The 135,859-nt window shown below is 62.5% G+C and overlaps 4 protein-coding genes across 5 annotated transcripts in view; 2 read left to right on the top strand and 2 right to left on the bottom strand.

Annotated features, from left to right (window-relative positions):
• Window positions 1-39,556, bottom strand: part of EVA1C (eva-1 homolog C) — a 50,053-nt gene extending 10,497 nt beyond the window's left edge. Inside the window, exons 1-5 of one of the 2 annotated variants that reach the window (XM_054577855.1) lie at window positions 39,397-39,556; window positions 14,858-15,054; window positions 12,285-12,408; window positions 7,991-8,143; window positions 434-577 (exon numbers count right to left, since the gene is read on the bottom strand). In XM_054577855.1, the coding sequence (XP_054433830.1) occupies window positions 434-577; window positions 7,991-8,143; window positions 12,285-12,408; window positions 14,858-15,054; window positions 39,397-39,556 (778 nt within the window). The remainder of the gene's footprint in view (window positions 1-433; window positions 578-7,990; window positions 8,144-12,284; window positions 12,409-14,857; window positions 15,055-39,396) is intronic. The other variant, XM_054577864.1, reaches the window with a different exon arrangement.
• Window positions 39,557-50,175: 10,619 nt separating this feature from the next.
• Window positions 50,176-103,317, top strand: URB1 (URB1 ribosome biogenesis homolog). Its single transcript, XM_054577843.1, has 39 exons — window positions 50,176-50,377; window positions 52,576-52,715; window positions 53,597-53,748; window positions 54,572-54,704; window positions 58,824-58,920; window positions 60,447-60,532; window positions 62,131-62,256; window positions 63,150-63,274; window positions 66,106-66,301; window positions 67,593-67,730; window positions 69,729-69,902; window positions 70,504-70,651; window positions 71,133-71,263; window positions 72,174-72,272; window positions 74,104-74,223; window positions 75,568-75,684; window positions 76,055-76,193; window positions 76,879-77,049; window positions 77,810-78,003; window positions 78,567-78,785; window positions 79,204-79,383; window positions 80,557-81,412; window positions 82,341-82,542; window positions 83,116-83,305; window positions 85,989-86,047; window positions 87,578-87,771; window positions 88,947-89,057; window positions 89,158-89,221; window positions 91,108-91,279; window positions 91,563-91,665; window positions 96,378-96,538; window positions 96,992-97,103; window positions 98,175-98,281; window positions 98,791-98,934; window positions 99,258-99,367; window positions 99,844-100,041; window positions 100,903-101,144; window positions 101,490-102,083; window positions 102,654-103,317. Exons 1-39 carry the CDS (start codon window positions 50,236-50,238, stop codon window positions 102,866-102,868), a joined length of 6,861 nt encoding a protein of 2,286 aa, XP_054433818.1. The 5' UTR covers window positions 50,176-50,235; the 3' UTR covers window positions 102,869-103,317.
• Window positions 103,318-104,319: 1,002 nt separating this feature from the next.
• MRAP (melanocortin 2 receptor accessory protein) lies at window positions 104,320-113,397 on the bottom strand. The gene is made up of 3 exons (XM_054577437.1): window positions 113,292-113,397; window positions 106,269-106,368; window positions 104,320-104,629 (listed from the first exon to the last, which is right to left on the bottom strand). The coding sequence occupies exons 1-3, from the start codon at window positions 113,395-113,397 to the stop codon at window positions 104,320-104,322; spliced, it is 516 nt and encodes a 171-aa protein (XP_054433412.1).
• An 11,302-nt stretch (window positions 113,398-124,699) lies between these two features.
• Window positions 124,700-134,781, top strand: MIS18A (MIS18 kinetochore protein A). Its single transcript, XM_054575936.1, has 5 exons — window positions 124,700-125,036; window positions 127,635-127,701; window positions 131,283-131,405; window positions 133,411-133,507; window positions 134,033-134,781. The coding sequence occupies exons 1-5, from the start codon at window positions 124,700-124,702 to the stop codon at window positions 134,111-134,113; spliced, it is 705 nt and encodes a 234-aa protein (XP_054431911.1). The 3' UTR covers window positions 134,114-134,781.
• Window positions 134,782-135,859: the final 1,078 nt, after the last annotated feature.

Here is a 135,859-nt window from a genome sequence, read left to right as displayed (position 1 = left end):
TTTCATGGTTTCCGGTCTGCGCCGGCCCTGCCGGCCCAGCATCACGGTCACGCGGTGCAGGGGCCGCACGGAGAGTTCGTCACTCAGAGCCTTAGCGGGGCGGGAGGGACAACTGCGCTTCTGTGAACGCTCACGTCGCCCCCGCGGACGCCGGAGCCTCCCAAGGACCCAGGCGAGGGTCGCTGCGCTCAGGGACACCCGCGGACACCACTGCTTGCTGCTTCCCTACCCGCCCATCCACGGCCCATCTGTCGGCTACAAGAGCCTTGAAACCCACGTGGCCTGAAGGAGGTTCTGCTGCTGATCTGAGGTGAGCGCCATTAACGCAGCGGAGGGCAGAGAAGGGCCCTGGGGCATCGGGCGTGCCCACCGCTGGAGCGGAGGCGCTGGGCGGCGGCCACGTGGCCGCGGCGCGGCTGCGGCGCGTCCTTACCGCAGGCGTAGGTGACGGCGAGGCGCTGCCGCGCTCCCGGCGGGCAGGGGCTCCCGAAGTGGCGGCTGTTGACCAGGACCTCGCACCTCTGCCTCCCGTAGCACCTCTGGGACAGCACGTGCGCCGCCGCGTAGGACACGCAGTCTGAAAGGCAGGACAGGGTCGCGAGAATGGCGGGCGCTCCCTGCACCGCCCGTGCACCCCCCCGGCCCCCGCCGAGCTGCCTTCCGGAGGCCGGGCAGACGCACCGCCGGTCCCCGCACCTCCCGCGCCGCGCCCGAGGCCGCGCCCCGTCTCTGTAGCCAGTGAGAGCAGGACAGAGAGCAGCGGGCGCCGCCGGGTCCTGGCAGGGCCCTTGGGCTCTGCTGGCCGGTGGCAAGAGGGTCCACACAGACTGTTTACAAAGGTGCAGCCATGACGTGCGACACCTCAGAGGAGGAGCAGGGCCCCGGGGCTGGCGGAGGGGTGTGCCACCCCCGGGGCCCAAAGGAGCGCGGGCGTGGCTTCCAGGCCCCGGGGGTTGCCCCGGAGCTGGGGGCTGCAGCAGGCAGCGTGCCACGCTGAGCTGTGTTAGTAGCATCTCCCATCGGACCACAGGCGCTGGGCGGGCAAGGGCCGTGCGCCCTTCCGACCGCTGGCCCGGGCCGGTGCCCGGAGCCCTGGCGCCCGCGTAGCTCACAAGGCGGCCCCCCCGTGTCTCGCAGGGATGCCTTTCCCTGTGTTTCTGGGAGGCTCCTGGCAGGCACAGCCAGAGCTGGCCGTTCGCTCCAAGCCTGAATGAGAGTCCTGAATTAAGCTCCCGGAAGACCCTCTGCCTGTGGCCCGGGGCGTGACCTCGGGCCCTCGTGACCCGGGCTGACGCGTGGGCTGGGGTGACGGTTACACGAAGCGCTGCGTTTAGCGTGTCCCGCGCCGGCCCCCGATGGATCCTCGTCGGCACCAGGCCACCTCGCAGGAGAGGGCGGGTGGTTGTTAGGCCTCGGGCAACGTGCGAGTTCAGTGCCCTCCTTGGACATGGCTTCGCATGATCAGAATTAAGTATTAAAACCCCACACCTGGATCGGTCGCGGGGGGGGGGGGGGGGTTTGACGGGAGAATTGCCCAGGTGGGTAGCGAAGGCTCATTTGGGCCGATGGAAGAAAGCGCTTTTTTCCCTGTCAATTTTAAGAGACTTCCCAGGTTTTGTTAGTTTGCATCGCTCTGACATAAAGGAGCACAAAATAGATGTTCTTAAACCGTGAAATAAAATTCCTATCTGGATAGAAGGCAGTTTTTAATATGGGGGTCTCCGAGGCAATATTTTTAGGAATGTAAAATTTTGTAAATGTACTCATGTTCTATTTGTTCGTATAACTCAATTTGCCCCAAGAGCCACAAAAAGTTTACCTAGGAATAAAGATACATTCTTTGAACGTTCTTCCAGTTTATTTTTGTATTGCTCTGTGGGTGGGGGTACCTTGGCCGTCTTTGGCAGCCTCATTATTACCCAGGGCCTAAGCTTATCCGTTGAACAATCCCTTAAATCTCAAGGCAACTCAAAATGGGAGGAATGGTTTCTGTATAAACTACCTGCATTGGGAAGAAGTAACCATCTGAATTATAAAATTATTTGTAAAAGTCTGATGTTTTAAACCATAACTATGATTGTTCTTTTTGTTACAAAATAAGTACGTGTTTGTGGTTGAAAACATGAAAATCACAGGTAGGCCAAAACTAGGAAAAGAAAAATTCCCAGGAAATCCCACCGAGAAAAAAGTTACCCTTCAAAGAGCATCCTTCCGGTCGTGCCTCCAGGCGTGGCCTTCCCCCTCCAGGGGGCCCACACGTATGGCTTTGTATGCATGCTACTTTTCTCTGTTTATTAATACATCGGTGGGAACTCTAACATAAGCCCCATTTCAAAGCGCTGCCATCGCTTTCCCGTTTACGGCGGGACCAGCCCAGCTCTAGTTACAATACCCTGCTGACTCCCATGTTTCGGTTGTTATAAACAACGGCATGTAGGACGTCCTCAGAGAAGCACGGGCACGCAGCATGATGTCTTCCACAACAATTTTTGGCCATGGATCGCTTTGCCAAAGCCAAAACACGGAGGCTTTGGATCCACAATGCCACCCTGTCCCGCAGAAAAGTCCTACCAACTCCCCGCTTCCTGCTCCCACCCCGTCAGATGCCCCAGGAAGAGCCTCTTTCCCCACGCGGCCGCTTGCACCTGGCCACGCTCTCGCTCTCGAAGGCTAACAGAGGAAGAGGGACGAACGCGCCCCACTGAACAGACCCGGGCCCCGCGGCCCGGCAGGTCCGTGGCCAGCGCCATCTTCAGGGGCACGCGGGCCGTCTCGTGACCCTGGGAGCAGATGCCTTTGTCCAGGTGACAGCGTGTTGTCAGGAAGGGGCCACGGTCGCTGAGGACTGGCCGGGTCTGGCCCGGGTCTGACCGTCCCCGCTGACACTGACCTCTGACCGTGTGTAGGATTTACATAGGGCGCCTGGCACAAACAACGCCCCCTTTTTAATTACAAAATCATAAGCATGTCCTTCTGTGACATAACACTGTCACACTCAAGCACACCCTAGGACATTTGAGGGGAAATATTCAAATTACAACTATAAACCATCTCACCCACCTTATTGCCCCACCAACCACACGCAGCGGGCCTTCCTTCCGCCGGACCCTGTGCACGTTCAAGCACTTGTTTCCCTCCCGGCTGGATTTTCTCACCCTCTCTTCCCGGCCTACTGCCTTCCACCCCAATGCATGTGATAACAAGATGTTCAACCATTTGATTCTCATTTTTTTGGCTACTGTTTCACATTGAAACTGAAGTTAATGGCTCTTCAGAACCTGTGTTTATTTAGGTAATTAGGCCGGCTGCTCCTCGGCGGCCGTTTTGGCAGCGGGCGGCCCCGGCACCTTGATCTTCGCGGGAAAGCCCGGGCCTGCCCACGCTTGGCCCCCGGGCGGCCTTCGCCCCACCTCGGGCCCACAGGGCAACGTCCTCATTCCCTTGTTAAGGAAACACAGGATCCCAGGAGCCCGGCCAGAAGCGGGACGGCAGCAGGAAGGGGCGCGGCACCGTGGCGCCCAGTCAGGGGCCCCTTCTGACGCCTGCTCGCCAAAGGCCGCGCCAGGTCTGCGGGGAGGTTCGCACCCTCCCTTCAGGAGCCACTTTGCGGGCCCTCGTTTGGGGCCAATGATGGCCAGTCGCTCTTATGCCTTCCTCTGAGTTTCTCTTCTACCGGGGGCGCCTCAGTTCTCAGGGGCCTGGCTTGCTAGCTCTTCCAGAAATATCTCCGGGCCTGCGCCCTCACGGCGAGACACAAGGTCTGCCTTTGCCTGGACACGCAGTATCCCGGGTTGCTTCTTGGAGAAGGTGTCCCACTGGCTCAGCCTGGGTCTCATGCCTCCCCCTTTCCTGCCACGGCCGTGGGACCCCACCTTGGTGTGTGCCCGCTGGCGGCTGTGCAAGCGCTGCAGACATTTCTGTCCTCTGTCCTGCGGCAAGTCCACGGCGCCCGCAGCTGGCCCCTCAGAGTCCCCGCGCCCGGCCAGCGGGTGGCCCCGCCCCCCAGGTCCTCACCTGGCCTGCCTCGGGGTGTGCCTGTGTCTTCATCTCCCCATCTAATGAGGACACCAGTCGCAGTGGATTAGCGCCCCTGGGACATCATTCCAACTAAGCCGCCTCTTTAACGTCTCTCTCTTCCAATACAGTCACCTTCCGAGGCCTGGGGGCCAGGACTTCACGGTGTGCATTCCAGAGGGAAACGGTTCAGCCCACGACCGCCTTCAAGTTGGCCAAGGGCGGGGGGGGGGGTCCTCAGGAACCTCCCAAATTCTCACGGAGTCGCCTCCTCGCAGTGAATCAGCTGTCCTGCGACCCGCACACTCTGGCGGAAGGGACGGTGCGTGGCCTCCACGTGTTCTTCGGCATCACTTGCTTTGGGAGGAGCCAGCGGCCAGGTCCTGAGGACCCTCAAGAGACCCCCGTGGGGAGAACCGAGGCCCAGCCAGCAGCACCTCGCCACACACAAGGGGGCCACGCGCCTTCCGCGGACCCTGCACCGGCCAACATGGCAATAGTCACGGCAGCCGCGGCTCCAGCCGCCCCAGGGCCCAGCCGTCCCCCCAGGCGTGCCTCCGGGGGCCGCCACCCGGACTCTGAAGCCCGGGGGCCACGCCAGCCTGCAGCATCCACGCCAAAGGGAAAGCACCTGTGACCTTTCCGCGGCCCGGGTGACACCGACCCCTCAGCCCTGGGGCAACCGTCCCGCAAGGTCCTGCTTCCGGGCCAGGCCCCCCTTCCTCAGGGCCGGGGCCGAGATGTAGCGATGGCGGGAACCCAGAGCGGAGATCGCAGATGGGCAGCCCGGGGCCGGATGTGGCCTGGAGGCGTGTTTGGGTTGGCTCCCCCCATGTTTACAGAGTTGGAACATTTCATGTTGAGAGAAAACAGAAGTGGATTTCCAGCGTCTCCTGCGAGGCTGGGCGCTGTGACAACTCCAGGCCCGCATTCCGGGCGGCAGCCACCCGCCGCCGGAGCCCAGGGTGGCGCCTCGCTCCGGAGGGGCTGACCCCCTCGCGGGCCCCCATGCCTACCCGGCACCCGCAGGTGCTGGGACTCTGGGAGGTCACAGGGCAGAGACAGGCACCCTCTCTGCAGGGCTCGCCTCCTCCTGGAAGCTGAGCCACATGCATGAAGGTGACAATGTCCATGTTACGAAGACAGTCACGCAGGGGACAGCCTGCGAGGCTGCGGGCTGGAGCTGCCATGGTGGCAGGGAGCCCTGGGGAACCTCCCTGGGACCACATCTGAGTCGCTGCCCAAGTGACAAGACAGGCCAATAGAAGAGCGTGCACAAAGGCCCTGGGGTGTGGGAGAGGGTGGTCTACCGCAGACGGAGCGAGGAAAGGGGAGGGAGGCCAGGCCAGGCCACAGCTGCGGGACTGGGTTTATTTCCATCACAGAAGGCACAGCGGAGAAGTTTAAGCAAGGGGCGATGCGATCAGGTTTAACTTAAGATCTCACTGGCTGATAAGTGACGCGGTCACTGAGGGAGGGGAGGAAACTGGGGAGAGGGGAGGTCTGAGACAGGCCCGGGGCAGCCCGGGCGGCCCCGGGGAGAGATGCCCGGAGCGCGCTAGGAGCAAAGGGGCAGAGCCCGTGGGGCTTGCAGAGGGCGAGGACGGGCAGCCGGTGGGAGGCAGGGTCCAAAGAGTATGCTTTGTGAGGTGGGAGATATTTAAATGTGTTTACACACTAGAAAGGAGCAGATGGTTTTGTGGGGGCAAACCTGCCAGGTGCACTTTAAAACCTCCACGTGCAGTTACCCGGGCCAGGCAGTGAATGGTTTCCCCGCCTTCGGTTGGAGTGAGAAAGCGTACCAGCCCGCGGTTTGCATTCTCACACAGCGCGCCGTTTGGCCCTTTAGCTGACCTGAAGGCGGGACCAGAGCGCAGGCTTCAGTGCGGTAAAGCGGGGGCGAGGTGCACGGCACCCTCAAGGCCCTTCCCCGCTCCCTCTGAGCCTTTCCCGCCGCCCGCAGCCGGCCTGGGTGAACGGTGAGGAAGGGCTCGATGCCCAGCCAGGTGGCCTGGACTGTGAAGGGCGGGGCGGGTGTGGGGCCTGCAGGGGAGACGGCCGAGCAGGTGTTTCTTCCTGAGGCTCCGCCAGGGCCCCGGCTGTAAACACGGAGCAGTGAAGTCCGTCAGCCCCGGCGTGTGCGGGCGTTTTCTCTGGCTGCTGCTTTTCCCTTAAACCACACCCCCCAGCCCAGCGGGGATGTGAGGCAGCCAGCCCCCAAAGGCAAACGGTTCCGCCTGCCGGCGCCCGCAGGCCGACCGAATTCGGCGGCTCAGACGAAGAGCTGAATCCGTGTTCCTGTCGCCACCCGCCACGATGGCTTCAGCGAGCCTGAGAACGGAGTGCCTCGCCGCAACGTTAACAAACGGAGTTCCTTTTGGCAGGAAGAGATCGGATCGCGAAGGGCGCTTCATCCAGCCGGGGAGACAGAGAGCGTGGGGAGGCCCTGCAGGGCGTGCGGGGGGCCGTGGGCAGATGCACCTCCAGCCACCCTGGGGACAAAGGCCCGCCTGGCCGCCGAGCCTGCCGAGATGGAGCCCTGTCCCCCGATCGACGCAGAGCGGCTGCGTGCCCACTCGGGCGTGCTTGGCGTGTGCTCTGCCTTCAAAGGACCCTCCGTGGCCGTGACAAAAGGCTGAGGGGCCTGGCGGCACGCGTGCCTCCTGTCCTGCTCTTCTGTCCTCCCCGGGTCTCCCATGGGAGCCTGCCTGTGTGAGGAGGGCGTTTCATGTTCCTTGTTTCAGATCCAAGGTATTACTGATGCATGACTTTCTTTTTTAAATGAATGTTTCATGTCACTCGTGGTCCATGAATAAATTGTAGCAATTTGCTACATAAAGAAACTCGTTTTAGACTTTGGTGAACAAAGTGCCATGCCTTGGGCCGTTTCTGGTAAGGCCTCGCCTCTCGATACGATGCAGGTGGAGATCTGCCGCTTCAGCCCCAGGGAGTGCATGTCACGTGACGGTTCATTTTACGTGTCGATTTAGTGAGGGTTCATTTTACGAGTCGATTTAGTGAGGCGCTCGTGCCCAGCTCTCTGCTCAAGCGCCAGCCCAGATGTTGCGGCGAGGGCAGTTTAAGATGGAGCAGCGGACTCTGAGTAAAGCAGATCACCCTGTGCCGCGAGGGAGGGCCTCAGCCAATCAGCTGAAGGCCTTAAGCACAAAGACTGAGGTTTCCCAGAAAAGGACTTTTCTCGAGGCTGTGCACAGAAGCTCCGCCTGGGGTCTCCAGCCTGCCGCCCGCCGAGTTCAGACTCGCACTGAACACCTTACCTGCGTCTCTGGCCTGGCAGCCCACCCCGCAGACCTCAGACGGGCAGCCTGTCACCTGAACCAGGTCCTTGCGGTCAGTCTCTGTCCATGTCTCCTGTTGGTGGTTTCTCTGGGGACCTGGACTACTCAGGCCGCGTTCGGGGGCTGTGGGGGGCAGAGCTTTTGTCTCCTAGCCCCAGGTCGCGGGCAGCTAAGGAGGAGGGTTTGTGGAGCTGCCTCGGGGCCCTGGCTGGCCCTGCGCTCTATCGGACACCTGCGCCAGGTGTCTGCAGGTTCTCCCCCGCATGTCCGTCATCACTCTGTAACCCCGCGCCTCTCTGCCGCCGCCAACCCCCGTCTCCCTTCCCCCATGGGGTGTTCCCCTGAGCACTCGTGTGCCTCTGAGATACAACATATTAGCCCATTTAGTGTCTGTTTTTTCACTGTCTCCTCCTCCGCTGCTGGGAGGTCAGGTCCTTGTGGACTCCGCTGGTCACTGAGTATGCCTCACGCCCAGGACAGGGCCTTGCGTTCAGCAGGCATCCGACAACTGCCCGGTGTGGAACGGCTGGGCGATGGACAGAGGCGGGGTGTGGGGCGGCAGGAGGCCCTCCGGCGGGGCCAGTTCCTCCTTACTGTCCCTCCAACCCAGCGCAGGCAACGGTGAGAGTCCCTTCCAGGGAGCCAGCCCCCGGAGACAGCCCCATGGAGACACCTACCAAAGGGGGGCAGCCGCTGTGCCTCCGAGGTGCACTCGTCGCCGTCCTGGGCCCCGCGGCCGTAGGTGGCGGAGTAGATGTTGAGAAACTTGGATTCGTGGCAGTGTAGTTTCAGCTCTTGGTCCTCACACACGGTTTTGTTTTTCAGCTCATCTGAAGCAGAAACAAAATCGGCGGCACCGTCAGCTTTTCTGGGAAGGAACGGGCGAGCCCCGCCCAGGCGGGCGCGGGCGATGCCGGGTCCCCGCACACCTCAGAGCGGAGCCGCGCCAGTCTCGGCTGAGGCCCGCGAACGGGCCGTGAGATCAATTCAGTGCGTTGTGACCAGCAATTTTAACACATGAGGCATAGCTCAGGGAACATCGATGTGCACTGCGCAAGGTTAAGGGTAAGCACTGTTTTATAATTTAAGTTTCTTTTTCATTTGTGTATTTTATTGGGCCAAAATGTAGAATGTTTTCCTTACTCTGGGGTGCAATCAAACCAGTTTGAAAGCCGCTCCCGTCCCTGGAAGCGTGAGTGGCAAACATTGGGGCCGCGGTGACCAGTGGGCCCTTCGTGTCCTGGAGCTGATGGAGCTTAAGCCCCAAATTGAAAACATGAAAGTAAAAAGTTTCCATACATCAATTCCACCTTTCTGACCTTGTACATTTCCGTGCCTTTCTCCCCCGAACAGAGAGGGAGCAGGGAGGGCGAGCCCTGGGCAGCTGTTGTGTCTCGGGTTGCCACCGCCCCTGGGCTGGTCAGCCTGGCCTTGCTCTCTAACCCTGACGATGGGCACCTCGAGACTGGTGGGCGCGCCAGGTGTTGGCAAACCCCGTCTCTTGCTGGCATTTGCCGGGACCCCAGGAGCCGGCGGAGGTGACTGAGCAAACGTGGAGAATGCCCTCTACCCAGTGACTGGGACCTTCGCGGAACAGGTTAAACTTAGAGCCAAGAAAAGTTCTGTTTTCTTTTTCCAAATAAGAATGCCAAGCCTACCCTGACCACGTCCGCACTGGTAGGAGCGCCCAGCGCTTTCGATGAGAAACACGAAATTCCAGGATCGCCGAAACACGGCCCGGCTTCAAAGGCCCGGTGGACCTGTGGCTCCGAGGCGCAGCGCTGGCTGGGCGGCAGGGCGACAGTGCCCGCCCCGCTCGGAGGACGCCCAGAAATTCTAAGAATGCCCGGGCAGAGCGCGCCAAGAAGTGGGGCAGGAGACGGCGGCAGGCACCAGGCCTTATCTCGGCGCGCGGGGGCCTCTTAGCAGGGCTGGTGTCCTCCTTTTCTTCCTCTCTCCGTCCGTCCCCTTTCGCAAGTTTTTAAATTACAACAGTTTCCTTTTCCTAAGGCCTGTCGTGAAAGGCGCTGACCGGCCACCAGCTCCGTGCACCTTTAAAGCCGGTTCCCAGAAGGTGGCCCGACGCCAGCCACGCCCACCCAGGGCGACGCACGCACGAGCAGCCGCCCGTGATTGGCCGCCAGATTAAGGCAAGTCCGCTGCGCCAGCGCCAGCGGAGGGGCTGCAGGTGTCGCGTTACTGGCTGGGGGGTTTCTGTCGTGTCATGTGTCCTGGAGTCCCTTGGTTCCTTGGGAATGTGCAGTTCACCGTCGCCTGGGAGTGACATTTCTGGGGCCTGAAACAATGGGACCCCGACATGCCTGCTGCTTTTCTTAGAGAACCGGAACTTGTTTCAGAGCAGCCAGGTTAGCTCGCTCGATGGTCCCAGATTAGAAAAGGGGTGGGCAGCCGTCCAGGCGCGGGGCGCCACCTGCCACGTGGGTTTAGCTGGGGACAGCGACTGGGCCCGCCGGAGGCGGAGCCACGACTCTGGTTAAAAGACAACAGCACCCAAGTCCCCCACCTGATTCCACCAATCAGAGGACAGGGTCCTGATCCGTCCTGCAATCGTGCGCCGCGGCACGACCCGCCAGGAGGGGATACATTATTCAGGCCTCATTCGCAGCCGCCCGCGTGTGGGGATGGTAAGGCGCGGACAGATGATCGGTCCCTTTTTAGTGTTTTTAAGTTCTCTCCAGACAGCGCACCCTGCCGCTGCCTGCACCCAGAGCGACCACACACCGCCCTCCCACCCATCAGTGCATCGCTGCCTTTCAGTCACTCACACTTCAGCAAGAGTTCCTTTAATCCGCCTGTTGGAATAACAGCTACCAATGACTAAGCTCAGCCTCACGGCAGGCCCTGGGCTGCGCAGGTTCCACCCAGCACTGTTTTCAGCCCCGGCAACAGCCCCAGTGCAGAAGGCGCCTGACCCTCAGCTTGTACTTGAGTTACGGAGCCCCGGAGCCTGAGAAGGCTCCCCTCCGCTGTCCCAGGCCACCCAGCAGCTGCACAGCAGGCAGGGCTGTGAATACAGAGCTGCTCCAAGCCAACGCCTCGCTGAACCCAAAATTCCCTGAAGGGGTAAGATCCAGGGAGGGTCGCACGGGGCACACTCAGGGGAAAGGAGGTTCTCGTGGGGACCGCTGGTACGACAGCTCTCCGCAAGCCGAACGGGCGCACAAGCCCTCGTGGCAGCGTTTGCCGGGTGCCCGGTGTGACCCTCCCAGCACATGTGGAGGAGCTCAGGGCCGGCTCACGGGACCGAGCTGCCTCCGTGCGCCCGAGGAGGCACCGGGGAGCCTCTGGGCAGACGGAGGGTCCCGCGGGCTGGATCTGGGACAGTGGGGCAGAAAGAGGGGCCGAAGGCATGGGGACCGAGGCGGTAGGAGCGGTCCCCACACTGCAGCCCCGGGCCTCGGCGTCCGGGGTACACAGGGGCGCTGCAGTTCACACGTCGAGCTCCAAAGCCCAGCGTGGCGGGGCCAGGTGGCAGGTCGCTGGGCAGGGACGGTGGGGCCTCGGGACAGGCTCGCACTCCTTTGGCCCTGGGTTTTGCCCTGGGTCCTTCTGCCCTGTGACGTCAGAGCAAAACGACAGCCGCCGCTGAGGCATTGAGTCCCCTGGAGGCACTGGACCTGCGGTGCCTTGACCTTGAACTTCTCAGCCTCCGGAGCTGAGAGCAGCGACTGCTGCTGGTAGGCCAGCCGGGGGATGGAGTTTTGTTACGGCAGTTGGAACGGACTGGACCGCAGGCCCTTCCCTCCAATCCGTTACTCGCAGGGCGGCCTCCGGGGACCGAGGGCTCCGGGAGTTAGAAGGGATTTTCCAGAGCGGATGAGGCTCCCTGGGAGGGGCAGGCTGCCGTGCAAAGTCGGGCCTGCTGGGGGGACGTTGGCGACCGTGGGTGCAAGCAAGTGTGCATGTGTGGGCGTGCCTGTGACCGTGCGTGCTTGCAGTGGGGTGTGTGGGCGTGGGTGTCTGTGAGTGCGCCACGCGTGCGTGCAAACGCGTGAGTGTGGGGGTGCTGGAACACACACTGCGGAGACAGCCCCGGGCCCTCGGGGCCCTCCTGCGGCACCCGGCCCGCAGGAAAGCGTCTCGCCTGCGTGCGCAGCCTGGACACGGGCCGGAGGCCCGCGGGCCCTCTCCACGGACGTGCCCTTGAGACGGCGTCGCACCCCCGCGGCCCGGCCCCGCCACTCCCCCGCTCCCAGGCCACCGTGTCCTGGGAGACGCTGGGCCTCACAGGCAGAAACCCACAGAGATCGAATGGCAAGAAGCGAAATGACCACGTGGGGTGGCGGCGCAGGTCACGCCGTACGTTTCAGTTCCACGCCGTGGCCGCCCGTGCCGTGGCTGCCCGTGGCCTCTCTCTGGCCCGCGCTCCCCCGGAAGTGGGACCGGCTCGCTGAAGAGCCGTTCAACGAGCCGCCCCCAGCCCCGTGTGCGTGAAGAACCGTGAAGGCCAACAGAGGAAAGAGCAGGAGTCAGAGAGCAGCGGCCCGGTCCCCGTGGGCAGACCCTGCGCGGGGCCTGCGGCGGGCGCGGGGGACGCGCCGCGTTGCCGAGACCTGGAACCCAGGAGGCCCAGGCGGCAGCCGAGTGCCTGGGCTCGGGAAGAACGGCCACCCTCTGGCTCGCTCGGTGCCAGGTGTCCCCGCCGGGGTGCTGACCCCGAGTCCTGCCCCCCCGCCCGGACCGTAGCCCGAGGGCGACTGCGTTTTACACGGTTGGAGGATTTGTACAATTCAGGCACACGTACAAATGCACGTGGACGCACATGTGTGTAAACACACACGCCCGCACACGCCCACCCACACAAACCGAGAAGCAGGAAGGGCGGGGCCCCGCATTCCTAGCCACGAGGGATTCAAAGCTGGACCCACACCGGCCGGCAGAACGTCCTGGGGGGGTACGCGGCACGGGAGCCCACACCCCAAACACACTGTCCCCTCGGCAGTTACTTACTAGGTTGGCATTTAAAGGAGACCAGGAGGTATTTACTGCTTCCTGGGCAAAGGTCAGGTCCAAAAACTCGGCTATTGACCAGGAGGTGGCAGGCCCGCTGGTTCTGGCACTCGTCCAGCACCTTCTAGAATGAGGGCAGAAAAGGGACAGGCTGGAGAACCACGCCCGGCGGCGCGGGACCCACCCTGGGCTGCCCGGGGCGGGGACGGGGGCGGGGGGGGGGGGGGGTTTACTCCCAGAGGAAGAGCCTGACGCAGCCTCGCCCGCCCCGTCCTCCTCAGACGGGACCACGGCTCTCCGTTCCCGCCAACGTGCCGAGCCTTGGAGGCTCCGGGGGACGGACTGAGACCAGAGCGTGCCCTGGAGGGACTGGCAGGTCCCCCTCCAGGAGCGGCCCCTTCTGAGGGCCCTGCGGGGACCAGGAATCCCAGTCACAGCTCCTCAGGACAGAAAGCTCGGATCTGGGGAGACCTGAGACCCACTCCCAAACTCAGCACAACAGGGAAGAAAGCGGCTCCACCCTGGCCAGCCTCGAGTCCCGGCGCCTGGGGACGCGGGCGCTCTCCCAAGCGTGTGGCTGAGCCACTTCCTCCAACTCTCTCCTGGCTTCTCCGGGCTACTCCCTCCTGGGAGGCACCCGCTCCATGGACCCTGTGCTGGGCCCCAGAAAGGCCCCGCGTGTCGCCCCCTTCTCGGCCCCCTGGCCCCGCCCGCGGCCGAAGGACACCCGCAGCAGTCCCCGGGAACCCTGCCCCGGGCACCAGGCTGCGGGAGGCAGCGGGTCACGGACACTGTTTCTCGCGGCAGCTCCGCGAAGGAGGTGGCCCAGCAGGCGCGTCTGACACCAGGACCAACGCCCAAGAGACCCTGAGAGCCCACGGGTGACGGGGCACTTGGTCATGGCCAAGGGCTGCTCTGAAACAACAGCACTCGGAGCAGGACCAAAGGCAGGCCCTTCCCACGTGTGTCCCCACTGAGAAAAGCAGAGGGGCTTCCCGTGGGCGGAGTCCCGGCTGGGTCAGCTGCGGCGTGGACGGCAGCCGGTGCCCTCCCCGTGTGCGGCCACCACCCTCGGAGGAAGCAGAGTGCCTCGGCTCCCACGTGCAGCTTGAGGCAGGAAGCCGGGGACCTCTGGGCGGAGGAGCAGTGCACGGGGACGTGTCCGGTGGGCGCGCCCCTAACACAACACCACAGCCGTGTTTGCACGTGCTCGCCTGGCCTGGCAGCAGAGCATCGCCCCCTCAGGCTGGAGGGAGGCGGTGGCCATGCTTCGGAGCTCAGGGGGCTGGGAGTCCCTACTTGGACAAACCAGGCTTGCTCCCTGCCCTTTTGGCACGGGCCACGGTTCCCTGTATGCGCCTGGGAGGGCCGCAGGCAGCCAGGGTGGCAGGGCCGCTGGGCAAGGAGCAGGGCAAGGGGCAGGGCCCGCTGAGAGGAATGCAGCTCCTGGAGAGGCCGGGAGGGGGGGGCGGTCCCGGGGCAGGCGGGGCGCCTGGGGGAGGGGCCGCTCTCCTCGGGAGGTGGCGTGGAAACCTCCTCGGGGGATTCCCGCAAATGCAGCGTTTGGCTACCCAGCGGGCGTCTTTAGCCATCACGTGACTACACAGACACCACGGCGCTGGGAATGGAAGCGACGGGGGGTGTGAGAAACGGGAAACCCTCACGCTGTTGAGTTGTTTGGGCCTCTGCTCTGGGGCCGGGGGCAGAGCTAACAGATGAAAGCTTCTTGTCCTTCCACGTCTTCGTCCTGCCCGAAAAGGCGTTTTCTCCCGTTTCCTGCCCCTCACAACATCAAACGGACATCAGATCGCCAGCGGCTCGGACCGCCCTGACCTCAACGGCCGCACGCGGGACCCCGGAGGCGCGGCAGCCTCCGCGGCCAAGGCGCTCCGCAGCGCCAGCCAGCGACCCACGCGCGCGGAGGGGCCCGCGCAGCGGACCTTGCTCGGAGAGTTGTGAGGCGTGAGAATCCTGACATCGTCTCTGAAGTTCTCGTTTGGACCGCCTCCTGCACTCACTCTTTCCCTAACGCCAGCGGCAATGAGAATGGCTCAGCCCGGCCCGCCCCGCTGCCCCCAAATTCCCGGTACCGTCCGGTGAAGGACGGATCCGCAGAGGCTGCCCAAGTCCTCGCTCCGGACGAGAATGACATGATTATCTCCAACCGAGAAAACCGAGAGACGCTCACGGCACCTCCCTTCCCCCAGAGCCTCCCGGGGGTCCCGAGGTCTCCCCTGGAGCAACGCCGACCTCCCTGCCCCTGGGGCGCTGCGGGGCGTGCGGCGGGGCGGGGGAGCCTGTCGGGGCCACGCACGCCGTCGCAGCGCAAGTGTGTTAAGGGCGCTCTCCAGGGCCTGGGGATCCTCCTCGGGCTGGTTTTGGTAAAGAACCCTTTTGAGACGCAAGCGACAGCTCACCTGCGGCCTTGGCGATTTGCACTAACTGGGGTGTTCACGGCGCAGGGCGGCTGTGCGTGAACTTTCTAATCACAAGCGTGTCTACAGAGGGAGGCGGAGGCGGAGACGGGGAGGGAGAGCCACGCCGCCATCTTCAGGCGCCTGCGAACGCGGTACCTGCAAGGCGGTGGGAGCCACGCAGGCCGAGCGGTCTTCCCCCCGGGGGGCGGGCTGCTGGGCGCTGCACGCGCGGTGGCCGGGCCCGTAAAACGCCGACTGGACGCTGATGGTGGAGTGCCGCGGGCACTGCAGGTCCAGGCGGTCCCCGTCGCAGGCGTAGGCGGTGTGGTTCTGCAGGAGCTTGGTCAGGTAGCCTGGAAAACAGTCAGCCGGGTCACGGGGGGCCCGGGGGCCCGCGCTCCTGCCCCGGTTGGGAGCGGGGGCCTCGGCCCCCAGGAGGGGGCTGGCCACCAGACCAGGCCTGGAGCGGGGCTGAGGAGCGAGCGTCGCTTTCCCCGTCTGGGCCGGAGCCCTGGTGTGGGGCGGCCCGTCGGCGTGCTCGGGGGGGTCAGAGCCAAGGCGTCTGGGGGTGCCTCTGTGGAGCGGGGAAGCCCGGAGCGGGTGCCCCGGGGCAGGAGGCTGTCTGTCCCAAGGAGACAAGGGTGCCCCCCTGTCCCACCGGCCGGCCGGGCCCCTGCAGCAAGGGTGCCGGTTTATCTCAGGAAACCGGTCCTGGGCCTGCCTGAGCCCTGGAGAGGGAAGCAGGCAGGGCCCCCCGCTCGGGGCGAGGGCCGGCTCTGGACAGAGGGCACAGGAAAGGTGGGGGGCTCTGTTGTGTATCAAAGAGGGTCCCCCCAAATTCATGATCACCAGTGACCTCAGACTGTGCCCTTCTTTGGAAATGGGATCATTGCAGATGTAACCAGGGAAGAGGAGGCCATCCTGGGGTGGGGGCCTTCGATGCAGGGGGACCGATAAGCTTCTGAGAGGGGACGCAGCCTGCCTTGCCTGGACGCCCCCGGGAAGACGGGGCGATGTGGCCGTGAGCCAGGGACGCCAGGCTGGCGGGCGGCCCCGCAGGCTGGACAGAGCCGGATGGACACGTCCCTCGGACCCCCAGAGACGGCCCGGCCCTTGATTTCAGGCTCCGGGCCCAGCCCCCCGCTGCCTTTCCGCGAATGGGGGGCCTGGCAGGCGGGGCGGCCGTGCTGCTTCTCCGAAAGGAAGAAGGAAGGTCCAGCCGGAACGCGGATTCCTTTCCTCCTCCTCACACCTCAGGGGGTCAGCGGCGAGGCGGCCTGGAGGGCGGCCAGGGACTTTCTGCCGAGGTGTGTGGGAGATGGCAGGCAGCCCTCGGCCCCCGAGGGGCGGGGCGGGGGAGGGCAGCCTCGGAGCTGCCCGACTCCCACACGGACGGCTGGGCTGCAGCGGCCTGGCCAGGTTTCGGAGCCCTCTGGGAACCGCGGCTCTCAGCAAAGGCGCCCAGTCTGGCCACCCGGCTTCCCCTGGAGGTCGTGGTCAAAGGGCCCAAGCCGGCCTGGTGTGGCATACATAGTCCCACGTTCCGCCCAGAGCACCCTGGAGGCACAGCTGGGGCCTGCTCACTGGGCACCCACACGAGGCCCACGGTCAAACGGCCAAGAATCCAGCCACGTGCGTTAGGTCGGTGCAGAGAAGCAAAGTCCAGTGTAAATGACTACAGGCGCCAGGCATGTGAGTCGGGGTCCTGCGCGGTGGGACCACCTCCTCGCTCTCCGGGTCCCCAGCTGGGCGCCAGGAGGAGCCAGGCAGAGGCGCCTGGTGGCCCAAGGGCGGGCAGACGGTCGGTGCCGCCCAGCAGGGAGCACAGGCAGGTCCTGAGGAAGCCGTGAGCCGTGCAAGCCCTGGCCTCCTTTGGGGGCCCCCAGCCTGCATTCCGGCCCCGCCAGGGTATGGGGTCGCCCCCAGACCAGCGCCCGGGGCTGGCACCCCCGCCCACTCGGGGCTCCTCAAACTCGCCACTGGGACTGCCTTGCCTGTGGGCCCATCACGCGGCGGGGGAGGGGCACCGACGGGCCCACACGTTGCGCTAACCCTGGGCACGTGCCTCCGGCTTCCTGTTCTTGTGTGGCCACGCACTACACTCGCTAGACAGACGCAAGGACAAGGACAAGGCCGCAGGGGGCGGGGCCACAGGCGCGAGGCGCACAGCGCGGCCGGGAGCGCAGGGCGCTCCGGGCCCGGGTGGGGTCGTCAGCTTCCTTCTCTCTGTCTCGTGCCGTCGGTCTCCGGGAACCAGGATATGGCCTCCATTTACACCAAAACGACACGTGCGCGGTGCGGGGGCCTGCCCCGCGCCTGCCGCAGCCGTGTTCTGAGAGGGACACTCTGGAGCGGACGCTCAGGGAGAACTGCAGTGACCCGGGCCTCCCAGGCCCCTCTGCGCTCTGAGGGGCGGGGGCCATCTCAGGGTGTCGGCCCCCCACCCCGGGGCGGGCCCCGTAAGACTCTCCAGCTGGGCAGCTCGTGCACGGCTCAGCCCCGCCCTCTCTTCTGACACCGAGGCCTCTGTCCAGGCAGCAGAACAAATCCAGCGCTCAAATGAAACGAGCTACGAAGTCCCAAAAAGACAGGAAGGAAGCGGAGGCGCCCATCGCTAAGGGAGAGAAGCCCGTTTGAGAAGGCTCCCTGCCGTGGGACTCCAGCGATCGGGCCTCCTGGGAAGGACCGAGGACCTGTGGCGCGGGTGGGAAGAGCCCGGCCGCCGGGTCTGGCGGGAGGGAGGGCGGACAGCGGGAGCGCGGGGCCTTTCAGGCCGCGAAGGTGCTCGGTGGGCGCTGTGATGGCGGACCCCCGCCGTGAGACACGTGTCCAAACCCACAGAACGTGCAGCCCCGAGAGTGTGCGCTCGCATCGACTGGGCGCTCTGGGCGACGAGGACGAGGTGTCAGCGCAGGTTCGTCGAATGGGGCGGACGGACGGACGGACGGCGCCGGTGAGGACAGGGGAAGCTGTGCGCTGGGCGGGGGCGGGGGGGGGACCACGGGGGGGCCTGAGAGAGCTCTGAATTTTCTCCTCACCTTAGCGGTGAACCTAAAACTGCCCTAAAAAAGCAAGTCTATTTAAAAGGACAAAAGTTGAAAAGCCACCTCGGCCTCCCCAGGCCAGCCTGACCTTCGGGAGGAGAGGGAGCCACGGAGGCGGGAGGCAGCGCCCGGTGGCCTCGCCGTGAGGACGCGGCGGGTGATGGGCACGTGCAGGAGGCGGCCACGGCTGGGGGGTCAGAGGCGGGTGCGGGGGCTGCTGGGCACGAGCATGCCAGGCGCCGAGAAGGAAGACAACCCCTGCATCACGCGTCTCCCGGGAGGAAGGTCGAAGCCTGCGGCCCAGCTTGACCTTGAACAAGGGGCCGGCGGCCGGCTCCCCGCTGGGGGCTGTCCCGCTTCCCCATGAGCACATGCGCGCCTTCCCACGCGCGGGCACCGTCACCACATTGCCTTGCGTCCGCCTCTGTGCAGGCTGCCACCACAGGAGCCCGCGGACCCGGCGGCTGACGAAAAACTGAGGCCCCTTCTCACAGCTCCGGGGGCTGGAAGCCCAGGGCAGGGCACCTGCAAGGTCGAGGCCAGGCTGCGGACCCTGGTTCGGAGGCGGCAGCTTCCTGCTGTGCCCTCACACGGCAGAGGGAGCTAGGGCACTCGGGAGGGGGCGCTTCTGCAGGACACTGGCGTGACGGCTCCTCCCCAAGGGCCTCATCACCTCCCAAAGGCCCCACTTCCGAACCACCGCCTTCGGGGGCTACGATTTCTCATGAGTTTCATCAGGGGCACTAACCTTCAGACCCCCGTACGGAGCTTCCGGGTGCCTTGGTTTCTCGGCTAGTTCAAAGGAGACCCTTTTTCAAGAATGACTGCAAATACAACTTTTTGTTAGCAGCGTTCTCTGGACCAAACGTCCCATCAGGTTAGGTGAACGGGAAATGCTGTATTTCTTAATGCCCTTGGCCTGAGGTCTCCCACTCGCTCTTTGCGTGGGCAAATATTTGCTGCCCTGGGACAAGGCAGCGGGGCGCTCGGCTAAGAAGCCAGACCTGGCAAGTGGCGGAGTGGCCCGAAGACGTGCCGCGGGCTCGTCACGCTGGGGTGGCAGGGCGGGGAGGCGCAGGCTCATCCTCAGCTCCACGGCTCGGGACCTTGGTACAGGGCGCGTCCAGCTCCAGGACACTGTCTTTCCTGGCGGACCTCCCGCCCTGCGTCCGCCGGGGCTTGCACGGCTCGAACTTTCCTCAAAGGGCCACCCCGCAAGGTGGGGGCTGGGAAACCTGGGAGCAGCCTAAAGACCGGTTTTCAGGGTTTCCCTGCGTGTAAAGGCGGTGACGGCTTCTGGGGAGAAGACCCCCAGAGAGTGGCCGGAACTGCCCTCTGTGCTCCGAAAGACGTGGGGAGCTGCTCTGGGGTCATCAGCCCCGTCACATTTACAGGAAAATCCATTTACACAGAAAGAACCCAGGGCGTGACCAGGTGGGGAACGGCTGACCGTCAGAGCGTCGCGGGTATGTCCCCCAAGTGCTCCATGGGAGGAAGGGGCGTCGTGCAGGGGAGGCAGGAGGTTCGATGACAGACGAAGCCCGGGACGGACGGTGAACGCCAGGCAAACATTGCCGTTGACCTGTCAGAGCCACCGGTGCGCCCGTGTGCCCTGGGCGCCCAGGAGGGGCCACGGCGGCGGGGCCTCTGGCAGCCCCCTGCCCCCCAGCTGCAGTGCGGGGCAGCGTGGACCAGCCATGGCGGCCCCGAGGGGACCCCCGCCCCAAGTTCCGTCAGACGCGCTCTGGCGAGGAGCGGCACAGACTGACCAGAGCAGCCAGCACTCAGGGCGCTGCGCGGTGGCCACAGGACCCGCCTGCGGGGCAGCGGGGACGGAGCCGCAGCGGAGACCAGGGTGCAGACGGGCAATTGCTTGCCCGTGCGCCCGGGACCCTCGCCTCCCAGAGTCCGTGTCCCCGTGTTTCACTGTGAGGGTGAAGTGACACCACGGGCCGGCATGTGCCACCCGCCACCGCACGGCCCTGCGGGCTGGTGATCTCGAAGACACGCACTCACCCCGGACCGTCCCTGGAGCCGAGAGCGGGCGCCAGCCCCAGCCGGCCCGGCCCGGCCCGAGCGCCGCGGGCTCGAGAGGCGGTCAACGCAGGGACGACCACCTGCCCCGCGGCCGCCCCGCGGCCAGAGCCGCCCCGCTGCGCCTGGAGAGGAAGGGAATTCCTCCCTCCCTCTCCCCCTCCTCTCCTCCTCCCCGTCTCTCACTCTTTTCTCCTATTCAATTAAGGTTTAAAAAGTGACTAGTATTTAGAAGAGGTCAAACGGGCTGACATTTTCCCTCTCTTCCTCTTCCGAGAACCCCCACCCGCGGACGCCCCGTCTCCCGGGCGGACGCCTCCTGAGTCGCTCAGCTCACGGGACACGGCGCAGCAGTCGCCAATGTCCCCTCGTCACCAGGGGCCCCGTTGCACAACCCTGCTTCTTGGAAGAGGATGGACTCCAGTTCTATTGTCCCTGCCTCCCCCGCTTTAAAAAAAATAAAGCGCCCCCCTCCGTGAACGCTGCAGATAAGAGGCTACACCCTTGTATTCACAAATACTCAAAGGTGTTGCTACATGTTTAAAGTTCTTTTCCAGAAAAGGGTGTTTTTCTTTTGTGTTTGCTGAGTGTGTCTGGGGAACTGGCAAGGGCCCGGGGCGGCCCACGGGCAGAGCAGTGAGTCAGCGTGGCGGGGGCGGGGCGGGTCCGGGGCGGACGGGGCGCGCGGGGGGCCGAGAGCAGCGAGGGCCGGGCCGGCGGAGAGCCTAGGCCTCAGGCTCAGCCCTCTCCGGGGCCGCTTCGGCAGGGAAACGCGGCCCGGAGGCTGGCGAGGGAGCGAGCAACAGCCGCCAGCCTGTTTCTACAGCAGCCCCCGGGGAAGGGACGGCCCAGGGGAGCCATCGCCCCCCTGCGAGACGAGCTCAGATCCTGGCCCCCAAACCAGCCCGCGGCGGGCAGAGGTGACCCGAGAGCCCGCGTGGGGCAGGGACAGCACGCTGTCTCCCCGCGCCCGTGGGAGGCGCGTGCTCCTCAGTCCCCAGCAGCAGCGTCGCGGCCCGTGGAAAGCCCGGCCCCTGGGAACAGGGCATGGGCGCCCCACCCCCGCGCCCCACGCCCCCGCCGCTGCAGGGCTCCCCCTCGCAAGCCCGTGTGACACTCCACTCCCTCGCTGTCCCGGTCTGCTGCTACGCGTGGAAGAGACAAAGGACACAGACCGACGTGAGGACGCAGAGGGTAACAGAGGCACCCAGGGGAAGGGACCGGGTCCCCGAAGGGCAGCACGGAGCACAGCCTCCCCGTCTTCCGACAACGCCGGCCGCGGCCGGCGCAAGACGCCGCCCTCGGCCCTGCCCCGCCACCGAGGCTCGGGTGCTGCGGGTGCCCGTGGCGCGGTGACCCGGCCACCGCGGCCCCTGTCAACAGCGGTCTGCGTTACGCGGAACGCGGGCAGGACTTGGAGACCAGCGGAAACTTCCACCGAACACGGCCTGCTGGTCGCGATGGCGGTGTTGGCGTCACGCGTGTGACCGCCGGCCTCCTGGGGGGACCGTTTCTTTAAGACATTGCTGCCGAAACGTGATCACAGAGTGAGTTAAATTACTAAGGCGATAAAAGGGATCCAGGCCTCGTTTGTGAGCGTACCAGTCCCCACTGCTCGCCGCGGACGTGGCAGGCAGAGGTGCGCGGGCCCTGGGGGCGCTCGCGGGCAGCCAGCACCCCATGCACAGAGAGTCGGGTAGGGGAGGGGCGGGACCGTGGGCGGACCGCGGGGGCCCGCCAGAGCGGGCTGGCCCGGACACAGGGCCCCGGCCGGGGGCCGGAAACGCAGGCTGTGCCCCTTCCTCAGGCCCCTCTGACCTGCGGGCCCGCAGCTGGGCCGTGGGGGTCTCGGGCCCGCACAACTGGGCTGACAGCAGGCGGCCTGAGGAGGTGCCCGGTACGGTGACGGGCACATCAACTCCGTTCCCGGAGGAGAGCAGGGCGTACAAGAAGGAACGTGACTGGGAGCCCCAACCATGGAGAAAGGGGGCCCCAAGGCAGGCAGGGAAAGGAGCCCCCGAACGCCGCTGCCCGCCCACACCAGGTTTGGCCTCAGGACAGAGCCCCGGGGAGGACGGCAGGGGGCGCTGGCTTGCGCGTCCAGGGCATCACCCCAAGAGGGCTCATCTTCCTGGCGGCCAGGGTGCCCGCGTCGCCTGCTTGGTCTGAGGGAGCCGGGGCGGCAGCGCGCCCGCCCCGGGAAGGCCCCGCCAGGGCCGCCCCGGTGGCCGTGTGGGGCAGGGCTCACAGAGCCCGTGGGGAGGACTTACTCCTTCATTTACGGCATATGTGAACACACACATTCCCAGAGAGAGGAGGATATCGATCCATGGATTAAAAATACTCTAGCCCTGACCGGCGGGGCCGAGGGCGCCGGGCCTCCTCCTGCAAACCGGAAGGTCCCCAGCTCGATTCCCGGTCGGGGTGCAGGCCTGGGGCGCAGGCCGGGTCCCCAGTCGGGGTGCGTGGGAGAGGCAACGGACTGGTGTTCCTCTCTCACATGGATGTTTTTCTGCCTCTCTTTCTCCCTCCCTTCCCTGCTCTCTAAAAATAAATAAAGAAAAATTTAAAACATTTGTCTAAACACGCTGTGTTGGACCCGAATTACCATCCTAGGATTACGCTCGTTGTTTTATGCTGAACCCATCTGTCTGACAGGAGCGCCTTCGTGCCTTCTCAACCAAAGGTTTCAAATGCCATCCACACGAATAACACTTTGGTCAGTAACCAGGTACCAGCCCAGAAAGCTACCCAGTGAGCCCCGTCTGGATTAGGTTTGTTTGAAAGTAACTGGATCAACCCCCGTTTGCCCCAAGCACCGGCACGGATCACTTTTTCTTTTATTTGGGATGCCGAGTAACCCCTAAACCTCAGAGCCCCCTGGTGATGAAGGTATGAGCACGGTCGGTGCATTTGATAACTTAATGCAACTTTCTACCGGCATTTAGAATGCAGATAGGAAATCTACACTCGATCTCGCTGGCTTGGAATTGGCCGAGCTGGTGGCTCCATCCCCGTTACAACAAAAGGCTCTCAGAAACGCCCGGGAGGCTGACCAACCGGAAGGCCCAGCCCGCGGGCGCGGGGGCGGGCAGGTGCCTCTCCGCGCCAGGCTGCCCGGTCCCGTCGGCCCACTCCTGAGACGTGTAGGACGATCAAGGCACAAGTGATGCATTCGCGGCCAGAAGGGAGGCTTCAGGGCGCACGTTGGGGCTTTATGCAGTTAATTGGAAAATTACATACGGCTTCCAGCGCGCGCAGTAATTAAGCTATTTTTTTGACGTCGGGGATGGTGCTTGGAGAACAGCACTAGGAACCTCCCAGAGCTGTTTGGGCGGGCGCAGCGACCAGGTGTAGGGGCCGGCGCGTTGCTCCCCCAGACGCCGTGCAGAGCCAGAGCCGGGAGACGCCGGAACCCGGTGCCCTCCTGGCGGCGTCCAGGGAGGGTTCCCGACGGGCCGCGGCGCCAGCCCCTTCTCTGGCTGCGCCTAAAGTTTAGGGAACGGCCAGCGTCTTCCTTCCCTGTGCTTCGCAGGAACGGGGAGGTGGGCGAGTGTGAAGACACACGGCACCCACACGGCACCCACACGGCACCCACACGCAGCCAGGCGGACCGGCCCCTCTTTACACGCGTCCTTACCTGAGGCCTGGTGCACGGGGCCTGGGGCCTGGCTCCGCCCGCCGGCTGGCTCAGCCCGCAAGCGGCCCCAGGGGCCGGCACCCCCTTATTCTGGGGGGCCTCATTTAGTCTTCCGTCTCCCACCCCCCCGCCCTGCCCTCGTCTTACCCCATGACCCCCAGCCCGCCGCCCTGTGTCAGACGCACGCTGCGGTGACCTCTGAGCTGTCACAGCTGCCGCTGCGAGCCCCGTGAGGCCTGCTTTGCTCACTGCCTTCCGGGGCCTTTTTCCAGCTCCCGGCCCCTGGGCCTGGCTGGGCGGTGAAGGCGAGGAAGGCCTGGCGCCGGCGCGTTGGAGCGTAGAGGCGAACCTTGTGACCCGCAGATTCCGACTTGCAAATTCACTAACCCTTTTCCATACGCCCCGAAACCAGCGCGTGCAGGGCTGTGCTGGCCGTCCCGGGACAGGCATGGGGCGCGGACATCTGAGTCGCCCGTGGGGCCCAGAGCCCCTGCGGGGAACAAGGCGGCGGGCGCTCTGCCCTCCCATCTCAGCTCATGCTGCCAAGTGCCCTTCCCGTGGTCGATTTCCCGTTTTAGTGAAAAATAAAATAAGAAAAAATAAACTACAATAGGAACACACACATTCACCTCTAAAATGAAAGTAACGACACGGATGCAGCCTGGGCGGGGCGGGGGGTGCAGGAAATGAGCTGGTGTATGCGCCACAGTCGGAACGCGGCGGTGTTCGCGCCCGCAGCTGCCACAACGGGTGCCACGACCCGGGCTGTGTGCGATGGCAGACATGCAGGTCTCACGGTCTGAGCCCGGAACCCAAAATCAGGGGGCCCAGGGGGCCGCGCCCCCTCTGCCGGCCCCGGGAAGACCTGTCCCAGGCCCCCCGGAGGCTGTGGCGGTTCCTTAGTACGTGGTACCAGAGCTCTGATCTCACGGGCAGGTCTCCCGTGCGCACCTGCGTCCGAATTTCCCCTCTTCATAGGGACGCCGGTCGTGGGATCGGAGCCCCCACCACTGCCGCCTCCGTTGGCTGGCGTGGCGTTCACAGGTATGAGGAACAGGCCGACGAGGGACGGCGTGGGGGTGGGGAGGTGAGCTTGTGGCGGCCACCGTCTCCCCAGCAGCACGACACCTCTCTGCGGGCGCCCAGGGGAAGGCAAATGCGTGCGGTCAGGGAGGACACCAAGGACAGAAAGTGACAGGGTCTGAGAATGAGCCGAAGGCAACCTTGGGCAGAAGCTGGCGGGCGGCGAGGGCAGAAAGGGCTCCCACCCGGCCGGGTTCAGGGGCGCCGCCCGCGGGCACAGCAGGAGGGCCGCGGGACGCACCGGCCCCTCGGCCTCGCCCGGTACCCCGCCCCCTCCAGGGAGGGGAGGAAAACTGCGTTTTAGTAACTGAAGAAAACCTGTGATAGGTTTATCCTGTGGAGTCAAGCGGTGCTCCAAGCCAGTGGCCACCGGAGGGTCTAGTGGTTTTGAAATGGTAAGAATCGCACCTGATCTGGAGATAAACGACAGATAACAAATGTGCTGAGGGGCAGGAGACAGGAGGGGGCAAGCTGGGCTTCACTTTGACTGGCAGTGTTCCCGGGGCTCGTCTGGGAGTCAGCAACACCCTGCCACCGCCACGGAGGAAGGCCGGCGGGCTGCCCGGCGGGGGGGCCCCGAAGGAGAGGGCCGGCCCGTTCTAGAAGGAGCGCGGGGAGCAGACGTGGTGAGCGCACTGCCCGGCAGGCAGCGGGCGGCCCTCAGCAAGGCCACAGGCCAGCGCGCGCCACTGCCGCCCCTCCCCGCCCCATCGCAGCCCCTTGCAGCCCAGGGCCCCCCGGGGCTTCATCCCAGTTCCAGGGCAGCGCCGGCGGTGCCTTCGGCGGACTAGGACCCCGGCCAAAGCTCTAGGTCCCGGAACCTGCGCTCCCTTCCCCTTCCCTGCTCCGCGACCCTTACAGCTCCGCTAGGTCAGCTGCTGAGGGAAACGGCCGACTGCTCTGCGGGAGCGTGGCCGACAGGCCTGTGGAGTCTAAGACAGGCCTGCACCCCACCTTCACCCAACGTCCAAGTTCACTGCCTTGTAACGGGGCGAAGCGAAGCCACATTCCTCCTGGGGCCTCGGGGCGATGCGCCCGGAAGAGCACAGCCTCGCTACCGTGAGGGTCCTGCACGAACACGTGGGGACATCGCCACGAGGAAGCAGCAGGCAGACCCGAACTGAGGGCCACACCGCAGAACGGCCATCACGTCATCTTCCGGAAGGCCCACGTGTGACAGTGAAGGCTGGGGACAGGCCTCAGTTTGGAGGAGACAGAGGAGACGTAGCAACTGAAATCCGCACATGGCTCGGGGATGCCTCTCGCTCTACGTACGTCACTGGGGCAGCAGGTGACATCGAATGAGGGCAGTGGGTCACAAAACAGCTCGCAGCAGCAAGCCCTCTCCTGACTTTGACTGCTGTTCCTGGTCACGTCCAAGTGACCTTGTGCTTGCGTTTAGGAGTGAAGGACACTTTGGCTGAAACCCAGAGAAATAGAAAGTGGCGGCAAGAAAACGGAAACGTTGGAGGAACCCAAGGGAGGGTGCGAAAGAAGTCTTTGTACCATCCTTGCAAATTGCCTGCTCGGGGAAAGCCATTCACTGAGAGTCAACACCTCGCAAACACAGAGATAGATTTCTAAGTGGGCGGTGCTCCCGGCAGGTCTCAGCCCCGCCCCGCCCCAGTCGAATGGCCTCAGGGGGTCGCCAAGTGCCCCGGGCCCCCCCCCCAGACACAGGTCCAGTTGGCCCGGGCGGGGCTGCTGCCAGCTGTCCGTCTCAGCAGCGTCCCCGAGGACAGTCCAGGGTGAACCCAGGGGAGCCCTGAGCAGCCGGCTCAGCCCTGGCTTGTCAGGCGAAGGAAGGTTCCAGGCTGCGGTCTTCCTGGGCCCTCCTCTCCTCCTCTCCAGAGCTGATCCCGGGGCAGCACAGTGACGCAGGCCTGGAGCTTGGTTCTGGGCCCAACCTTGGTCCTGTCACGAGTAAACTGGGGGACTCCCCGGCCAGCCCTCCCTGTGCCCAGCCTGGGCTCTCTCGGCCGAAGAGCAGGGCTGACCGAGAGCCGCCTCCAAGGCCGCCTGAGCCACAGGAGGCAGACGCACAGCTTAGCGACTGCGCCCCAGGGCCCTGCGGTGGATTTGCGCAGGGGGGCCCGCGGTCCTCACGGCGCCCCAGTGGCAGGATCTGTCACAGCTGGGGCGGCTGCCTGCAAGCGTCTCCCTTCACAAGGACTGAAGCTGGGGAGGGTCCTCGGCACAGGAGCCGGGGGAGGGACAGGAGGACCCCAATCCCAGCGGCAGGGGAACAAGCTCGGGGCGATGCTCCCACGGGGCAGCGGAGGTGCCTGCCGCTGGTCCTTTCCTGGGACAGGCCTGGCCGTCACCAACGTGGGGTCTGCGGCTCCGCCGGCCCTGGCCCCAGACCTCCCCTCGCCGGGCCCCAGGCTCCTAGACCTGCTGGGTCCCAACACTGCCGCTCAGCCTGGTGGCCGGCTGTGCCAGGCCGCGGGGCACTGGGCCACGCTGTGCGGGTCGCCTCCCCACTGGGCCTCCAAGGCGTCGTGAGGCAAGAAGGGCGCACGCTAGCTCATTATTGCTACAGATGTCGGTTGATGATGACGGCAGCGCCATGGGTGCACTGGGCTAAATACAACTTGCTATGGAAATTCATTTCGCCCTTTTTCTAGCGTGGCCGCTGGAACCTTCAGCATCCTGGAGGCGGGCCACGGCCTATTTCTATGGACGGTTCCGTTCTCCAGCCTGCACGCTGTCCTCTCATGCCTCATTTCCCCAGAGACACTGTACCACGGTCCAGTCGAGGGAGGGTTTCGGGTGTGGTCACGTCAGCCCTGGGCCTGGCTGCCGGCAACGAGAGCCGCTTGACCGGCTCCCTGGTGGCCTGGGCTTCGGCGACGCCGGCACGCGGCCCCTCCCCGCAGCCCGCGCCGCACAACACTGCGGGGAGAGGCCCGTGCCCCGCAGCCTGCCTGAGAAATGGCTGTCACATCAAGCCCCACGCTCACTCTCGGTGCTGCAATTGTGACCCGATCGGGGAGGCAGAATCACACGCCTTTGACGTTCTGAGGGTAAAACTCTCAACTAACACACCAGTCACTGCTTACGCGCCTAATAATTTACCTTCCCGGGAAGAGAACGCAGGGCCACGAAGACAAACGGCGCACAGCAGACGCTCGGCGAAGGCCCCGAGGCAGCGAATGACAAGTCACGTGCCAGGAGGTTCCCCCGGTTCCCGGGGAGCCTGCAGTTCGGCTTTGGTCTGCATGTCCCCATCCAACTGCCTTCCAAGGACGAGAGGCCCCTTGGTATGCGGGCACATATGTGTGTCCGCCACGTGTGGCAGAGCGATTAACTAGCTACGACGCCCCCTTCGGTCAGGCCTCCCTCACAGTAGGAGCCTGGGGCCCCGCAGCGCGAGGCGGGTTCACCTCGCTCTGTTTCCAGGGACCGATCTTCTTGCTCATGGTCCGATTTCATCTTGGGCCCAGGCTGGTGCACAATCCATGTTGCACAGGGGGTCTCCATGTTAAATTCCCCATAATTAAGAAAATGCTTAACTTCAGGGACTGTCCGGGCCTTTAAGGGAATTTTCTGGAAAGCGGGCAGAAGGAAGTAAAGGTTGTTCTCCGGAGGACCGAGGGCACTGGATCGGCGCCGGCAGTGCAGTGAGACGCTTTCCCGGCCCAGGGCTCGCACCCTGCTCACACTTCAGCTGCATCCGGGGTTGCCTACGATGCTTTGGTTCCTTTTATTAGGGTGTAGTACGATCGTTATTAATGAGAGAAGACGAGCACACCAAGGGAGATGTAGTAAAATAAACATGTGATGAGAGAAACACTGTTCGCTGTCCTGGGAGGAACCCACAGGGGAGGCGGTCTTCCGCGAAGGGCGTTTCCTGCTTGTTTTCACCGCGTCCGCGCCCAGAAGGAGATGTCAACGCGTGAGGCATTTGGGACCATCGACAATGCCCCACAGTCTCCACGCTGCTCCGACAAAGGAGAAGACACTGCCAGAGGCTGCTCCAGTTATAATTGTGTGTTACATATGTGCACAGAGACAGACGGATAGTCGCATGTATTATATATGTATATATGTATACTATGTGTTTATATGTAAAGAAAATACATACACACGTACATACAGTCAAGTACGTTTTTACTTTAATGCAGGAAGCCACGTTTACACGAACGATGTACTGATCGTTGCTTAGGAACACAGCGCCTTATGAGAAGGACGTGAAGGGAAGATGCTGTGATTTCTTAACACGAGCAGACCCTGCCGACTCGCATCCTGTCCGACCAGAATGGGCGGGCGTGGGAAGAGGAGCAGAGCGCCCCACGGGACGGTGTTCTACGGCGCCCACTTTAGCGTTGAATCTGAAACGGAGTTCTGACAGGCTTGTGATTTCCTTCAGTGCCAAGAGCCACACAATAGACCTTTTTTTTTCTTTTGGGCAAAGCTCTAAAAATGCCCAGACTCTGAGGGACTGGGCCACCGACCCGTGCAAATGCCGCGCACCCGTTCCTGCCGGCGCCGCTCACTCGGTGGAAACAATGCTTCACCTTCTCTGTGTTTGGCAGAGTAAAAAAATATTTCAACTAGAGTTGCAACCTGTTTGAACAAGGGGAGGCCGGGGACAGCAGGCTCTGGCAGTGGGTGGCTGTCCCTGGGCCTGGTGGCCTCTGAGCAGGGGTGGGCGTCACTTCCCCAGACCTCCCAGCGGTGCTCAGCCCCTGACCCCAGAGGCTGCAAGCGCGCCGATCCGTGGTGCTGCCCGGTGCAGCGTGGCACGCAGCCACACGGAAATGTCACAGAGCAGACTCATCATCCACACGGCAAACACTCTATGAGGCCTCTTTGAACATTTCTCTGTAGAGAGTGTCACATGCGGCACTGAGAGGCAAGCACAACCGTTCACAGAAATGCCAGCGCGTGCAGGTGTGTGCAGGTGTGTATGCATGTAAGTGTGCGCATGTGTGTGCACCACGCACACCAGGCGCTGTCTGCACGTGGGTGTGCAGAGCTGGGTGCGGGGGGGCGGGGGGAGCAGGAGGGATGAGGGCGGGAACAGAGGGAGAGGAAGGTGGGGCGAGGCCGCGGGAGCCACTGACTTTCCCTCTCTCCCTTTCAAAATCCACATCGGCGCCCCCCCACCTGCGACAGAGGGGCAGGCGGATGCCCCCCACCGCGCACCGCCACCCCCCCCCCAGCCCTGCCAGCGAGCAACAGGCTTCCCGTCCTAGCGCCTCTTGGGAGGGACGTTCCGGTTTGACGTCACCAATGGCGAATGTTTGAGCTTGAGGTGAGACGGGAGAAGGGCCCGAGGCACAGGTGCGTTGCGTGGGGCAGGGGCGGCGTGGTGAGCCCGCGGGGGTGCGGCAGCGGACTCCCAATCCACGTGTGGGTGCGCACGTGTGGGTGTGGCTGCCCAGGCAAGCTGGCCCGAAGGGGTCCGCGGGCTGACGTCTCAGGTTTGCCCGACTCAGCTCCGGCATTTAAAACAGGCCCCTCCTTCTCCGGGTTCCAAACGTGCCGAGAAGAACCCGAGGCGAGCCAGCGGGCCGGGCCGCCCTCGCAACCGCAGCGCGCGGGCCGAGCTTCCTTCCGGGCGGGCCCGTCCTGGGGGAGGGCGAGTGTCCCTGGGCTGCGCCCACCGGGGGCAACGGCGCCTCCAGTTGTGACAAATAAAATCACCTCCAGGGACTGCCAACATTCTTGGGGGACAAAATTCCCCCTGACGGAAAGCGATTCAGACCAAACACTTGGACCAGCCAGCTTTTCACGGGGCCCGGAGAGCCACGCGCTGCCGGACCACCGCATCTCGGGTGAAGGCTGGCCACCGTCGCTGCCTAAGGCAGCCAGAGACAAACGCGGACGTCTGAGGCGAAGGCAGGCCTCTGGCTTCAAAACGTGGGTTTATGGCTTTAGGGAGCCATAAAACTATATATTTTTAAATTATCCTGGCATAAAATCCCAGGGTACCTAGCTCAAAGGAAAGAGAAGGTGAATCAGAAGAGAGAGGCCTTCACAGTTGAACCCGGGGTTTAACGAGGCAAAAGACCACAGGATGTGCTCTGTGACGCTGTGCGCTGTGTGCTGTGCCCTGTCCCGTGTGGCGCATCCTGCAGCCTGCGGCCTCGGACCCCTCCTCACGCCCGGCCGGGTGGCCCGTCGGACCTGCCCACGCAGCATCTGGCCTTGTTAGCGCTGGAGGGCGCGTTCAGTCCTCCAGGCCTCCAGAGCACCAGAGGAAGGCATTTAAAAATGACTGTCCCTTAACGTCACAGGCAAACAAGCCAAAGGAGGTGTGTCAGCCTGAACTTGGTCCAGTGCACGTATTTTTAATAGAAAAGGGACTAGGGGACCGTGCCCCCTCCTTCAGCGCAGCCCCCAAGGCTGTAAAACGCCTCCAGGCACAGCGCCGGCCGTCGCCTCCGCCTGTCTCCCGGGGCGCGGGCTGGGGCGGGAGGGAGGGCTGGTGGCCGCGTCTCCCTCGTGCCGACCGCACAGTGCACTGATTTATGGCTCCGGAGCCTGAGAGCTTCGGGAGCTCCTGAGCATGAGAAGAGTGAAGAATCTCCTCAGTCGAGAGAAAGCAAGACGGGCTGGGGACAGCGTGCTCTTCTCAGACTCCGAACGCGGCCCCGCAGGCTCGCAGGGGCCGGCGTCGCGCAGGCCCTCGCAGACAAAGGGGGCTATTTTATCCCGACTCTGCCCCCACATGGCAGGGGAAAGAGACTCATTTGTAATCATCAGAGGAATGCTGACAGACTTGAAGCGGGATTACATTCTATTATGCTCATCCGAATTAAAGATTTGTTTTGGAGATTTTCTTGGGTTCCCTCCTCCCTGCCGCTGCAGCCCCAAATGAGGCGATTCGTATGCGCGGGGCCTCTGAGGCAGACGTGAAGTCAGACAGTTTGCAAACACGCGTTTCGGATCCCGCGGCCTGAGTTTGGGATTTGGATGTTGCCTGGTTCTCGGCGTGTGGAAAACTTCGCTCTCGGGCTGAACCCCACCCGGGCCCCCGTTCCCTTCCCCAGCTTGTTGTGCGGGATGCGCTCGGCGTCGGCGTCCTGAGCGGGTGGGGGTACAGGTGTTCAGAAGCTCAGGTACGGGGAGGCACAAAGCTGCACCTGGGCAGAGCTGCCCGCTAGGCCTGTGGACACACTCCCACGCCCTCCATTCCAGGCTCTGCGGTTTGGAACCATTTGGAGAATGTGACCTGCCAAGCTGATTAGTCATCCTTCAAACCCTTGTTATCCGTGCGGCCAGGAACCCACGGAAGAGGAAGTTTTCCCAGGACAGGACTGACTCTCAGTAACCTTGGGTCACACATAGCTCAGCCTCTGGTACGAAAAGACTTAACACACCCTGCTCTTTCACCCAGAACCCCCGGGGTAGTCACCCGGGGACCGGTGCCCCCCACCCCCGGGAGGAGTCTTGGGCTCCTCTAGCTGGAAGCCACCCCTCAGAGGAAGAGCTCAACTGAGTCAACTCAAGGGCGAGACACCCAAGACAAGGGATGGCCGGCTCTCTGTAGGAAGACAGCAAGGACACGGGTAAAGTGCATTAGGCGTGGTTTCACATCTTTGCTCACCATTTCTTTTCTTTCCTTCTAGACTCAGTGTCCTTCCCCACGAGGCCCATCCTTTAGTAGTTCTTTCAGCAAGGATTTCTTGGCGGGAAACACGTCTGCACTCTCTCAAAGATAGTTTAGCTGGGTATGTGGTTCTGCATTGATAGCTGCTTTCTTTTTATTTTTTCCCTTTCAGAGCCTGGAAAATACTTCCTTGGCTTCTGGCTCTCGCTGTTGTTGCAAAGACTTTATAATCAACATTTTCTCACTTTGATTATTCTAAGACTATCACGTTGTTTTTAGCATTTTTTTAGTTTCAATATAATAGGTCTATATTTATTTTTATTTCACTTGCTTGAGATGCTTGAATCTAAATCTTTCGTTAATTCTTGAAAATGGACTCCGAGATATGGTCACTTGGAGCGTTGCCACGCCCTCCTTTTTCCGAATCTTACTTTCTAGAACCCTGACATAGGCTGAACCCCCATTGCACCCCTTCATGCCTTACAGACCTTTTGTTCTGTCATTTTTTTTTTTCATGTGTTTACCTCCTTGGCTGCGTTCTGGATCATTTCTCCAGCTTTATTTGTCAGTCCCCTGTTTCTCTCTTCAGATAAGTCTACTCTATCCATGAAGCTTTTGATTTCAATGAATATGGTTTTCATTAATAACAGTAGTGTTAGTAAGTAGATATATGTGTTTCTTTTTCAGACACGCCCTCTCTTTCTTTACAGCCCTTTGTTCTTTCTTCATGCTTTCCGGTCCCTCTTTTATTTGTTTTGTTTGTTTGTTTGTTTGTTTTAAATTCCCTCCATTACCTAAGAACGCGGCCGTCTGTACCGCCGACTGTTGTTCATGTGCTGTGGGTTTGGATCGTGAGTTCCTACCAGCAGGATTTCATCGCTAAGAGCCTTGTGGGGTTTGTGTGGGTGATGTTTCTATGCAGAGAGTATTTGTGTGTCTGGTTTTGCCAAGTACCCTGGGGCACAACCAACCCGGGACACCGTGGTGAGTTTCTCAGCTTGGGTTTCCTGGTAGAGGTAAGGTGAATTCAAAGCCCAGGCCATTGAAAAGGCAGGCCCACGGTTACGTGTTCTCTAGCGAGATCGCTTCTTTCCGCAGCCCTGGGCCCAGGCTGAGACAGGCTTCTTCGCCGTCTTTCTCTGCAGGAAGGCGGGTCTCTTTCTCCTCCACCTTGTTGTGAATGTTCGGTCCTGCCCAGGCCCGGCTTTATGCGGGAACCCTTGTCCCCACGTCTCCCTGCGCACGGGTCTAACGCTTTGTCTGTTGCCCCCGTGTGCCTGTTAAGTCCTGGCTGTAGAGAGCACCAGAGGGCCCCGGGCAGCCAGAGGGCCAGGGCCAGGGCCGGCTAACGTCCCCAGTTCTCGGGTTCCTCTTCCTGTGTATTCCTGGGACGATCCTTATATTTAGCTGCTCATTCATGCGTTTAAAGAATGTTTGTGGTGTTTTACTTAGCAGCCGTAGGTGTTTTGTTGTAGGAATACTTTCAGAACACCAGTTTCACCATATTTCCAGAATAGATTGCAGATTCTATTCTGTAATCGGTTCTTTGGGGCCAGCCGGTACTATTTTTAGACAGGGTGAGGAATGGACAAGACCTGTAAGTCCTAGCGGGGATGGATCTAGCCGATGAAGAGATACACTTCACAGGACTGGCGTTGCTTTAAATGACGTGTAATTGATTCGCTTCGGTAGGAGAGAATCTGCTTGGGGCCAAAGCCCCAAAAGTTACTCAACTGCTCTTTGCCTCAGTTTCTTCAACTCATTATAAGAGTATTCCCTTCGTAGGATGATGAGGATTAAATGAGTTAATGAACATGAAGTTCTCAGACCAGTGTCTGGTGCAGAAAGTTTTATGTGTTTGATACACTGCTAGTGTTTCTAACTCACCGGCTACTCTTAATGTGCGCCGAGAGAAGCCAAGTACAGAAGTTACTCTCTGCCGGGCCAGACATAGGAGCCGGCTAAGGGGTGGCAGAATTCGGGGACCCTCCCCACAGGGGGAAGGAGAAGCTCAGAGAGAACAGACTAGTCACATGGTCAGCCACCCTTCCCATCCGAGGTTCTCTTTCAAGGACTAAAACCTTGGTGCATCTAGGATTTATGTTATCAAGGGTAGCTATTTCCTCCCAGAAAGCTACAAACGCGCCACAGCGACCTGGTATTGTACAGCCTCCGAGGACCCTCGGCTCTACCTTCCAGGCTCGTTACCTAGCCTGATGGGTAAGAGGATATATTTTTGAAACCCGACAGGGGCTGGGCTTGCGTCCTGCCTCCGAAGGTCTCACAGGCAGCAGTGGGCGGGGTTGGGGTGTGTCAGGGGCCGGCTGTCAGCAGGGGACAGAAGCTCCCCCGCAGCGCACCACCCCGCACGGCTGCCCTTCCGAGAGCCTTAAAGGTGCCCAGGGGCCTCCAAATCCTTAAAATCCTGAACCCATCAGTAAAAGCATTTCGCAAGCACATCTCTAATACTCGTACATTTGCCTATAAATCGTGTATTGAGCTGCTGTCAGTTGATATGTTTATCATCAGAAAAGCAGCTCCTTTTTTCAGAAAGAAAAGAGCAGAGGTCCTAGCCCATCCCCACTGTGCGCACAGGGTGGCCAGGGGCAGGCCTCCACTTCGCAGAGAGTGTGACAAAGGTGCTGAAGGAAGGAGCCGGAAAAGGTCAAGGCCCGCCCGCTCCACGCGCAGCTGAAACGGTGCTGGCCGCCCCGTGGGCTTTACAATCAGAGCCTACGCTCCGCACCCGCCGCTGAGCCCCGGCCGCCCACCTCGGGAGCACCGAGCACCGGCCGCTGCCGCGGGGCGGGGCTCGGCCTAATACGGCCCCTCCTCCCCTCCCAGGGGCCTGTGAGGGGAACAGAGGGCCACAGGGCGCTCGGCCGACTGTTACCACCTTCCTCCCTGAACCTCTTGCCAGCCTGCCCTTCCCAGGAGCCGTCGCCGCGGGCCCGCCCGCCCGCCCGCCCAACCCCTCTGTGCCCCGGACTCGGCCCGGCGTGGCTCCTCGCCCAGCCTGGCATGGCTCCGGCGCGCGGTCTCCCGCCTCTTCTGCCGTGGCAGCTGGACAACCCCTCCCAACACTCGGCCTGTCCGTCTTTGGTTCAAGCTGGCTTTTCACGCCCTACAATCTTTGAAAGTGAAGACAGGCCCTGAGGGGAAGGACAAGGTGACATGCGTGCACGCGTGTGCGTGGGGACGGAGCATGCGCCTGTGCGCTGGGGCGCAGCCACCAGCGGGCGGCTGGGAGGGCGCCGGCCTGGTCTCCCGGCAGTGAGTGCGGCGCAGGGGGGACCCAGGCCTCACCGCGTGCCTCTGGGCGAGATGCGGCGCTGAGAGCGGAGGTGCTCGGCGCTGGCTCCGGCGCTGGCTCCGGCGCTGCCCCCGGAGACTTAAAAAGAGACCGGCGCCCGCCTCCCCCCAGACCAGTGGAATCAGAAGCCCAGGGGCGGTCTGAGCAGCCACACGCTGGTTTGGACTCAGGTGACTGTAACAGGCGGCCAGGGCCAGGACCTGCTGCTTGTCTGAGCAGAACAGGAAGGTTCGCCGTCTCTTCAGTGGACAATTCTGTCCTCTCTACCGGGACCTAGTCCCTGCCCCTCAACCCCTGAGATCAACTGAACTGCCATTTTTCTACCTCCTGGAGTTCTTGGCCAAGGCCATAAGGGCCAGGGCTGGGTTCACGTGCTGGGCTGCGTCGATGTGCCAACAAGCGCCTCTCCCGGTTGGGGTGATGGGGGCCGGGACGAGGGCACCGTCCGAGAGACCCCGCCGCCATGCAATCGCCTTTGCCTGAGGCCGGGGGACATTCTGTAAGGCGGCGGTTTCAGAGGCCAGCCCGCTCTCCTTGGTTCTGGTTCCCATCTCCCTCCCTCTCCTTCCCATGTCCGCAGCCAGCACCCCGGGGTGAAGCCACTTGTGTAAACACGCGCTCCGGGCTCCCCCCGCCCCGGCTCCGAAAGCCCATCCGTCACTTCGATTCTCTGAGGAGAGAGAGCAACAAGCAGGGAGAGGGGGACCCTGGCCCCCCTCAGTGCAGAGACAGCAGACATTAAAACCACAAAAAGCAGAACGAGCGGGACGGAGGGCCGGCAAGCCCTGCGGGGAGACGCCCTGAGCCGGGCTCCGCTCCTCGGTCCTCGAGGCCACGCGGGAGCTGGAGGGCAGGCCTTGCTTCTTACGCCGGAGCCGATTGGAACCTCCCTCCTCCGAGCCCTCACCCTGCCTCGCTCTCTGAGCAAACAGGATGCTGGTACTACAGTTCTTTCTTCTTCTCCTTCTTTAAAGTCAGCGATCAATTCGGGCCTCTCAAGCCAAACCCCCACTCGGGAATGCAGCCCAAAGCACAGGGCCTGCGCCAAGGAGACCAGCGGGCGGGCACCCAGCGCCCTTGCGCACGGGGATGAGGGTCAGAGGCCCTGAGTTTGCACGGACTGACAGCCTCCTTGGGACATGCTCTTAATGCCGCGATGACAGGTGGCTTTCCAGTGGCCCTGGCAGCACCTCAGCGTCTTTGGGGATGTGGGGGGAGGGGTGTGGGGCACTGGCTCCCAGGAAGCTTGAAGGGGACTAGCACAGTCACGAGCACATGGGGACAGGGGCCGCCCTGCAGCCTCCGGCTTAGTAAGAGAGAGAGCCGATGCCGGAGTCCCCAGGGAAAGAAAGACAGAGGAAGGGAGGGAGGGAAGGAGGGAGGGAGGGAGAGGGAGGGAGGGAGGGAGAGGGAAAGAGAAAGAAAGAGAGAAAGAAAGAGAAAGAAAGAAAGAAAGAAAGGAAGGAAGGAAGGAAGGAAGGAAGGAAGGAAGGAAGGAAGGAAGGAAGAAAGAGAGAGAGAGAGAAAGAGAGAGAGAGAGAGAGAGAAAGAAACCAGTGGCCCAGGCAGGGCGCTGGCAGGGCCCTGAAGACAGGAAGGCTTTCGTAGCTTCCGCAGACCCCGTGCTCTCAAGTGCCTGACAAGCACTGTGCTGCGCAGACACCCCCAGGACCCCCAGCGCCCTCTTTCCAGTGGCTACGCCTCCCCCCACCCCCGTTGCAGGGTGCCCGAGGCCCCCGGCTCCCACCAGCCTCCCTCGGGTCCAGGGTCTGATGTTTCTCCTGTCGGGGAAAACAACCCCCTGTGTGGTCGCCCAACGCTCCCCTGCGTGGGTTTATAGCTGTGGGTCTCCTTGGGGGATGGGGCTAGAGCCACACTCACCTGTCCAAGTGCGCAGGAAGGAGTGGGACAGCCTGTCCCCAGGAGAGTGGGCACCAGGCTTTGGGGGCCCTGGAGAGGGGAGCAGGGTGGGCATAGGGCTGGAGTCCCGTGCTCCAGACACGCTGCTTTGACTAAACCATTGAACTGAACACCCAGGCTGCCATCCTTGGAGCTCGGGGCTTTGCTCAAGGCTGTACTTCACGTGGTCAGGAGGCCCCTGAAGTTTCGTTAAGCTCCAGGTCACGTTAATCAGCTTTGGGAGACTGCATTTTCTCCCTAAGCCTTTCCTAATGTCTTGTGATGCCACCCATCATAGGGTTTAGACTCCAACTTCAGAGTGTCTGTGGTTTGGGGGGATGTTTCCTCCCCCACAGCAGGCCCCAGGGATACTTTATCCAGTCTCTGGGTCTCTGGAGAGCAAAGCCAGTGGCCGAATCTGGCGACACCCCCACCTACCGCTGGCCCAGGGAGCTTTAAACCCTGGACTTGAGGTTCCCACCGAAGCAGAAGGAAATCCTTTCCTCACCTATGTATCAGAGCACGCATTTCCCTCGGGGCGGCCTCCCTGTCTGAGAGTTCAGGTTCACCCGCAGTAACAGTTGTTACATGTGGACAATTCCAAGCTTGGGTGGTAACCCCCAGACGCCACAAGTGTCTATAATCTGCGCAAACAGCTGCATGGTTACACTGCAGTTCACCTAAAGCAATATTTGCTCAGTTGCAACAGTGTCGCCAAAAGGGCTTGACAGCTTTCAATTCTTTCCTGACAATGCTCAGAGCCTGGAGGCGGCTGGATTCGGAACTGCTCTCCATGGCTTAAATCAGCAAATAGAGCTTTCCTAGCAGCCAAGAAAGTTCTATTACAAAAAAAAAAAAAAAAAAAAAAAGTCAATAGCACTGGAAAAGCACTTCCCCAGCACATTTAACCCAGCGCTCTGACCCTGCGGTGTTCAATTTTAAAGGCGACGGTTTGCTTGCCAAATAGGCATATCTTGGCTTCTTTTGCTCGGTAGAAACTCTGCCTTGATATTAAATATTCAAAGAAAAGAACCTCGGACCTAAGAGCTCCCGGCTAACAATGACACTCTCTGTGAGTAAACTAGAAACCCAACTCAGCCTCTGGGCTCAGAGCGCTCTGCCCCGCACTGGCCAGTCCCCTGTACAGAGGGACGGGGGCGGCTCCCGCCCCACGATTTCATTGCAGGAGACCCTGCCGGCAGGGCCCCCCAGGAACGCGCAAAGCCGGGCTTGCAGCAGATGCTGGAAACGGGGAGAGGGGGCTCAGAGGTGCTTCCTGAGCCGGGAAAGGGTGAAGAAGGCTCGCCCGAGGGCGATCACCTCGGCTACAACTGCGAGGACGCTGGGGGCTCTGGGGAAAGACAGCGGGGGCAGGCGCTCCGGTAGCCGTCAGACACCCAGAAAGAGCTCTCCGTCCGCAGCGTCACACCTACAACCCCAGCACCTCCCCAGAGAGGCGTGGGTGTGCGGTCCCAGTCCCCCCAAGGAAAAGCCTCAAGGGTCCCTGGGCGGAGGAGTCATTTCTTAAGCGGGCTGCAACGGGGAGGGAGACGCGGATGCCTTTTGAGGTGGCCCTGCCCCCTGAGCCTCCTCTCTGTTCTATAGGCATCTGCTCACCTCTCCTCCGACCTTCCGGCCCGCGGCTTCCCTGGGGCCGGGCGGCTCAGGCTTCAGGTCATGCATCCCCTGGGCTAGTCTAGCACGGGCCCGGGGACTGGCTGCGGCGTGGGACTGCGCGGTGGCAAACCAGGTGCACCCTGCCGACCACAGCACGTGTCTCTCACAGTGCTGGGCTGCCAGGGGCTCCGCTGCGGGAGCCTCCAGCCGAAGCGCACCCATCGGAGTGAGTCGCTGATGCTGGGAGACTGAAGTCAACAGCACCGCGACCAATTCCAAATACGGTACCCACCGTTCCTCTGGGGGAGGGGGAGCCCCCCTTCTACTACCCCACACGCAGCCACCCATATGCTAGGGGCTCGCAACAGGCAGGAAAACTGGCTAGGAGCGCACCCCAGCTTTAATCCAACCATGGCGAGCTTCTTCGGGCGGCCGCCCCTAGCCGGGAGCTCACCTGGGCGCGCCACGGCGCCGGGGACGCACGGTGAGGGGGACGCCTCTTACCGGAGAAGTCCGAGAGCGCCGCGATCTCCCGAGAGCAGACCAGGACAGCGCAGTAGAAGACGCGCAGCAGCTGCCCCGGTGGCTCTACCTGCCTGCGGAGGCCGGGATGCTGCGCCGGCTGGGGCGCGCGCGGTGGGCGCGCGGGTCCCGGCAGGAGCATGGTGCGTGGCGCGGCGGGACGTGGGCGCGGGCCCAGGACGCGCCGAGGGTTGCTGGGCGGAGGGCTGCGTCACATGGCAGGGCGAGTCGGTGGCCAGCGGCTCCGCGGCCCCCCGCCACCTCCCCGGCTCTGCCCGCACCGGCTCCCCAGCGAAGGAGAGGGGGCGGAGAACTGGGGCGGGGCGAGGAGCCCCGGGAAGGATCCGCGTAGTTTCCCCGAGAGGAAATCTCCGCCACCGCCGCCGCGCGGGAGGAAACGAGGGGGGCCGAAGGGAAAGTGTAATCCCGCGCGCCCCGCCGCTGCGGGGGCTGGTTTCTGGCACCCCGCCCGCCGCGGAGGGTGCCCCCAACAGCGCACCGCGGACTGCGCAACTTGAGCGCCTTTCACGCCGGGTCCCCGCCCCTGAGCCGGCCCGGCACCCCTGGCCCGGCCCGCGCTGGCCTGGTGCCAGCCTCGCCCTGGCCGCCGGAGCAGCGCGGCCGGTGCCCGTGACGCACTTTGGAGCCAGCGCCGCGCGGTGAGCCGGGGCGCCCCGGGGCGGGGCCGAGGCCGGGGCTGGGGCCGCCGGAAGGCGGGGTCCCAGAGGTGCAACACAGGCATCCCCGCGACCCTTGCAGAATCACCAAGCACGTAGTTACCCCCATTTCACGGAGGAGGAGATTGAGACCCCATCGGGGTCCAAGTTTACGCAGTGGGAGGGGATGAGCGGGGACGGGGGTTGAGGATGGGCGTGTCAAAGCGGGTCAGAGGGCCCTGAGCCGGTCTCTCTGGGCTCCGACTGACTCTACACTTCCTTCGGGCACTGGTTGCACGCAGCGCTCACAGGCTCTGACACCAGACTGACACACACAGCCGCCGAGCGCTAATAATTGGGCTTTGTTTTAAAATGGGCCACAGCATCTTTCTGGACTTCTTGATTGCGCGCGATGTGTCCCCCCAGCGGACACCCAGTCCGCGGGCGGGGAGCGCGCTGAGTGGCCCGGGCCGGGCGGGGGAGGGCCGAGGACGAGCGCGCAGAGGCTCTGTGGCCGCGCCAGCTGCGGGTGCTTCGGCCCCAGCGACCCAAACCCCGCGGACCGCGCGGGACGGCCGGGCGGGACGGGGCGGCGCCGGCACCCGGGGGGAGGGCCCGGCGGCGGGCGCTGGGCACAAAGCGTTCCCGAGCGCGCGGGGAGGCCTGCCAAGTCCTCGGCGGGCCTGGCGCGGAAACGTGGATAACGAGGCCCGAGGGTGGGACCAGGCGCACCGCCGCGGCCGCCGGCTCCCAGCGGCGCTGCAGGGCGGCGGCGAGGCCTCGCGAGAGAAGGCGGGGCCGTGCCCGCCCACCTGCGGGACCCGCACAGAGGCGGCGGCAGGGACCCCAGCGAGCCGGGTGACACAGGGTCCCACGCCCGCTCCAGCGGAGGCGGGCCGGCGGGGCTGGGATCCGGCTCCGGTAGGATTTGTTGAGTAGTACCGAGCCGGTGAGGCCCAGCGATTTTTAAAATCTACATCAAAATATTCGACCTCAGTAACGCAGAAACACTACTAGTGTGCACTTTCTAGACTGTGGAAACTGAGGCAGGGGGTGGGTGAGGATGCCTAGCGCTCAGGAACTGCTCAGCGAGTAGTGCTGGCCCCAAACTCAGGCCCCTGGTGGGCTTGCGGCGCATCCGCCCCTCCATCCATCCAGCCGAGATGCAGATCCGGTGCTCGCAGGGCAGATCTGGCGCGGGGCCGTGAGGCCGCGGCACAAGGAGGGCCATGCTCGCTCAGGCCTGGGCTCTACCACCCCCGCGCTGCGGGCACACGCTGTGTTCCAGACGGCCCGTGGGCGCTGCGACGAGGTGGCCGGCCCCACTTCCCGATCCGCAGCCCCGAGGCTGCTGTGAGGCGTGGATGGGCTGGTGCGGGCGGTGCGGGTTGGGCCTCTGGAAGCAGCAGGGGCTCAGTGCGTGCCAGTCACCGCTGCGGTGAGCCAGCGCCATGGGGCAAAAGAGCGTGGGCGCAAGGCGGCCCGGACCCCTTAGGGCAAGATGGGTGAGAAAGGCGGGAAGGGGGCCCACCCAAAAGCAGGGTGTTGGGAAGGGTGGCCACTTGAGGAACACGGGTGACGTGTGTGAAATCCAAAAGAGGCCGCTCCCCGGGAGCAAGGGGACAAGTCTGGAGTGGGTGGAGTGGGGAGCAGAGGGCAGGCCTAGGGGATGAGCCGCGGCCACCAGCCCGCGCCCAGGGACCTGCACAGCCCGCGGTCACTCCCATCGCTGCGTCGCCTTAAGCAGCAAAGGGCCGTGCGCAGACAAGCAGCGTGGCAGGTGTGTGTCGGTGGGAGGTGCCCGCGGCTGTGGGTGCCACGGGGCCGCAGGGCCAGCGGGGGGTCCGAGAGTCCACGCCCAAAGCACCGACGGTGGGGGCTCCAACGACACTGCGCCTGTGCGCCAGCGTTCACGGCCGCTGGGCCCACACCAGCGAGAGGCGCGAGCACGCCAGGGGCCACCGACGGACTGCAGACAAGCAAAGCATGGACGAGCACGCAGCCCTGAAGGGGGATGGACATCCGGCACGGGCTGCCACACGGGGGGCCTGGGACGCCTTTGCAGGGCGCAATACGCCAGACACGGGAGGACCCATGTCGTATGATTCCACTTACATGAAATGTCTACTGTCGGCGAGTGCAGAGAAGGTAGATCAGAGGTCACCAGGAGCTGGCAGGAGGGGGACAGAGTTCCTGTTCGGGGTGAGGGAAACGGTCTGGGACAGATAGCGGTGGCGGGTGCAAAATCCTGTGACTGTTACTAGCGCGCGGAATTGTACACCGAAAATGGCAGCTGTGTGTGGTAGGCATTTACCGCAACTTCAAAACATGCATAACGTAATAGGCCAAAAGCCACTGGACTGCGGGCTTGAAACGGGTGAGTTGTGTGGCGTGTGAATTGTATCTCCATAAAGCTGATGTAAAAATAAAACTCAAACAGTAACAACGACCCGGGATCCCGGGAGGTGAGCGCGGCCGCAGTGTGGCCAGCAGGCTGCAGCTGCGCGGTGCCCTGGGGCTGCGTGGGGGGGCGGGGCGGCGGTGAGCGGGAGGGGGGTTTGGGAGGGGTGGGCAGCAAGGCCGCGGCCTGATTTAGTCCTCATCTGATCTCTTCAAGAATTTTGAAATTATGCATGAAAATGAAATACTTCCATTTACCTTCCTCTCTGGGGCCCTTTGTGCCTCCGACCAAATGGACACCCACCCCTTTCTCTGCCTCCAATTATTATACAATCAGCTACCCACCCTCTGGGGCACTATAAAAACCTGTAGGACAGGAACGCGAGCGAGGCGAGCAACACTTCAAAGGAGGAGAAACCCTCGTAAAATCAACCCGGGGCGGGAAGAGCCGCCATCTTCCCACCAGGGCGCTTTCCCTCCCCCGAAGGAGCTGAAAAGTCAGACGCAGGCGCAGCCCCACGGCTGTTCAGCAGTTACAGGAGCTGGGATCTGCGGCTGGGGAAGGGTGAGCCGCAGAACAGGGCGCTCCCGAAGCGCTCGTGCCCACCGCGGCCCTTCGGCGAGGGCTGACCGCCCCGGCCCGCGACTTCCCGCCGAGCGAAAGCGAGCTGCAGGGCGGCCACCGAGAGCCAGGGGCCCTGCAGAGGACCCTCGAGGGCAGGCCCAGCGCGGCCGCGCAGGCCACGCGCCCAGGAAGCTGGTGCCACCGTGAAACCCCCGGAACAGCAAGAAGGCCGACGGCGGGGGGCAGGGCGCGGGGGGGCACGCCCAGGTGGAGTCACGCAAATGCGTCCCCCGCTGTCGATGCCGCCGTGGGGCCCGCTCGCACCTTCCTGTAGACGGGCCCTGCACCCACAAAGGTCATCCTGCGTGGGAGCGGCGTCCTCGCGGGGCATCTCAATTACTGTCGCCCACCCGCCCTTGTGCGAGGTCTCGCTTTCCACAGCCGCAGTCACCGGCGATCAGCCGCCGTCTGCAAACATGACGTGGAAAATCCCAGAAACAAACGCCCCTAAGTTCTACCTTGCGGGCCGTTCTGAGTAGTGTTGTGATGAGACCTCGGGCCACCTACCCCGTCCCCGTCCCTGGCCCAGCATCCCCACACCGTGTGGAGACAGCGGGCGAGAGAGAGACCGCATTCACGTGCCTTTTAGTACAGTATATTGTTACAATTGCTCTAAGTTATGATCAGTGTGTGTTGTGCATCTCTTGCTGTGCATGATTTATACATTAAATTTTATTGTAGGCATGCGTTAGTTAATAGGCGAGAACGCGGTATATAAGCTTTCTGTACACTGAGAGTTGGGTGCTATCGGCAGTTTCACTGGGGGTCTGGGAATGAATCCCTCATGGCGAAGAGGGCAACTGTATGTTTCTTAATTTCATGTCGTCATTCTTGCCTTTTTCTTTGGAAGCAAGCCCAGCGCGCCCTCCCGGCTCTAAGTCACATCCCTGTCCCTCCTTCCCGGCCTGGCTGGGGAGACGTTCACGCGCTGTGGCCCAGACTCCGGCCCTACGCCTCCGCGCTCACCTGCGCCAGCCAGGTGAGGAGACTTCAGGCCGTCCACAAAGAGGGGAAGCAACCCTTCTGGGAAGATAGAAACCACTGTTTGTCAGCCGCAAAGAAACCAACCTTTCAGCTCGGGAGGGCCAGGCCAACTGTGGCCCGGAGCTAAAAAGGCTTATTTTTAGAGCGCAACAAACAGTGGTTTGTTTGTGGGGCTGGCCCCAAGGAGCCGCGGCGGCAGCGGGGTACCTGCTCACCAGAGTGCACAGCTAGGGCAACTAGAAAGGCTGATTTCAAAAGCCCACGCGAGGCAGCCTTTAAGAATATGCGAGCAGAACTGGTGTCGGTCTGCACGGCAGTTTGTCCAAGGTCAAAGGCAGCAGACGCGGGAGTCTCCCTTTGCCGTGAAAGCCAGCTGCCCAGAGGCATTGGCCTCCCTGCCTCCCACGATTCACTCCTGCGGAATGAAAAGATCGGCTCAGAAGTCCATTTGGGCTCCAAAAGCCCGCGGCCTCTTTAAACGAGATGTAGGTTTCAGAAGATTGGTTAAATCTATGCTAATTCCTTGACATTCCTTGAGGTCTCCTTAAATGCATCTTTTCGCCTATTTTTTGCACGTGCTAACAGTTTGTTTCTATGGTATCCGTATCCTTCTCTTTGCAAAGAAGAATGCAGCCCACACAAACTTTTGGGGGCTCGTGGAACCATGTGGGTGGTTTCACTCTAGTCCCCAGGCACGTTCTGGGTGAAATGCCGCCCTCACGCGCTCTCTGTCAGCCCGACTGCCTCGGTGCCCCCTCGGCGGGGCAGCCCACGGGGTTTGTCCCCTCTGACAGCTCTGCTCGCTGAGCACAGCGCCCTCTGGGTTCGCCCACGCGCCCGAACTCTCTTCCTTCTTAGCGGCGAGTGACATTCCTTTGTAACTATGGGCCCCACGGTCCCTCCAGGGATTGTCTCTCCCAGACCGAGGGAAAGGGAGGGGTGGTCATGCGCATGTCCAGTTGGTTTCTTCGTGGTCAACGCAGGCAAACGCGCTTCAGCAGGAGTCTCCAAAGGGCGCGGGGCGGCGGGAGGCTGGGGCCGCTGCCCAGCTGGGTGGGGAGGGGGCGTCCTGGAGCCACGGGAGGAGGTCACAGGTCGCACCGGGGCAGGGAGCGCCCCCAGCAGCCGTCCGTGGCGCCCTCTGTTGGCGAGAGTCCTAATTCGTGTCTTAATGAGGGTGGCCGTGATACAGGAAGTGTCCCCACCCCCATTGTTTAATGTGGCAAAATATCCCTAACATCACATTTACCACTTTAACCGTTTTAAGCGTGCAGCTTTGGCGTTCGGTGTAGGCCCAGTGCGGTGTGCCCGTGGCCGCCCTCCACCCGCAGGACCCTTCCATCCTGTGGAACTTCAGCTCGGACCCGCTGAACTCGCGCCTCCGATCCTCCTCACTCGGGCCCTGGCAACCGCTGTTCTGTCTGCGTGGCTTGGCCACTCTCTGCGCCTCCCGTGAGTGGCACCACACAGCGTTTGTCCTTTTGTGACTGGCCTTTCTCAGTACCATGTCTTCCGGGTCCATCCACATTGCAGCAGGTGTCCAAACGTCCTTGCTCTTTACGGCTGAACAGTATTTCATTGCACGTGGAGACCGCATTTTGTTTATCTGTCCACCTGCCGGTGGACACTTGGGTTACTTCCATCTCTTGGCTGCTGCGAATAGTGCTGGTATAGACGTGGGTGTACAAAAATATTTCAAATTTTTTTAATGATAACGTCCAAGGGAAAGCATAAAGCTACCAAAAAGAAAACAAAGCCCATGGAAAGCAATTCGGAATCAACAAAAGTGAGTTCTGATTAAGGGTATGGAGCACAGATTCCCGAAAGTTCTCAGTTCCCGGCGTCCTTAGTGTCTCAGACCTCTCACAGCGCTCCCAGGCAACACGGCAGTGGCGTGCGCCCTCACTTGCGTGGGGAATCTGATACACAAAACACACTGATGAGCAAACCTGAAACAGAGGTGTGGGCACATGCAGCAGACCGACAGCCGTTGGGGGAGCGGAGGCTGGATGAAGGGGGTGAGGAGTCAGCCAGAGAACACACATGCCTGACCCTGGACGCAGGCCGCAGCGGGGCGACGGCGGCGCGGGGGTGGCAGGGAGCTGGGCAAACGGCGGGCGGAAGGGGACATCTGTAGTAGTGGCAACAACACGAATAAAGTAAAAAAAAAGAAACAATAGAACAAAAAACCACAAAAGCCTGAACTGTTACATTCATTACATAGTTAGATCCAAACAATAAGTATTTATGTTCTAACGATGAAGTAGCTGTTTGAAATAAAACACACGTCAATACAGAGAACAAGTGTTTTTATTTTATTCTTAAGGAACCACAATTATTCACTAATGGGGTGTGTGCGTCCGGACGGCGTGTTGCGCGTTCTCCAACCCTGAATCAGGCCGGACGCCACCGCCTTCATTTCCACAGTGACCTGAGCCCACGCCCTTCGTTTCCATGGATTTTTGGTGCCGCTTTATTTTTTCCTCATGAAACTTTGTTTTAATGGTTCTCAAAATTCTACAACAGGTTTTCGGTCAAGATGTTTCCATTAAAAACTTCTCATTTTAAAAACTAATAACTTAAAACACACACGTGCATGCGCAAACACACCCACACACACACAAATGGTCCACAAAACATCTTTGCTTCCTGCTGCACGTTTTACGATACACTATTGTCACTAACTAGTTTTTACTATTAAACCTAAACGCCCATTTGAGACCAACAGTTCTGAGACTGTTCTCCCACTATTAACATTTCATTTTGTGTTTCAGTCCAAGTCTTTTGTAATTTCCCTCGTACTTTTCCAGGATTACTTAGAAGACCCCCCCCCCCCCCCCCCCGCCAGGTTTATGGGATTTTTAAAAACCTATCCTCTCTTATCAAGGCCTAATTGTATTGCTTGCTGATCAGAGAACATGGTCTGACTGTTGTTGATTTTTTTAGAATTTATTGGGGTCTCTTTTGTGGCCTAGAGTATAGTCCATTTTTATCATTGTTCCCTGTTATTTAAAAAGAATATGTATCCTGTTTGTGGGTATAAAGTCCTCTCACTATCTATTAATTTGAATACAAATTTTCTATATTTTCTTATATTCCTATCTAATGATTAAGATGTTAGCCCAGTCTTTGCAATAGCTTTAAACTTTATCATTGGTGTTTTAATGTCTAAGTTGGGTGCACTTTTGCCCTATTTTGCTGTTCAAAGAATAAGGCCACCAGCTGAATACCCCAGCCTTCTGCGCGGTCCGGTCTGGGACTGCTTTTCTGAATCTGCTTTGCCTGGTTGGGCAATGCCATGCACGGAGCAAATACCGGCGCTCTGTGGACTTGAATCGAGAAGCCGCGGCGTTACTTATCTTTTCTCGCCTATGGACACTGTGTCCTTCAGTGGAGTCCGTGTGATGGTCCTTGAAAGAATGCTTTGTTCTTCTGACTGCTAAACAAACAGAACATGGAACTGTCTTGATCTCAGTAAACGCTCCACTAAAACATTCACCGCCAAGGAGATCAAAGGTGGTACCGAACAGGGGAGGGAACGCCATCTCTCTCCCCCATGGGGTGTGATCGTACTGGCGCGTGCGGTGACGCACGCAGTGCAAACTGTGAAAACAATGTCATCCTGTGCACGGCAACGTGTGCTTCTCACGCTCTCGGGGTCCTCGATGAACGCTCTTCAGTAGGCACTCGCTAGGGGCTCTGATTGACCTTCTCCTTTTATCTTTCCAGAACTTGCATTTGAACTTAGAAGACTGGAGAGGGAATGAACAAACACCCATGTTTAACCCGTGTGGTGAGAGGGGTGGCCCCAGAGATGAACAGTTTGGCTACCGGAGGGTGCGCACCTCCCTCGGGTCATCGGCCACAGTCCGGGGGCCCGTTCACAGCTCGGAGACTCCAAAACCTGCGCCCCAAGGCTTTGTGGGAGCTGCGCAAGCTCAGCCTGCCTTTTCGGATAGACTGGCATTCTCCGAGCTCAGGTCCCAGATCTACGTGGTCATTCCTGTTCGTATCGATGCAGACATTTATCCAACCAACATTTACGGAGCCACTGACGTGCCCAGCCCTGTCCCAGGCGGTGGGGATGGAGCACTGAGCTTTGTTTTGTGCCCTTGCAGAGCGCATGTTTTAGTAAAAGAGTTGGACAAACAACTGACTGATCCCACCAGGGAGTGACGGCAGCAACGAAGGGAGCAGAAGCGGGGAGGACGCGGGCTGCAAGAGCGGCGAGGGGAGCCCCCGTGAAGTGGCCGTCGGAGCCCCCTGAGGTCTGGGCGGAGTTTCACAGGGGACAGCAAGTGAACCAGCCCCAAAGCGGGTGCCTACTTAGAATGTTCTAGCAACGATGATGTTTATCTTCACTAGACCAGGGCGTTCTGGGTCCCTTCTCCCCAGGCAGGCCTTCCCTATAAAAAGCCATGTGTGTCTCTGTGCACACGCTGCCCGGTGAGCCTGGGATCTGCACAAGGGGCCGAGTGAGCTGCCTCGAGACAGCTCAGTCCGAGCAGCTGTGTGTACCTCCGAGCCACACCCTGGCAGGTGTGCCACTCGCTAAAGCCGGGAGGGCACTGACAACTTGTCTTTAAATTGGGGTTAGGCTCCCCTGAGTGGCTCCAGCACTTACCAGCTGCGTAACCCTGGCGGGTTCCCTCACCCTCGGTTAGTCTTTGCAAGGAGAGATGGTAATGTGCCCAAAGTCCCACAGGTGGGACTGGACACAAGGCTTTGGAGTGTCTCCTTCCTCCCCTGCGGCCCCTTGGGTCAGGTCTGCCCAGGTGAAAACTTGCTGGTCGGCAGTTAATGACGGAAGGGAACTGGAGTGGACAGTCAGAATGAAGCTGCCGTCTTTACCAAGAGCGCTGTACTTTGCAGCCCGAATTTGGAGCCTGTCCCTGTCTCTTCACTCTGCTGCGTCCCATCAGCTCAGACCTGCAGGCAGCTCCCTCTGACTCGCCTATACCTAAGGCGATTCCACCGGCACTACGGCCACAGGGTCAGGGTGAGCACCATGGGCTTTTTCTCTGAGACTCTGAAATCCCCAGAGGCCCCGCAAGGCCGTGGCCTCAGATGCCCACTACACACCTGCTTACAGAACACAAGACAGCGTGCGCTGAAAGCAGAGGAGGACCTGAGAGAGAACTCCAGGAATCACTCATCCAATGAGCTGGCTCATGGTTTACTGGACACATAACCAAATACTGATGAAGGCGTTCAAAAAATACACCCGCCCGTTTTTGCTTATTCATGTATACCTCCATGTTATTTCAGAGCATTTAATGCGGCTTTCAAGTCAACAACATCTTGCAAAAATGCCCAGTACTCCCCCCCCCCCCCCGGCCGTCAAAGCCGTTTTCCATACATCGCATCACTTTCTCAGCGCAGGGTACCCCTGCAATGAGGTAGGGCTGGCTTTGCGGTCCCCGCTGACGGAAGGGAACTTAGATGTGGAGGCTGCCGGCCTGTCCACGAGGAGTCGCGCCGGACATTGGGTCGTTTGTTTCTCCGCTCCCACCCTGCACGCCGAAAGGGCTCACGTCCTCCCAGCAGCTTGGGGGTGTCTGGGGCACAGGTCAGTCTGGGTCGGGTGAGAGACAAGCTGCGGTTCAGGGTCAGGTTCAGGGGCGCCTGCACGACCCTCGGCCCAGGAGCCCGTGCGAGGACCTCCGGCATCAGCCCGCCTGGCGCTTAGCGGGGCTCTGGCACCCTCCCAGCCAGCCCACAGGGCTCCCGGGGGAAAGGCATCCTGCTGCGGGCCAAGCGAGTTCTCCCGGCGGCAGCGCTAACTGAGTGGGCACTGCTGCTCCCACGCGCCCGGCCTCGTGCCCTGCGGGAGCGGAGGATCGTTGAGATGGAGCCGCCGGAGTAGCAGGCGGCGAGCGGGCGAGCGGGACCCACCCGCCGTCCGACCTTAGGCGCGCCCCCGGCGGGGGAACTTCCCAAGGCCCCGCGCGTAAGGCCCCGCCCTGCACTGCCGCCCCTTCCGCCTGTTCCGTCCTAGGCCCGCCCCTTCCGCCGGCCGTTCTTCCGGGACCCCGCCTCTTCCTCCAGGCCCCGCCCCTTCCTGCGCACGTGGGGCAGCAGTCGCGCTTCGGCAGCCTGAGAGGGCTTGCGCCAGGTCCGCAGGTGCCTATCCCGGCGCCGTCCCGCCCTCTCGGCATGGGGGTCCCCAAGAGGAAGGCCGGGGACGGCCAGGACGGCGCGGCGTCCCCCTCGGGCGCAGCCAAGCGGGTCCGCACCGAGGAGCTCACGGGCGTGCGCTTCAAGGCTCAGCTGAAGGACCCTCAAGGCGCGGTGCCGGGTGAGTGCCGGGCCGGCCGCGGCGGGGGGAGCACGTGCGTGCGAGGCGGCCCCCCTGCCGCGGGGCCCGGTCAGTGGCACAGATCGCCGTGTCCCAGGCGCAGCCCCTCCTTTCAGCCTCTCTGCGGTTCGCCGCGACAGAGCCGCACATCCCGATTTGCGGACGGCAGCTGAGACCGCCGTGGTCGGGCCCCGGGGCCCCGGGACCGCTCCGGGAGGGCGCGCTGAGCTTCCTTGCCCTGTGCCTCCCGCGACCCCGGAGGACCGACTGGTGCGCTGGCGACAGCTCCAGGCGGCTACGCGGCTGGCTCCCTTGCCCGGGCAGCGCCCCTCGGCGACCTCGAAAACCGTCCTACAGCAGTTGTGGGGAAATTTGCGTAGCGCTTCCCAGCAACTTTGTATCGCGCCCCGACGGTGCATCTCTTGGCAATGTTTGCAGGAGCGTTGACCCCTAACCTCATCTAAGTGGGGCCACCGCAGGGACTTGTCCGGCGACGGACGGGGAGCCCCGCTATGACCACACTTTTGGGGAAGTGCGATGCCGTTCCCAGCGCCATGTAGTCCGTAGAAAGTATATAGGCTGCAGGGGGTGGGGTGGGGGGGGGTGGCAACACAGTTGCACGTCGCACTGTATGGAAACAGTGGTGCTGTGTCCAACGAAACTCTGACAGTGTTCCTCCCGGGGTGAAGACATTAGGTTAAGGTCCAGGATAGCCCCCATACCCAGTCTGGGTCCCACAGACGTTGTTTGTGAATGCTTGCTGCCTGCCGCTGCTAAGCAGGGGGGCCATGAGGCCTGCTTCAGCCGAGTCCTACCCATTGCAGCCATTCACTCATTCACTTGCTCGTTAGTTAGTCGGGGGAGAGAAAACCGTGCGTGAACATCAGACAGGGCCCTGCCAGTGGGAGCTTACGCGTAGTCCGGGGGGAAGGCAGCCGCACCCACAGGGTAGCCCGTGAGCAGTCCTGGTGCCCAGGGGCCTGTGTCTCCTCTGGGAGATGTGCGAAGGCTCCCCGAGGACGGGGCTTTTCAGCAGGGATGCGGGGCGAGGCGGGGAGCCTCTCCAGACGGTGACGCCCCCAGGCGTGCGGTAGTGCTCGGAGGCCTCCCGGCGCTCCCGGCGTTCAGGCGCTGCGTCCGCACAGGTTTCCGAGGGCAGCCGGGCTGACAGGAGGTGCGGGCGAGAGGCCGGCCGCGCGGTGGGCGGGAAGGGCCCGTGTCTGAATCTGGTCTCCAGGGTGCAGCCTCCCTCCCGGCTGATGGGTTCCTGTCACTTCCTGTGGCAGCATCGCCTCACCGGGAAGGGCGCTTGGTAGATGTCAAGGGACTTTGTCTTCGCCCGGGTGTTCGGGACGGTGTCGTTTCCGGCTTTCGTGAGGTGGTGATGTATATGTGAGTTTAAGGCGCACAGTGCGATGCTTCGATACACGCGTCTGCTGTGAAATGGCCACAGGAAGGTCGGTTCGCACGGCCATCCCCTCACGTGGTTACCTTTTTGTGTGTGGGATGACACTTCAGATCTGTTCTCTGAACACTTTCAAGTACACAGTGTGGTCCTGTCAACGGTAGTCTCTGCGCTGAATGTTAGATCCCCAGGACTTACTCCCCCTATAGCTGGAGGTTTGTACCCTGTGGTCAGCTTCTCCCCGCCCTCCCTCCACCCCCCAGGCCCTGGCAACCTCCGTTCTACTCGGTGAGTTCGGCTTTTCCAATTCATTGTCTGACTTACTTCACTAATGCTCTCACGGTCTATACATGTTGCAAAAGGGGGCATTTCCCGTGTTAAAGCTGACTCTGTGCGTGTGTGTGTGCGTGTGTGCGTGTGTGTGTGCACGTGCGTGTGTGTGTGTGTAGATACCACCCTTCCTGTATTCGCTCTCGGGTCGCACCCCCTCAGTGTGGCGATGGGGGATGGGGAGCAGAGGGGGGCTGGGTGACGGGCGCAGACCCCGCGGTGCCAGGAGCGGATTGGGGCCGGGCCAGGGGGCTGCCGGGACGGAGACGCGTCCTGCTCTGTGTGGACCAGCGTTAGAGCCCTGCCCCCACCTGTGTGTGGTGGGCGGCCGTGTCCCCCGCCTCAGTCAGTGGCCGTTCCCACTGCCTGGTGCTCCGGCTGGACCCCTCCCTCTGTCCCAGGGGCGGCTGTGAGTGTTTGCGGGGAGACTGTCTGTGTTAACGTGTGCACATCCCTGTTTCAGCTTTGGAAGCCTTCGTCGCTGCGGCCAAGACGCTCCCACGAGAGGACGTCTATGACGTCGTAGAAGGCTACATCAAGATCTCCGTCGAGTGCGCAGAGGTGTTCCAGCTGCTGAGCGGGGAGAAGCGGCCAGAAAGCGAGGTGCGCTGCTCCCGAACTGCTTGACGAAGGGGAGAACAGCTGGCGCTGCTGCCCTGTCTGCCCCGACAGGAGGGCTGCGGTGCACCATATCCTGCCGTGTGCGATGCGCTCCCCCCTCTGTGCGCGTCATACACGGGATTATGATGCCCGTGGCGTGCCATCATCACACCCGTGTGTAGCGCTCGTCCTTGTTTTCCCCTCAGAAACTTGGGCAAAAGGTGCACATTATACACAGCAAAATAGGGTAACTTTTCAAAACATGGCCAGCTTTCTACGGAAAACGGTGCTCGGGCCGCGTGCTGCTGTAGGGTTACGTTATTTTTGCATCGTGACCTTTGAAAGCATCTTAGTGGAAAGTACTTCTTAATGGTGGAAAAATCCCAGGAGAAAGGGTCATTGATTCTTCATCCAAACGTGTGCTGGCTTTCGATGTGGTTTGTTTCAACGACAGAATAGGTAGAGTTTGTGTGTCGCAGATGCAGACGCACACGAGATAGACTTGTTTTCTGGTCGCAGAGAAGTTCAAAACAAGGGCTGTTTAGGGACCCGTCGAAACCTCAGGTCACTGCGGGAAGGCTGCAGGCCTGGATGTCCCCGGAGCCATGAGGCCCAGGTGTGAATAGAAGTTCCTTGTGTCACTTGGCGTAGCTGTGAGCAAGCCCTTCTCTGCTTAGCTCGGCCGTGAGGACAAGACTGATTCCAGAGCCCGGGGCTGGCCGGACGGCCCGCAAGCCGCCGCCGCCGCCCTGCCTTCGGCTCAGGATCTGGGGGCCCATCCTGTAAGTCGGTGGTTTTCCACCCATGTGTGACTGGCGGACACAGGAGCAGGTGTGTGGAGGGGAGAGAAATTAGCTTCATCACCATTTCAACTGTCTCCACAGATGCTGTTAATATTTCAAGCTTTTGAGGCCGTGTTATTGCGGACGGCCAGCGATCTGTCCCACTTCCACGCTGTGGGGACCAACATCGTGAAGAAGCTACTGAACAACCACATGAAGCTCATCTGCGAGTCCCTGTATGCCTCGGGGTACAGGTAGGTGGCGCTGCTGCCTGGCGGGGCGGCCTCGGGCTGCTCTGGGCCGCGCCCCATGTGTGCGTGGGCGCCGTCCACTCCCGAGCGTGAAGCGAAGCCATGTCCCTGACCGGGCCCTGCCCCCTCGCGCTGACTGCACCACGGTCGCTGTCCCTCCTGCCCGGCTGCTCTCCTCGCTGTGCTGGGGCGCTCCAGGCCTCCCTGGCATCGCCTGGCCTTCTGCCCAGCAGCCCAGACAGGCTGCCCCTGGGACCGCCATGGCTCCGGCCTCGCTGCCTCCAGGGAGGCCTGGGACGCTCTCCGTCCGCGGGCGCCCAGCCCTGTTACCCCGCAGAGGACAGGGCGCGTCTGTACGTGCGCTCGCCCAGTTCCACGTCAACGTCACATCCGTGCCAGCCTGCTAACCCTCCCCCTCTGCCACTAGGACGCAGGGTGCCCGTGGCTGGGGCCTCTGCTGGCCCCGGCCCCCGGCCCAGCGCCCAGTGTGTGGTGGGCCAGGCTGACCGTGGCTTCGGGGGTTGGGAAGGCAGCCACCGCGGGCGTCCTCAGGGCCCCGCAGCGCAGGGTGGGACGCGGCCCCCTGCTGCGGGGTGACTGGCGGGACGGAGGAGCTGCCACCTTTGTAGCTCATGTGCTGTGTCCTTGGCCCTCTTCAGACGTGGATTTTCTTTTTCATTTGTAGTTTTTGTTAGGATTTTTTAAAAGCATGCTCGCATGCCTCCTTCCTCCCCTCTTCTGACTGGGGGCAGCAGCCCGCAGCTGGCGAAGGTGGCTTCGTGCCCCCGCGTGCCCTGATGGCCCCTTCCCCGTTGCCCCTGCACAGGATGGCTCGGGCCTGCCTGAGCCTCATGGCCGCCATGGTGACCCAGGGCCCCGAGGCCGCCAGGGACGTCTGCAGCCACTTTGATTTGAATAACAAGACCTTGCACACCCTGGTGACCAAGAGAGATTCGAAGGTGAGTCCCCAGCACCTTGTACTTCCGGTGTGTTTCCTTCCCTTCTGGGGGGCGCAGTTCTCTCGCTGGCCTTGGTCCCCATGTGCCAGAGACAGAGGCCTCTGTGGAGGACCGTGTGCCGTGGCCTGCGGGGCGGGGAGGCCTCACTCCCTGCTCACCTGGCAGAGCCTGAATGGCGGGCACCTGAGGCCAGCTGCTCGGGGCTTAGCGTCACGGTGCCTTCCCGGCCCGTGGGGATGGCGTGGCCTGTCCGTGAATTAAGTCAGCTTGGTGGCCTCATGGCGTGGAGCCAGGGTGGCCTGGGCTCCTGTTCACACTCTAGCCACTTTGCAGAAACCCCTTTGAAGTCGAAGCCAGTGACGTCACCGGGGAGGTCGCGTAGGACTCTGCAGAGTCTCGTGCCTCCCGAGTGTGTCGTAGTGAGAAGCCGGGGTGCCTAGAAAGAACGGGCGTGTGAGTGTGGGTGTCGGGGGGGCTGCTGAACGCCGTCCCCTGGCGGCCCTGGAAGCTTCCCTTGGGCTCGGTAGGTTCTCGAGAAAGCACGGGTTTGGGGACTCGGGCTTGGGAGGACGTGCCCCCGAGGCACGGGCCAGGGCAGTTGTGGAAGCTTGTCCTGTTTTCCGAGTGACGGGCCAGCTCTCCCTGCCGACGTTCCTGAGCCGCTGGGGCCCGGGGCGGGGGGCGGGGTGTGTGTGCCAGGCGTCCTGCACGGCAGAGGGTGGCCCCCGGTGGGGGGCCGCGTTCAAAGCGACCCTGTTCTCTCCCTTCCTGGGACCTGGGCTTCTGCGGCCCTGGGTGGCACAGACCACAGGGCCATCGCGGTGGCAGCAGCTGGCGATGCCCACGGCTCTGGGAGGCCGACCCAGTGTGGGAGGCTTTCCTGGAAGTGTGGGTGGGTGCCCTCCATGGGGCAGCAGCTCGCGGGTGCCCTGCTCTGTTTGTGTGTCAGCAGGTCCTGGTCAGCGAGTGAGGCCTCGACATGCAATGGTGTTTCTAGAAAAAAGGGCCTGCGCTCTTGGCACACCAGGCCAGACCTCCCACCTGGCCATCAGCGGGCAGGTGTCCTCACCAGGGTCCCGCCCCCCCGCGCCCCCGCCCGCTGAGTGTGGTCCCGGTCCGTCCCCTGGCCCCGCCGAGACGCAGGGACAGCGGCCCCGGCGCTCTGCCCGCTGCTGTGTGTCCTGCGTGGGGCTCCTTCGGTGCTTGGTGTGTGGGGGAGTGGTCTCTAGGCATCAGTAAAACTCGTGTCGTGCAGCGTGTGCTGGGGCTGCTCAGGAGCAGGGGACAGCACAGTGAAGCCCCATGCCTGTCACCAGCTTCAGGCACTGCCCCACCCACCTTTCAGTTTGTTTTGGGGCGCCAGGTGCAGCCAGCCCCACGCGTGTGTCCTGTTTCACCCCTGGTGCCTCAGCGTGCGTTTCTCACAGAAAACCACCGTGAAATGAGCGAAACCGCAGCGCCACCCCGCACTGCCGGTGGTTCCTCGGGGTCACCTGCGGCCCGGCTCCGTCTCGGTGTCCTGGTGAGGCCTGGTGCTGCCTCACTGGTCTCGGCCGCGGAACACCCTTCGTGGCTCGACCCAGCATCCAGGCCGGGCCCTGCGTTCTATTTGGTGGATGAGTGTCTTAAATCTCCCCGCATCTGTTGAGTCTCCTGCCGCCCTTTTGGGGAGGGAATTATTGAGGCCTCATAAAGAGGGAGTTATGGGTATTTTCATACCACCAAAGAAGGCTTTGCTGAAAGCTCCCTTCTGAAGAGCAGCTTGGCCAAACGAGCCTCAGTCTGTTTTAGACAGTGTCTTGGAACAAGCTGTTGAGTCCGGGACGCCTCCTTCCTGGGCTGATGGCCAGTGAGGTCGCAGGGCAAGAGCGGGGAGCGGGCATGGGGGGCCCCCTTGCCTTTGAAGGGATTTCCCTGGAGGAAGGCGGAGGCCGGTGGGAGGGGCCGTGAGTGGGAGGCGGGGCTGCGGCAGGGGCCGGGCAGGTGCTGTCCCTGGAGGGCCTGCTTCTCAGGGGTCAGGACCCCGAGGCCCGGGGCTGTCTGGGTGTGCAGGACGGGTGCCAGGGGGCGAGACGGGTCTACTTTGGCTCAGAATCCATTGCCGGAGTGACCCCGGGGGTCTGTTCCAACTCTGCTGTGTCCGAGCAGGACAGAAGCCTCTAGAATGGCAGGTGACTGGGACCAGCATTCCCGGGCCCTGACTCCCAGTACATCAGTGGACAAAGAATAAAAATGCAACCCCCGAACTAGTGGCGCCTTCAGTCTGCTGGGGGAGGACAGGCGTGCCCCACCCACCCGGGGGGGCTGCACACGAGGGATTGGCTTTTGCCCCCAGATGTGACCCTGTTCTCCCCCTTCTTGGGACCTGCGCTTCTGCCGCGCCGGGTGACGCAGACCGCAGGCCAGCGTAGAGGCAGCAGCTGGCGACGCCCGCGGCTCTGGGAGGCCAGCCCAGCGTCGACCTGACCGAGGCTGCCTGGGCGGTGAGCACGTCGCTGCCTGCCTCTGTGACGCGGGCCCGCGCGCCCAGGGCGCACCACCTGCTCCTCTGAGTCGCGCGTTTAGAGACAAGGAGGCACCTGGAGGGCGGGGGCAGGGCGGTGCTGTGGCCCTGTCGCATCTTCTCTCCGCCGGAGACCACGGCCTCCGGAACGTCGCTGGTGTTTGGTAAACGGTGACCGTGCTGGGGCGTTGCTGGCACGCGACGCAGGGGCGCTCATGTCCACACCTCCAGTCGCCACTGTCCCCACTGCGGTTGTGAGGAGGCCCCGCAGGCGGGCCCCCGGGAGGGCGCGGCGAGCGCAGGGCTTTGTGTGCTTGCAGGGGACCAGCTCTGGCCTGGTCGGCACGAGACCCCGTGACCTCGGGGCCGAGCGCCGCCGCCGTCCGGACGCCCCAGAGCCACAGGTCCCATCTCCTGCGGAAGAGGCACGTGCCCCACAAACGAGGGGGGTTGGCCCAACGCGCACAGAGGCCTCGGGGTCTCAGAGGCGAGGGGGGACAGTGACGGGAAGTGCCGCGGGGGCCCCGAGAGGACAGACTCTGCGGGTGAACGCGGGGTCGTGTGTGACGCTCATCCTCACCAGCCCCAGTGCTGGCCTCGCACAGCGGCTCTGCGACTGGCGTGACGTTCCCGCAGCAGGCGGCTGTGGCGGGCCCTCTGCCCCCGGGGGTGCGAGTGGCGGTGCCGCGGTGCCAGGTGGCAGCGCTGGGCTCGCTGTACGCCCGTGGCGAGTGCTCAGGGGGCAGTGCTGGCCACCACCATCGCTGCCGCCCCTCGGCTGCCGCCCCCAGGTGCTCGTCAGGCATCCAGGGCAGCGTTCTCCGTGGCCCCCCCCCCCCGACTCCCTGCCGCTCGCGCGTCTGCACACCTGCGGGGAGGGCGCTCGGGCCGGGCGGCGGAGGAGCTGAGCGCTTTGCTGGTTCGGGGGCGGCTGCCGGCGCCCGCGTGGCCGCCCGCTGGGTTCTCTGGGTGTAAACGGGGACAATGAGACACGGGTCTGTCTGGACGTTCCTGGGAGGGAACACTGGTCAGCCGGGCCTGAGGACTCCCCTGACGTGTGGGCTGCGGGTCCCACCTTGGGCGCCGAGGACCCGCTGTCCCCGATCGGGGCTGTGCCTGAGGGCAGGTCCCACGGAGGTCCGGGGAGGCCACGCTGGGGTGTGGTGGGGCGGCACCAGCGCTTCATTCGGTGTCGGGTGTCAGTGTGTGAGACCTGCCGGAGACCCGGTGCCGCCTCCTTGGCGCCTTAGCCGCGGCAGCACCAGCCTCTCCATTCTCTCCAGGTTTTCAGAAACCGGGGTGTGCTGTTTATTGGCCACCAAGAGTCGATGGTGTCCGGGCGGCGGAGAGTCTTCTGCTCGGCGCTTAGTGGTCCGAGGACTCGGCGCTGGCGCGGTGCCGTTGGGCAGGGCACCTGCCGCTGAGCCCTCCCTGTTGTGTTCCGACGGAGCCTGTGAGAGAAGGGGGGTGGGGAGGGGAGGCCAGAGGGAGCGCTTTTTGTGTTTTGCAGGAGCAGCCGCCGCCCAGGGGTTGTCACTGAGCCAGGAGGCCCTGGGACTTGGGGACGGGAGGGGCGTGTGGGGCTGCGCGTGTGACCCTGGTCTCCTGTCCCGCAGGGCGTGCACGACGTCCGGCAGGCCTACATCCAGTTCGCCCTGTCCTTCCTGGTCGCCGGAGACGACAGCGCCGTGCTGCACGTGCTGGAGCTGAAAGGTGGGTGAGCCTGCGGCGGCAGCGCCGTCATTCGGGGGCTCAGCTTGGTGCCCGCCCAGTGTCTCCCCTGCCGGCAGCCGGAAGCAGGCCTCAGGCCGGGGGCGGCGGCAGAGCTCCGGTCAGGGCCGGCCACCTGCCGGGGTCAGCGCGGAGCCGGCTGCGGGTGGGCAGCCTGGAGCGCCGGCGCCGTCCGCACCACGGGCGGGGCAGGCGCAGAGGCTACGGCTGCCCTGGCCCCGGCTCTTTGCGGTGCCCGTGTGTAAAGGGCGGAGTGTAGTCGCTGTGGTGGTGGCTTTACCTCGTGCCATGTGGGTTAGGGAGCTCAGCCGGCTCCCCGGCTTGCCCCTCCCCCAGGGCAGTTCCCCTGCTGGCACTGCTCGCCTTTTATCGGGACACTCGGTACGATGGCGGGGGCAGCACCCTGGCCCCGCGCAGCGCAGCCCGTCGTTCAGCATGTCCCCCGGAGTTGGGCCCCCGTGTGCAGGGGAGCGGGGGCACCCCTTTCCTTAAGGACTGGGTCGGCCCTGTCCACACAGTGCGGGCACGGCTGGTGTCGGGTCCTGCGGCTTGGCCTCGCGCTCCAGCCAGTCCGTGTCGGCCCCTCCGCCCGAGGGGGAAAGCGAGGCTGTGGTGGAGGCTTTGCCGGGGAGCCTTTTTCCCTTTCGGCCGGCAGCGCGCGAACGCGCCCCCTGCAGGGCACCGAGTGAGCAAGGGCGCTGAGGATAGGCCCGCGGCTGGGCAGCTGTCAGAAATGAGGCGCGGCGTGCTTCCGTCCGCCTTCGGACGCGGCTGTACAACTGCCACACGTGGTCCCCTTTTACTAGACGTTTAAACATAACACCGTGTGGCCACATTGAAGGCTGGCAGTTAACTGGTGACCCAGGGTCAGCCGTGTGGACTTCCACCTCTGCGTTGTGGCGTTCCAGTTGGTTTGGTTTGCCCAGGGTTCTCTGATGGTTCTTTCTGTGAGAATCACGAGTCCACCCCTGCAGGAACTGTGGGCCCGCAAGGGCGGGTGGTGGGAGCGAAGCTGGAGGTGCTCTCATGGCTCCGCCCGGCGCCCCTCAGTCTGCGAGCGACGGCGCGGGGCCCGGCTGTGCTGGCCGTTCCCTGGCACCCGTGGGGCCCCCAGGCCCAACCGGCAGTCGGTGAAATGACCGCCGTTGCTCCAGACCCATCTCAGAGCAAGCCTGTGCGAAGAGAGGCTTTGGAAACCCGTAGTCACAGTGAACATCCTCTTGGAGACCGTCGGCATTACGTTAATTTTACTAAAGTTAACGTGAGAAGGGGAAAGTGAAAGGGAACTAGGGAACAGTGAACCTGAAGGTTCTGCCATTGTTTCGCCTGGAGATAATGGCTTTCCTGTGTCACAGAAGTGGTTATTCCTACTGTGAACCTGTGCAGTTAAAAAGGCAAACTTGAAACACCAAGTGAAAGGTCTTGTGTGCAGTAGTAAGAAGTAATGTTCTCTCATGACTTCACATTCAAAATATCCTGAGTCTAACGCTTTGAACTTTTGCTTTCAGAATTCATTCCCTGCATTTTTAGCTCGGGCATAAAGGAAGACAGGCTCTCTACCGTCAATATTTTGCTGTCCACGCTGAAAACAAAGGTACGCGTTTGCCCACCAGCGTGCCCCCCGCGCGTTCTCCAGTGTTTCACAGGGCCCGACGGCCGCGCACGTTGGCTCACGGAGGGTGTCGCGTGGGTTCGAAGGAAAGCTGTTTCTTAAGCAGAAAGGCAGTGCTGGGGACGGGCCACCGTGGGGGTCCCCGGGGAAGCAGGTGCTCAGGCCGAGCGGGGAGAGAGGCGCGGTCGCCACTTCCCGGGAGCCACCGCGGTCGCCGCGGGCTGGGAATGGCCGGCAGCCCTCACTCACGGGCCAGCAGGCGCGTCACCTTGTGTCGACTTGCCTTTCTGTCTTTCCCACGCGTCCGACAGGACCCGTCCCCGCCCCCCGAGCCCAGCACTGCAAACCCCCTGCCTTTACTGCGGATCCGCGAGAGAAGCTCCCTGGCCCTCCTGGTGTGCACGGTTGTCGGGAGGCCGCAGACTGGGGTCCACAGAGAAACGGTCCCCGGCACCGCGCCTAATGCAGCGGTGCTCTGCTGGGGCAACTGTTCCCCCGCCCCCCGGGACATTTGGCAGTGTCCGGAGGCCTTTCTGGCTGTCGGGACGGGCGGTGCACCTGGCGTCTGGTGAGGAGAGACCAGTGAGGCTGCCCTGCGCCCCACAGGCGCGCGCATGGGACGGCCCCGCGACAGCCACCGGGCCCCAGTGTCCACCATGGGGAGGCTGCGGAGCCCTGGCCTCGAGCAGGCGGCGCTGGTTCTGACGGGTGTGGCTCGGAGGGTTGGGCGGCGTCCTGCAGGCCAAAGAGGCCGTGGGTTCCATCCCCGGTCAGCGCACGCGCCCGGGTTGTGGCTGTGGTCCCCAGGCAGCTGTGTACAGGTGGCACTGGTAGATGCTTCTTGCTCACATCGATGTTTCTCTTCCCCTTTTTCTCCCTCCCTTCTCTCTTTGAAATCAATAAAAGAGAACAATGTTTTTAAATTTTTAAAAAATGCCAGTGAGGAGATGCAGGTTCTTTCACCTTCCCAGCCAGCACCGGCTTGTTCTAGCAAAGGTGCTCAGTCCAGGTGCCTCCCTGGAGGAAGCGTCCAGCCCTGGGGAGGCGGTGGCCCTGGCAGCTTGTGTCACGGGTCTCAGAGACGTGCCCAGGCCAGGGCTGCGGGTGGCGGAGGCCCCTTCAGGTGGACAAGAGCACGGCTGCGGCCAGGGCCCAGGGCCAGTCGGCACGGCCAGGGCCGGGAGGGGCCTGCCTGCCCGCCGGGATGGTTCCATGAGCCGGGGTCGCGCGGGGGACAGGTGATGCTCAGCCCTCTGAAGGATGTTCTGAAGGAGTTTTCGTGCTGTGGGAAAGCTCTGCTGCACCCGGGAAAACAGGCACACAACTGTCTGTGACCAGAGTCTCGGGGCGAACGCCCCAGCCAGTGCGTGCCCATGTGGGGGCGGGGCAGGGCGCGGAGGGACACGTCGCAGAATCCTAGGATGTTGGGACTATTGGTGACTTCTGTTTTTTCTTCATGTGGTTCCTTTTCTTTGTCAAGTATTTTGTCATAAGCCTATGTTATTTTTATAATGAAAAAAATCGGTAAACACTGCCTTCAAAATGGAGTTCCTTGAAATTGATGTGTTCACTGTTTCCAGGTGGTTCACAACAAAAATATCACGAAAACCCAGAAGGTGCGTTTCTTCACCGGGCAGCTGCTGACCCACATTGCGTCTCTCTACGGCTGGAAGGGAGCCGTCGACGTGGACCTGGAAGACACCGAGGTACAGCCGCCCGCCGGCCTCGCGCCGGCGTGTGAGCCTCACGGCCGGACCACGGGCTGGGTGTGCGCCTGCCGTTAGCCATCTGCGCCTTCCCAGCTTCTCTTGCCTTGTGGCGTGTTCGCTCTCCACCTAGACTCGGCGTGGTTGTAGATACGTTTACAGCGGCGTTTTCCTCTCTGTGATACCACGATATAAATATTCATACGTGAGGAAAGCGCGCAGTCCTGCAGCTGGGAAGCGTCGGAACGCGCCCGGGACAGGGCTGCCCCTCCCGTTTGCCCCTTCCTTCCCTTTGCTCCATCTCTTCCCCCAGGCCTGGCTTTTGGGGTGTCAAGGCTTGTTGCCTTGAATTCAGGATCCTGAGCGCCCGGGCAGCCTCAGGCCCCCCCCCGGATGTGCTGTTCGTCAGGGGGTCGCCGCTCGCATGCTGGCTTACCTCTTTCTCTCCTGCCCCCGGTGAAACCCCTCAGGGTGGTGCCTGGCTCGGACATGGCCGTGGCCTGCGTGGCGGCCGCTCGGGCTTCCTCTGCTTCGCTGCTTTTCCCGTCCCAAGTTGCCTGTGTCCGCCTGTTTCGAGCACGTTTCACGCTCTGTCACCAGGAGGCCTCAGGGCTTAATAAAAACACTCCCCAATGTGGGACTTTATGGAAAAGAGCAAGAGAAGTCAAGTTATTATGAGGCTTATTTAAAAATACGGGTTTAAACTTGCCCCCTTAGGAATAGTTTTTAACAGTGTTTCTGGGTTTTTTAATTTTTTTGAAATGGTACCAAGAGTTGAATTTAAGGTGTTTTCTAAGGTGCCGTAGGGCGTGTGATGTTGCTGGTTTCCCCTGTAGCTGTTGCTAAGGGTTATTGCCTCAGGATTTTCACTGAGTCCCTTAAAACCTCTGCAGGCGCCTGCTGAGGAGGCGGGGAAAGCCGCGGCGCGGGAGCTGGTGCACGGCTTCCTGTTGGACCTGTGCTGCTCGCTCAAACACGGCATCAACTTCTACGACGCGTCTTTGGGTACCTCCGGCAGGTAAAATGTGACGCCCATGAGTGAGGGGCGTGTCCTCAGGAGTCGCCACTTGCGGGCTGTGCGGGGAGACCCCGTTTAAGGCTGGGGCTGCGGTGGGTGAGGGCTAGTGCTGGAGACGCAAGCTGATCTCAGGCAGGAGAGCTGGGGACCTGAGAGCCTCTGGTTGTTGTCTGCCCGTGGGGAGGAGGTCTCAGGGTGGCAGCCGGCCTTGGCACAGAGTCAGGACGTCATCCCCCCGGGGGGAGGCGCTCGTGCGTCCACGCGGAGGCTGCGGCTGCGGTTACCCTTCGTACGCCTCCCGCAGAGGGGCCTCAGCGCCATCCCTGGGGGGCGGGGCGGGGGGCCCGTGGCTGCAGGTCTGCGAGGGGCGGGGGCCGGGGCACTCTGCCGCCGGCCAGGGCTTCGGGCTCTGTTTACCCACGTTGTCTCGTGCTCCGTAACTACGACGATGCCTCCTGCACCGTGCGAAGCTAAGGGCTGGGTGTGTTCTGCGGACTCCCTTTGTGGTTCTGTGACTGGAATACATGCCCCGCGACACGATGTTTTAATAACCGAAACGGCCTACTGTTAGATACATTGGTCTCCAACTCGCTTTTTCAACCTGATAGTGAAAATGTCGGACTTCTGGTCATGCGGGAATGACTTCTTTTTCACCCCCTTGGCACTTTATTACAAGGATATAGATTGTTTGGTATAGTTTTCACCGGTCAAGAGGGGATAGCGCGGCGGGAATTCTCCCGGCTTGGGACTTAGGCCTTGTGTCGAGTCTGACGCTGCTGTGATTTCACTTGCCACGTCCTTTCCCTTTCTCGTCGGTCGGAACGCGCTCCCTCCCCTGCTGCAGTGCGTGGCAGGTAACACGGTGCCCGGCTTACACCCCCTCCCCTCACGTGGGTCCATAAACCGGACGGCCATTAAAGGAGCGCACAGGGCCTGCCCGTGGGCGCGTCTGCTCAGATGGGCTGTGGTTCACACGCTGTGTGGAAGCCACGGGCAGGATATGAGGGTCTGCCTCCGGGAGAGGAAGGGGACGTCCGTGGAAAGCCTAGAGAAGGCTAAAGCGCGGGCCCCCAGCAGCCCTGCGCCTCCTCCCTCCCTGCGGGGGCCCCATGCTGGTGTCCCGCCTCCGGGAGGCCTTCGCTGGAGGCCCCTTCGGACTGGCCCACTGTCGCTGTCCTCTTGCGTGTCCGTTACCCGGGGGGCGAGGGTGGGAGCAGGCCGGTCTTCAAGGGCTGGCATGCCGGCGGCGCTCGGGGAGAGCGAGGCACCGTGGGGTGGGCCAGTCTTGGCAGGCAGGGCCTCTGAAGGGCGCAGTGGTCAGTGTCTTAGGCGTGGCGGGCCTCACAGCCTGTCTGGTGGCCTACAGCTGTGCCACTGTAGGACACCCACAGTGTGGACATAAACATGGCGTGACTATGTGCCGTGAAGCCTGGTGCACAGAGGCAGACAGCGGGCTGGGCTGCGTTGAGCTGCTGTGGCTGGGAGTGCGGGCAGGGACCCTGTCCTCCGCCTCCCCTGTGAAGTGGAAATACAGCCTCCCACCTGGGCCTGGAGGAGCCCAGGGCCTGTGCCCTCAGAGGAGAAAGTGCCTCACCTTGTTACCTTGTTGCAGAGCACAGTGCCCTGCCTTGTTACATTGGTGCCCAGTTAGGCTCTCTACACTGTTGCATTGTTGCCAAGTGCAGTGCCCTGCCTTGTTATGTTGTTGCTGAGTTAGGACTCTGCGACATTGTAGCCAAGTGACTTGCTCTTCCTTATTACATTGTTGCCAATTAAAGTAGCCATAGTATTTCTGCAACCCCTAAATTTAGATTTGGTGTTCCATTCCCTTGACAGCACATTGCAAAGTATGTGTTGCTTATGAACTTTCATGTTAAGAATTTTAAGCTTTTAAGAAGATGGCATTCTGATCAAAATTATACTTCCTAATTTAATTTTTGAAAAGTTTTTACTATATGTGAAGCTGTCATGTAGCATCTTAGATATAGCCAGTACATAAGGGGCTACCAAATGGGGCGGGTCCGGAAGCCAGCAGCGTGGCATGCGTGCAGGGCACGGTCTCGGGGTGCCCTGGCGTTCAGGGCTTCGCAGTGTCGAGCAGGCATGGAAAGACCTCTTTCCTTTAGCGGTGTCTGCAGGGGGAAGCCCAGAGCCCACGGTTTGGCCGTGTACGTCCTGACCAGCTGCTCCCTTCCTGCAGGTGGTAATGTCTGTAGGGTTTCTGGCTGCTGCTGCTTTTCTTTCTTTTTTAGTCTTCTTATACTTTTGAAAACTGCCCCAGGTTGGGACAAGTTTTGAAGGTTTTCTCTCCTGTAGTAGCTGCTTTCAGCTGCTAAGCATATGCACGGGAGTGTGAAATGCGCTAGAAGCAGAGGAAGCAGCATACCTTTGAGAGGTCATTTCATGGCTGGGGGGCCGGGGCCGTTACTGAGCATCTTATGTAGAAAAGCACAATAGTTTTAAAAGAAAGATGCATTTCCTCTCCTTTGTACACTTGTGCACCTCGCACACTCGTTTACAGTCCCACGTTTTCACGGGTGGGTAGGGAGCAGGTCAGTGCCGTGGGGGGCGGGCCCTGCCCGCTGACCTTGGGCCCGCCCCTCGCGCTGGCCTGACTCCCGGGCAGACGGGGGATCCCAGTGGGTGGGGACCGGCTCTCTCCCTCTTCCCTGCAAGTCAGAGGGGAGGGGCGACGGGGACTGGACCAAGAGGGGCAATGAAATTCGAGCCCTGCAGCGGCCCCCCACGGGCCAAACACCCTACTCGATGCCACGCGGGGAACCGCCCAGCCCGCGTGGCGGCAGCTCCCGGCTGAGCCGCTCCTCCCGCAGAGGCGGCAACCTGACGCTGCTGCACTTCCTGCTGGGCCTGAGGACAGCGCCCGAGGACGAGCTGGTGGCCGAGCTGGTGGTGAGCATCCTCAGAGTGTGCCCGGACCTGCTGAGCAGGTACTTCAAGGAGACCACGTTTTCCTTCCTCCCGAGGGCGAAGCCCACTTGGTTCAACAACATGAAGCTCCTGAACAAGGTGAGACCCGGGCGTCGCGGCCTCTGTCAGGTGGGCGGTCGGCGGGCGGGAGGGCGGGCGACCTGGCGACGCTCAGAGTGGGGAGAACTTCCGGCCGGGCTCCTCTGGGGGTGTTGCAGGTCACGTGACTCTGTGTCCTCTGCTGCCCTGTGCTGTTCCCAGGGCTCGGCCGGGCAGGCTGAGCCTTTGGAGTCGGTGGAGGCAGTTTCCTCTTCCCGGCCCAGGCTTTGTGGGCTGAGGTCTCCACGCATTTCCACGGAGCTGGGCGGGGCTGCGGGATGTCTTTATTGTAGGGTTGTTTCTAAATTCGCTGTTTTGAGTAGTTAGAACGACTGGAAGAGCTGTGGCTCAGTGGCCCACGGCTTTGAGCAGGTGTGAACTGATCCCCTGACCAAAGATGCTGATGTCCCTCGTCTCCTGGGGAGGGCTCGCTCCCCCAGCCTCGCTCTCCATCTCTCTCCGTCTCCGTCTCCGTCCGTCTCCGTCCCCGTCTCCGTTTCCGTCTCCGTCCCCGTCTCCGTCCCCGTCTCCGTCTCCATCCCCGTCCCCGTCTCCGTCTCCGTCCCCGTCCCCGTCTCCGTCCCCGTCTCCGTCTCCGTCTCTCTCCGTCTCCGTCTCCGTCTCCGTCTCCGTCTCCGTCCCCGTCCCCGTCTCTGTCCCCGTCTCCGTCTCCGTCTCTCTCCGTCTCCGTCTCCGTCTCCGTCTCCGTCTCCGTCTCTCTCCGTCTCCCTCGCTCGCTCACTCCTGGCCCGCCTGCCGCTGACATGCCCGGGGCCGCTCTGCTGCTGCGCCCGGCAGGGCCTCCGCAGTGGCGGCCCCGGGCAGGGGCAGCGGGTGCGCAGCCTCTGCAGGCCTGGGCCTGCGCAGCGGTCCTCGCTTCTCTGCTCAGCAGCCGTGTGTCCCTAGGGAGCCGGCCTGCCCCCGTGGCGGCCTGACTTGGCCGTCCGGGAGCACTTCCTGCCGCCCCGCGTGTCTGCCAGGTGCTGTCAAGCGCCGCACCTGACGGAGGCGCAGCTGGTGGTTCTCGCAGTGACTCCGCTGCCACCAGAGGTTCTCAGAGGCTCCCAGGCTGCCGGCCGAGCTCTGCTTTTTCTGAAGGCCGCTGCCCAGGAACGGCTGGCCTCGTGGCCTGGCCCCTCTCGCCAGCGGCCCCGGGGGCAGGTCTCCCGAGCCTGGGACCCCGCCGTGGTCGCCGTGTCAGTGGACCAGCCCCCCTGTCAGAGCTGACGCCCAGCCCTGGGCGCGGAACCTCGCCTCCGGACCCAGCTCGTTCTCTTCCTCCCGTTCGCAGATCTACGAGGCCCAGCCGGACATTTCCCGGGCGTTTCAGACCAGAGAGTTCATCCCTCTGCCCCGCCTCCTGGCCATGGTGATGGTGACCACCGTGCCCCTGGTGTGCAACAAGGTCATGTTCACCCAGGCACTAAACGTAAGTGCCCAGCGCCTCTGGAACTTCCTCCGGCTGCCCCACTGGCCAGGCGGGGGGCGTTTCTGAGCGTACCAGCCTGACGCACCGGGTGGTGATTTCTCCGTGAGCCTCGAAGGCTTCGCCTGTGTCCACCCGCTTGGGGAAGGGACAGTCCCGCTCAGGGCAAGGTAGTGGCGTCCCCCCCGCGGCTGGGCCTGAGGCCTGGTGCCACGGAGCAGAGGCTTGCGGGCCTGGGACCCGGGCGGCGGAGGGAGCGCGGCCTGGCACACCCCCTTCCGCAGTTTACGTGGGCGGCGCGGAGAGTTCCGGGAAACCTTTGCTTTGAGAACTAGCTGTTTCAGGCATTTCTGGAGGGTACGCTTGCAGGAGAAATTAGTGATGATATTTGACATCATTGTCTATTATAAAAGGCCCCAGGTCCCATCAGAAGCCACGTCCTGGGGGACTCACGCACCCGGCCCCACAGCATCGCGGCCTTAGGCGAACGTCTTGGAGTTGTGGCACCCGTGGGGCCCAGGCCTTGCCCCTCCTCCCAGACCCAGGTGGCCCGGGGCAGGTGGGCTTCCTTCCTGCAGGGCAGGCTGGGGGCAGTGTGCGCACAGCGGGACCAGGGACCGCCGCGGGAGTCACGCGGCCTGAGTGCGGTGGCCCGGGGGGGTGGGGCAGAGACCCCTCGGGCCGCGAGGGGGTTGGGTGTGTGCCAGCACCCACCCCGGCGTCTGCCGAGGGGGGCGGTGCGGCCAGGAGCAGAGCAGAGCATGTGTGGGACGAGGGTCGGGGGGGCCTCAGTTCTGGCTGCCAAATCGTCACGGAATGGGGGCCCAGCGAGGGTGCCTGCCTGTTCCGTGGGAGACACAGCGCTCTACCCCGGCGGGCTGCGGGGAGTGCGGCCGGCGGTGTGTCTGCCCTCCGCCTACCGGTGTCCTGGGCCAGCGGCTGTGGGGGAGGCGGGGCCGCAGGGCCAGGGGAGCCGCAGTTTCCCGAGCTGCGAGTGTGTGAATCCACGTGAGACCGGCACAGCGTGGGGGGTTTCGAAACATTTTTCTTCCATTCTTTACAGTGTTATTTGGACATTTTTGGTAGCATACATTTTAGCATGAGGAAGAGAAGAGTTAGCTCATTTTAGAAACAGGAAGCGAGGTGTCGGAGGGGTCTCGGGCGTCGGGCGGCCTGTGGGCTCTCGCCTGGGCCCTGCCCCCGCCGTGTGTGGGCGGGCGGGGTCGCTGTTGCTCCGGGCACGTCTCCTGTGGAGTGGCTGTAGGGCGCCACGTGTGAGCAGAAGGAAGCCCTGGGCACTGGGATGCTGGGGGTGGGTGTGCTGGTTGTTCAGCCAGAAGCTCCTCAGAAAACCTTTCTGCATCCGCCTGGCTGAGTCTCAGGACTCTGCCGGTGCTCACGCACTTGACTGTTCTTGGGCGTCCGCCGGGCGATGGGCACGGGGCGGGTCTCCCGAGCACCCGGGAGGTGCCGTGCTGCTGCCAGCCTGGGAGCCGCCTGCCCTCTTGTTTGGCAATAAGTAGCACAGGTTCTGGAATGTCCTTCCGTCCCTGCAGTGAGCGAGGACCATGACGGCCCTCCTGCTGTTCCAGTGCAGCCGAGGGTCCGCGTGTCGGCGGCCTGGGGCCAGGGCCGCACCCGCCCAGCAGAGCGCTGGCTCTCCCTGCCCGCCGCTCCCTGTCATCTCTGCAGCCGACGCGAAGGCTGGCGTCGGGGCTGGCTGCTGTGTGGTGCCCCCTGGGCTGGTGCTGACGCTGGCCATCCGTGTGAGCGGGCTGGTTATCAGGAAAGACTTGCCTCTGACAATGAGACAGAAGTAAAAATTAATGCTCAGGCTCCTCCTCTGGTGACCATCTCGCTGGCACGTGCAGGGGGGCAGGCTCCTCCGGCTGCCTCCGCTCACGACGTCTCATGTGGGTTCCCTGTGGGGGCCCCACGATCTGGAGGTGTGTCCTCGTGCGGCCTGAGGGCCTGCGTGTGGACCTCACTTTGTCTTCCCAGCTGGACAGCAAGTCAGTGAAGCGCACGGCCTTGTCCCTTCTCTCCGTCATCCTGGAGAGAGCACTGAAGACCATTGACCACTGCCTGAGCGGGGACGCGTGGCAGGCGCTGGGCGTGTACACGGCCCCGCTGATGGGGGACTTCGTGCGGCTCTTCAGAGAAGCCCTGAGCAAGGTGGGCGCGGCAGGCGGGCTGGGCCTCCCCGCAGAGCTTCCAGGGCTTCCCAGCACAGCAGCTGGGAAGGCACAGGGGGCGGGCAGGAGGCGAAGCCAAGGGGTGCCCGCCCCCTGAAGCTGCACCCACGCTGGTGGGAGGGGGGTGCTGGGAAGCCCCCCTCGCTCCTCCTCCCCACGGGTGGTTCTGGTAAGTCAGGAAGGCCGGTCGTCTGCACACTGGCTGGCTGCCCTGGCAGAGCCAACGTGACGCTGGCAGGTCCCCCAGAGAGTCATAAGGATGTGTCCCTTTGTTCCAAAGGCTCTGCTCAGGTAAATGGGCTTTAAGGGACGTGTTTTAATTACCAGACTTGTTTTTACCAAATCCTCACTGTGCACAGTTCCAGGAACCGGGCCTAAAACGGGAGTTGCCGGAGGCTGTGGCCAGGCCCCGCCCACCACCCCGTCCCCGGGCCCCGCCCATCACCCCGTCCCCTGAGCCCCGTCTAGTCTGGCCCACACAGGCCAGGTGGCGGGCCCTGCCCCTTTGCGGCTTCTCCTCGTCGGGGTTTCTGGTCCCAGGTTCTCGTCCTCGTTTGTGTCATACGTTCTTTCCCTCTCAGGTGTTACCAGACCTGAACACCATCGTGTGGGTCTGGCAGTCGCTCAGGAAACAGGACACCAGCCAGGATGACGGCAGAGGGAAGAGGCGTGACAGAGGGAAGAGGCGTGACGGTGGGGCTCCGGTGGCCGGCGAGGCGCCCCCGTGCGGTGAGGCTCTGTGGCGGCAGCCGCGGGCAGGGCCCACCCCGCGAGCCGGCCCAGGGGTGGCGCGCGCGGGGACCCCTGCGGTGAGCGTGAGCCTGCTGCAGATGTACTGGGCCTTTCCGGGCAAGGTTGGCGGCGCCTCTCTCGTGCTGTGCCGGTGGAGGTGGCCGCAGGGTCCCCGGGAATCCAATTTGGTGACACAGACCTTGTCAGCAGGGTGGCAGGCTTTGTGTCTCATGCCTGTGCCCTGTGCACCCTCCCAGTGGTCCCATGAGGTTGGCATTGCTGTGTGTCCCACTGTTCAGAGGATACTGAAGCACAGAGATACAGTGGTCTTGACGTGCCTGAGGCCACAGCACTGAAATGGGGATGGGGTCGGGGACGGGGGTGCTGCCCACAGCCTCCGCTCAGCGAGCCTTTGGCTGCGATGGCTCATGGGCGCCCGGCTGAGCCTCCTGACTGAGGCCGTTTCCTTCCGGCGCAGACGACGCGGAAACCATTCTCCTGAAAGCCGCCCTGCTCCAGACCATCTGCCTGTACCAGAAGGTGGTCCCGCACGTGGTCACGCAGTACAACTTCGACTTCAGCAAACTCCTGAGAGGTGCGATTCCACAGGTGGCCGCCGGCCTGCCAGCCACTGGTTTGTGTTCAGGCCGATGTCTGTAACCAGCCAGCCTGCCTCACCTGAACAGGAGAGGAACGAGGCGAGAAGGTGTCCTGAGCGGCCGCCGCAGGCGGCCAGCAAATCAGGCTGCGTGACGTTCTCCTAGAGCCCCTGTCCCGGCGGGCGCAGAGGCCGAGGAGGAAGCCCACTTGTTTTGCCTGGCGAGCCCACTGCAGGCTGCAACCTGCAGACGCAGCACCGCCTGTCCCACCGTGTTTCCTTCATGAAGGCATTTGTGCAATAAAGCTGCCTTGCACTGGGGCCGTGGGAGGCCTGCAGAGCGCCGTTCCCGGGGCTCAGTGAGCTGTGGAGGCAGCCCTGCCTGCAGCCACAGGGAGCTTCCCTGGCGATCGGGGGGCAGGGGCGCTCTTTGCTGGGGACACAGAACGTTCACGAGAATGGCCTGTTGGTATTTAGTGGCTGTGTCCTTCCTAAGCAAAGAGGAACCTGGAAATCAGGCCAGAGGTCAGGGACCCGGTCTTGGACGGCGCCTGTCTGTGCGCAGACTGCCTGCAGTCCGGGGAGCAAGGCCGGTGGCTCCGCCGGGGCAACGTGAACAGGAGACGGCCCGGAGAGCGGCAGTGGGGGCGGCAGTGGGCTGTAGGGGGCGGCCAGGGGGCCGTGTGGCGGGCCGGGGTTGGGCCCCTCCTTCAGTGGTGAGACAGGCCTCGGGAGGGGTGGGCGTGCTGGGCAGACGAGCGGGCACAGCCAGTGGGACGGTGGCCCCAGGACCAGGGGACGGGCCTGCGTCTGCCCTGCTGCTGGGGCGTGGAGTCCCTCGTGCGTCCTGGCGGCCAGGCCGGCAGCCCTGCCTCGCCATGCCCTGACCGCGCCCTTCCCCGCACAGGCGTCCTCTGTGAGCAGGGCCTGCGCGGGCAGGTGCCGCCCACCCTGCAGCACCACGTCCTGAAGGTGGCCCTGGAGCTGCCCGCCAGCAAGTTTGCGTGGCTGAAGGCGCAGGTAGGACGCGGGTGGGGGGCACGAGGGACGACAGTAAGGGTCCTTGTTTTAGGGAGACACGCCTGGAGCAGAGGCCAGGTCCTGGCTCGTGGGCCGGGAGGCCAGTGATCCTGCTTTTTCTGCATAAGGTGCTGGACTGAAAGTGCAGGGTTGCTGGTGCTGCGAGTTTTGTACTTTCCATCCTGACTGTGGTGACTTCTTTTTATTTTTTATTATTTTCATTTTACAATCTTTTGGGCTCTGGCCAGTGTGGCTCAGTTGGCTGGAGCGTTGTCCTGTAGACTGGAAGGTCGCAGGTTCGATCCCCAGTCGGGGCTCAGGCCTGGGTTGTGGGTTCGGTCCCGGTCAGCGTGTACTGGAAGCTCCCTCCCTTTCTCTCTCTTAGAAATCAACAGACATGTCCTCAGGGGAAGGTTAAAAAAAATGTTAAAAAAGTTTCTTTAAACCTTTTGGGAGGTAAAATAAAATACATCCCTTCTTCTTTGCTCTCACTCTAGGAGAACTTAGGACAGAGACAGGAACAGTTACCACGCCAGGGCGGGGTGGGGGTGGAGGGCGATGAGCGGAGTCCGCGGGCGTTGTCCTGGGTCTCCAGCGACGCCTCCCGGGGCTTTCCGGAGCCCGCAGTGCTGAGCCGTGAGGGGAACCCCATGCCCTGGGCAGAGGCTGGCCGGGGGGGTTTGGGGCCAGGGAGCCTCCCTGCCTCTACGGGGGGTGGGGAGGCAGGCGGGAGGGGCACCGTCTGCCTGTGTCTCTCCGTGGACCGGCGCCTCTTCCCCGAGACTTGGGTCCTGCGTAAGGTCTCCTGGAACCAGGGGTGTGGACGTGCGTGCTGGCACCTTCGCGTGGGATGTTTCCAGAAAGGCGTAAGGACGCCATGGCACCGGGTCACTGCGTGCCTGTCCCCTCCCTGAGGGTCGCGTGCGGCCGTGCCCTGCGAGCCAGGCTCCACGCATGCTCCGCGGCAGCTTGCAGGGCGGTGCCGGGGCACAGGTTCCTGGCCAGAGCGGGGCGTGCGGGGCTGGACCCAGGCAGCTGTCCCGGGCCCAGCTCTTGCCCACTGGGAGGTCGCGGCCACGGACCCCCAGAGAGGACGGGGTGGGCAGGGGTTGGTGTTTCACGCCAGCCGCACAGGCCACAGGCGCTGGTGGCTCAGTGAGGAAGGGAGTGGGAGGCCTCTGGCTTTGAAAGAGCTGGGGTTAAAGTATCAACGCCTATCCCGTGCCCCACCCTCTGCTCATGAGGTGCGTCTCTGGGCCGCGGGGCCCCCATGCCCCCTGGGTTCAGGGCCGCCCTTGTTCCAGGGCTGCAGGCTCGCTCCAGCAACCCCGACCCCGAAGGGTTCGGGCCCGGAAGCTGGGGCTCTGCACTCCCTTGACACGTGTTCCGAGCCCAAAACCCTCTGTGAGGGGCCCGTGACACACGTGGAGTCCTCTCCGCGAGCCCCACCTCAGCCCCTGCGCACGCAGCCCGGGACAGGCCGCCAGCCCCGGCCGTGACCCCAGCTCAGCCCCGGAACAATGACCACCGCCGCCCGCCCACCCCCCCCCACCCCCGTGCCTCAGCGTGCACGTGGCAACGGGGGTCGCAGTCTCCCTGCCTCGGGGGGTGAGGGAGTCAGCTGAGGCAGCGTATGTCACGAGCTCAGGGTGGCGCCAGCCCATGAGGGGGTTCCGCGCGCCCTGTCACCTCCCTGTCGTCTCTGCCCTGCCGTGGGGGGGGCGGGGCTCGCCGGCCTCTGAGTTCGTCATACACACGGCCCCCCGCAGCCTGTGGAGGGGCCGGGAGGCGGACGGCCGGCGTCCAGTGGCTGCATTCTGCTCGACCCCAGGAGGGCCCGGAGGTGGAGATCATCGGAGGGGAGCGGTCCGTGTTCTACTTGCTGATGAAGATGTTCGTGACCAGCACCCACCCGCAGCTCAAGTCTCTCACCAAGCTTCTCATCATCAAGGTGCGTGCCCTCCCGCGCCTGCTGCTGCGGGGGGGGGAGGGCCGGCCAGCCCTGGGGGCAGGGCTCCGCGGGGGGCTGCAGCGAGGACGTCTCAGGGCTGCTACGCTCGGAAAATGCAGGCTCCTAGCGCAGTGTCGGTTGGTTGTGTCCCTGTCGTGGCCGCGTGCCTGAGCGGCAGCGTGGCATGGGGACAGTGTGAGCTGGAGTCTGCTCCCGGACTCAGTCCTGAGCCCGCGTGTCCCAGCGGCGCCGCACAGGTCGCGGGTCCTCGTTGAGTGTGTTCTCCCGCCGCGGGCCGGCGCCACAAGCATGGGAGCGGGGCGCGGGGCCGTGTGGTGGTGCTGCAGCCGCACCGCGCCCTTCCTGGGCTCAGGGCCTACAGATCCCTGGCCTCTGGGGCCCGTTCCCTGGTGTCGCGTTTTCCCGCATCCTGACTCCTTGGCCCTCTGGCCCCGTGCCCCGCAGTGCAGGTGTTGTCAGGAGCGCGGGAAGGCCGACTCGGCGCGCCCTGTGCGCCTGGCTTGTTCCCGAGGCCCGTTGGGTCCTGCTGTGGCAGCCGACGTCGGTGCCTCCTCCCTGCTCGGCAGCGAGCACTTGGGGCGCTGAGAAGCCCTGCTGGCCGTTTTTAGGGCGCAGGGGTTTTCCCTGCCTCTGAGCAGCGGATGATCCTGCTGCCCTTTGCCTTCCCCTGAGCTGCATGAAGGACGTGCATGTCTGGGCCTTGAGTTCTGTACGTTCCCATTTCCTTCCTGGGGTGCGGGTGCGACCTTGACCCCGGCCAGGGTCATGGTCCCCCCACCGAGGGCAAACGCATGGGGCCAGCACGGTCCCGTGTGCCGCGGGGGCACCGTGCGGTGGACTCGTGCCAGGGGCACCCGCGACCTGAGTCTCTGGCGTCGGGCCTTGCGGGGGTGGCACTGGCCGACCCCCATAGGTTCAAGGCCTGCCTCGCAAGCAGTCCCGCTCCCTTGGAAGTGGTGGGTGCTCCTCGCCCCAGCCCTGAGTCTCGAGGGGCCGCCCCGCGAGGCCACAACGTGGCTGGGCCACGGCCCCCGAGAGCCTCAGACGGGCTGAGGGTGGAGCGGCTGTGTGGGCTGAACCACGCACGTGCACCTGGGGCTCAGGGAGTGTCGGGTGGAAAACGGGGCTCCTGCGTAGCAGCTGGGCTCCGTCTGCTCCTTCTGGGAGAGGAAGGAGAGGAGCCGGCCGAGGGCCGGGCCCCTCCACAGGGGGTGCCCCTGCGGCCCTGCAGGGGTCAGTGGCAGTGGGAGAGAAGAGCGTGCGGAGCGAGACGGGGCCCCGCCGGAGCGGCCCGGCCGACCTGGCCTGCCTCTGCCCACACAGGTCCTGCGAGACACGGGCGTGTTCGAGCACACCTGGAAGGAGCTGGAGCTGTGGCTGGAGCACCTGGAGGACTCGGGGGGCGACGGGCAGGAGGCCGTGGTTCAGTTCCTGGAGCGCGTGAGCACGTGGTCCCCGGGGAGGGCGCGCACGGGGGCTCCCGGGGCCTCTGCTGGCTCAGGCGGGCCTTGCCTGCCTGCGCACCAAAGCCTGTGGGACAGGGACGTGCTGCCGCGCGTCCTTTAGGGGCTGTCTCTGCGCAGAGCGGTGGCGTCCTAAGTGACGCTGGAAACTGCTGCGTGTGCTCAGAGGAGGTAGTTCATCACGTTCTATGACGAGAAGTCGTTAAAACTTCACAGAAAAAATGGCGCTGATCTTAATAAAGCCTGTTAACATCTGTCTTCCCCTTCATTTCACCCGTGCTATTTTGGGACGTTTTTTCTATTTCACCCGTGACCAACTGTCTCCCACCCGGCTCTTTGACGCCCAGGTCTTGCTGACGCTGGTGGCGAATCCCTACTCGTACACAGACAGAGCCTCCGACTTCGTCCAAGAGGCCAGCACACTGCAGGCCCCCGCCGCCAGGCAGGACGCCGACGACGTCAGCATCCCGGTCTCCCACATCGACGGTAGGCGCCCCTGCCTGTCCCGTCGCCGGGCTCCGGGGTCAGCTGCAGAGGCAGATGAGAGGCCGAGTGGGCGTTGCCCTCCAGGTCTCACGGAGTGCTGGCGCCCTCTTCCGTGGAGCCAGAGGCCAGCCTGCCACTCAAGTGAAGCTGCCCAAGCTGCTCCTGCAACGGAAACACGTGCAGAGCTTGCGCGCTGCGTCCTCTGGGTTCGCGTGCTGTTTGCTTGTGCCAGGTGCCGACAGCACAAGTCCTAGGGCGCCCCCTCCTGACCAGAGCCCCAGGGGTGCCGTCGCTGTCGTCGCTGGGCGTCGACAAGGCCGCTGGGCCCCCAGGCAAGGCGCCCCGCCAGCCTCACCCTGCCGTCCGTGGCCGGCTCGGCCCGAGTCCCGGCGGAGCGGCCCCTCCGTGCCGTGGCCGCCCCTCTGCGCACCTCCGCTTGAGCTGGTTTGCCTGAACCTCCGGGGCACTTCTGGGCTTCTCACTGTCGTCGGAGCAAATGTCAGGTCCTGCCCGAGCTGGAGCTCCTGGCAGGGCCTGAGGGTCTCCAGGGAACATCCTCTCCGTTTGGAGTCAGACCTCACGCCTCCTGTCCTGCGTCTTCCCCCGAGAGAAGTTCAGCGCTCACCTCTCTGCCTGTTTTCTTGTCTTCCCTCTGGGGGCTCCTGCTCGGGCGACGCCGGCTCAGACGTGCTGGACACGGTGGACGTGCTGGTGGAGGGCAGCGAGGGCCTGGGCGAGGAGATCGGGCTTCCGCTGAGTGGAGACGTGGCCCTGCTCACGTTCCCGTTCAGCGCCGTGGTCCCCGCCGCCCTGGAGGCCAGGAACAAGCTGCTGCTCGGGGCGGAGAGTGACGCAGGTACCCACGGCGGACAGGGTGTCATGGCTGCGTGGTGGGGGGAGACGGCGCATCAGGGCTCTGGGAATCACTGCTGACGGCCCACCTCAGTGAGAGCCACCGGGCGGAGCTCAGGGGGCGCGGGGGAGGGCCAGCCCCACTGCGGGGTCGTGGGCCATGGGGTGGTGAGCTGAAGCGGCGTGTCTGCTGCACAGGCACCTGCGGGCCCTTCCGGGGTCGGCCTGCGTCCTTCACATTTGCGGGGCCAGGAGGTGCCCCAGAGCCCAACATGTAATTCGTTAGGAGGCCCAGGCTCTGCTGTAGTCGCAGCTGAACCCTGGTATGTCAGTGGTTTAGGGAGTCACGGTCTCTTTCTTGACCTGTGACTGTCCCCGGCAGGTCCCGTGGCCCTGGGCGGCTGCCCTCCAGCAAGGGGTTCAGGGCCGTGCTGCAGGGGACGAGAGCGTGCAGCCAGCAGGGCCGCTGTGGCCGGGCCTGGGGGGGTCCCATCACGTGGTCTCAGCGGGGCCGCCGGGGAGGCGGCCTGGCGGCCCCACCTATTCCGCACCTGGGCCTGCACTCTGGGCCGCGGGGCCTGGAGCCTCTGCAGCCACGCGGAGCCTCATGAGGCCCACGGCGGTGGCATTGGCCCACCAGTGGGCTGTGGCACCTCTGGGGAGCTGGCGTGAATTGCCCGGGTCTCAGTCCTGGAGCTGGTGTGGCGACGGATCGCGGAAGGCGGCCCCGTGAGCCCTCCCAGACTCGTCTCGCACCTTCGCAGGGGACAGCGTCGTGGCGTATCTGACAGCCGTGCTCACAGACCTCCTGCACAGCCAGAGGGACCCTCTGGCCCTGTGCCTCCTGCTTCAGGCTTATGACACGTTCGAAGCTCCGGCCCCACCCTGCTGCCCACAGCTGTCCTGCTTCCGCAGGTACTACAGCCTCTGGATCCCGGAGCCTGCCCGCGAGGCCTCGGTGAGTGTGGCGGCCGCGGGGCCGTGGCCGTGTTGCTCGGGCGTGGCATCGCCTCGTCCCGTCTCCCTGCGCCGGGAAGCTGGGTGGTGCTCCGCTGCTCAGCTGACGGCCCCGGACGCAGGCCGCTGTGGCGCTGGCTGCTGACTCCGGATGCGGGGCGGAGCTGCGTTTCTCTTTTCCTCGCTGAGCCGTCCGCGCGCTCCGGCCCCCCAGCGTGCCCCTGGGGCCATGGGGCTCAGCTGCCAGACGGGCCTGGGCGGCCCCTGCAGGCCTCTGTCCTGCCGACCCTGGGAGAGGAGAGGGCGCCATGTTCTGTGTCCAGTGTGCAGCCCACGCGCTTCGCCAGCCCACCGGGAGGCCTGTGGGCAGTGCGGGCGGCACGCGCGGCCGAGCACTCGGAGGACGAGAGCCCGCCCCCCTGAGGAGCCTCGGAGCCTCGCGCAGCCTCCGCTCTAGCCGGGCCGGGGCAGGTCAGAGCACCGCCCAGCGGCCAGCGTGTCCAGTGGGTTCCCTAGCCATGCACGCGCTTCATCCGGGGTGCCTTGCCTTTCCTCTTTCCCCAGCCGCTGCAGGTACTGGGCGGCCTGGCCCCCCGGGGCCCCTCGGCCAGCTCCTTCGGCGCCCTGCTGCAGACGGCCTTCCAGAGCGAGGGCGGGCTGCTGGATGAGGTGGCACGGGCAGATCTGCAGGCCGCCATCTCTCGCCTCCCGCTGCCCCACATCCTGCGCTCGGCGACCCATGTGCTGCTGTACCTGCGGAGCACTGTGGAGCGCTTCAGGCAGGTGAGCCGCCCTGTCCGGTGGGCCACACCCGCTGACGCGTCGGTCAGGGTCCTGGGGCTGCACCCTGCCCGGTCCACACAGGCTGCATGGGCACAGGGCGTACGCCGTTCCCTGGGCCTCCCTCGCCGGCCCGGCGGGGAGCCCTTGTGGCCGAGCCTTGTCGCGGGGCAGCTGTGGGTTGGGCAGGGCCCTCCTGTCACCTCTCTGTCCGGCGGCTTCTCGGCGAGCCTCCCGTGGCTGGTGTGGCTCGCAGGGGCTTGGGGCAGGCCACAGGCGGGTCGGGGTGCAGGACCGCGCCGCCCTGGGAAGCGGCTTTGGGCAGCCTCATTGCAGCCTTGATCCTGCTCGGTGGCGCCTCCTGGCCGGGGGCCCGGCACCGACCGTCCGTTCTGAGGGGCCGTGTGGCTCTCATCCACAGCTGGGCCGCAACGCGGGGCCCTCTGTGCTGCAGCTGCTGCTGGACCTGCTCCGGCGCTTGGTCCTGCACTGCGAGCAGCTGGACGCCCAGAACCGGCGGAAGTGCGAGGCCACGCAGGCCGAGTCCGACCTCTTCCTGGACGTGGAGTCCGCTGCCTCGCTGGAGCTGGCCGGCGACAAGGTATGTGGTCTCCTGCCTGCCGGCCCTTCCCTCGGAAGCCTCGGGCGCCTGCCGTCCCTCCCTCCTGGTTGAAAGCCAGGCCGTGTCCCTTGCGGGACCTGGAGGAGGCACTGAAGCCACCCTGAGCCCTCTGCCTTAGGCGAGCCCGGGGACGACTCCGCGTCATCTTCCCGGTCACCTCTGTGCTCGCTGTCTCCCCCCGCTTCTCTGCAAGCAGTTTCCCGACCCTGTGGGCGCCCCAAGAAAACCAACCAGCACGCTTCCCTCTGAACCCCCTGCAGCCTGGAGGGCAGGCCGGGCGGTGGCAACCCCCGTAAGCGTCCTGCTTGGGGAGGGCGCCCGCGCTTCTGCCGGCAGCTGTGCAGGGCGGCGGCTCGGGGGCCAGCGCGGTGGCCGCGTCGGTTGCGGCTGGGCCTCTTTTCCCGGGTTCCTCACCTCAGGGTCGTGTAGGTCCCTTCCTTCGTCCTCCAAGCGGACGCCCAGGGGTGTCTGTCGGTGCAGGGCCTCCTGTTGGCTGGCGGGCAGAGTGGCCCTCGCGCAGGGCACGCTTGGCTCTTCTCGGCTGCAAAGCGAGACGGGTCCCCCTCCTTCCCCTTTGCCTCCCCAGTAAAAGAGAAGAAAACTGCGTTCTTGCCCCAGGACCAGTGTGACTTGGGGCTCTGGGGAATGTGTTTAGCGGGGCGCTCCACTGCTTCTGCTCAGTGGCGGCAGCTCGGGGCTGCGGCGGGGAGACAGCTTCCGCCACCGCGGGCCTGGAACCGGCGCGCCTCCCCCACCCGCGGGGCCTCGCAGAGCTGTGTCCTGGTTTCTGCAGGGGGCGGGGGGTCCGTGACCGGCCGTCGTCACTCAGTGTCTGTGTGGCCCGTCCCTGCACCGGGGACTGGGGAGCAGGTTTGCTGTGCAGCGACCTCACCCAGCCTGAAGCAGTCAGGTACCTGCCAGTCTGGGTGGGACAGGCCCGGCCATGGTCCAGCTCCCACGGTTGAGCCCGGAATCACAGCTTTGCCTGGTCCGGGTGGTGGCACTGTGGCCCCGGAGAGGGGCTTCAGGACTTGGCTCCAGGATGGCAGGGCGCCCGCCCTGCTCAGCGCCCCGGGGACCATGCAGCGGCCTCGGCCCTGCCCTGCGGGCCCAGGCCACCTGCGAGGCCCGTGCCGTGTCCGTCTCTTTCAGACGCTGGAGGAGGTGCTCGTGGCCGTCCTCGGACACCCCACGCTGGAGGGCTGGTTCCTGGCCCTGGAGCGGCAGGCCCTGCCGCCGCACGGCCTCAGCCCCGTCCTGGCGAAGCTCCTGGCGGCCCACCTCAGCGCGGGCGTCCTGCCGCTGCTGGTGGCCAGCGCCCCGGCCCTGCAGCGCCTCGGCCGGCTGGGCCTCCTGGCCAGGTACTCGGAGGCCGTCGCCCAGGCCGTGCTGAGGGCGCTGCGGAGCAGGAAGGCGGGCCCCGCCCCAGCGCCCCCCGGGGCGCTCCCGCAGCTCGAGGCCCTGCAGGGGCTGCACGCGTACATGGAGGGCGCCCAGATCCGCGAGGTCACGCGGGCCCTGCTGAGCCTGCCCGCAGCCCACCTGCTGGCCCAGCAACCCACGACGCCCCCTGGGAAGGAGAGACGCCTGAACGCCCTCGGCAGGACCCTGGTCCAGCTGCTGACCAGCAGGCCCGAGGGTCAGCTGCCGCGCAGCGAGCTCCTCTGGGCCTCCGAGTACGTGAGAGGCGTGGGGGCCTTGCTCCCTGCGCTGGCTGCGGACGAGCTGGACGCCGCGATGCTGCACGCCCTGCGGAGCGCGCCCGAGCTGGCCCCCGCGGCCGGGGCCGGCCTGCTGGACTACTGCCTGGCCCGGCGCTCGCCAGCAGCCCCGGCCATGGGTGCCCTGCTCGTGCAGCAGAGCTGGACCCACCTGCTGCGGTTCGAGCTGTGGTGCGGGCGCCCGGGCGCGGGGCTCCGCCTGCGCAAGGGCCTCGAGGACCTCCTCCCGGTCGTGCACGCGTACCTGCGGTGCCGGCCTCAGGGACGCTGCGCGCGCCCCGCCGCAGGTAGGGAAGGGGCGGCGGCGGCTGGGGGCAGGGGGCGGTTTGAAGGCCCCAGCGTGCCCGCCCTGCGGCTGCGTGTCCTGCGGGTGGTGTGGTTTCCTTTCTGGGGATGGGGAGAGATGAGAAAGGCTCCCTCGGCGCCCCCGCCCCCGCAGCCTGGCCCTCACAGCTTGAGGTGTTGCCCTCCCCCTCGTACGCTCCCATCGACCGCGTTTCCACGTGCAGCCGGGGGTGGGGGGCAGTAGCTGGCACCACACAGGGGGACCAGCACCGGGCGGGGCCTTGTGAAGCTGTGGAGGAATTCGGGGCAACTGTCCTGGGCCTATCCCACCGTCCCCACCGCTGAGAGCAGGTAACAGTGCTGGACCAGGGCATTTTGGGCCCAGCTCTCTGTCACCTGCTTGGGCTTCCGATCTGATGTACTTTTTCTTCTCCTCAAATTTAAATCCTCCCGGTTGTGCAAGTGGGTAGTTTCTGCCCACTGCTCCGCCGGTTTTGAGTGGCTGTGCGTTGGTGACCACAGGTGCTCTGAAGACATGGGCCCCGAGGAGGGGCCATCCGGGCAGTGGCTCTCCTGCCCTGTCCTGTGGCCCCGTCCCCAGGCCCTGCAGAGCGAGCTGAGCGAGGGAGGGACGCGCGTGCGCACTGGCTGTGGGCGTCGGGCTGGGGGTCCCCAGGGCCACTGGGCTGAAGAGCCCGTCAGAGGTTGAGGATGCTGTGTTGCTAAGCGCTTACAGCCGGCTCCTGGGGGCAGCTGATGTGCAGCGTCTCTGGTCTCCACAGTCACTGCTCCTGCCACGGCCAGTTTCAAGCCACGAGTGACATCACCCAGTGGCGCGGTTCCCAGAACATAACTGTGGGCCCCGTGAGCTGGTATGTGCTGGCCAGGCCTGCCCTTGTCGGTGACAGCTGCTTCTCCTGTGTCCCGCAGTGTCCGCCGCCACCGCCGCCGTCCTGAGGAAGGCCCTGTGGCGGCGGCTGCAGGCCAGGCTCTTCTGCGCGGATGGGCCCCGGGGGCCAGAGCTGCTCCCCGAGGTCCTGGCCCAGCTGGTGCCGTTCGCGAGAGCCAAGGACCTCCGCGCGCTCAGGGAGCGCTTGCCCAGTCTGCTGCAGACCCCAGGCGGCCACGAGAGGTACGCGGGCCCCGGCGTTTGGCGGCCGCCCCCGGCTGCGCTTTCCCGTCGTGCTGGCGAACGGGCGGTGGGCTGCCGCGCTGCTGCCACGTTGGCCCGGGAGGCCCCCCCGCCCCAACGGCCGGCTGGTGCCCGGGGCAGTGTCTGACATCTTTTAAGATGACGCGGTGGGGGGGTGTTGCTCCTGGCACCGGGAGGGTGGGAGCCAGGGGTGCTGCGGGAGACCCGAGAACGCAGGGGCAGCCCCTGCGACCCCGCCCTCCGCCTGCGAGAAAGAATTGCCGGGCTCGCAGTCTGAGCGCTGCTGATGTAGAGACCGCCTGCCCACTTCAGAGGAGTCGGTGCGTTGATCCTTTTCTTGGTGTGCTCCCCCTGCTCCCCCTAGTGGCAGAAAGCCTGATCCCACCAGGACATTTGCGTAGGGGCAGGGGCAGCCTGTGATTCTCGGCTCCGGTGGCATAGGGGTGGGACTCAGGGCCTGTGGCCCATTGTCACGGTTGTCACTTGGGACTCTGCTTGAAGCTAGACGGGTTCAGGCCGCCTCCTCTTACTCGGAGACCTTGCCTTCTGCAGCAGCTGGATCGTGGCCGACTCCGTCTCGGCGGCCCTGGAGGGGTCGGCAGAAGAGCTGCGAGCCTGGCAGGAGACCCTGCTGCAGGCCTGTGTGCAGTGGCTGCTCAGGTCCTTCGGGGGCCCTCAGCTGGACGGAGACGGCGCCCGGGGCCGCGAGGAGCCCATGCTGCTGAGGCTGACCCAGCTGCTGGTAGGCACCGCACCTTTCCTCTGAGTCCGGGTCACCTCTTCAAGGGGCAGAGAAAGCTGGACCACAGCGCACGGGGCCTCCTAAGCCGGGGGCCGCGCACGGCTGGCACGGCCTGCGGGGACCGTGCCTGGGAGGCCCGGGGCAGGCGGGAACGGGCGTGGGGCTTCGTGAGGCGCCTCGTCGTGTCTGCTGAGGCGGCGGTCTGGTTTCTCCGGCTGGCCTCAGTCTGCTGATGAAGTGAATTATGTCGATTGGCCTTGAGTTCCTGGGATAAGCCTGCTCGTTCGGGGGGCGTCCCTGTTTTCCAGTAGCGTTGTATTCGATGCGTCAGCATTTCATGAAGAGCTTCTGTATCTGGGCACGCGAGGGGCTGTTCCAACCCTAACCCCCGGCCGTGCACCCGGCCGTGCACCCGGCCGTCGGGGTCGCGCTGGGCCTGCGGGGCTGGGTCCCCTGTGCTCTGCCGGCGATGTAAAGGTGCGCTCCGCCGCATCCCGCGCGCGTTGCTTCTGAGAAGAGACCCGTCCTCCTTAGCGCCCTTCCCCGGTACGTCGTGCCCTTTCTCTCCAGCTGCTTTTAGGGTTTTTTTTTTTTACATTGGTTAAAGCAATGTGACTACAATGTGCCTCATTGTAGTTTCCTTCTTGTTTCCTGTGCTTTGTGTTCAGTGAGCAGCTTGTCTCTGTGAGTCGAGAGTTTCCACGGAATTTGGAAATATTCAGCTATTTTTGGCCATTGTGCCCTTCTCCGGAAGTGTCTTGTCTTTAAAGTTGTATCTCTGCATAGAAACTGTTAGCGTCCTGAAAGCTGACATACGAGTGACTGCTCAGTGCGCAGTGTGAAATCCTGTGAAAAGTCGTAGGCTCTGTGGCTTGTGTTTGAACTCTGAAACCCGAGACACGAAAAGCCATCCTCAGGAGGTGACTGGGAGCGGAGGCTGAGCGGCAAACGCGTTCACAGGGTGCAGACCAAGCCGTGCGCCTGTGCGTTCCCGTAACAGCCCGACAGCCTGTGTTGCGGCCCCGATTCGTTGTTGTGGGGGTGACTGCGAGGCTGGCTCCCAGGCACCCCAACGTGGCGACCGCAGGGGACAGGAGGCGCGTCCGCGAGTCTGGGGAGAACTGAGCGGCAGAGGCACAGGCGGGCTGCCACCGCCGCCACGGGGAACACCCGGCCAGGCTCTGTCGTCAGCCCCGGGCGACCGGCTCAGTGACCGAGTGACAAGCTGTGCTCTTCTAGGGATCTGTGTCCTCGAGGCACGCCCCCCGCCACTCCAAGTGCTCTCTCCGCTCCCCCTCCTAACGGGCCTTTCTCCCCCAGGGCAGTTGTAGGTTCACAGTAAAACTCAGTGGGAAGTGCAGAGTTCCCAGGTACCCTGCCCCCCGCCAAGGCCAGCACCCGCCTCACCCCTTTTCTCAGAAGTGAAGCACGAGGCCTGTCCAGGAGGTGTCCGCCATGTCATGGGAAAATAGGGACACTTGTTGGAGAAGATACAATGTACAAGAAACACTGTACGTAGAACAAGGACGCCTCCGTCCCCTTCAAAGCAGGCACCTTGGGTCCTCACACGGGTCTCCCAGTCGCCATCAGATGCCCTGTCATATTTTCCTGAATCTCAACGATGGTCTGAAGTCTGTCTCTCTTCCCTTTGAAAGGTGATTTTAGTTTGGGAAAACCCAGAAGTCTCAGGCACCATATCTGGGCTGTAGGGGGCCTGAGTCACCTGGGCGATTTGATGATGTTTTGCCACAAAACTTTGCGCGAGACGTGATGCGTGAGCCAGTGCGTTGTCGCGATGAAGCTGCCAATCACCAGGTGCCCATGGCTGTGGCCTCATCCGAATAGTTTCTACAGAGGAACGTTCAAGCTTAACGCAAAATTTGGTGCAGATTCGTTGCTCTGCTTGCTCAGTCACTTTAAATTCAACGGACACACAGTGCACATGCTCACTCAACGGTGCTACCACCCCAACCGACCGGTACGGTGAAGGCGTCATTGTTCACGCATGCGCGTTCCAGTCCAGTCGCCTTGGCTGCCACGTCACGTCGACGTCACACAAACCGTTCTCATTCTGTTAACAAGAGCTGGGCTTTTTCCGGACAGCACGTGTTTTCCTGTTGTGGACTGTAGCTCTTTAGTACCTAGTTCAGGGCTGACAGATACGCGTGCCCCGGTGACCATGCTCCCGCCCGGGACCCCTGCCCTCCCAGAATGCTCCCTGCAATGTGGCGCGTGCCCCCCCCCCCCGCCAGGGCAGCCCCTCTGACTTGACGCGGCAGCACATCTGGAGATGGTCTCCCCATCAGTGGCCGTGACCCGCACTGGGTTTCCTTTCTGCTTAGCCTGTTGATAAAGGAAGTTACAGGCATTGGTCTTCGAGTGTTACAGTGGCCTTGCTTCCCTGGGATGAGCCTGCTGGTCTTGCCCGGGTTGAGTTGTCGGACACGTAAACGGCCGCGTGTGGCTGTGAACCAGTCGGTGCTGGCCGAGATGGAAGCCAAAGGGGGACACAGGGCGACCCGGAAGTTCCCTTTGCTCGTTCGGGGGGAGACGTGTGCTAACAAAGCATCAGAGCTGCTTGTGTGCGGCCCGGGGGCCGCAGGTGCAGGTCCCCGCCCCCAGAGCAGCCCTGCTTCCTGAGCGGAGAGGCCTCACGGGTGTCTCTCTCTCACTCCGTGCGCAGAGCTCACTCCGCGAAGTGGACCCTGCAGACTGGCAGGAGCTGGTGAAGGCCGGGCTCAGGTGAGTCACCGTTGTCCCCTGGGCGCGCTCGCGCGGCCTCGGGGACGCGAGGGGCGGACACGGCGGCGGGGGGCGGGGTGAAGGCCTGTCACGGGCGTGGCACGCAGCCTCCGGAGTGGGACGCGGTTGGGAAGCCCAGCGGCGGTGTGCCGAGGCGCCCGGGTGCACGCGTGCTGCAGGGATGCTGGCGATGTGCCGTCCTTGCCCCGATTTGCTGTCTTCCCGCCGTTGCCCGACAGCGCCACCCTCCTGAGGGGGGGCTTCGTCACGGCCATGCGTGTTGTCATGCTTGATGGTGTGTCAGTGTGTCTCTACCTGAGTAAGTACCACTGTATACAAATGGATGGTTCCTGCTGCACCCTTTTGCGCTCAGGTGTCTCTGAGCCACCCAGGTGGGAGCCTGTAGCTCTCGGCGCTTCCTCCTCGCTGAGACCCCTGCCCGCGGGGCACGCTCTCCCCCCACCGCCCTGCCACCCCAGTGGTGGCTGCTGCGTGTCTCTTGGGGCCCCCGTGCCAGAGTTTCTCAGGGCGGGGCGCTTGCCAGCTGTTGGTGTGGGCACAGCTTCAGTTCCGCCACAGTTCCCACCCGTTCTCCACGGCGGCCGGGCTGACCGGACCCTGCGCGGGGGCTCAGGGTCCCCCGTGTCCTCCCTGCACTTGATACAGTCAGGCTCCCACGTTTGGCCATTGGGTGGTCGGGAAGCAGTGGCCCGTGGCGCCTGTAGTGCTCACTGCGCTGGTCACTCAACTGGAAACGGCAAAGAACCGTGTCCAAGTGAGAGAAACCGCGGAGGCGGGCCGCACGCTAGTGACAGCTAGAAGGCCCCCGTGCGGGGCGGCGATTCTTTCCGCTTCTGGTTAATTTGTGTCTCCAAAACGCCCACTGTGGCTGTGTGACTCTCAACATTGTTCCCACACGACGGAAGTCTCTTCTTCCAGCGCAGGACGCGTGCGTCCCTTCGGCGGGTTCTGAAGGGATTGAGTTGCTGGAGGCCCCGAGCCCTGGGTGGGGGCGTGGAGTCGCCGAGGCCGGGAGGCTACCTGGGCGGGTGGGGCAGCGACGACCCTGCAGCCTGGCATCTCACCCGGGCAGCAGGTCCGCCTGGCGTTCGCGCCGTCGAGGGGACAGGTGCGCTGCGCCCCTGCGGGGGGCGGGGCGGCCGGGGAGGCAGCGCGTGCCCTGCAGCCGGGACTGGGAGCCTCCCCACGCTGGGCTCCGCTGGGAGGTTCGCTTTTTCTTTTTTCTTTTTTCCTGATTGAAATTTGTTGGATTCATTTCTTTCTGAAATTTATACATTTTTATACATCGTGTACATACTTTAAATCCTTCACTATCTCGTATGATTTCTATCACATAAAAACCATTTCAATGCAGTAAATTTGGTTGCTGTAAAACAAATTATCCCCAACTTATGAAAACACAGGTGGAAAATTTTCTTAATAAAATGCCAAGAAAACGTGTGTTTACTGTTCCCCGGGACATAAAAGTCCCCTTTATGACGCTGTTGCCTGCGGCCCCCCGGCCCGCAGGTTTCGGTACCAGGACCCCGCGTTCCTGCGGGCGCTCTGCGCCGCCCTGCCGCTCCTGTACCTCCCGGAAGGCCCCGGGCGCGCCAGGCCGCTCCCGCCGCCAGCGCTGCACGCGCTGCTCACCCAGCACTCCCTGTTCCTGCCCGCCCTGCTGACGTCCGAGCAGGAGGACGACCACCACAGCCGAGTGAAAGGTGGGCCCGCCCCCCCCGCCCCGCTTCCGTGCGGGTGTCCTTTCCTGATTGCTGAGCGCACCGGGCACCAAACCTCAGCGCCCACGGGTTTGCCCCGCTCGGGGGCGTGACTGGGAGGGCGCGGAATGTTGCGTGTCTGTCCCACCCAAGCTCAGGCGGCCTGTGCTGTGACGTGGGGTCCAGCGCAAAGGCAGGGCTCTCTGCCAAGCCCGCCCTGGCCCAGCGAAGCTGCGTTCTGGCCTCCCGGCCGCGTCGTGGGCGCGTGTTAAAATCTGGCAATTAGAGGCGAGTCTGTCTCAAGAGAAATTGTTGGGTTGCGTGAACTGTCTCAGTGGGAAGATTGAAACTTTTGTCAAGGACAAAGAGTCGAATTTTTCTGCGGACAGGTCCCCGCCAGGGGACTCCAGAGAGCCCAGGCTCCAGCCCCATCCCCGGGCCAGGACGCGCCGACCACAGTGCCCTTGAGCCCAAGAGCAGCCCGGCTGCCGAGACAGCGGTGGGGGCCGGGGGAGGTCTGAAGGGCCCGCGCCCTGCCTAGGGACCGCGTGAGCGCCCCCCGCCCTGAGGACTCGGCTTGAGGCCAGTCCCTGATGACGGCTGGATGGGGAGAACCACGGCTCTTGCTGCAGAGAGCGGAGGAGCGGCACAGCCACCAGCGGGGCGGAGCGACGGCGGACTCCGGTGGCCCCGTCGTGGGAGAGGGTTAGGTTTTAAAGTGTCCGGCGGCTTAAAACTTGGAGGAGCAGTGGGACCGAGCGAAGCCATGTGGACACCAAGGTGGAGAGATGACCATGAAGACGTTTACTTTTTTTATATTTTATTTATTTTTAGAGAGAAAGGAAGGGAGGAAGAGAAACATCCAAGTGTGGTTGCCTCTCTCACGCCCCCTGCTGGCCCACAACCCAGGCCTGTGCCCTGTCTGGGAATCGGACCAGTGACCCTTTGGTTTGCAGGTTGATGCTCCTTCCACTGAGCCGCACCAGCCAGAGCTGAAAGCATGTTTACTTTAAAAAAAAAGAAAAAGAAAAAGTGGAGGAGAGCCTAGGCCGAATCCTAATCCCTGAATTGCTCAGAGATGGCCGTTAGAAGCTCTCAGTGTTCCCTGAAATGCATCCCCCCCATTTCTCCCTGACGTGCCCCCCCGCAGCTGTACACTCACTGCTGTTCTCTCCCAGAGGCGCTGGTGGACCTGCTGTTGGGGCTGGTGAGGATGTGCCCGTCTGTCTGTGACAGCAGCCACTTTGCGGTGCTCCTCGGGGCCTATGGTGCCTCTCTCAGCGTCCTGGGTGAGGGCTGGGAGTGTGTGGGGGCCGGGCTGTGTGATGCGGCGGGGGGAGGGGTGCGTGAGCCTTCAGCTCTCTAACTCTACCTGCGTCTGACTTCCAGACCAGAAGATTTTACTTCTCCTGCGGGCGTATGAGCAGAACGGCCTCAGCCTGGCCAACTTCAGGTGCGTGTGGGGCCGGGGCGGGCCTGGCGGGTTCCCTCGCACCCCCCACCCAGGATTCCCTCCGTCTGGTCGGGTCCTCGGGCCGGGGGTGGGTGCAGTTCCCTTGGCTGCTCCGGGCTGCCTGCGGGCGGGGCGGCGGGCCGGCCCGCACCCCCGCTTCCCACTGCAGCAGTATTCCCGGAGCCGTGTACTTGGAGTGGGGCAGACACGTGACGTGGGGCGTGGGGACTGGGCGAGGGCTGAGGAGGGCGGACTCCTGGCAGCTCCCCGCGTGCGTGCGTCTGTTCGCCTCCCCATCTCTGCGTGTCTGTCCCTCCGTCTGTCCTGGGTGCCTGGGGGCCACACGGCCAGCACCCCCCGGGCCTTTCCCCGGGCCCTGCCTGCCTCTGAGGGGGCTGGGGGGGGCCCGACCAGTGCACTTTTCATAGAAAGCGCCTTCAATTCCCTGCTGCGCCCCAATACCTGCCCACGACCCACACGCCGGGGAGCTTCGCGTGTGGCGACCGGCAGTGAGCTCACGGGCCAAGGAGACAGCGGGGCACAGCTCTGCAGGGAAGAGAAGGAGCGACCGACGTTGCAGGGTGCTTCATTCAGAAAGAAAGAGGGTTCTAGTCGAGACGCCTGCTCCTCCCTTCGGATACACAGCGGAGGGAAACACGCTTCGCTCAGAGGAACTCTGGGGCCTGAAGGGCCACTCTCTGTCCCCGGCCCTCACGGCCTCAGCCTCCGGCTGGCTTGGAGCAGGCGCCACGCCGTCCCTGCATGTCGCGTGGGGAGGGGCAGAGGAGGGAGGTGGCGGTGGCCCCCGTGCGACGGGTGGGGCCGGGGTGGTGGCTGGGGGCTCACGGCCACCCGCCGAGCAGCTAGGGGGCCATGCAGGGCCTCTGGGCACAGCCAGGGGCGAATGTCAAACCAGCGCGTGGTGCCTGTCCGAGTGGCGTGTCCAGGATGCAGCGGTCTGCCTGTTGGAGACTGAGCCCGGGGCCACCCTCCCGAGGAGGAGCCCTCCCCCTGACGCAGGGCGCGTCCGTGTCTGGGAAGCTTCCCCTCGGAGGCGCTGCAGGCCGCGGACATGGGTCCGGCGTCCGCCATTCGCAGGCCCTGTCCACACGCGAGGGGCGGGCCAGCTCGCTGTCTGCAGGCTCAGGCTGTCATGGGTGTGCCGCCTCCTACGGGCGTCCCTGGCCCGCACCCCGCGGTGGGGGGGGCCCAGCTGTTCTGGATGCTCCCACCGCAGGGTGGGGGGCTCACGGAGGCACGGCTGGCGGAGGAGCCAGTTGCACTGGGTGCAGGAGTGGCGTCGTGACACCCTCGGGCCAAGACGCGGCCCTCCCCAGAGCTGGGCCTTCAGGGTGCACCCCACGGCAATGGGGAGCAGGGGCCAGGGGCCTGCGTCCTCCTGGGGCTGCTGCAGTGGGGCTGGTGGCGCGGGAGGTGGACTCTGGTGGCGGGACAGCCGGCGCGCCCTGCGGGAGCCCGACCAGGAGAGGCCTCCGTCAACAGGGCAGCGGCTGCAGCCGGGGTCCCTTGCATGGCCGAGCGCGAGCCCCCGCTCCTCGGCCTCCAGCGGGTGACCCTCCTCTCTGCTCCTCCTGAGGCTGTGAAGTGGGGGCCAGGGCGGATCCAGCAGCTGACATTTGCAAAGGGCCGAACAGCGCCTGGCAGGGCAGAGCTCTGTCCGGGTGTCGTCCCCGCCATCGTCCCTGCCGGCCTCTGTCCCCCGTCGGGTCGGCATCACCGTCCGCCCCGCCTCCTGCCCCAGCTCAGATGGCGAGTGGGGACGGACCGGGACAGCGCCTGGCGTGCGGCGGCCCTTTCCGCCGTCGCCACCTTCGGTCCGGCTCTGCGGGGCCCGTGATGCGTCTACTCTCCCCTCCCGGCCCCAGGGCGCTGCTGTGGGGCCCGGCGGCCCTGGAGCACCACAAGACGAGCCGGAGCCTGGGCAAGTCGCTGTGGCAGCAGCCGAGCGTCGGGGACGTCCTCCGCCTCCTGGACCGGGACCGGATGATGGGGACCATCCTCCACTTCCCCCAGAACCGGAGGCTGCTGCCCCCCGAGGTGCGGGGGGCCCGGGCGGAGCCCCCAGGGAACACATCCCAGCCCTGCTGTCAGCTTGTTCGTGAGGCTCACGGCAGCCCTGCCTGAGGGGCAGAGGTGGGACCCCCGCAGGCCGCTTGTCCCCCAAGGTCACGTCATTTCACCTACGAGCACTGCTTTTCACAGACCTCTTGTTTTAATGTTCCCCATTATTCAAAGCAGTGTGAGGCCTTGGTCCGTGGGTGAGCGTTCGCCTGGTGTCCACCGAGGCTGAGCCACGCACCTCTGCCCCTGGCTCTTGCAGGACGCGCAGGACCCGCTGTTTGGGGACAGGAGCACAGCGGATCTCGACAGCCTCTACGACCCCTGCTTCCTCCTGCATCTCTTCAGCGAACTGACCAGGCCAGGTGCTCGCAGCCCAGGGGACGGGGGCAGGGGCGGGGGCGGGCGGTGCTGCGTGCGCCCAGCGGCCACGCGGGGCTGTTGGTGACCCTGAGCGACCTCACGCTGCATCCCGACCGCCATTCTGTGAGCTCTGGCAGAGGAGCAGGTCGGGTTCTGATACACAGTGGCCTCCTCAGAGGACGCTGATGACATCCCTTTGTCCTTGACGCTTTCCGATCCTTAGTGACCGAGGTCCTCTGTGTCTGGTGGCCTGCTAGTGGGCATCGCGCGAGACGGTGGGAGGGACAGAACAGAAGCGTGTGTGTCCTCTGCTCCCCAACTGGGCAGGCCCCTCCCACTGGACTCCACAGCGACGTGTGTGTAGGTGCCTCAGGCCACCGGGACTCACTGTCCTGTTTTCTCCCCTCTTCAACCTGGCCCTGTCTCCTACCTAAGAAGAGACGGCCGGGCCCCCACCCTCGCCCGTGTGTCCCGACCGAACTCGAGGGGCTGGGTGTGTGTAGCGCTCGCCTGTCAGGAGCCCCGCGTGGCTCGGCTGCTGCCCCGGGGGCACTGTGCTCGCACGTGTCAGGGTGCGGCCGCGGCAGGCGGCGCCTCGTCTCCCGGGCGTGTGTGGGCACGGACTGATGAGGGGCCCCGACCCACCCGTGTGGCCAAGGAGTCCCGTGGGTGCCCCGTGGCCTGGCCGCGCCGCCCAGTTGGCCCCTCCCCCACGTCTCAGACCGCAGTGTCCTCGGCGACTCAGCGCAGCAGCCTGCCGCGCGGCCTCTCTGTGGAGCTCCTGGGGCGAGGGCTTGAAAAACGCCGAGTAGGAAAATGGTGGCGACAGGGCCCAGCGTTTCTCTCCAAATCTCTCATGTTGCCTTTTTTGGGTGGAGCAGGGAAGTCGCCAAACAGCCCCTCTCGGGGTCGCTGGTCCAGAGCTGGGGAGGGTGCGGGCACGCCTGCGCAGGAAGAGGCTCGCGGGGCTCACAGCGCGCCTGCCCGAGCCCGCCACGCGGAGGGGGGCGATTTGAAAAATGTGGAGGGGGAGGGAGAAACAGAAATTTCTAAATTTCTTAAAAAAAGACAAACCAGATTTATTAGATCTTGCTTTGGGCTACTTGTCATTCAAAACCAAAAAAAAAACCTGGAGGCATAATGTTCTCACCAAGCGTCATTCATTGAGAGGACGCGAGCCAGCGCGTCCCGAGAGGGAGCAGGGACGGTGACCCAGCGGGGCGGCCCTGTCGGCCGGGGTGCGTGTCTGGTGGGGTTAAGTCAGAGTCTTGTCCTCACGGAATTTTTTAAATGTGTTGTTCCTTTGCTTTTGTGCTGGTGGAGAAGTTGGCGTGAACTACATATTAAATACGTGTTTATTGATGTGTGATAGGTAGAAATTTGCATAGATACCACGTGTGCGGCTTGAGTTTTGGCAAAGCCACCAGCTGGATCCAGGAGCAGGGCATACCCTCCGGCTGCCCAGGCCCCTCCCATGGAGACACGTGTCCTGGAGCCCCACTCACCCCTCATCACGTGTGCGAGACTCGCCCACGCCACGTGCAGCCGGGGTTTTCACAGCTTGCTTTCACTCCTGCAGCGGTCGGCACCTGGTCCAGGTGCGGCTCCACGTTTGCAATGCAGAATGGCGAGCGATGAGTCGGTGTGGCTGCCACACCGAGAACACGGTCGCGCAGCCCCTTCCGCCCCGTGGCGGAAAACGGAACCTGCTTTCGCGCCGCTCCCCTCGGCCCTTGACAGAGGGTGAGGTCTGCCGAGGCTGCAGGCAGGGGCTGGGACGGGCGCTTTTTCCACAGTCAGTGCCTGTCCTCGGCAGAAGCGGGCTGAGATCTTCAACACGCCAGTCCCCACGCCTCGCAGGCCGGGGAGCGGCGTCTGAGGCTCCTGGCCGGGCCGCCCTGGGGCGGGTCCAAGGGCTCAGGCCGCACGCGTGGGGGCCCTGCCACGGCGGCCCAGAAGACCAGGGACGGGGGTGCTAGTTTTATTTCAATCCTTGATCGTTGTCGTGGCTGAGCCATTTGGGTCTGAAGCTCTGTGACCAGAAGACCAAGGTGCCCTTTGCGAGGTCCCCGAGACAAGCGTGTCAGTGGCGACTGCTGTGTAGCGGCCTGTTGGGTCTTCAGCACCCAAGGGCGGCCCTTGCTGAAGTGTCCCGGAGCCAAGGCCCCAAGGGTAACAGGGACGAACACAAAACGTCGTGGACTTAACTCACGGGCACGTGCGAGTCCACAGGTCCTGGGGAACGTCGGCGGTTACAAAAATGTCCTAGGCAGCGGAGGGCTCTCCGCAGTGAGTGCCCCGTCGGACGTTTGGACCGCTCCCTTCCCCGCAGCCTCCCTTCACGTGTGTGTGTGACATAGGTGTGCAGGTGTGCCCTCAACACGTCTTTCCCCAAACACGGCCATTTTATTCCACAGTTAGATGCTTTTTAAAGCTTCAAAGATAGTTATTAAAAGTGAGAAAATTCAGCGCATAAGCTGTTGGAGCCTTGGAGTCCTCTGTGTACTCTTCCATCCTCTTACTATTGATCTGCGTCGTGGCGTTACCAGGGGTGCCCTGGGCGTTGCTTTGTTTCTCTAACTGACCAACTGTGGCTTCTCCCTGGAACGGATGTGCCGCGCACCTTTAATGTGGTTATAGATACAGTTGTTTTTTTGGCTTTTAGCTACAATGTGTGTGCGGATGAGTGGGTGTGTGTGTTGCTCCAGGATTTACACTATTCATCTTCAGTTTACAGCCGTTTATCTTCCAGTGAAACCACACCCTTCAGGGGCGGCAGGCGCACCTACAGCCGCGTCGATCCGCTTCCTCCCTCCTGGCTTCTGTGCTGTTTGTCGTACGTCCTGCCTGTGTCTGCTGCGAAGCCCCTGATGTGTTGTGTGTTTGCTTCAAATCGTTGATTATACTTTAAAGAGGTTTAAATGTTTTATATTTACCACTTAGTCAACCACTTTTATTCCTTTGTGTAGATCCAGAGTTCCGTCTTCCATCATTTTCCTTATACCTAAAATACCTCCGTTAAAAATTCTGGCAGTTCAAGTCTGCTGGTGATCGGTTCTCTCAGCCCTTTTTAATGGAAAAAGGCTCCACTTTTGGAAGATTGTCATGGAGTATGAAATTGTAGGTTGGCAGGGTTTTTTCCTTACTGTACTTGAAAGATCTGCCACCCTAATTCTGAAGTGTGTTCTTTCTAACGAGTAATCTTACTGTCATTCTTCTCTTCGTTCCTCTGTACATCGTGCGGGTGCTTTTAAGATGTTTTTAATCACTGTTTTCTAGCAGTCTGATGATGATGTACTATGGCTATAATTTCTTTGTGCTTAGGCGTTCATTGGGTTTTTTGGCTCTGTAGGTTTGTAATTTTTGTCAAATTTGGAAAAGTTTTGGCCATGATTTCTTCAAACATTTTCAGGGACCTCAATTACACGTACCTCATGAGCCTGCCTGAACTGGCCCTACGGCTCACCGATGTTCTGTTTGTGTGTTTCAACCCTTTTTTCTCTCTGTTCCGATTGGGACCGCGTCTGCCTCTCTCTGCTCCGATTGGGACCGTGTCTGCCTCTCTCTGCTCCGATTGGGACCGTGTCTGCGGCTGTCTCCAGGTTCGCTGGTCTCGCTCTCTGTGATGTCTGATCTGCTGACAGTCCCATCCACTGTGTTTTTCATCTCAGACATTTTTTATTTAATTTTCATCTCTAGAGGGTTGGTTTGGGTTTTAAATTTTAACTTTAGGGAGAGAAGAGAAAAAAAGAGTTTCACTTTAAGGGGGAAAAAAAGTGTCCATGGCGTGTCTCTTATGGATAGTGTGTCCCAGCCTCCCTGCCTGCAGCGGTCATTGCAGCCGGCGTGTGTTCTGCTCCTGGTCCAACGAGGTGGCCAGGCACTCAGTCCGAACAGGACCTCACGCCTGGCTGTCCTGACCATTCCCTGCTCGGTCACTTTACCACGGCGACCTCGGTCCGTTCTGAGCTGCTTCTTGACAGTAGTTATCTTGCAAGGGGCCTGGGTTTTCGCTGAAGAGGCCTCGAAGTGTCCTGAAGTCTATCAGTGCAGGCCAAGCCCCAGAAGACACGGGCAGCGGGGCACCCTGCTGTGCCGGCCTCCCCTCTGGCTCGTGCGCCCCATGCGGGGGAGCCTCGGCGCTCGGGCGGCAGCACAGGCCCCTTGCGCTGCAGCCCCGCCCAGGCTCCGGGAGCTGCTCTGCGTTGAGAGCCCCGCCGCCCGCCTGCCCGCCCGCAGAGGGGGTCAGGCCTCCCGAGCTGACGGGCTGGCCGGCCTCTGCGGCGTGGTCCCCAGCCTCGCTGCCGGCGGGCTGTGCGTCGCGCTGCTCGGGGACAGGACCCAGGCCGCGCACTGACCAGTCCCCGGGAGCGTTGCCCCAGCCTCCAGGGCGCAGGGGAAGCCGGCAGCACGTGCTCGGGCTGAACGGGCCTCCACCTGTCTCTGAGAACTCGTGATGGTCCTGCTCAGGATTTACAAGCGTCTTGGAGGCTGAAGGCCGGGCGGCGACAGGCTGTGGAGGGGACACTAGCCTTGTGTCCGACGTCAGCGGGAGTTGGGAGCTGGGGGGAGACTTGCCTTTCTTTGATCTAGTACCTGTAGCTGACGGTGGAGAAATGCCAAAGGAAATTTAATTCGCTGCTTCACAAAAGCATCATGGAATCACGTGTGAATGTGAGTGTGTGTGTTTAATGCTGTGTGTTATTTCCCACAGAATGTGTGGTGGATTGTCGAAAATTTCTGGACTCAAATGCGCTGGGCCTGACCGTCGCGGCCCTCAGCAGCTATGACCCCCAGATGCGTGCTGCGGGCTACTACGTCCTGGCGGCCTACTACTCGCACGTGGAGGGGGCCCGGTTCCGGGAGCAGCCCCAGGTCGGTGGGGCAGAGGGTGCGCGGCGGCCGCGGGGCCGGCTCCCCTTCCAGTCTGCAGGGGCCTCTGTCCCCTCCTGCAGGTGACGCTGGGGGCCGCCTTTGACCCCGGCCCCGGGGGCAGCTGAGCGAGGCCTCCCCTCCCGCAGGCTCTGGTGTTGCAGGCGGGTGAGGCAGTTTTGTTTCTGCCGGCTCCTTGCTTAAACTCAGTGGCCGGGCGGCTGTTTACCCAGGCGGCCGAGCCTTGGCACCCGGGACATGGGGACAGGGCCAGGCCCGGCTGTGGGGGTGGACCCAGGGCGCCCTCTGCCCCGGCTGCACGCCTGGCCCCTCGAGGACGAGCAGGGTCGCGGCTGTCCGGAGGGCCCTCCAGGCGGCCCTGGCTGAGGAGCAGCCCCCCCGCCCCCACGGGCCGCGGCCCCAGCTCTGAGGGCGCTCTCCCCGTCCTGGCCCCAGGTGCTGTACCTGCTGGATGTGGTCCGGAACGGGGTCCGCACGCCGAACATGAGACTCACCTTCACTCTGGCCCTGTTCATCGCCAAAGCAGCCCTACAGATTTTGAAGCCAGGTACCGCCGGTGCGATGGGGCTGAGGTGGGGGCGGGACGTGGGGATCAGATGTGCGGGCCGCCCGGGGCTGCGCGGGCCGGACACAGCAGCGGACGGTCAGCCCGCGGTGGCTGTGAGCGGGCGCTGGGGGCCCGGGGGCCGAAGTCCAGGGAACGCGGGTGAAAAGCCCAGCACCGACGGGTGGTGGCCCTCGGGGGCGGGGGCGGGGCCCGACCCGGGCGTCCGTGCGGGCGAGGTCGGCCGGCGTGGCCCTAGCCCTCAGCCGGAGGGGCGCTGCCTGCGTGTCCCCACACCGGGGCCGCCAAGGCCACGGGGGCCCACGGCCTGGCCGCTGCAGTGGAAGGGAGACACACGGAGGCCGCGCCTACCGGAGGACGGGGAGAACGCCGGCGCCGTCCTCCGGCGCGGAGGCGGCCCCCAGCTGCAGGTCCGGTCGGGCTGGCCCAGGCCGCGCCTCGTCTCCAGCCTCACGGCCGGTGGAACGCGAGTCTGATTTCCATCTGCCCCTTCGTCGCTTTCATTACGTGGCTTCGTGCACAAACTCCGAGAGGAGGCGAGGTGACCAGCCACGCACAGGCTCTGAAGGAAGGGGGGTCCTGAGCCGTTGTGCTGACAGGAGCGGCGGCCCTGCGGTCGGCTGCAGGCGGCCGGACAGGCCGGAGGCCGCGGCCCAAGGGTGGAAGCGGCAGGGAGGGCGTCGGCCCCGCTGCATCCGGAGCCAGGAGACCGGGGTGTCCGGGCCGCCTGTGCCAGGCGTCCCTCAGAGTGAGGCCGGCGGCGTGGGCGCTGGCCCTGCACCGCCCGAGCCCGCGGCGGATGGGCACTCTGGCAGCGTCCGCGGACAGGGGCAGTGTTGCTGGGGCAGCGTCCGAGCCCAGGGCAGGCCTGTGACCCATGTGGGCCCCGCTCTCACTGCGCCGCGTGCTCCGGAGCTGACAGCCCGGGTGCGTGGGAGGCGCCCTGCGGGCGCGGGGGTCTGCATTGGGTCCCCAAACCCGCGCAGCCCGGCTGCCGCAGACGGGGGTGTCCTGGCGGCGCCAGCTGTGAGTGACCACCTGCCCCGTTCCTAGAGGACCACATGTACCTGAAGATCAACAAGTTCCTGCTGTCTCACGAGCACCTGAACATGCGCAAAGTCCCCGGCTTCTACCAGTTCTTCTACAGCTCGGATTTCCAGGTGCGCCCCAAGCCGCGGGTCCCGGCGGCCTCCCGCATTGGCGACCCAGCCACTGTGGCTCGGGCGCTTCCCCCCAGCGCTGGGCCGGCAGCAGCGCGTGCACAGCGGCGTGGGCGCGGGGGGCTGCGCATGGTGCAGGGTCCAAGGGCTGGCGTGTGGGGATGCGCCTCCCCACGTGGTTCGTGTTCAGGCAGCTTCTCCAACCCTGGACACCCTCCCTCAGAGCCCCGCCTCCTACGCGTTCTCGTTGCGTTTCCTTCACGACTCACCGGGTAGATGCTGCCTGTGCTTTTGCGCAACGCCTGCCGGAGCTAACACAGCTCGGTGTTCGACCATGATGCGACGCCTCACTCCCGACCTGCCGCCGGGTTGGCGGCGGTGGGCGTGTGCAGGCGCAGTCAGGAGCCGAGGTCAGGGCTGCGGGCGGCGGCCTTCGCCACCATGTGGCCGGGCTGGTGTCAGCCGAGGGGCTGGAACCGGACGGCGCCTGTCGTTTGCCTGGGTTGCAGCACAACACTGAACGCAAGTGGCTGTTCGGGCTCCTGCGGCAGGGGATCCGCGACCGGCACTGCTACGAGCTCTACGCGCGGCGGGGGGTTTTCCACGTGCTCCTGTCCTCCTTCCACAGCCCGCTGTGTGACCAGGCGGCGCAGGTAGGCTCGCCCCGCAGGGTCCCGTGCAGCCCGGGAGTCTGGGCTCTCCCTCGGGGTTCTGCTTCGAAGTCCAGTCCACGTGAACCCTAACCCAGCCTGGGCACGGCCGGCCTGTGCGGCTGCGATCGGCCTGGCTCCCGGGCGGACCAGCAGGAGGGGCGTCGCCCGGGGCGCTCGCGGGGGTCTGCGTCCCCGGCCGTCACTCCTGCAGACCTCGCCGGGCGGCCGCCGCCCATGACCGCCCCCTGCCTTTGTGTTCGCACACTGTCCCTTCGATGGCCCAGCCAGGGTTCCCCTCTGACGGTCACTGTGCTGGGTTGCAGAGCTGGGTCCTGGAGATTCTGCAGAACGCTGCCCGGGAGGCCAAGCCTGCCTACGAGCTGCTGCGGGACCACAGCCTCCTCACGTGGGTCCTGCACACCCTGGAGAGCCGGTGAGCGCTTGCCAGAGGCCCGCCTGGCAGGGGCGGGGCGGGGCGGGGCAGGCAGAGGCAGCGGTGTCTGCTGCCGGCCTCTGCGCCCTCCGGAGGTGCCCAGCAGAGCACAGGCTGCCAGACACAGAGTCCTCTGTGCCACCGCAGGCCGGGAGGCAGCTCCGACGGGGCCCATCGGAGTGGGGCGACAGGCTGTGTGTGTGGCGGTTGCCCCGCCGGCTGGTCCTCGCGTGACGGTGGCGTGCAGCCCCCGCCGGCCCTCCAGGGTCGCCTGGTTAGGAAGGAGGGTCAGGTCTGAGCAGGCCCCTCTGTCTGGGTCTGTTTGGGGGCTGCGGTGAGGGGAGAGCGAATGGCACTGTGCGGGGGAGCCTGCCAAGCCCGCCCGGCCAGCACCCAGGCCGGGGATCCCCCAGACCTCCCGACAGACGCCAGTGGAGGGCGGGGCGTGACGGGGCGCATCCTGTGTCTGGTCGCAGGTTCCTGGAGACCCCGCTGCTCTCCAGCATCATCGGCTTGGTGCACACGCTGTGGGTGGCCACCCTGGGGGACAGAGGCGTGGAGCAGGGCGGTGGGCCACCGGGCCCGGCCGGGCCCCGGGAGCCCCCAAAGCTGCTGGCCCTGCACCTGGTCGATGAGTTCCTCTACGTTCTCACCGCGCTCGCGAAGCACCTGAGGTAGGCCCCTCCCCGCAGGCCTGACCCCGGGCGCTGTCCTCTGGCACGCACGGTGCCCTTGGTCTCGTCCCCACAGCGGGGCCCTGGGCCGGAGCTGCGGCCGTGGGGGGTGGCGGCAGGAAGGCCCCGGTTTCGCTGTTCTCTCTCTCCCACTTCACCTTCCCAGGGCCCCCCTCAAGGCCCGGAGGAGCTAACGCAGGCGCCCGCCCACTCTGGTGCCCCCGGGGCCTCTGTAGGGAGAGTGTGTTTCCCAGCGCGGCCTCCGCCTGCTCAGGGCCCTCCTCCGCGAGCTTTCCTGGAAACCTGAGCACTCTCACCTGCGCCCTGGGGACGCGCGCGAGGTCCTCTGGCTCCCCCCTCAGGGCCCTCGCGCGGGCCACGCCGGGCGTCTGGCTGCAGGCGGGCGGCCCCTCCGAGTGGGCGCCCTGGGGCCGGGGCCAGTGACGGGCGCGCCAGGCCCCGAGGACGGGCTGCTGCTCTCAACAGCGGCCGCAGCGGTCAGGTCGTGTGGGGCGGACGGTGCGGAGCCGCATGCGCTGCCTGTTCGCAGGGCCAGCTCCCCAGCCTCCAGCGGCAGGTCTGGCCGAGGGCGCTGCGGCACCAGGCTCTGCTGCGCTCTCGCCAAGTCAGTGAACGAGACAGGAGCGGGCTCAGGGGTGTGTGTTTCCGGCTGGCGCCCGGCCCTCGGGCTCGCTGCCCACTGTCCGTCCGTCCGCCCGTTGTGGTCTCCAGGGAACATCTGTGCCTGCAGGGCCAGCCCTCAGGCCCGTGCGTGCCCTGCGCCGGGGTACTGACCCCCAGCCCGGCCGGGGCTGCAGGGCGGGGGGCGGCTCTGCTCAGGTGGCGCCTCTCTCCCCGCAGGCCCGGCCTGGCCCCCGCCCCGCTGACCAGCTTCTTCGGGGCCTTGGACTCCGTGCTGAGGTACCGGGCCACCGTCATGCAGGCCTTCAGGGACAGGGGCCGCTTCACCGTGAACGCGGCCGCGCTGTCCACCAGGGATGCCCTCGTCCTCCTGCACAAGTGGAGCCTCCTCGAGAGGGACATCGCGCTCCAGGAGGCCCTGACAGCCGCCGCGGAGAAGCTCCACGCCAGGGAGCTGCTGAGTGCGTGCGGCCCCGCGCCCCGGCCTCACGTCCCTCAGAGCGCCCTGCACTGTCCCCTCTGGGCAGCGTTCCCGTGGTGGGCAAGGCGCAGAGCCGCCTGTCCGTCGCCCAGGGGACCCGGGGGCCCAGCTTTGCGTCCGGCTCTGCCCCGTCAGGGCACTCGCCTGTCCCAGCGGGGGCGCCACCCAGCCCGATGCCGCGCCCGCTGAGCTCCGGGTGGGGTGGCATGTGCTGCGGGGCAGGGCTGACCCCTCGGCGCCTGGGGGTGTCTCCTGCGCACCCCCCACCACGCGCCCGCCCCCCGACTGGGGGCACCAGCCTCACCCCGTCTTCTCTCTCTAACAGAAATGCTCAAGGACAAGAACAAGCCTGTCGCGCCACCGCGAGCCCGAGGCCCTCAGGGCAGGAAGAGTGGGCCTGGGGAGGCGGCCGAGGCGGCCGAGGCGGCCGAGGCGGCCAGCCCGGAGCTGCAGGCGTCCAGTATGGAGACGTGCAAGGGCCTGCTGGCGTCCATCCTGACCCACTGGGCGCCAGTGTTCCCCGGCCCCACGCAGGGCCCCGGGGGCCAGGCCCCGCCCCAGAGCAGCACCACAGGCCCCGCACATGCCGTGGCGTCCCTGGCGGTCCGCTGGGTACTGCAGTCGGCAGCCGAGCACCCACTTGGTGGGGCCCAGGCTGCGGGGCTGTTCCGCTGGCTGCAGAGCCACGTTGCGCCGCATCAGCCACTCGTGGCTGACCTGCTCCAGGACAGCGTGGCAAGGAGCAGCCTGTTCCAGCTGTACAGCCGGCTCTGGGGCGAGGAAGGGCTGGGGGCCCCCGAGCAGAGCAGGGCCTGCCAGCCCAGTGCGGTCATGCTGCAGCTGTTGGGGGCCCCGTTGCCCCCGGCGGTCGAGACCCTCCGCCTGTCGGCTCTGGAGGACAAAGAGGAAGCCACACGAGGTGACCAGCGGGTGGGTCCTGTGGGTGGGCGTGGGGGCGGCCGCGCAGCACAGCCCTGGGGGCCGCGGGCAGTGGCCCCGCCGGGGCGGGGGCGGGGGTGGGGGCGGGGTGGGGGCGGGGCCTGCAGCGATGGCCGTCTGACAGAGGAGCAGGTGCTCGCCCCAGGGCCCCACGTCCTGCCGGGGGCTGCCCCTCCCCGCAAGCCGGGGGCTTTCCTAAGTGTGTACTGCTTCCCTGCGGTAGCGGGGACAGCAGGTCATTCCGTGACACCCTCCTCGAGCCCTGGTGTGGTTCTTGGCGTCGGCGATCAGACCGAGAGGGGACATGACTTGTTGCAACTTTTCTACATTTTTCAAATAAAAATACAGATTTTTTTTCAGTGGACAAAACTATTATCCCAAAAGTTAAGCAAAGGCAAAATTAGTCTCACCTGCCCGCTCAGCTTGGCGGCTGCAGGTGTGCGTGTGGTGCGTGGGGCACCCAGCAACGCGTGTCCCGTGTGGGTGGCGGTGACCGCGTGCCGGCCGAGCAGGCTTGTGTCCTGACGGCCCCCTGTCCCCCTCCCCGCAGCCTCCGCGGCCTTCCTGCTGTCCCTGTACATCCAGGACGCCTGGCTGGGGGCCCCGCGGCCGGACGCGCTCGCCGCCCACGTCCAGATGGTCTGTGATGCTGCAGGGGATGCGCCGAGCGACGACCAGGACGCCATCGTCAGGCTCTGCAGGGACGTCGCCGCCGTGGCCCCGACGCAGGACACCATGCTGGCTGGCGCCTCAGGCAGGTTCTAGAAGTTTGAGTCGTTTTCCGTGGAAGACACGCAAGGGACAGCTGGCATATTGACTCAGTCTCCTGACGAGAAAAGTCGGCTTTATTTCCTTGCCCAGAGCGACCGCACACAGTCCACGTCGCGGTGCCCGGGGGCCCCTCGGGGCGTCGGAGGGTGGCGCGTCCTCACGGGGTCCATCGCCCTTCCGAGGGGCGTTCCCGTGCCAGCGTCACGCGTCACAGACGTTAGAAGACGTCCAGACCCGGCCGGAGGCGCGGCGCGGGCAGCGGCGCCGGGAGCCTTTCTGTGAGGGGTCGTGTCGAGGCTCGTGTATGTGTTTCGTGAACTCCTGCCAGAGGTTCTTCATTATTTTATTAAGTGAAAGGGTGTTATAGCAAATCCTTAAAGGATAACATTGACCTGAGCTCTGCTTAGGGAAGGTAGCCTGTGTTTTTTAAGGTTGTGTGCCAAAGAGGGGACTTTGAAACTTGGTAATAAATGTCTATTTTTGTTAGGTTTTGTGGTTTGCATAACTGATGCCAACAGGCTGTTTTTATGGCACAGAGACGCGCGTGGCAGAGGCCGGGGTTCAACGCTTCAGATTCCTGCGTTAACGGGTGTCTGCGTCGACAGACGTGGCATGCGAACGGTAACGGGTTTCAGGGCCAGCGCTTTGGCCTGTTCGTGTGCAGCTCTGCGGGGGCCGCGCACACACCCCGGGCCCCCCGGGGCGGCCCGGCCATCGGCCCGCGCCGCCGCAGAGCCGCGCCCTGCCTCTCACTGGGGGCACTGTTTGCCGGTGAGACGTGCGCCCCGTGGAGAGCAGCGCGGCTGCGGCGGCCGCCCTCACACCTCTCCAGGTGCCCCAGTCCTTTGGGCTTTTCTGCTTTTCCTCGTGCAAGGTTTGCAGCCCAGACAAGAGTGGAGCTTGTCTGCCCCCAGCCCCCCTCAACCACAAACAGGGCTCGCTGTTGGGTGGCGAGCAGCGGCCACCGCCCCCCCCGCCCGAGACGCCCACCACAGTGCCCTGTGGGAACAGCCCCGTGTCAGGGCCCTGCGTGTTGGTCCGAAAGGACGTGTGTCCCTCTCTCGCCCCTCTCGGCGCCTCAGTCGGTCCGTGCCCCCCGGCTTCCCTCCCGACCCCCCGGCCCCAGCCTGGCGCGGCCCTGGGCCTTCTGACAGCAGCACGGCGGCCGACCGAGCCCAGGGTCGGTGCCATGCAGCAGCGGTGGGAGCAGAAGCCACAACGCGGCTCGGCCAAGACCAGTGAGGGAGCGTTGCAAAGTCTTTATTTACACGTGTTACCCCTCCGCCTTCCCCCGGGGGCCACCGGGGGCGAGGGCTGCGCGGCCTCCGGTCAGTGCGGGTCACGCGTGCATGTCCACGTGCCTTCGTGCCGCCGTTCTCAACACACTGCCCTTCCCGCGGCCTGCGGTGGCTTTGAGAGGGTGCGCGCGCCCCAGCCGGCTGGCATCATGGGTCGCTCGGCAGTGGCTGCAGTTTGCCAGGGTCGGGTCCGTGTCCGGGGGGCGGCCAGCTGGGCTTGTGGCCGACGTCCACTGATGCCGTGGGGTCCCCGCTGGGGGCCTGTTCCTGCGGGAGAGCAGGGTGGGCCTGGGGCGCGGTGAAGGTCGAGGGGGCGGGGCCCTCCCGCCGCAGCTGCTGTGGCGGGGCCGGTGGGGCCCCGTAGGGGACCCTGTGGAGCAGCAGGTGCCTCAGGGAGCGGAGGGGGAGGTGCAGGCAGAGACCCCAGGGGCAGGAGGGTTGGTGTTGGGCGTGGTTCCTGTGGGCAGAGGCGGGAAGCACACGTCACAGCTGCTGGAGGACAGTCCCTCCGGGGGCCGTGCGCCCCACCCTCCTGCCTGGCCGAGCCTGAAGGGAAGGTGCCACGCCATGTGAGCACCCCGACCAGGGCCAGCCCAGCTCGCAAGGTGGCCGCCACGTGGGGACGTGGAAGCGCTGGGTTGGGAGCGGCTGGGAGGGCCCCAGGGGCAGCACCGTCCCGTCCAATGCACTGGCCCGAAGGAGCAGTGGCCGGGGGCCCGTCGGGTCCTCCCCCGAACCCCACGTGGGACCGCGGTGCCACCCTGAGCCCTTCACGCCTGTGGCTTGGGATCGGGACAGCGGACGGCGCTGTTCCTGGCGAGCCCGGCCCGTCCGGATGAGCAGCGGCCCAGCAGATGCACGGGACCCCGCAGCCTCCTGGTACTGCCCCCGCCCCCGCCCCGGACCGGAGCCTCCCACTGGCGGCCCGGCAGACCGTCTGGGCACGGGGCTCGCCAGGGGTTGTGTCGGTTAACACCCCTCCACCCCCCAGTATCTCTTGGTAGTAAAATTCTGCATAAAGTCAAGGTGAGTGAGTTCTAAGAAACCAAAAGAAATAGTGGATTTGTTCATTACTTAGCCTTAGGTCTGCCTCCCACGCGTGACCGCAGGGCAGAAGGGAGCAGTGCGAGCAGACAGCACGTGAGGGGCCGTGCGCAGGGCGGGGGGCACGGGCGGGTCTGCACCTGCTCAGGCCCCAGGCCCCCGGCCCCCGGCCCTCGTGGAGCTGGCCCTGCGACTCCATGGTGGGGGCCGCCCTACAGCTTGCGCGGGAGCTTCGTGGGCCCCCCGCCACCCTCTGCCAGCCCAGCTGCTGTGCTCCCCTACCCGCCGCCCACGCTGCCCTGTTGTGCCCGCTGCCCTGCGCCATGTGGCACCTGGCCGGCTGCCCTGGGGACCGCCCGCTCCACCCAGCCCACCCAGCCCACCGGCTCCAGCCCTGCACCCATCAGCTCCGCAGGGAGAGGGAGGGGCCGCGGCAGCGGGGGCAGGCCAGGCAGGAAGGGCACAGTGGGGGTGGGGTCCCTAGGCTGGCGCAGGAGGATCCCAGAGGAGCCAGGCTCCGGTTACCACCTGGAGCTCCTGGGCTGGCCTGCAGGGTAAGCCCTGCGGCCGCAGCGGGCTCTCGGTGACAGCAGCGGCACAGGCAGCTCCGCGGGGGCCCCTTCCCCGCGGGCTGCTCGGCGAGGCCGCCCTGGCACCCGGGTCGCCGGCCGGGCTCCGTTGCATCGAACAGCGTACGTGGACCATGGTTCACACGCAGTGGGGCCCAGCCCTTCGCAAGGCCAGCCCGGGGCGCCTCAGCGCATCCGGGGCTGCGCGGCCGTCGGCACTGCGTGCTTGAGAGCAGTCCCTGCAGCCCGGAAGGTGCCACCCGTCCGCCTCTGCCAGCGTCCCCCGCCCCAGCGGCTCACGGCGCGCGGCCTGTGTGCCTGGCTTCCCTCGCGCCGCACTGCGCCCCGCTTCCCACCCGCGTCGCAGCCGGTGGCCGCCCGCCGCTCCTCTCCACGGCGGGGCGACGCTCCACTGCGTGGCCTTGCGACGCCTTCGGACTCGGCCCCTTGGGCCGCCCCCAGGCCCGCGCCTGCCTTGCTTACCGCGCCGGCGGGGAGCCTGCCCAGGACATGGCGAGCAGGACGAGGAGCAGGAGCAGCACGAAGGCCACCAGGCTCATCCAGAAGGCGATGGCGACGGCATCTGCGGGGGAGGGGAAGCCAGCATCAGGGAGTCACACGGCCCCCTCCCCCGTGAGGGGAAGGGCCGACGCTGCGGGGATACGGTGAGCGGGGTGTCCGGCCGCCCGGCCGCCACGGCTGCTGGGAAGTAACAGGGCGGCTGGAAGGGGCTTTGCCCAAGCAGGCATCTGTCGGCCAGGGGGACGCAGCAAACAACGCGGGCGGCACCCCGTGGGCACGCTTCCTCGAGCTGCTGCTGCTGCTCAGACGACAGGCTCCCCTCCTGCCTTTCCCGTGGGAGGGAGAAGAAGGGGCTGGGGAGGGGCAGCTCGAGGGACAGGGCGCGGCCCCCCCCCCCCCGCCCCCGAGAGCACTGCAGGGCCTTGGTGAGCGCCCGGCCGGGAGCTGGAGGCTGAGAGGGAGGGCGTGCCCGGGGCACAGTGCCCCCCGCTGCCCTTCCCCGCCCCCAGGAAGGGTAGCTGCTGTCAGCCTGCCCGGGAGGGGCCCGGGCAGAGCCGGCCCTCCCCTCCCCTGGGGCGGCAGCAGGAGGAAAAGCACACCTGCAGCTGTGCCTGCGGCCGGAGGCCGGGGCGGGGATGCCCGGGGCGGGGGCCGAGGGGCTGCTCTCCGCCCGGTTGCCGCTGGCAGGGCTTATTGGCGGGTGGCCATGTGTGGGCTCGGGGCACGGGCTCGCGGTTCATGCCTGTGCGTGCCTTGTCCCAGACACGCTCACGAGCCCATGACAAGATGCCCCAACCGGATACGCTGGGCCCCAGCAGGTGCGACCAAGGGAGGCCACAGAAGGGCGGCCCCCAACAGGCCTTTGTTAAGCCCCTACCGAGCCAGGCTGTGCCAGCGGCCGTTCAGGATTCAGAGGGCCCGGTCTGGCCCCAGAGCCCCCGGGAGCCCCTCCTGCCAGCGTCCTGCCGCGTTGACTCTGCCCTGCCTCAAGGGAGCGCTGCTCAAACAGGAAGACGCTCGTGGGGACTCTGAGGACGTGCGAGAGCTGGTCTCAGACCCCAACAGTCAGGGTCGGACACAGGGCCCCGCCGCCGCCGATGCGCCAGCAGCGCGGCCGTCAGGGACGGCAGAGGCCCGGGGCGGCCGGCACGGCTGCTCCGCTCCGTCCCCGAGCTGAGGGGCCCACGCCGCACCCTAGAGCACAGAACCGTTCAGGGGGGCCTTCCAGCTCCTGGGAAACGCAAACTAGGTTTATGAGGCCCAACCTAAGCTTAAGGCTTTTCAAAGCTGCCGCCGACTTTCTTTGCTGTAAGAGTTTGTCTGAGCAGAGCGGACAGCAGGTGCTGGGGGCGAGATCTCCGACGCTCCCTCCCTCCCTCGCTCACGCTGACTGCCACGGCAGCCCCACTCTTCGCTGCACCTGCTTCGGTTCGGGTCCCTCCCAAAGGGTCACGGGGTGTTGGTGACCCCGAGGGGGGCGTGTGTAAGCTCGGGAACGGGGCGGGCGGGCTCTCTGGGGCTGGGGCTGACTTCCGCAGAGCTGGCGCCCTTTCTCACCCTGACAGCAAGGCGGGGCCAGGGAAGCTCCGTCAGAGCCTCTGCGGGAGCAGCTTCAGGGCCCCCTCCCTGCCCCCTCCAGCGCACACGGCCCGGCGCCTGCCCTGGGTCACGGTCCCCACACACCAGGCAGGACCAGAGGCCACACCTGTCACAGAGCGGTCCGAGGGCCGAGGGAAATCTGAATTTTGTCAGAAGGAAAGGGCCATGGGGAGCCTGTTTCCTGTATCCAGTTCTCTTCCATCATGTTCTGTTGGGAACGGCAGCCAAGAAAAGAGGGCCCCCTCCCCCTCCTATGGGGGGTCGGCCTCAGGGCTCGTGGAGAACATTCCGTCCGAGGGCAGCGCCGCCCTTCCCGGCACTCGTGAGCGGTGCGGCCCCAGGCTGGCCGGCAGTGGGGCCGGCCCCGCCCCCACACTCCCTGCCCCCCCACGTGCTCCTTCCCTCTTCTCCTCCACATCCCCCCTTCCTCCCTCCTCCCTCCCTGGGGCCTGACCGGCAGAATGAGGGGACTGAGCGGCCACAGGGGACTGACAAGAGAGGGTTCTGGATGGCGTGGCCGGGCTGCAGGGCCCCCTGGGGGATTTCTTATCCAAACTTTGAGTTAGTGCATTAATTCAATCAAAATGCTTCCTAATCACTGTAGGCACCTCAGTGTCATTGAGTGGAAAATGCTAAGCCTCAGTTTTTAACATTCCCCCAAATGCTACTCACCCCTGAGGCCCAGGCCCTAGGAGAAGCTTAACTCCAAGATTTGCCCTCCTTGGAGACTAACACGCGGTTAAGGCCCGAGGCCCTGGAGGTGGGTGGTTTTGAGTTCGAATCGTGACTCCACCATTTCCTAGCTCCGTGATCTCCGACGATCCGGCATTTCCACATCTCTAAACCTGTTTCCTCCTCTGTTAAGTGGGCATGATAGTATGTGCTATGTAGACTGTCACACAGACTAAATAAGACATGCATGTATAATGCACATGGCACAGTTCCTTGTTTGATGGCTGTGAAGGAATCTATAAATAGAATGATGTTATTTCTGTTAAGAGGGCTTGTCACAGCGTCCGTCAAGCTCACTAAAACATAAAATGTGGCTAAAGTAACTGGCACAGGTTGCCTGCTGCCCCTCCTAACGTCTGATGCCAGGCACTTCCCTGGTGACAGAGCCTCTGCCTAGAGCTGGGCTGCCCAGGACAAAGACCGTCGTTCCCAGCTTCCCTTGCAGCTAGCTATGGCCATGTGACCAGGTTCTGGCCAATGAGAGGTGGGTGGAACTGTTCCTGGACCGTTTCACGGATCTTTCTGCAGAGACTGCTGGACTTGTACTACCTGTGACCCTTCTTATCCTCTTTGCACATTTTCTGCCCAGAATGTGGATGTGGTGCCAGCGTGGGGCTTGGAACATGAGGAAGAGGGACACGTCCCAGGGACGGCAGCACAACGAACCAAATGAGGCTGCTCCGGAGTGTTCCATGGGGCTGCCCCGCGGGCTCTTCCGTGGAGGGAAGCCGACCTGCGCCTCCTCCGGTCCTCTGTCCGTTGTGGCCAGTGTTCGTTACCAAGTCAGTAAGAAGCTGACTTTCAGAAGGAACGTACTAAAACTTTCAAATCCAGATGAATACCCACCTTCAGAATAACCATCCTCTCTCCGCCAGGGAATCGTATCAGTGTTCCTAAAATGCATATATTAATCAAACACTTCTCAGACACTCATAAACGTTGATAAATTCTTCTTCTGGATTTACCTTCAAGGACACACACCACTTTTGCTACGTTACAAGGGCATAGTTAGCTTCTGACACCCAATTCATATTGATTGGCTGATGTCATTCACCCACTTGGTTTCTTCATTATTCTTAACCATTTCCCAAAAGCAAATTCACCCTCAAAAGATACATATAATATACAAAAGAAACATCGCTGTAGATGTTTCACAGAATATGCTGTGGCCAGCAACCTTGGGTCTGAAAGAAGAGCCCCGAATTTTTGAGCAGCTGCAGAATCACTCGAGCAGAGTGCCCCACGGGGCTCCCTGGACGGGAAGCTTGTTCCAAGTGAGCATCCTCATAGCGCGGTTTAAAGCCCCCTTCTCTGCTCTGCCGATGGGACCCGCCCGTGCTGAAGAGCTAGAGGTCACAGTTAAGGTCATGACCTGAAGGGGCCACTGTGGGCGAGAGAGACAGGAAGGCCGGCCCTCTGCTCAGTCTTCCCACTGAGCTCTGTGCACCGCGCTTGGAGACGACCACCCGCTTGGTGCTTCCCCTCGCAGCCCTGGGAGCGGCAGGCAGACGCCTTCCCACCGGAGCCGCCGCAGGCAGGGCGCCCGCGAGACTCAACAGGGTCCGCGACCACGCAATTAAACGAAGGGGGCGCGCCGGCCCCGGGAGGAGGCAGCACGTCACTGCGCCCCACGGGGAGTGTCCACAGGGTCGAGGACACGGCAAAAATCGCGAGGGGGAGAATCCTTGTCAAGCTCCTGCAGCAAAGCCCTGCCAGCTCTCAGGCCACCCCCGCGGAGGGGCAGGCCACAGCCCTCAGCCAGCACTGCACTCCCAGGAGGCAGAGGAAATGCTCGGTGTCTGCAGCGTCCTGCCCACCCCCGAGGGACAGAGTTGGTTGTGGGACACAGGCGCAGAGGCCTCAGGTCCTGCCCGCCTGCTGGCACATGAGCCCTGGGCGCTTTTCTCTCTCTTCTGCCTCGTCGTCCACTCGGCACGAGAGTGGATGGAAGCGGCTGGTCGCCTCGTCCCAGCCGCTGCCTGGGCACAGCCAGGCCTCCTGTCCTGCCCGAAAGCGCCCGGCTCGCCCGCCGCTCCCAGGCTCTTGGTCCTCGGTGTGCCCGCCACTGTGCTGAGCTGGAACGCGATGCTCCCTGCCTTGTTTGACTCGGGAGGGGACCCAACCCAGAGAAACCGGTGGGGAGAGGAGGTTGCACTTGTCAGCAAAGAAGGTGGCCTGCTTTTTTCTAGTGCCCTCTGTCCACCTTCCACCCAGACGCCCACTCAGCTGACCACTCTTATGAAGCCAAGTGACAGCGCCTCCCTGAGCACCTGACAATGTCACCAGTCACTGCAGAAAACAAGTGAGACCGCGGCAGTGGGGACCCAGGGTCTGGATGACAGAGATGTCCTTCTGTGTTTGCATTTTTACATTGTTTAGGCTTTTCTCTTCCTTTAGTGACCGTCTCTGAATGGAAATGCTGAGGACAAAAGTAGGCGAGATGTCTTAGCTTGGCGCTTGGCACTTGGCCGGGCAGGAAGGGCCCCCCCATGGCCGCTGCTCCCCACGGCGCACTTCCAGAGCACCGTGCAGCGCCTCGCGGGGGTTTGCGGAGGGACACGTAGCAACACAGGGGAGCAGAACGTTGTGCCGCCGCAAGAGCAGCGCGCGGAAGGGCGGGCAGCGGGCGCGGCTGAGGCGTGTGGGGACACAGCTCGCCACGTGTGGCGGACGCGTGCTCTGCCGCAGTGAAGCCCGGGGCAGAATCTGCCCAACGCACACTGTTTTCCAGAGAAAACAGAAACTAAACCCAGAGAAGCCTGGAACCTGGGACGCCTCGGAGAGGAAGAGGAACAAGGCGGCAGGGGCGCGCCTGGGTCTGTCCCCGCGGGCGCCGCTGGGCGGTCTGGCTGCGAGTGGCACCCAACACCCTCTGCAATCGACCTGACGTGAACGTCCTAACAAACGGAGACACTTGGGAAGCTGTTCTTTTACGATGGATTTCTCGATAGTATTTACTTCCTTTGTCTGGGGTTCCAGGACGCCGGGGGCGGGGTGCTTCTTCAAATTACAGAGTCTGTGTTTTTCACCATCTGTGTGTACGTGGGGAAGAGAGGCATTTTGTCCATCCCCTAAAATGTGTAACTTGAATCATTTCTGCTAAAATACCAATAGATGTTTCTTCTCCTTGGGGGGACCCAGAGGCTGGTCTCTCCCCGTGGGTGTCCAAAGCCCCCAACATCTAGGATTTAGGGGGGCGGGGGGGCTGGCCTCTCTGGCAAGGCTGCTCCCTGCGGTGGTCTTCAGTGGGTTTCAGCGACGGGGGACTGGTGTCTTATTTGACCTCGTTTCTCTGGTCACCAGGCCGTGAACTCCCAACTCTAGTTCAATGGGCAAGAAAGGACATCTTCTCAAACCTCACCCCCAACTCAGAGAACATCAGTCCCTCTTCCCAGAAACGGAGCTTGTTTGTGATCAGGAGGCCAAAGGTTGAGAGGGCGGGCGTCTAAGCTCGGACCCAAAGCAGCGGGAGAAGCTTTGGAGGCGGGGGGCAGGGGGCGTGGAGCCGGATGTCGGGCACATGAGAGGCGGTGAGTGTCTGAAGCTGACCCAGAACTGTACGTGTGTTACTCAAACAGAGGCTTTCCTGAGCGCAGTCCGCGTTTCGTCCGCATGAGTATGCGCCCTGGAGTCCAGCGCTCGGACAGTAGACATGAGTAGGCATTTGTCTCTACCCTGCCGCTTTCTTCCTTACTGTCTGTCTTCCTGATTATTGAGCTCTCTGTATAAAAATCTGCATTCCAGTTTTCTGAGTATATACACCGCGCATCTGAAAACACTCCCAAATCTGTCAGACTCCCGAGAGCGTCGGGAGGCACCGGGACGCGGCAAGTCCTCAGCGACCACGCCCGGCGCCTGTGTGTGACCTCGGGTCCAGAGGAGATGAGCCCCGCAGGCTCCTGGCAGTGACCGGGAGCACTGGCCGCCAGCTGGGGCTTGGGGCTGGCGTGCCCCCGACCAGCTTCCCTGTCGCAGAAAGGGCCGGCCACCCGTCAGCCTCTGCATTTGCTTCCGGACAGAAAGACCTAGGGAACCCGAGACGCGGGGGGCAGAGCGCCGGCTGCCAGGCCAAGGCTTTTCCCTTTGCTTTTCATGCCAATCTATCTCCCCAAGATGGCAAACTGCCATCCTGACCAAGCGCTGGCATAACCAGAGAGGACGGAGGACAAGGGGCCGCACGTTACCAGGAGGCAAAGGCCGGCGGCGGGGTGGGCAGAAGGGGTTCGTCGCTCTGCCTGTCCCTCCCGAGGCCAGGAAGGCCGAACAGCAGTGGCTATTTTAACGGAAATCATGAGGTCATAACATCTTGGGGGACAGAAGAAACGACATCCTCGCCAACCTGTGCACGCCCCAGAAAGCCCGAGACCTGCAGCGGGTGGGGTTCGCCTCCAACCGCGGCCCCAGGCAAAGGCCGCCCTGCGAGGACGCCGTCCGCCCGAGAGACTCATCCCCGCCGGGGTGTCTGAGCTGCCCGGGAGGTGGGCCCAGACGCTTGCAGAGGTGGCAGGCGCCTGTCCCCGCCCGCTCACGCCTCTGCCAGCAGGGTCGGCCGCCGCCTGCCCGCGGCCCTGCAGGCGAGCGGGTGCGGGGAGGAAAAGCCGCTCGGGCCGCCGCAGCCGCTGCCCGGCCGGCCGGCCCGGCGCGGGGACTCACGCTTGTGGGCTCGCAGCTTCCTCTCGTCCACGGGGATGAGGTCCAGGTAGTCCAGGTAGTACTCGTAGCCATAGTCCGGGGCCGAGGCGTTGGTGCCGTTGGCCATGGCGGCAGCGCCGGAGGCCGCGCGGCCGGAGCTGCTGCGTGTCCCCGGAGGAGGCTGGCCCCCGGTTTCTGTGAAGTCATCCAAGGGTGTCCGCACGTCTCCAGGCCGAGGGCTGCGCACGGGCCAGGGCCATTGGCTGGAGAAAGGCCAGGGGGCCGTGCCTGGCCCGCTCCGCACGCAGGGCGCGCTCCGCCAGCCCCTCTTGATGCGGTTCCAACACAAACAGCGCGCGGGCTGGAGCCGGGGTCGCGGCCCGAGGGTGCCCTCGGTGTGACGACAGGACCGGACAGGGTGGCAGGCACCGGGCCGCTCAGAAGCAGGGTGCCGAATGAGGCTGGAAAGGACAATCGCTTTTCTTTTGCCTTAAATACGTAAAAAGGTAATGACACCCAAACAGAAGGCTGCGGCCCCCCGCTCACATTAAGACTGTGGTGCCGCCCAGTGAGCAGCCGCTCATGGACTTAGATCCGGCGTCTGGGCCCAGACACTGAGGGACGCTGGCCCGGAATGGCCACCTCTCTCGTGCACACCGGGCCAGCTCAGGAAACCAAAGGACCCCCCCCCTGAGTGTTTGAGCCCCCACGAGCCACTGGCCAGCCGCACGGGCTCCGACAGCCGGGCTGTCTGTCTGGCTGAGGCCCCGCGCAGATGGCTGGAGCTGTGGGGACAAGGGGCCCACAGCAGGGCCGGCCCGTGGCTGGTGGCAGCGTGACGAGGACTCCCGGGTTCCCCCCGGGCCTGTCTCCTAGTCACACACGGGCGCCCTCGGGAGCCGCAGGCGCCGGCGCGAGGAGTGTCGCAAACGCCTGAACCGAGCAGAGCTGCGTGTGAGAGGAGCCCCGGAGAGTGTGGAAGTCCAAGTACACAGTCCTGGGGCCTTTCCCTTCAGTTTACCGACTTTCTACCCTTCTTGAGTCGGGTCTGCACCACCACTGCAGAGCTGGGCATTGGCCGTGTGGACCGACCCCCAGGCCCCCGGCCGCTCCTGCCGGCAGCCTGCGCTCGCAGCCCAGCCCTGGGGGCCGGGCGTCCACGTCCCCGAGCCCCGGGTGGCGCAGCTGATGAGAGAGAGAGTCATGAGATTCTGGGGTGCCCTGGGGGGCGTGGCCCACGGACCTGCGCAGTCAGCGGCGTCTGCAGACCCGCAGCCCAGAGGGGCCGGGCCTGGGGAGGCCTGAGAGCCGGGCAGCAGCAGGTAGGGCCCAGCGCGGCGCCGGGCAGAGCACGGGGCATCGAGGGGACCAGGCCTGTCCGTGCTGTGGGGGGCCGGGGACGCAACTCGCTCCCCCGGTTCAAACCCCTCCCAGACACACCCGGAGGCGGCGCTCACGCCGGGGCAGGCGCGGGCGCTCCCCACAGGTGGGCACCTCGGCTGAGCCTCCCCCCACCCCCGTGACCCCTCCTTCCCTCTCCCCCTCCTTCCTCCCCTCCCTCCCACTTCCCTTTCTTCCTTGTGGCATTTTCTAACCGAACATGATTTAGTTCCATTCGTTTGGAATTTTCCCTTCCACCTGACAAAATACTAATTGTTGAAATGAATTTATTGGTCTCATAATAATGTTGACTTTAAAATACCCATGAACGTGCCCTGGTAGAAAACCAGTTTGTTGTGTTTTTTTTTTTAAACTCTCCTTTGACATTAGTAAGAGCTAAGAGTCACACGAAGGTCAACTCGCAAGATAATGATGACATGTTCACATTAACAAATCCCTCGGAGGCCTTGACTGCCCTCTTTAATGGATAGCCCCGAGCTGGGGGGGGGGTGTTGTAGCTCCAGGGTGTTCCCTTCCGCGGGGCCGTGCCTGTCCTCCGGCTGCTGCGGGGACTGCGGCCGTGGCCGGGGGAGGGGGCGCGATGGGAGCACGCGTGTCGTGAACAGGCCTAGGACGGAGCTGGCCCCGTGCTCCGGGAGGTCGCACGTCTCCCAGCGCTCGGCCTCGGGCGCGGGCAGCCCCACTTCCAGGCCGCCCGTGAGCCCCGCTCGGTGCCCGGGCCCCGCAAACGGGGTGTGCGCGCGTCCGACGGCTGCCGTGACGCGTTCCCACAGCCTGAACAACGCCGGCCGGTGATCTGCGTCCCGGAGGTCGGGCGCTGAAATGGGACTCGTGTTGGGGGGCTGCGAGCCGCGGCGGGCGCTGCCAGGCCTGTTCCGGCTTCAGGAGGCCCCTCCTAACCTCGGCTCCGGTCCAGCGGCCCGTCCCCTCCCGCCCTCCCGGCGCCCCCCTCCCCCGCCCGCCCCCGTTCAGTTGTGCCGTGGCCTCCTGCAGTCAGATCGCTGCCCGGCTTCCCAGAAAGACACCTGACTGCACTGGGCCCGTCGGGAGGCAGAGGCTCGCCTCCCCCAGGCGTAGGTGCGCAAGAGCGAGAGCAGAATGGGCGTGACTTTTAAAAAATATATATTTTTATCATAGTCAACGTCAAACATTTGCAAAAGTGGCAAGAAGAGGGAAAGGAAACTCCATGTAGCCCCTGCTCGACTTCAGCGACGGCCCAGGCCTGGCCGGTTCCATTCCGTGGGCACCCCCGACGCACACACCGGATACTGTGAAGCAAATTCCAGATGTATCATTTTACCCGCAAATATTTCAGTATGTATCTCTGAAGGAGGATTTACAAAAATAAAATAAAACCGTAACACTATTATCTCATCTGAAACTTCATACTAGTTATTTAATTGCACCGAATATCTAGCCAGTGCTCAAATTTCCTATGTGTCTCATGATTTCTTTTATAATTAATTTGCTCAAATAAGGTGCCTGTGTTGCAACCGGGTGTTATGACCTGAAGTTCTGTTAAACGTGCGGGTCTCCTCCGCTTCCTCTTCCTTTATTTTCTGAACTTGTCACTTGCTTGTTGAGGAAACGGGTCATTCGTGCCGAGGAGCTGCCGGCTGGTCGCACACCCTGGGCCCTGCGCCTCCTGGGACGCAAGGCCAGCTCTGGAGCCCCAGTCAGATTCGGGTTCGCTCCTTTGGGCAAGGATGCCTGGAGCAGATGGCGGCCTTCCCGGAAGAGGCACGGGACGCCAGTTTGCTCCGCGGCTCGTGTGCGTGAGCGCCACGGCGTCGTGGCGGGTGCCCCCGAGGCCCTGAGCCTGGTGGAAGCAGCGGCTGCCATTCTGTCCTTCCGTCTTCACTTATTACCTGCAGCCAAGGGAGGGGGAGAGAGAGAGAGAGAGAGAGAGAGAACCTTCCTCCATGAGCGGTTTGGCTACCTGAGGAATAAATGCCTGATTTAGTTTGCCAGTTTTCGAAATGACAATTGGGCTTTCTAGCCTGCTCCAGCAGTAAACAATGAGAAGTGCTCTTTGACATGGTTACGAACCCATGCATTTAAACCTCCTAGACAGGTTCTGATCCATTACAGCCACCGACGGCGTGGGCGTGCGGGTCACCTTACGTTTGCAAGGTGACAGGCAGCCTCTTGTTGCTGTCACTTGTAGTTTCCTTACTTCCATTTTCTTCTTATTGTATAACTTCCTTGCTCCCTGAGATGACAGTTTACCCCAGGCTCCTGTTCTACCTGTTCCGCCCCAGACCGTGACCTCTCTCGCTCCGGGTGCTGCTTCTCCGCGGCGCCCGGTCCCCTCCCGCGGGGGATGGCGCCCAGCTGCCCAAACCTGGGCTGGTCACAGCGTCCGGGCCTATTCGGGGCAGAGAGCTAGGAACTGTGCATTCTGAAGATAAGAAACATCATGCGCTCAAACAGATAACTTCCAGTTCTGAATCCCAGCCACGGAGTTGTGACTGGCACTTACCTTCCTTAACTGGGCCTCTCTTCTCCAGCTTCGAATCCTGTTACCAACGCCACGCGATTGCTCGATGTGTAATAAACACAGTCTCAGAATAACAAAATCAATAGCAAGAAGAAGAGCACGGTTACTGAAAACGATTTAAGCTCTTCTGTGAGGTGGCTGGTTGTTGTTGTATTGGTGGTTTTTGTTTTTGTGTTTTTGTCCTCAGCATGTGTCCTCCAAGGTGTATAGAGTAAAATTCACGTCTTGAAGTTACTTGAAATAGTTCTCCTCTATGGAGTTATGCCACCCACTCACTGTCTTAACTATTTCAATATTTTTTAAAAATTCGTCTTGTTTCATAATTGTGTACAATAGTTACATGGCAGAGTCAAACATATAAAATAAAGTTTATCCGTAGATCTCTAGATTCTATTCCTTTCCTCTCTCCCTGTTACTTTCACCCAAGTTAGCCCTTTTAAAAAAAGGTTTTGGTTTATCTTTCAATTTTTAAAAAAAGATTTTATTTATTTTTTTACAGAGAGGGGAAGGGAGGGAGAAAGAGAGGGAGAGAAATGCTGACGTGAGAGGGAGGCGTCGATAGGCTGCCTCCCTGCACGCTCCCCACCGGGGACCCGGCCTGTGACCCAGGCGTGTGCCCTGATCGGGGTCAAACCCGCGGCCTTTCAGTTTATGGGGCAACGGTCCAGCCCACTGGGCTGCCTTTTAATTTTAAAAATGTAAGTGAAAATGAATGTGTATTTGGTCTTTCCCTTTCCTCCTTGTTAGATGTGCAAGAGCAAAGCACCCTTCTTTTATAAGCCATGCTGTTTTCACTTAACAATATATTGGGTTGGACAAAAAGTTCATGTGGGCTTTTTTTTCTGAACGATAAAAGACACGTTTTTCATTTTCACCAATAACTTTATTGACCTGCATATTTTGAGTGCATGACGGCTATTTCCTGTGTGGTAGAACGTTGACTGTTCTCGATCAATGTCTCAATTTGATCACTATCAACTTTAACTGTTAACCCAACCGTGGAGCTTTGACCAGCGAGAAATCTCCAGCACGAAACTTCACAAACCACTTTTGTCACGTTTGATCGGTCACAGCACCTTCTCCATACACGGCACACCCCTTTTTCTTGCATTTCAGTTGCGTTTTTACCTTTATTGAATAAAGCATAGTATGCCAAAAATGTCACATATTTTCTTCCATCTTCAATATTAAAATAGCGATACAAAAATTCACCAATTTCAATATGTTTTTTAAAAAAATGCACGCTGATAAGACAGGTGTCACGATACAATCTAACAACGTTGTTTCGAATGAAGTTAAAGACAACTAAGCGCCGCTAGAGCCATCGTAGGGAAAAAACCAAACGAACTTCGCGGCCGCCCCAGCAGACGCCACAGCTCCCTCACGCAGGGCCCAGGCGGGGTTCGGGGCGCTTTCAGCCTCTGCTGCTGCAAGGGGCGCTGCACCGCCTTGCGTTTCTGCTGCTGCCATACTTTTGGAATTGATTCCTGACAGCGATCCTGTGTCTGAAGGATGTGTCCGCATGTAACTGCATCCGATGCTGAGGCACCGCCCGTGCCTTCCCCAGAGGGCGCAGCGTCGGCGTCACGTCCGCAGCCGGCACACGGCCCGTTCCCCCGCAGTGGCCGGGACACGGACGACGGGGTCGGACTTCGGGGTTCCATCCAGCGGAGAGTGAGTGCTAGTTTTCAGCATAGTTTAAAAATAAGTGTGATAGAGAGCCTTTTCTTTTTTAAAAGATTTTATTTATTTATTTTGAGAGAGGAGAAGGGAGAAAGAGAGGAGAGAAACGTCAATGGGTGGTTGCCCCTCGCGTGTCCCCCACTGGGGACCTGGCCCTCAACCCAGGCCTGTGCCCTGGTGGGGAATTGAACCAGTGACCCCTTGGTTCGTAGGCTAGGACTCAATCCACTGAGCCACACCAGCCGGGGCTGATAGGGAATCTTTTTATATCTTAAATATCTGCTTTCCTTTTAGTGTTTTACTGTGACCTCGCGTCTCACATTCTTTGTTGCAACATGTTTTGAATAAGAAGGGATGTGTTAAAGACACATTTTCCAAGTTCCGTGTGTCTGCAAGTGTCAGCCGTACACGGATTCTGACCAGATGGGCATGTGATTCTAATTTGGAAATTATTTGCCCTCTGAATTTTGAACTTTCCAGCTCCCTGGATCTCTGATGAGAAGACCAATGCCACTCTGATTCTTGCAGCTTTTCTTCCCCCTCACCAAAACTTTGAGGTTTTTCTCTAAAGGTTAGTTCTGCTACTTTATATGCTAAGTCTTGGTGTGAAGTTATTTCATTCCTTTTCACCTGAAGTCGTACCTTTTAGCTCTGGGAAATTATATTTATTTGGTGATTTCTTCTCCTTTATCATTTCCTGTCTATTTGAAGCATTTCTTAGTGGTTCAGATGTTGAACTCCCTGGACTAACTGCTTATGCCTCTCATCTTCCTCCCCCCAACTTTTTACACTTTTTAGTTATTTTATTCTGTTTTCTGTAAATTTTCTTTCTTTAATTTAAAAAATTTATTGATGGATTTTTAGAGAGAGACATCAATTTGTCGTTCTCCTTATTTGTGAATTCATTGGTTGATTCTTGTAGGTGCCCTGACTGGGCGTCGAACCAGCAACCCCGGCCGATGGGGACGAAGCTCCAACCAGCTGAGCTGCCAGCCAGGTCTCTGGGCATTTGCTCGAACTCCATTTCCCAGTCTTTCTGCCATGGAAGCAGTGTTTCCTCAAATCTCCCCAAAGACATGCAATCTGTATCTGTGGCACTTCAGGCCTTGCCCGTGTGACTTGAGATTCAGAAGTCACAGCCCTCACTTCATGGTCCGTCTGTGCTGAGTTTAGAGAACTTCTTAGTTAAAAGATTTATACGTGTTTGTTGCAGGTGCTAAAACCGCTGTTCCCTCATTGACCTCCCTCTGCTTGCATCCAAGAAAACGGAAGGCACGAAGCGGGTGCCAAAGGGGAGCTTGGAAAGAGAGAGCGTGACGAGAATTTTGTCCTGGAGACGCGTTCTTCCCTGGGCGACCTCATCAGCTCCGAGGGCGCCTCCTTGAGAGGCTGCATTTTGAGAACTACTAGGCCCTGTCGCGCACGTGGAGTCACATTTCAACAATCTGGAGCAGCCGGGCACCCACACACGTAGGGCCCAGAGGCCCCGGCTCTGGACCGAACCCTGCGTACCAGTCGGGCTTTGATAGGGAGCGGCCGGGAGCGGCAGGGAGTGACCCTGACTAGGTTTAGGGGCGCACGCTGCGAGGCGCTCACAGAAACCGCGCGGAGCAGCGGGGCTGCGGGCTGCTCCTGCTCTGTCTCCACATCTTGCCTTGCTTCCCTCCCACGGTGGCCACGCCCCCGGGCTGCGGACGTGGCCCAGGGCAGCTCTGGGCTCAGGTCTCAGAGAGGAAGGGTGAGCAGAGGACCCTCCCGCCCAGCGCTGGCATAAAAGGCTGCGGGGGACGGACTTGGCCCGGCCCTGGTCCTGGCGCCTGCTCCTAGAGCCTGGGGAGGCAGCCAGGAAGCTGGGGGGGGGGGGGGGGGGGGGGGGGCGGCGCTGAGGCTGACCCCAGCCAGGGCGGAGCCCCCGTCTCGGAAGGCGCGGCGGCGGGTTAAGGCCTTCGAGGTGGGAAGCCCCCCAACAGCGCACTGCTGGGTGGGGAGAGCAGGGAGGGCCTTTTCCCCAGCGGGGAAGGGCGCTGGACATGGGCCAGCCCAGACGCCCCCCCAACCCTGTCGCTCACGCGCCCGGTGACGTCGGAACCGCCCGGGCCCCAGCTTTTCTGCTGCAGAGTGAGGCGTGTGGCCAAGCATCTCTGTGACTCTTTCTCAGCTCAAATGTATTGTGGTATTTCTGAAAATCACATGTTCTTCGTTCTTTTTTAACTCGTGGGAGAACTAAATACCTCTGCTAAAGGCCAGGAAGCCGTGATTCCACACGTTTACTAGGAGAGGGGAACAGGCTATTTAAAGAACATCCTGCCACGGAGGATTTTAAAATGGTGAAGCGTGTTCCTGAGGCTACCGTTGCACCCCTGGAACCCAGATATAAACATCCAGCCACGCCGTCGCCACAGCGTGGTGGCTGTCCCCGCGGAGCGCTCTGCTCGTGGCGGAAGGCCCCCGGGGGCTCCGTGTCCCGGCGGCAAGCTCTCGGTGCCAGCTGGTGGGGGGCGGGGGGACAGCTCCGGGTGCCTCTTTGCTTCCAGAAGCAACTCAACGAGCAAGAGTTGGACAAAACGGTCCTCACGCGCAGCTGCGAGCAGCTCTCTCAGCACTGAAGGGTCGGAGGACTGACTCCCAGCGACCTGCAATCACACCGCGTTGTCATTCGTGTGGGTAGGTGTGAGGAAGTGCACACAACTGAAACGAGTCCATGTAACCAGAGCCACAAATTTCCCCTGTTCTCCAAGTGCCAGAGCGCCTTTAACGAGCCGTGAGTCCTCTAGCACCGGAGGAACCGTAAACGCCTCCTTCGCTTCTTCTCCCCTCCCCCTGCCTTCTTGGGCCTCTCCCCGCCCCTCCCCCCGCCCCCCCCACCCCCCGGCCGTGGATGGGGGCGGGCGGGCTCTGCTTCCTGCTATTTGCATTCCCAGGCTTGGATGGGGGCAAAGGGCTCAGGGCAGTTTTCCTTTGAATTGGGTCTATCGCTCACGGGGTTGGCACCCTGCGGCCGCCGTGGTCAGAACCAGCTCTCTCTCCCGGCCCCGCACGAGCTCCCAGCACTCGCCCCCGCCCCGGCCCCGGCCCAGCCCAGCTGCACCCCGGGCACCTGGCAGCCTCCCCCTGGGCCGGCCGCCGTCTGGGTCTGCAGGGCCCGCCACACGCGCCGACGTCGGCTCCGGCTCCGGAGCATCCTCACCTTCCAGGCTCGCTTCTGGGGCCGACCTCAAGGTTCGCGGTGACCTGTCCACCAGAAAAGTTCATGTTCGGTTGACGATCTGCCTGCCTCCCCCTTGTGGTGTCACCGAAACCGCTCCACAGCCCGCCTGTCCTGCTGCCACGGTGTCCTCAGACGCCTGCGACCCCACCGGCCTGCAGAGCCTGCGGTCACGTCACCCTGGTCCCCATTTTCTCTGGTCTTTAGTCCCCCACACGTGCGGTGGTCGGTCTCGTGCCATGGGGAGTGTTCCCCGACGCCCATTCTGCCTCACGCACACTGGTGTGCCACTCTGGCCTCGTCTTGGGGCCTCGGTCGAAATCTCCGCGGTAACACCCCGGAGCAGACCGCGAGCGGACGCTCCTCGTGGCTGGGGAAGGCGGCTCAGGCTGGCTGCGGGGGCGGGAGGGTTTGCTGGCTCCCGCTGCTGGGAGAGTCCGGGGGGCGGCCGCTCCGTTTCTCTGCCCCGACTCTCCCTGGAGCCGCCCGGGCGTGTGCCTCCTTGTCCCCGGCCAGGGAGCAAAGAGCCGCTGGACCAGAGTCTTGAGATTCACTCTGACTGGACAGCCTGTGACAACGGAGATGAAGTTGTCATGGGAGCCAATCCCTGCAGCCAGGGCAAGGAGCACCAGGGGCCGATGGGCGTAAGGCTGGGGCGAAGGCCGTCCCTACGTCAGAGACCGTGGGAGAGGTGGGCTGTCCTGATGGGGTTGAACCTGCGGGGACCCGACCGGCGAATCGGTGGAGGCGGAGGTGGTACGGGTGAGGCTCACCCTTCTCCGAATGGCTGTCCAGGGGGCCGCTACAACCACCCAGCCCAAGGTCATCTTACTCAAGCGCCTCATTTTGTCCCCACGTGAAATAGGACTGTGTGGGCATCGGAATATTTTGTATTCATAATACTTGAGACTATAGAGAAATTCATGTTGCATTGCGGCTGATTTTTTCTGCATCCCATGATGAATGTTTAGGACCCCACAAAAATGTTTTATTTCCCGGTCAGAAGGAAACAAACTTTTAAGTCAGAGAATGTTTTAGTATATCATATTTATGTTAGTCTTTATAACGATACAGTTGTAACACATAACTTGTGTTATTCCTAGTCTCTATGGAGTGGGCCCACCGAGGCCGAGGGCATAGGTGAGACAGTGATCCGGCCCGCGCGCGCTGTTTTTCCTTTCCTGGGATATCCCACCGCGGAACTTAAGTGCGGCTCGTGGGAACCCCAAGTCCGAGGCAAAGAGGTCATCCCTTGAATTCCAACATTACCCCCCACCTGCTTAGGGACGTCTGGGGGATTCATGGCCCATGAACCAGGGACGGGGACGCCGGCCGGGCTGCCTCCGCTAACGCAGCAGCCGCAGGGAGGGCAAGGCTGCGGGCGAAACGGGAACTGAAACCATGCGGAGCCTGCTGCCGGCCTCGGGCACAGTACCCCAGAGATCAAGCATTTCGCGCCCATTGTATCACCTAACCCTCGGAGCACCGCGGCGCAGCGTGTCGCACTTAACCCACGACGCAGCCGTCTCGCGGCCGGCGAGGGCGGTGCCGGCGAAGGCAGGGCAGCTCGACCCGAGGCTGCTGACCTCAAAGCTTTTGCTTCTGGCCAGAGGCCACCGGCACCGACACTGGACGTAAAGTTAACAGTGTATCTGACCAAACGGAGTGGGCAGGGCCGTGGGCCACGCCCCGAGGGTCGCGGGAGCAGACCCTGGGCCTTGGGGTGCCTTTCTCTCCAGGGAGGTGGCCTGGTCTGCGATGCCGCTGGCCAGTCCCCACCAGCCTTCCCCGCCGGCTCGGAGGCGCTTTCAAGCCAGAGGCGGGCTTTTGGGGGCAGCCCAGGAGGTGTGTCCTCGTCCCGGCGGCACCCGGGAAGAGCAGCTCGCCCGGAAAGAGCGGCGCCCGGGGCGGGACAGTGGAGGCCGTTCCTCCCCCCGCCGTCTCCCGGCCGCCGCACGCGCGTGCGGCTCCAGCTGCTCCCCGGCAGGCCCGCCCGAGGGCTCCGGGCCTGTCCGGGACCAGTACCCCGAGGAGGAGGTGGGCCGGGCGGCTCCCGAGCACCCGGCTCTCGGCCCCCCGCGGACGTTACGCAAACAGCCCGGGACACGGAGTCCCTGCTGGCGTCGCCTGGGGTGGGCGAGCAAGGCCGAGTCCGGGCCACCGGCCCGCTCAACCACCCCCGGGGCTGTGGGCCTCGCGGCCTGGGCTGCGGCCAGCTCATGTGACTGGGACGCCTCGCGGAGGGACCAGGCACGGAAGGCAGGTGCGCCAAAGGGCTCCCTGCTGGGTGCTGCGTGGGCGGCGCGCTGGCTTGGGAACCCCCGTGACGGCCTGGCTGAGGGGTTTGGGCGCGTAACTCTCCGAAAGACACCGCCGCTCGCGGGGAGGTGCGGCCGTCCCACCTCCCGCCGCCTCCATTCAGCAGGGCGGAAGCCCTCACGCACGCGCAGTGACTCCGGGGCCTGGCACCGCCCGGCAGCGAGCACGCGCACTAGCCGGCTGCTCGCGGTCCCGCTTCCGTCGGGCCCCGCCCCTAAGCGCCGCGGCCCCTGCCGGGCGCCACCGTCTCGGCCCTCCCCGCGCATGCGCAGAGGCGGTGTTTCGTTCCCGTGGTGCTCCGCGGCCGCCGGATTCGTAGAAATGGCGGGTATTTGGTCGCAGGAGAGTTGCAAGGGATGCTCTTCCGCCAGCTGCGCTTGCGGCGAGAAGGGCACGTGGAGCGTCCCCTCGCTGTTGAGCCAGCGACTCTCGGAAGGCTCGAGCCGCCACCAATTGCTGCAGCGGTGGACGAGCACGTGGCACTCCCTGAGCGGGGCCGCGCCGGCGGCGGAGCGGACGCGGCGCGAGGGGGCTGCGGCGCCCGCCGAGGACGAGGACCGGCCGCTCGTGTTCCTGTGCGGCGGCTGCCGGCGGCCGCTGGGCGACTCGCTGAGCTGGGTGGCCTGCCAGGAGGACAACAACTGCATCCTGCTGCGCTGTCAGTACCCGGGCTGGGCGCGGGCCGCCCTCCGGAGATGCGCCACACCTCGGCGGCCGGGGGCAGAGGGGGTCGCTCTAAGAGCAGAAAACCTAAGAGGGAGAGCGGCCCCGGAGAGAGGGGACTCGCGAGTGACAGGCCCTTGTATGGGGTCCCGCAGTCGTTCCTCAGTAGCGGTGAACCAGCATTGTTGTGAGCATCAGTCAGTAGAAGCAGACCGACTCAATCATTAGTGTGTGGGGTGTAGCCGCGCTGTAGCGCTGGCGTCTGCGGGCTGTGACTTGGTAAATAATGTCGCACGTGGTTTATTTGCTCCCTGCCTCCTGCGGGGCGACGTCCGGATTGATTTCTTGTCTCTTGGCACTTGTATCAGCAGACGCCTTTACGGTCCCCGGGCTTACTGCCATAGAGCTGACAGAACACAGTGTTACCAACAATTTATAAAAAGAACTTGTAATGAAGTCAATAATCCCATGAAAACTGGAGAGGTAGGAGGGTCCAGGACAAGAGCGGAGAAGACCGGAGTTCTAGCTTTTAATAGATTTTAATCCTGACGCCGCTAGTGACCTCGTGTTTCCCACGTCCCCTCCTCCTCTTGTCGCTCTCATAATTTTCATATTTAGGGGAGTGGTTGGCGTATGTTTTTTCTGAATTGGTGTAAAAATGGCTATTCTTTTTGGGCTTGCGGGTTTCAAGTTGAAGCGTATGCTCTGTCCCCTTCTAAAAATATTTCGATGGCAGAAATGTGGCAACAGGTCATTGACGTTCATGGACTGAGTTCCTCCCTGGGGTGGAATATTGGGGAGAAAAGGACGCCAGTGCTGACCGGCACTTGAAACGTTCTGACACCTGTCGTTTCCCATAAGGATGCATCAGTCAGTTCAGTAACAGTAATCGCTGAGCCAGCACATGTAAACATGTCAACTTTTAAAAACACTTGAGACTATATTACTTACACGTTAAGCATCCTTTTTTTTATTCCACACGTATGTTCTGAATATTTCGATTAGCGTGTACAGACAGACTTCGCGATCGGAGCAGAAGCGCGCCCTCCCTGGCGGCGGGCTCGCGCCCCGCGGTCCCCTCCCTTGCCTGGGGCCGAGCCTGCCTGCCCCTCGGCCTCTGTTTTCCCCTCTGTAAAGTGGGGGTTTAACAAATTGACTTAAACCCCTCCCCCCATGAAAGATAAAAAAGGAAATTTGATTAATTTGCATTCCCTCCTACCCTAGTTGAGTTAGTTGGATTAGTTTTACTTTGTCGAGTGATAATATTTACATACTATTTTGCAGCCATAGCACAATCATTTAGCTTTAATGTAATTTTTACATGAACTTCTTTCTCAAGTCTAGAACTCTTATTAACATAAGAGGCCTTGTTAATAGCTTTCTCATTCTTGAGTTGTTTATTTGATTAATCGTCATCAGTTGTCCCCCATCCTCAAGAAAACTTTAAGTGTCAGTGCTTGGAAAGGTCTTTGCACTTGATGGCAGCTTGGCTGCGTGTCCAGTTCCGGGGTCACGCTCGGTGCTTTTGGCAGGCCCAGGAGCAGCTGGAACCCAGGCCTCGAGGCTGGTGTGGCTGGTGACTAGTGTAAAGATGAGACTTGCTGAGGAAGGAAGGGGCCCCAACATCCAGGGCTTTGTGGGATGTTGTGCGGAATCAGAACCTATGAAGAGCGAGGGAGGTGTGTAGGCAGGAGTGGGGCGTGACCTAGGTCTGTCTTTGGAGGAAGCGGGGAAGGAAGATGGCCCAGACGTGTGGGGTCAGGCAGGAGCCCGTGCAGCAGGCTGGGCAGGAGGTGGCCGGGGGGTGGGGGGCGGGGCGGCAGGGAGAGCCCAGCGGTGGGATAGCCAGCACTGTCAGTGTAGTGGGTGGCGGGGAGCAGGCGACACCCTGGTTTCTGATTTGAGGGACTGGATGGATGAAGGTGGAACTTGGACTGTAGGGGGAGGTGGAGCCGAGAGTCTGTTTGGGCCATTTTAGGTCAGTGTCCTGTTGTTTGCCCTGCCCCCCAACCCCCCCCCCCCCCCACCGACCTCCTGCCCCCGGGCCCTGGACCTAACCCTCTAGCAATGTCTCTTCAGGGGTCCAGCTGCGACCCCTGTCCAAGTCACGGTCTCCAAGATTTCGGCTAGCTCCTTGGGGGTCCTCAGGCACTTTTAGAGAGGTCAGCTCCGCCTTTGACACCTGGGGATGCGGGCTTTGGCGTGTAGCGTCTTGGTTTTGGTCGCAGTTCTACTGTGTCTGGCATGCTCTCTCAGGAGTTGCTGAACTGGGGTTCTAACTGTTCCATGTTTTACTGTTGATGGAATTTTTCCCTCTAACTTCACTCATTTTGTTAATTTCCATGGTTTTCTGGGGAGGGAAAGAAATAACCCTTATTCTGCCATCCTTTTCCAGGAAACCCCTGTACATTTGGTTTTCAACCATCATGCATGTGCCTCTGTGTCTCTCACACACACACACGCGCACACACACACTTTGGGCTCTTATTTTTTCGGGCCCTCTGAATTCTAAAATAAAAGTTGAACTACAAGTTCTCTAAATGTCTGCATGTGCATGCTTACCACATTAATAAATCACTGTTGTTTTTTCTAGGTGTTTCCAGTAACGTTTCTGTGGATGAGGGGCAGATGCTATCCAAGCGTGAAAATGAAAATGGTTGGTGAGTAACGCTGTGTCTGTGAGTGTGTCCGTTAGGGAAAATGTTCGCTGTTCAAAAAACTCTTTAAAAATTATTACCGGTAATATTACCTGGGCTAAAACTACTTCTATGGTAATCAGTATAAAGTTGGTCATTGTTAATTTATCAATTCTTGGGTGACGGGTGGTCTCCTATAGATACTGAGGTGGAAAAGTTTTTGTATTTCTTAAATTCTCTTTTAGAGTCTATTTTTTAAAAAAGATTTTATTTATCTTAAAGAGAGGGGGAGGGAGGGAGGAGAGGGAGAGAAACACCTATCAGTTGCATCTTACATGCCCCCAACCAGGGACGTGGCCCGCCGCCCAGGCCTGCGCCCTGACGGGGAATCAAACCAGCGACCCTTGGGTTCGCTGGCTGGCGCCCAGTGCGCTGAGCCACGCCAGCCAGGTTGAGCTGGAGGAGTTTCTGAGGCACATTGTGATACTCCCTCTCTGGGTCGCTGGGCGTGGCGCTGAAGAAAACGGGAAATAGGAAAAGAAAATACCTGTGTCTTGCACTCTCAGAGCCAAAGCGCCTTAGGCTGGCGGTGCCCTCCTCCTGTCGTGGCGCCCGCAGAAGAACATGGACACACACACACGGGTGTTGCGGTCCCTGGAGGAGGCCCTGTGGCCAGAAGTGGCAGCTCGGGGCCACTGTACCGGCTGAAGGGGTCGGCATGGGGCACCCGCCACCCACCTGCTGTAAGCGCCGTCCTCGGCGCACGGGGTGGGCAGCTCTGCCGTAGGGAACTGTTGCGCGGAGCGTGTCTTAAAATACTGGTTTTTCAGTTTTAGTAATGCCAGACTGTTATATTCACATAAAGTCTATTTCCATTAAAGTTACTCTATTTAAGGAGAATGAAATTCCTAAAACTGGTGCTATGTGGGTGTAACAAAAATTGTGCTCCTGGCTCTCCGGTGACCGGAATTTGGAAAACCCAGGCTTGGGTTCCTTCTCGTTTTGAACAGGAAGACAGCAGGGCCCGGGGAGGTTAGAGCTCGGCTCAGGCCGCAGCGCGGCTTCCGGCGAGAACCAGGGCGGCCCTGCCCCCGCCCCGCCCCTGCGCCGCCCCCCCGCCCGCCCCCCCCCCCCCCGCCTGCTCCCTCCCCGTCCCCCCTCCCGCTCAGGCCCTTGATACTTTTCATTTATTGACTCAGAATTTCCGTGTTTGCTCTTCCTGGAGAGTAACCACAAAGGAAACGAACGTTGCTGAACCCCAGCTGAGAGGCGGTTGCCTGGCCGGCCTCAGCCTGCGGCCTGGGCGCTGCCCGCTGGGGGTTCGTAGCTCAGATCCATGTTGGCGACTTGCCGGCGCCAGGCTCAGACTTGCTTCCTTCTGGGTCAGGAGTTGGGAGGACCGAGGGGGTTGGCGCCCCGCGTTGAGCCAGTGTTGGGTCCCGCGTGCTACGCCCGCTGGGCCCGTCATTCGCGCAAGGCGTCGCCGCCTCGGGAGCTGCACGGGTCGCGCGCCCCTCCCTCGCTCGTGCAGGCGCCGCGCTGCGCTGCCAGCTCGTTTCCACGGGGGACTCATTCCGCGTCTCAGGCCGCCTGGGGACCGGCGCTGCGCTCGGGCAGACCCCAGCCCGCCGTGCGCGCGGGGAGACGCTGCGGCGAGGGTGGCTGCCGGCTCCTCATCGCCCCTCGGCGGGGGAGTGGGCCTGTGTGCGCCGCCCATGGCGCGTGGTTTGGTGTTGATAATTCAGGATAAAGCGGTCTTCTCCGCTCATCAGCGTAAGCAGTGCCGTAGGCCCCTCTCAGGGTCCTTCCCAACGCGACGTTGGTTCCCGACCTCGGAGGGTGCGGAGGGCGGCCTGGCAGTGACCGAGAGGCCGCGCAGCGTGGAGACCGCTGCTCCCTGTGGGCGGTCTCCCTCCCGGGGTTCGCGGGAGTGCCTGTCCCTTTCATGCAAAGCTGCACAGAAGCTCCTACCGGCCCCAGGGGCTTACTGTGTGGGCGGCGGCATGTCACCTGGCTCCTGTGTCCCTGCTGAGACACTATGCTGTGTCCTCTCTGCGCTTTGCCGGGCCCTGCAGCGACGGCAGCTGCCTCGGCCTCGCGGGGGGGCGGGGCACAGTCCCGCCTGGGCCTCGGCGCCTGCGCTCGGCCGGGTCGCGGGGACGGCCGTGTGCTCGTTTCCGGGGCTCGCCTGCCGGTGTGGACTGGCAGCGCTGTCCGAGCGGTGGCCTCCTTTGTGCTGTGTGTTTACTCTGGCGATCACTACCCGGTTTGAGTGCGCAGCTCTCCCCCTGCTGTGCCCTGGGACTGCGTGCTTTTGTGTAGCCGGGTGTGGGCCGGTGAATTTGGATGGGTCAGTTTGACAAGGCGCGTAGGAGGCAGTGGGGTTGGGGTTTGAAAGGAGGTGGGAGTTGGCATTTGGGGGGCGGGGAGGGCACATATTTATTTATGTGGCAAGAGCCTGAATTGGAAAGTAACGGGAAGAAAGGGACTGTTTTGTGGATGAATCATTAAGTGAAATATTTGCGAATTACCTATGTGGAACATAGCTCTGGTTGATAGAAGAGTGTTAGTGTCAAAATGTAAAATTTTTAGAAAGATTTTATGTAGTCATTCTTAGAGAAAGGGGAAGGGAGGGAGAAAGAGAGGGAGAGAAACATCCATGTGTGGTTGCCTCTCCCGCGCCCCCTACTGGGGACCTGGCCCGCCACCCAGGCCTGTGCCCTGACTGGGAATTGAACCCGCGACCCCTTGGTTCCCAGGCTGGCAACCATTCCGCTGAGCCACGCCGTCCAGGGCTCAAAGTGCTTTTCTGAAAAGGCAGTAAAATGCATGAGGAGCACTTGTCAAGGGTTCGTGCAGCTCTGGGTGAGGGAGCCAGAGCCGGGCGCGCTGGCGGAGGGGCGGGCGCGCTCTGTCGCCCAGAGGTCACCGGTGCCCATGGGACAGGGGGGCCGGAGCCCTGGGGCCACCTTTCCTGCCAGTGGGAAGCGTCGGCTTCTGTGCCAGACCGAAGTTACCTGCCGCTCTTCGGTCCTCCCCCCAGGAGTCACCCCTAAGCTCAGACCAGCTCTAACCAGCAGGAAGCAAACGGGCGCGGCCCCTCCCCGACGCCCCCGCGGCCCCCAGGCCGGCCCGGCGGTGTGAGCGTGGGGGCTGCCGGCCTCCAGTGGGTGGGCCCCGCCCCGCCCGAGCGCTGCTGGCCTTGGCGGGCCTGTGGGACAAGGTGATATTAAAAGGGCACGGGGGGGGGGGGGGGCATTTTTATCTTTCCGTCTTATTTCCGAATTTTAGATAATCGTTTTCAACACCAGCGTGAGGTATATTCCCCCAAACAGCCCCTGAGCGTCCTCCGTGGTCACTCCCGCGCCGCCCCTTGGTGCTCGCCAGGCGCTGAGAGCGGCGCGGGGGGCGGGGGGGGCGGGGGTAGGGGGCGGTGACCGCCTGCGTCCCTCGGAAACCCTCTCACGGCTGCCCTTGCCCCTCCTGCGCACACGGCCGGCCGAGCGGGGTCGGAGGGACGCGCGCCCGCGGTCCCCGGCTCTCCGCGGCCTGCGCCGGGTCGAGCCGCGGCCCCGCTTGCTGAGCTGCGGCGTCTCTCCCCGCAGCGTCCTGGAGAGGCTGCGCTGCGCCGGCTGCGCGCAGCACCTCGGCTACGTCTACAGGTGCACCCCGAGCCACCTCGACCACCGGAGGGACTCCTTCTGCCTGGACGTCGAGGCCGTGGAGAGGTAATCGGTTGCGCGGGCGCCTCGGACGCCGCCTGCCCAGAAACCCGGCGGCGGCGAGTTGGTAGAAAACACCAGAACTAGATCAGAACTTGGGTTAATACACATATTCAAGTAATAATTTCTGAGAATACAGCCAGTGATTTTTTGTTTTGTTTTGACCTGATCTTTTTGGTATTAGAAAAGTCAGAGATTCAAAATTATAAGGAGACAACATTGTGAGAACATTTTTCAGAGTAAAAATATGTCCAGTAGTTTTTAAAAATCTAATAAGATTTTTAAAAAGCATTGTATGGATCGATGTATTCAGTTTTATTTGTCCTCATTTTTTAGCCTCCTAGAATATTCTGAAGAAATAGGAATTTCAAAACTGGTTAGTAAGAAGCGCCTTTGGTGTTCTGGAAAAGCAGACAGAGCCCAGCTAGTTCTGTCCCCGAGCCCAGCCAGGAGCCGCCTCCGCTCCCTTGCGCGGGTGGGACGCGCCCCACTCCCGGCTCTTAGGCCGGTGTCAGAAGCAAGGCTCACGAGGGCCTGCTGGCAGTTCAGACATCCCACCGGCTTTGCAGTTCATTGGCCTTTCTTAAGGAAACACAGAATTAAGTGAGTTAATTGACCTGGCTGTGTTTCCATGCACCCCGGCAAGGGTATGGCCGCTAACACTTGGAAGACGCGGGAGAGATGGGACGTTGCAGGACAGGGGAGCCCGTACCGTGATTTCTCCAGGTGGTTTGTTCCTCCTGTTGAATTTCTTACATCTTCTGTTAAAAAAATGTTAAACCCTATTTTTATTATAATCTCTAGTTATTCTTTGATGACTGCAGTTTCGCCAGCGCCTGTGAAGCTGGAAAGGTTCAGATCAGAATTTTCTGACCCGCAAATGGTGTGCGGCTCTTACACAGAAGGGCAGGCCTGGCTGCACCTGGGTGCAGAGCCGCAGGTCTGTCCGCAGAGGGTGCAGGGCCTCCCTACGAGTCCCGAGTCAGGCGAGGGTGCGTGAGGACCGAGGGGGGAGGGGGGCTGGGAAGGAGGAGGAGTCTCAGCCCAGCCGGTCTGGTGCGGACCCGCGAAGCCCAGACCACGAAGCGGTGCCTCCCTGTCCAGGAGACAGGGAAGATTTTGCCTTCGGGGGTCGCAGTGTTGAAGCTCTCTTTTCCTGAGCAGTTGAAGTTGCAGTGAAGTTACCTCTTGAGGCGGAATTTTAATGCCCAGGAAGGTGGTTTGTTTCAGAACTGGGCACCCTCTGTAACGGCTCTTTACTGTTTTATAAGTTACTGGGTGCCATGTCATTTTTCCACCTCATCTTATCTTTCTTTTCTGTGCCATATTTAGATATATAATCAGGGTATTCAAGACAAAGCTGTTCTTATTTCACGAAAGTAGTGACACGGTGGAGTTGCTACAAGTGATAACAGACAGCAGCTAACTCAGCGCAGCGGGCACCCCCGCCCCCGCCCCCCTCGCTGTTCAGGGTTCAGCGGGCTGCCGGGGCTGCCGGGGCTGCCGCTGTCCGCCCCGGCCAGGCCGCCTGTCCGCGCCGGGCCCTGCCTGACCCACAGCGCCTCCTGACGCCAGACAGCCCAGCAGGCTGGGACTTGGGCGGGGGCTGCTGAAGCTGCTGAGTTTGGGTCATCGGGGGCTGACTCCGCAGATTATTATTTACCAAAAGTCAAGCTTGAAAGCACATGTTCCCCGAATGTTGTATAAAGAAACTTCAAAATAGAATTTTGCGCTGGGAGTGTTACTGTTTTGCCACCCAGCTAACCCCCCCCTCCCATAATGGAAGGCGTGGGCCAGCGGGCCGTGGGCGGGGGGCTCTGGCTGGGGCTGTTGGGAGGAGAGCCTGGCTTTCCAGGGTGCCGGCCTCTGCGCAGGTTGCTAGTGACAAAAGTAGTGTTTTATGTTTTCTCTTAGTTCTGACACATAGAGTAATGGGCTTGGAATTTCAGTATTATTAACGAACACATTTAATATTTGCTCGCTTTTTATAGGTTAACTCTGTGCTGTGCAGTTATGTTTTAGGGTCCTCGGAGAAGCAGCTTGTGCCCGAAGAGAAAGAGGTTTTCAACCTGGAAAGCCGGATTGTGATAGAAAACTCGCTCAAGCAGGTGACTGGCTGCGTCCCTTGTGTGCCGGGCACCCCTCGCCTGCGTCGCCCCGGGCTTTCGTTCAGGTGTTCGTACAGTTGGTGGGTTGGGTGAAAGCTCTAGCAAAAAAAAAGGCATTTCATGCCAAAATCAAAGCAGTATATGTTCTAAAACTATTGCACCAGTAGAAATACAGTAATAGGAACACGCGTTAGTAGGAAGATGTCTTCGCGTCACCCCAGCATCTCATTTGGTCCGGCCGCCGCGGTGCAGGCGCCCGCCTTTCGGAAGCCAGCGTCTCCTCACGGCGGGGCAGGGGCGAGTGGCTGCACGAGCCGTCGGTGCGAGGCCGGGAGCCGCTGGTCGTAGGCTCGTGTCTCGTTTCAGTGAGGTGCAGTTTGAACAGCCTCATTAAATGCACACCGAGTATCGGTTTGTAGTGTGTAAGAGTCAGACGTTGCACTGATGATGTCTGTTTTAATCACTTAACCATGTGTGATTTTAATCATGATCATGTGTGTTTTTAATATTTTCCCGATGCAATAGATGGAAGATGTTTTGAAAGTGTTACAGACGAAACTGTGGGACGTTGAAACAAAATTGGCCTTTACCAGTTCCAAAGGCTGAGATCTCCGAGTCTCCTGTTCCAGACTTTCTGCCGACGGGTGATATTTTTATGTAGCAGTTCTTGTTGTAATTTACTTCACTTAGAACTGAGGTAATTCTGATCAACTGTGTACATTGTTGTCTTTTGTATTGATCAAATGAGAATAATCATAGAGTTACTTTTATGTCTGTATTTGACGGTAAAAAGATCACTGTTTTCTAAATTTGAATTTTAAACCCATTTTGTGATACTGGGAATAGAATTTAGGAGTTTTTATTCTGATACGGAACTGCCCTGATTTCCGAACTGTTTTCTCCTTTGTATCCAATTCATTATTCTTCGTTTTGTACGTACTCCTTTAAAGCTTTACCTTTAATACACTGAGTGACATTTAACACAGGATGGTGAGAACTTCTTAGCAGCTCTCCCGCCCGCTGTGTTGGAGTCTTCTCGGTCAGCAGATGGGCCCTGAAGAGACTGGTCGGTCGAGTCATTTGTCAGAATTGTTTGAAACCTTGCACAGGAGCAGAGTGTCGTGTACTCTGACAATGAGACCGTTCCCCTCGTTCCTTCATGTACCGCCCTGTGCCTCTCGAGTCTGTTGGAATATTTACCACGGAGAGAAGCATGTCTCTGAGAGGGGATTCGGAAGAAGTTTTCAGTTCCCAGTTTTCCATAATGTACTGTGAGCACATGTTAACTTTTATAATCAGGAAGAGAATAAAGATTATAACAGTGCTTTCCAGTTGATTTTTATAATGAAACGGATGTGTTCTGAAATTCACACTTTCGAGGTAGTGGCTTCACAGCCGAGTTTTCTTGTCAAGAGATGAGGCACGAAAGGAATCTCACACCGCTCACCTCTTTCTCTTTCTCACGGTGTCCGGGGCTGAGAGCCAGGTGATACATTTTTAGAACCGTTTTAAATTGAGCCAAATGAGCCAGGGCTAGAGAAAGCAGTGCGGGCTCCAAAGTGGGAGCTCTTTTTCCCCCAGAAAAGCTAGTTTCTTAGCACATTAATTTTTTTAAAAAATTATTTGTTGATTTTTAAAGAGAGGAAGGAAGAGAGAGGGGAAAACACTGATGGATTCATTGGTTGATTCTTGTATGTGCCCTGACCGGGGGGTCAGCCCACAACCTTGGCCTGTTGGGACGATGCTCGAACCAGCGGAGCTGCCCAGCCCGGGCCTCAGCCCCGTGCTTTACATTTTGACTCTCCCTCCACACTTTTTTAAAAGAATCTATTTTTAAAGATTTTGTTTATTTTTTAGAGAGAGAGGAAGGGAGGGAGAAAGAGGAGAGAAACATCAGACGAGATTGGCACGTTCAGGATGGTATGGCTGTAGACTGGGAGAGAAACATCAATTGGTTGTCTCTTGCCCGCCCCCAACGGGGTCCCAGGCCCGCAACCCAGGCCTGTGCCCTGACTGGAGTTGAGCCGACGACCTTTCAGTTCGCAGGCCGGCGCTCGTCCACGGAGCCACAGCAGCCGGGGCTCCTTCCACACTTATTTAAAGCTTCAGAGAGAAGAGAAAGTGAGTTTTCAACACCTCACAAGACCAAACCCTAACATATTTTCATTTAATAAAACTAAAATGAAAAGCTGTATCTTAACACCAGCGATGGCAGCCACAGTCCGCGCCGCCTCTGGAGAAAAGGCACGGTGCTGCTCAGCCGCCCTCAGTGCCCACGGAGACCGGCCGTGGGGCCACTTGGGGCCCGGGACCCTTGAGTGCCCCGACCCCTCGTGTAACGCGGCGTAGCTT

This window comes from Pteronotus mesoamericanus, unplaced genomic scaffold, assembly GCF_021234165.1.
Source record: "Pteronotus mesoamericanus isolate MK-2021 breed Mesoamerican mustached bat unplaced genomic scaffold, CSHL_Meso_final contig_116, whole genome shotgun sequence".
Taxonomy (NCBI): Eukaryota; Metazoa; Chordata; class Mammalia; order Chiroptera; family Mormoopidae; genus Pteronotus; species Pteronotus mesoamericanus.
Note: the sequence above shows the minus strand (reverse complement) of the source record. Positions and strands in the feature narration are given on the sequence as shown.

Excerpts from the sequence above, each read along its gene's own strand:
- URB1 (XM_054577843.1), top strand. The coding sequence starts at position 50,236 with ATGGGGGTCCCCAAGAGGAAGGCCGGGGACGGCCAGGACGGCGCGGCG. Across the intron at positions 75,685-76,054 it reads TGGTTCAGTTCCTGGAGCGC|GTCTTGCTGACGCTGGTGGC; the intron begins GTGAGCACGTGG and ends TTTGACGCCCAG. Across the intron at positions 87,772-88,946 it reads CCACCACAGCCGAGTGAAAG|AGGCGCTGGTGGACCTGCTG; the intron begins GTGGGCCCGCCC and ends GTTCTCTCCCAG.
- MRAP (XM_054577437.1), bottom strand. The coding sequence starts at position 113,397 with ATGGCCAACGGCACCAACGCCTCGGCCCCGGACTATGGCTACGAGTAC. Across the intron at positions 106,369-113,291 it reads GAAGCTGCGAGCCCACAAGC|ATGCCGTCGCCATCGCCTTC; the intron begins GTGAGTCCCCGC and ends CCTCCCCCGCAG. Across the intron at positions 104,630-106,268 it reads GCAGGCTCCCCGCCGGCGCG|GAACCACGCCCAACACCAAC; the intron begins GTAAGCAAGGCA and ends CTCTGCCCACAG.
- MIS18A (XM_054575936.1), top strand. The coding sequence starts at position 124,700 with ATGGCGGGTATTTGGTCGCAGGAGAGTTGCAAGGGATGCTCTTCCGCC. Across the intron at positions 131,406-133,410 it reads GACGTCGAGGCCGTGGAGAG|TTATGTTTTAGGGTCCTCGG; the intron begins GTAATCGGTTGC and ends TGTGCTGTGCAG. Across the intron at positions 133,508-134,032 it reads TAGAAAACTCGCTCAAGCAG|ATGGAAGATGTTTTGAAAGT; the intron begins GTGACTGGCTGC and ends CCGATGCAATAG.